The following is a 144,179-nucleotide window of genomic DNA, read 5'->3' as shown; positions in this document are numbered from 1 at the left end:
GAAATAATTCATGGTGGAGGGGAAGTATAGGAAATAATTAATGGTGGAGGGGCAGTATAGGAAATAATTAATTTGAGGGGCAGTATAGGAAATAATTAATGGTGGAGGGGCAGTATAGGAAATAATTAATGGTGGAGGGGCAGTGTAGGAAATAATTAATTTGAGGGGCAGCATAGGGAATAATTAATTATGAGGGGCAGTGTAGGAAATAATTAATGGTGAGGGGCAGCATAGGGAATAATTAATTATGAGGGGCAGTATAGGAAATAATTATGAGGGGCAGTATAGGAAATAATTAATGGTGGAGGGGCAGTATAGGAAATAATTAATGGTGGAGGGGCAGTATAGGGAATAATTAATTTGAGGGGCAGCATAGGGAATAATTAATTATGAGGGGCAGTATAGGAAATAATTATGAGGGGCAGTATAGGAAATAATTATGAGGGGCAGTATAGGAAATAATGAATGGTGAGGGGAAGCATAGGAAATAATTAATGGTAAGGGGCAGCATAGGAAATAATTAATGGCGAGGGGCAGCATAGGAAATAATTAATGGGTGGAGGGGAAGTATAGGAAATAATTAATTGTGGAGGGCAGTATAGGAAATAATTAATTTGAGGGGCAGTATAGGAAATAATTACTTTGAGGGGAAGTATAGGAAATAATTATGAGGGGCAGTATAGGAAATAATTAATTATGAGGGGCAGTATAAGAGATAATTAATTTGAGGGGCAACATAGGGAATAATTATGAGGGGCAATATAGGAAATAATTAATGGTGAGGGGCAGCATAAGGAATAATTAATTATGAGGGGCAGTATAGGAAATAATTAATTTGAGGGGCAGTATAGGAAATAATTAATGGTGGAGGGGCAGTATAGGAAATAATTATGAGGGGCAGCATAGGAAATAATTAATTATGAGGGGCAGCATAGGAAATAATTAATGATGGGGGGAAGCATAAGACATAATTAATGGTGGAAGGGCAGCATAGGAAATAATTAATGGTGGTGGTGTAAGAAATAATTAATTATGAGGGGCTGTCTAGTAATTAATTGGGGGAAGGCATATTCAATAATTAATGGAGAGAGGTCCCAGTATATTAATTAATTAATTGGGACAATATATATAAAATAGTTCAGTAGGAGTGCAGTATATTAAATAAATAATTGAGGGGGGCCCAGTGTATTACGGATGCGGTCACATGTACCGCTATTTCTTTTTAAACTTAAGTCCGGCCCTCCAACGGTCTGAGGGGGACAGTGAACGGCCCCCTACATAAAAAGTTTGGGGACTCCTGTATTAGGGGTTTGATTGAATTAGGCACAGTCTGACGATTTTTTTTTTTTTTTCCAAAACTTAAAGTGACTTAAAATCCAGTTGTGTGCTGTCAGTGTAGGTTAGAAACTAGGCATACAAGAACCCAACCGGCTTTCTTAGGCCTACAAGAAGATAGAAGACGCGGTGGTGAGTACAGGGTTTTTATTTTTTAATTAAAAAGGGCAGTAAAAAGGTTGTGGTGGGCGGGGGCCAATAGTTAGTTATGAGGGGCAGTATAGGAAATAATTATGAGGGGCAGTATAGGAAATAATTATGAGGGGCAGTATAGGAAATAATTAATGGTGAGGGGCAGCATAAGAAATAATTAATGGTGGAGGGGAAGTATAGGAAATAATTAATGGTAGAGGGGCAGTATAGGAAATAATTAATTTGAGGGGCAGTATAGGAAATAATTAATGGTGGAGGGGCAGTATAGGAAATAATTAATTTGAGGAGCAGTATAGGAAATAAATAATGGTGAGGGGCAGCATAGGGAATAATTAATTATGAGGGGCAGTATAGGAAATAATTATGAGGGGCAGTATAGGAAATAATTATGAGGGGCAGTATAGGAAATAATTATGAGGGGCAGTATGGGAAATAATTAATGGTGAGGGGCAGCATAAGAAATAATTAATGGTGGAGGGGAAGTATAGGAAATAATTAATGGTGGAGGGGCAGTATAGGAAATAATTAATTTGAGGGGCAGCATAGGAAATAATTAATGGTGTAGGGGCAGTATAGGAAATAAATAATGGTGAGAGGTAGCATAGGGAATAATTAATGGTGGGGGCAGTATAGGAAATAATTAATGGTGAGGAGCAGCATAGGAAATAATTAATGGTGGAGGGACAGTAAAGGAAATAATTAATTGTGGAGGGGCAGTATAGGAAATAATTAATTTGAGGGGCAGTATAAGGAATAATTAATTTGAGGGGCAGTATAGGAAATAATTAATGGTGAGGGGCAGCATAGGAAATAATTAATGGTGGGGGCAGTATAGGAAATAATTAATGGTGGGGGGCAGTATAGGAAATAATTAATTATGAGGGCAGTATAGGAAATAATTAATGGTGAGGGGCAGCATAAGAAATAATTCATGGTGGAGGGGAAGTATAGGAAATAATTAATGGTGGAGGGGCAGTATAGGAAATAATTAATTTGAGGGGCAGTATAGGAAATAATTCATGGTGGAGGGGCAGTATAGGAAATAATTAATTTGAGGGGCAGTATAGGAAATAATTAATTTGAGGGGCAGTATAGGAAATAATTAATGGTGGAGGGGCAGTGTAGGAAATAATTAATGGTGAGGGGCAGCATAGGGAATAATTAATTATGAGGGGCAGTATAGGAAATAATTATGAGGGGCAGTATAGGAAATAATTAATGGTGAGGGGAAGCATAGGAAATAATTAATGGTAAGGGGCAACATAGGAAATAATTAATGGCGAGGGGCAGCATAGGAAATAATTAATGGGTGGAGGGGAAGTATAGGAAATAATTAATTGTGGAGGGCAGTATAGGAAATAATTAATCTGAGGGGCAGTATAGGAAATAATTAATTTGAGGGGAAGTATAGGAAATAATTATGAGGGGCAGTATAGGAAATAATTAATTATGAGGGGCAGTATAAGAGATAATTAATTTGAGGGGCAGTATAGGAAATAATTAATTTGAGGGGCAGTATAGGAAATAATTAATGGTGGAGGGGCAGTATAGGAAATAATTAATTTGAGGAGCAGTATAGGAAATAAATAATGGTGAGGGGCAGCATAGGGAATAATTAATTATGAGGGGCATTATAGGAAATAATTATGAGGGGCAGTATAGGAAATAATTATGAGGGGCAGTTTAGGAAATAATTATGAGGGGCAGTATAGGAAATAATTAATGGTGAGGAACAGCATAGGAAATAATTAATGGTGGAGGGGCAGTAAAGGAAATAATTAATAGTGGAGGGGCAGTATAGGAAATAATTAATTTGAGGGGCAGTATAAGGAATAATTAATTTGAGGGGCAGTATAGGAAATAATTAATGGTGAGGGGCAGTATAGGAAATAATTAATGGTGGGGGGCAGTATAGGAAATAATTAATTATGAGGGCAGTATAGGAAATAATTAGTGGTGAGGGGCAGCATAGGGAATAATTAATTATGAGGGGCAGTATAGGAAATAATTATGAGGGGCAGTATAGGAAATAATTATGAGGGGCAGTATAGGAAATAATTAATGGTGAGGGGCAGCATAAGAAATAATTCATGGTGGAGGGGAAGCATAGGAAATAATTAATGGTGGAGGGGCAGTAAAGGAAATAATTAATAGTGGAGGGGCAGTATAGGAAATAATTAATTTGAGGGGCAGTATAAGGAATAATTAATTTGAGGGGCAGTATAGGAAATAATTAATGGTGAGGGGCAGCATAGGAAATAATTAATGGTGGGGGGCAGTATAGGAAATAATTAATGGTGGGGGGCAGTATAGGAAATAATTAATTATGAGGGCAGTATAGGAAATAATTAATGGTGAGGGGCAGCATAGGGAATAATTAATTATGAGGGGCAGTATAGGAAATAATTATGAGGGGCAGTATAGGAAATAATTAATGGTGAGGGGCAGCATAAGAAATAATTCATGGTGGAGGGGAAGTATAGGAAATAATTAATGGTGGAGGGGCAGTATAGGAAATAATTAATTTGAGGGGCAGTATAGGAAATAATTAATGGTGAGGGGCAGCATAAGGAATAATTAATTATGAGGGGCAGTATAGGAAATAATTAATTTGAGGGGCAGTATAGGAAATAATTAATGGTGGAGGGGCAGTATAGGAAATAATTATGAGGGGCAGCATAGGAAATAATTAATTATGAGGGGCAGCATAGGAAATAATTAATGATGGGGGGAAGCATAAGACATAATTAATGGTGGAAGGGCAGCATAGGAAATAATTAATGGTGGTGGTGTAAGAAATAATTAATTATGAGGGGCTGTCTAGTAATTAATTGGGGGAAGGCATATTCAATAATTAATGGAGAGAGGTCCCAGTATATTAATTAAGTAATTGGGACAATATATATAAAATAGTTCAGTAGGAGTGCAGTATATTAAATAAATAATTGAGAGGGGCCCAGTGTATTACGGATGCGGTCACATCTACCACTATTTCTTTTTAAACTTAAGTCCGGCCCTCCAACGGTCTGAGGGGGACAGTGAACGGCCCCCTACATAAAAAGTTTGGGGACTCCTGTATTAGGGATTTGATTGAATTAGGCACAGTCTAATTTTTATTTTTTTTTTCCAAAACTTAAAGTGACTTAAAATCCAGTTGTGTGCTGTCAGTGTAGGTTAGAAACTAGGCATACAAGAACCCAACCGGCTTTCTTAGGCCTACAAGAAGATAGAAGACGCGGTGGTAAGTACAGGGTTTTTATTTTTTTAATTAAAAAGGGCAGTAAAAAGGTTGTGGTGGGCGGGGGCCAATAGTTAGTTATGAGGGGCAGTATAGGAAATAATTATGAGGGGCAGTATAGGAAATAATTAATGGTGAGGGGCAGCATAAGAAATAATTAATGGTGGAGGGGAAGTATAGGAAATAATTAATGGTGGAGGGGCAGTATAGGAAATAATTAATGGTGGAGGGGCAGTATAGGAAATAATTAATTTGAGGAGCAGTATAGGAAATAAATAATGGTGAGGGGCAGCATAGGAAATAAATAATGGTGAGGGGCAGCATAGGGAATAATTAATTATGAGGGGCAGTATAGGAAATAATTATGAGGGGCAGTATAGGAAATAATTATGAGGGGCAGTATAGGAAATAATTATGAGGGGCAGTATAGGAAATAATTAATGGTGAGGGGCAGCATAAGAAATAATTAATGGTGGAGGGAAAGTATAGGAAATAATTAATGGTGGAGGGGCAGTATAGGAAATAATTAATTTGAGGGGCAGTATAGGAAATAATTAATGGTGGAGGGGCAGTATAGGAAATAATTAATTTGAGGGGCAGTATAGGAAATAAATAATGGTGAGGGGTAGCATAGGGAATAATTAATGGTGGGGGCAGTATAGGAAATAATTAATGGTGAGGAGCAGCATAGGAAATAATTAATGGTGGAGGGGCAGTAAAGGAAATAATTAATAGTGGAGGGGCAGTATAGGAAATAATTAATTTGACGGGAAGTATAAGGAATAATTAATTTGGAGGGGCAGTATAGGAAATAATTAATGGTGAGGGGCAGCATAGGAAATAATTAATGGTGGGGGGGCAGTATAGGAAATAATTAATTATGAGGGCAGTATAGGAAATAATTAATGGTGAGGGGCAGCATAGGGAATAATTAATTATGAGGGGCAGTATAGGAAATAATTATGAGGGGCAGTATAGGGAATAATTATGAGGGGCAGTATAGGAAATAATTATGAGGGGCAGTATAGGAAATAATTAATGGTGAGGGGCAGCATAAGAAATAATTCATGGTGGAGGGGAAGTATAGGAAATAATTAATTTGAGGGGCAGTATAGGAAATAATTAATTTGAGGGGAAGTATAGGAAATAATTATGAGGGGCAGTATAGGAAATAATTAATTATGAGGGGCAGTATAAGAGATAATTAATTTGAGGGGCAACATAGGGAATAATTATGAGGGGCAATATAGGAAATAATTAATGGTGAGGGGCAGCATAAGGAATAATTAATTATGAGGGGCAGTATAGGAAATAATTAATTTGAGGGGCAGTATAGGAAATAATTAATGGTGGAGGGGCAGTATAGGAAATAATTATGAGGGGCAGCATAGGAAATAATTAATTATGAGGGGCAGCATAGGAAATAATTAATGATGGGGGGAAGCATAAGACATAATTAATGGTGGAAGGGCAGCATAGGAAATAATTAATGGTGGTGGTGTAAGAAATAATTAATTATGAGGGGCTGTCTAGTAATTAATTGGGGGAAGGCATATTCAATAATTAATGGAGAGAGGTCCCAGTATATTAATTAATTAATTGGGACAATATATATAAAATAGTTCAGTAGGAGTGCAGTATATTAAATAAATCATTGAGGGGGGCCCAGTGTATTACGGATGCGGTCACATGTACCGCTATTTCTTTTTAAACTTAAGTCCGGCCCTCCAACGGTCTGAGGGGGACAGTGAACGGCCCCCTACATAAAAAGTTTGGGGACTCCTGTATTAGGGGTTTCATTGAATTAGGCACAGTCTAATTTTTTTTTTTTTTTCCAAAACTTAAAGTGACTTAAAATCCAGTTGTGTGCTGTCAGTGTAGGTTAGAAACTAGGCATACAAGAACCCAACCGGCTTTCTTAGGCCTACAAGAAGATAGAAGACGCGGTGGTGAGTACAGGGTTTTTATTTTTTAATTAAAAAGGGCAGTAAAAAGGTTGTGGTGGGCGGGGGCCAATAGTTAGTTATGAGGGGCAGTATAGGAAATAATTATGAGGGTCAGTATAGGAAATAATTATGAGGGGCAGTATAGGAAAAAATTAATGGTGAGGGGCAGCATAAGAAATAATTAATGGTGGAGGGGAAGTATAGGAAATAATTAATGGTGGAGGGGCAGTATAGGAAATAATTAATTTGAGGGGCAGTATAGGAAATAATTAATGGTGGAGGGGCAGTATAGGAAATAATTAATGGTGGAGGGGCAGTATAGGAAATAATTAATTTGAGGGGCAGTATAGGAAATAATTAATGGTGGAGGGACAGTATAGGAAATAATTAATGGTGGAGGGGCAGTATAGGAAATAATTAATTTGAGGGTCAATATAGGAAATAATTAATTTGAGGGGAAGTATAGGAAATAATTAATGGTGGAGGGACAGTATAGGAAATAATTAATGGTGGAGGGGCAGTATAGGAAATAATTAATTTGAGGGGCAATATAGGAAATAATTAATTTGAGGGGAAGTATAGGAAATAATTATGAGGGGCAGTATAGGAAATAATTAATTATGAGGGGCAGTATAAGAGATAATTAATTTGAGGGGCAACATAGGGAATAATTATGAGGGGCAGTATAAGAGATAATTAATTTGAGGGGCAACATAGGGAATAATTATGAGGGGCAATATAGGAAATAAATAATGGTGAGGGGTAGCATAGGGAATAATTAATGGTGGGGGCAGTATAGGAAATAATTAATGGTGAGGAGCAGCATAGGAAATAATTAATGGTGGAGGGGCAGTATATGAAATAATTAATGGTGGAGGGGCAGTAAAGGAAATAATTAATAGTGGAGGGGCAGTATAGGAAATAATTAATTTGAGGGGCAGTATAAGGAATAATTAATTTGAGGGGCAGTATAGGAAATAATTAATGGTGAGGGGCAGCATAGGAAATAATTAATGGTGGGGGGCAGTATAGGAAATAATTAATGGTGGGGGGCAGTATAGGAAATAATTAATTATGAGGGCAGTATAGGAAATAATTAATGGTGAGGGGCAGCATAGGGAATGAATAATTATGAGGGGCAGTATAGGACATAATTATGAGGGGCAGTATAGGAAATAATTATAAGGGGCAGTATAGGAAATAATTATGAGGGGCAGTATAGGAAATAATTAATGGTGAGGGGCAGCATAAGAAATAATTCATAGTGGAGGGGCAGTATAGGAAATAATTAATTTGAGGGGCAGTATAGGAAATAAATAATGGTGAGGGGCAGCATAGGGAATAATTAATGGTGGGGGCAGTATAGGAAATAATTAATGGTGAGGAGCAGCATAGGAAATAATTAATTATGAGGGGCAGTATAGGAAATAATTAAGAGGGGCAGTATAGGAAATAATTAATGGTGGAGGGGCAGTATAGGAAATAATTAATGGTGAGGGGCAGCATAGGGAATAATTAATTATGAGGGGCAGTATAGGAAATAATTATGAGGGGCAGTATAGGAAATAATTATGAGGGGCAGTATAGGAAATAATTAATGGTGAGGGGAAGCATAGGAAATAATTAATGGTAAGGGGCAGCATAGGAAATAATTAATGGCGAGGGGCAGCATAGGAAATAATTAATGGGTGGAGGGGAAGTATAGGAAATAATTAATTGTGGAGGGCAGTATAGGAAATAATTAATTTGAGGGGCAGTATAGGAAATAATTACTTTGAGGGGAAGTATAGGAAATAATTATGAGGGGCAGTATAGGAAATAATTAATTATGAGGGGCAGTATAAGATATAATTAATTTGAGGGGCAACATAGGGAATAATTATGAGGGGCAATATAGGAAATAATTAATGGTGAGGGGCAGCATAAGGAATAATTAATTATGAGGGGCAGTATAGGAAATAATTAATTTGAGGGGCAGTATAGGAAATAATTAATGGTGGAGGGGCAGTATAGGAAATAATTATGAGGGGCAGCATAGGAAATAATTATTTATGAGGGGCAGCATAGGAAATATTTAATGATGGGGGGAAGCATAAGACATAATTAATGGTGGAAGGGCAGCATAGGAAATAATTAATGGTGGTGGTGTAAGAAATAATTAATTATGAGGGGCTGTCTAGTAATTAATTGGGGGAAGGCATATTCAATAATTAATGGAGAGAGGTCCCAGTATATTAATTAATTAATTGGGACAATATATATAAAATAGTTCAGTAGGAGTGCAGTATATTAAATAAATAATTGAGGGGGGCCCAGTGTATTACGGATGCGGTCACATGTACCGCTATTTCTTTTTAAACTTAAGTCCGGCCCTCCAACGGTCTGAGGGGGACAGTGAACGGCCCCCTACATAAAAAGTTTGGGGACTCCTGTATTAGGGGTTTGATTGAATTAGGCACAGTCTAATTTTTTATTTTTTTTTCCAAAACTTAAAGTGACTTAAAATCCAGTTGTGTGCTGTCAGTGTAGGTTAGAAACTAGGCATACAAGAACCCAACCGGCTTTCTTAGGCCTACAAGAAGATAGAAGACGCGGTGGTGAGTACAGGGTTTTTATTTTTTAATCAAAAAGGGCAGTAAAAAGGTTGTGGTGGGCGGGGGCCAATAGTTAGTTATGAGGGGCAGTATAGGAAATAATTATGAGGGGCAGTATAGGAAATAATTAATGGTGGAGGGGCAGTATAGGAAATAATTAATTTGAGGGGCAATATAGGAAATAATTAATTTGAGGGGAAGTATAGGAAATAATTATGAGGGGCAGTATAGGAAATAATTAATTATGAGGGGCAGTATAAGAGATAATTAATTTGAGGGGCAACATAGGGAATAATTATGAGGGGCAGTATAAGAGATAATTAATTTGAGGGGCAACATAGGGAATAATTATGAGGGGCAATATAGGAAATAATTAATGGTGAGGGGCAGCATAAGGAATAATTAATTATGAGGGGCAGTATAGGAAATAATTAATTTGAGGGGCAGCATAGGAAATAATTAATGGTGGAGGGGCAGTATAGGAAATAATTAATTTGAGGGGCAGTATAGGAAATAAATAATGGTGAGGGATAGCATAGGGAATAATTAATGGTGGGGGCAGTATAGGAAATAATTAATGGTGGAGGGGCAGTATATGAAATAATAATGGTGGAGGGGCAGTATATGAAATAATTAATGGTTTGGGGCAGCATAGGGAATAATTAATTATGAGGGGCAGTATAGGAAATAATTAAGAGGGGCAGTATAGGAAATAATTAATGGTGGAGGGGCAGTATAGGAAATAATTAATGGTGAGGAGCAGCATAGGAAATAATTAATGGTGGAGGGGCAGTATATGAAATAATAATGGTGGAGGGGCAGTATATGAAATAATTAATGGTTTGGGGCAGCATAGGGAATAATTAATTATGAGGGGCAGTATAGGAAATAATTAAGAGGGGCAGTATAGGAAATAATTAATGGTGAAGGGGCAGTATAGGAAATAATTAATGGTGAGGGGCAGCATAGGGAATAATTAATTATGAGGGGCAGTATAGGAAATAATTATGAGGGGCAGTATAGGAAATAATTATGAGGGGCAGTATAGGAAATAATTAATGGTGGAGGGGCAGTATAGGAAATAATTATGAGGGGCAGCATAGGAAATAATTAATTATGAGGGGCAGCATAGGAAATAATTAATGGTGGTGGTGTAAGAAATAATTAATTATGAGGGGCTGTCTAGTAATTAATTGGGGGAAGGCATATTCAATAATTAATGGAGAGAGGTCCCAGTATATTAATTAATTAATTGGGACAATATATATAAAATAGTTCAGTAGGAGTGCAGTATATTAAATAAATAATTGAGGGGGGCCCAGTGTATTACGGATGCGGTCACATGTACCGCTATTTCTTTTTAAACTTAAGTCCGGCCCTCCAACGGTCTGAGGGGGACAGTGAACGGCCCCCTACATAAAAAGTTTGGGGACTCCTGTATTAGGGGTTTGATTGAATTAGGCACAGTCTAATTTTTTATTTTTTTTTCCAAAACTTAAAGTGACTTAAAATCCAGTTGTGTGCTGTCAGTGTAGGTTAGAAACTAGGCATACAAGAACCCAACCGGCTTTCTTAGGCCTACAAGAAGATAGAAGACGCGGTGGTGAGTACAGGGTTTTTATTTTTTTAATTAAAAAGGGCAGTAAAAAGGTTGTGGTGGGCGGGGGCCAATAGTTAGTTATGAGGGGCAGTATAGGAAATAATTATGAGGGGCAGTATAGGAAATAATTATGAGGGGCAGTATAGGAAATAATTAATGGTGGAGGGGCAGTATAGGAAATAATTAATTTGAGGGGCAGTATAGGAAATAATTAATTTGAGGGGAAGTATAGGAAATAATTATGAGGGGCAGTATAGGAAATAATTAATTATGTGGGGCAGTATAAGAGATAATTAATTTGAGGGGCAACATAGGGAATAATTATGAGGGGCAATATAGGAAATAATTAATGGTGAGGGGCAGCATAAGGAATAATTAATTATGAGGGGCAGTATAGGAAATAATTAATTTGAGGGGCAGTATAGGAAATAATTAATGGTGGAGGGGCAGTATAGGAAATAATTATGAGGGGCAGCATAGGAAATAATTAATTATGAGGGGCAGCATAGGAAATAATTAATGATGGGGGGAAGCATAAGACATAATTAATGGTGGAAGGGCAGCATAGGAAATAATTAATGGTGGTGGTGTAAGAAATAATTAATTATGAGGGGCTGTCTAGTAATTAATTGGGGGAAGGCATATTCAATAATTAATGGAGAGAGGTCCCAGTATATTAATTAATTAATTGGGACAATATATATAAAATAGTTCAGTAGGAGTGCAGTATATTAAATAAATAATTGAGGGGGGCCCAGTGTATTACGGATGCGGTCACATGTACCGCTATTTCTTTTTAAACTTAAGTCCGGCCCTCCAACGGTCTGAGGGGGACAGTGAACGGCCCCCTACATAAAAAGTTTGGGGACTCCTGTATTAGGGGTTTGATTGAATTAGGCACAGTCTGACGATTTTTTTTTTTTTTTCCAAAACTTAAAGTGACTTAAAATCCAGTTGTGTGCTGTCAGTGTAGGTTAGAAACTAGGCATACAAGAACCCAACCGGCTTTCTTAGGCCTACAAGAAGATAGAAGACGCGGTGGTGAGTACAGGGTTTTTATTTTTTAATTAAAAAGGGCAGTAAAAAGGTTGTGGTGGGCGGGGGCCAATAGTTAGTTATGAGGGGCAGTATAGGAAATAATTATGAGGGGCAGTATAGGAAATAATTATGAGGGGCAGTATAGGAAATAATTAATGGTGAGGGGCAGCATAAGAAATAATTAATGGTGGAGGGGAAGTATAGGAAATAATTAATGGTGGAGGGGCAGTATAGGAAATAATTAATTTGAGGGGCAGTATAGGAAATAATTAATGGTGGAGGGGCAGTATAGGAAATAATTAATTTGAGGAGCAGTATAGGAAATAAATAATGGTGAGGGGCAGCATAGGGAATAATTAATTATGAGGGGCAGTATAGGAAATAATTATGAGGGGCAGTATAGGAAATAATTATGAGGGGCAGTATGGGAAATAATTAATGGTGAGGGGCAGCATAAGAAATAATTAATGGTGGAGGGAAAGTATAGGAAATAATTAATTTGAGGGGCAATATAGGAAATAATTAATTTGAGGGGAAGTATAGGAAATAATTATGAGGGGCAGTATAGGAAATAATTAATTATGAGGGGCAGTATAAGAGATAATTAATTTGAGGGGCAACATAGGGAATAATTATGAGGGGCAGTATAAGAGATAATTAATTTGAGGGGCAACATAGGGAATAATTATGAGGGGCAATATAGGAAATAATTAATGGTGAGGGGCAGCATAAGGAATAATTAATTATGAGGGGCAGTATAGGAAATAATTAATTTGAGGGGCAGCATAGGAAATAATTAATGGTGGAGGGGCAGTATAGGAAATAATTAATTTGAGGGGCAGTATAGGAAATAAATAATGGTGAGGGGTAGCATAGGGAATAATTAATGGTGGGGGCAGTATAGGAAATAATTAATGGTGGAGGGGCAGTATATGAAATAATAATGGTGGAGGGGCAGTATATGAAATAATTAATGGTTTGGGGCAGCATAGGGAATAATTAATTATGAGGGGCAGTATAGGAAATAATTAAGAGGGGCAGTATAGGAAATAATTAATGGTGGAGGGGCAGTATATGAAATAATAATGGTGGAGGGGCAGTATATGAAATAATTAATGGTTTGGGGCAGCATAGGGAATAATTAATTATGAGGGGCAGTATAGGAAATAATTATGAGGGGCAGTATAGGAAATAATTAATGGTGAGGAGCAGCATAGGAAATAATTAATGGTGGAGGGGCAGTATATGAAATAATAATGGTGGAGGGGCAGTATATGAAATAATTAATGGTTTGGGGCAGCATAGGGAATAATTAATTATGAGGGGCAGTATAGGAAATAATTATGAGGGGCAGTATAGGAAATAATTAATGGTGGAGGGGCAGTATAGGAAATAATTAATGGTGAGGGGCAGTATAGGAAATAATTATGAGGGGCAGCATAGGAAATAATTAATTATGAGGGGCAGCATAGGAAATAATTAATGGTGGTGGTGTAAGAAATAATTAATTATGAGGGGCTGTCTAGTAATTAATTGGGGGAAGGCATATTCAATAATTAATGGAGAGAGGTCCCAGTATATTAATTAATTAATTGGGACAATATATATAAAATAGTTCAGTAGGAGTGCAGTATATTAAATAAATAATTGAGGGGGGCCCAGTGTATTACGGATGCGGTCACATGTACCGCTATTTCTTTTTAAACTTAAGTCCGGCCCTCCAACGGTCTGAGGGGGACAGTGAACGGCCCCCTACATAAAAAGTTTGGGGACTCCTGTATTAGGGGTTTGATTGAATTAGGCACAGTCTAATTTTTTTTTTTTTTTTCCAAAACTTAAAGTGACTTAAAATCCAGTTGTGTGCTGTCAGTGTAGGTTAGAAACTAGGCATACAAGAACCCAACCGGCTTTCTTAGGCCTACAAGAAGATAGAAGACGCGGTGGTGAGTACAGGGTTTTTATTTTTTTAATTAAAAAGGGCAGTAAAAAGGTTGTGGTGGGCGGGGGCCAATAGTTAGTTATGAGGGGCAGTATAGGAAATAATTATGAGGGGCAGTATAGGAAATAATTATGAGGGGCAGTATAGGAAATAATTAATGGTGGAGGGGCAGTATAGGAAATAATAAATTTGAGGGGCAGTATAGGAAATAATTAATTTGAGGGGAAGTATAGGAAATAATTATGAGGGGCAGTATAGGAAATAATTAATTATGTGGGGCAGTATAAGAGATAATTAATTTGAGGGGCAACATAGGGAATAATTATGAGGGGCAGTATAAGAGATAATTAATTTGAGGGGCAACATAGGGAATAATTATGAGGGGCAATATAGGAAATAATTAATGGTGAGGGGCAGCATAAGGAATAATTAATTATGAGGGGCAGTATAGGAAATAATTAATTTGAGGGGCAGTATAGGAAATAATTAATGGTGGAGGGGCAGTATAGGAAATAATTATGAGGGGCAGCATAGGAAATAATTAATTATGAGGGGCAGCATAGGAAATAATTAATGATGGGGGGAAGCATAAGACATAATTAATGGTGGAAGGGCAGCATAGGAAATAATTAATGGTGGTGGTGTAAGAAATAATTAATTATGAGGGGCTGTCTAGTAATTAATTGGGGGAAGGCATATTCAATAATTAATGGAGAGAGGTCCCAGTATATTAATTAATTAATTGGGACAATATATATAAAATAGTTCAGTAGGAGTGCAGTATATTAAAATAAATAATTGAGGGGGGCCCAGTGTATTACGGATGCGGTCACATGTACCGCTATTTCTTTTTAAACTTAAGTCCGGCCCTCCAACGGTCTGAGGGGGACAGTGAACGGCCCCCTACATAAAAAGTTTGGGGACTCCTGTATTAGGGGTTTGATTGAATTAGGCACAGTCTGACGATTTTTTTTTTTTTTCCAAAACTTAAAGTGACTTAAAATCCAGTTGTGTGCTGTCAGTGTAGGTTAGAAACTAGGCATACAAGAACCCAACCGGCTTTCTTAGGCCTACAAGAAGATAGAAGACGCGGTGGTGAGTACAGGGTTTTTATTTTTTTTATTAAAAAGGGCAGTAAAAAGGTTGTGGTGGGCGGGGGCCAATAGTTAGTTATGAGGGGCAGTATAGGAAATAATTATGAGGGGCAGTATAGGAAATAATTATGAGGGGCAGTATAGGAAATAATTAATGGTGAGGGGCAGCATAAGAAATAATTAATGGTGGAGGGGCAGTATAGGAAATAATTAATGGTGGAGGGGCAGTATAGGAAATAATTAATTTGAGGGGCAGTATAGGAAATAATTAATGGTGGAGGGACAGTATAGGAAATAATTAATGGTGGAGGGGCAGTATAGGAAATAATTAATTTGAGGGTCAATATAGGAAATAATTAATTTGAGGGGAAGTATAGGAAATAATTATGAGGGGCAGTATAGGAAATAATTAATTATGAGGGGCAGTATAAGAGATAATTAATTTGAGGGGCAACATAGGGAATAATTATGAGGGGCAGTATAAGAGATAATTAATTTGAGGGGCAACATAGGGAATAATTATGAGGGGCAATATAGGAAATAATTAATGGTGAGGGGCAGCATAAGGAATAATTAATTATGAGGGGCAGTATAGGAAATAATTAATTTGAGGGGCAGTATAGGAAATAATTAATGGTGGAGGGGCAGTATAGGAAATAATTAATTTGAGGGGCAGTATAGGAAATAAATAATGGTGAGGGGTAGCATAGGGAATAATTAATGGTGGGGGCAGTATAGGAAATAATTAATGGTGAGGAGCAGCATAGGAAATAATTAATGGTGGAGGGGCAGTATATGAAATAATTAATGGTGGAGGGGCAGTAAAGGAAATAATTAATAGTGGAGGGGCAGTATAGGAAATAATTAATTTGAGGGGCAGTATAAGGAATAATTAATTTGAGGGGCAGTATAGGAAATAATTAATGGTGAGGGGCAGCATAGGAAATAATTAATGGTGGGGGGCAGTATAGGAAATAATTAATGGTGGGGGGCAGTATAGGAAATAATTAATTATGAGGGCAGTATAGGAAATAATTAATGGTGAGGGGCAGCATAGGGAATAAATAATTATGAGGGGCAGTATAGGACATAATTATGAGGGGCAGTATAGGAAATAATAAAAAGGGGCAGTATAGGAAATAATTATGAGGGGCAGTATAGGAAATAATTAATGGTGAGGGGCAGCATAAGAAATAATTCATAGTGGAGGGGCAGTATAGGAAATAATTAATTTGAGGGGCAGTATAGGAAATAATTAATGGTGGAGGGGCAGTATAGGAAATAATTAATTTGAGGGGCAGTATAGGAAATAAATAATGGTGAGGGGCAGCATAGGGAATAATTAATGGTGGGGGCAGTATAGGAAATAATTAATGGTGAGGAGCAGCATAGGAAATAATTAATTATGAGGGGCAGTATAGGAAATAATTATGAGGGGCAGTATAGGAAATAATTAATGGTGGAGGGGCAGTATAGGAAATAATTAATGGTGAGGGGCAGCATAGGGAATAATTAATTATGAGGGGCAGTATAGGAAATAATTATGAGGGGCAGTATAGGAAATAATTATGAGGGGCAGTATAGGAAATAATTAATGGTGAGGGGAAGCATAGGAAATAATTAATGGTAAGGGGCAGCATAGGAAATAATTAATGGCGAGGGGCAGCATAGGAAATAATTAATGGGTGGAGGGGAAGTATAGGAAATAATTAATTGTGGAGGGCAGTATAGGAAATAATTAATTTGAGGGGCAGTATAGGAAATAATTACTTTGAGGGGAAGTATAGGAAATAATTATGAGGGGCAGTATAGGAAATAATTAATTATGAGGGGCAGTATAAGATATAATTAATTTGAGGGGCAACATAGGGAATAATTATGAGGGGCAATATAGGAAATAATTAATGGTGAGGGGCAGCATAAGGAATAATTAATTATGAGGGGCAGTATAGGAAATAATTAATTTGAGGGGCAGTATAGGAAATAATTAATGGTGGAGGGGCAGTATAGGAAATAATTATGAGGGGCAGCATAGGAAATAATTATTTATGAGGGGCAGCATAGGAAATATTTAATGATGGGGGGAAGCATAAGACATAATTAATGGTGGAAGGGCAGCATAGGAAATAATTAATGGTGGTGGTGTAAGAAATAATTAATTATGAGGGGCTGTCTAGTAATTAATTGGGGGAAGGCATATTCAATAATTAATGGAGAGAGGTCCCAGTATATTAATTAATTAATTGGGACAATATATATAAAATAGTTCAGTAGGAGTGCAGTATATTAAATAAATAATTGAGGGGGGCCCAGTGTATTACGGATGCGGTCACATGTACCGCTATTTCTTTTTAAACTTAAGTCCGGCCCTCCAACGGTCTGAGGGGGACAGTGAACGGCCCCCTACATAAAAAGTTTGGGGACTCCTGTATTAGGGGTTTGATTGAATTAGGCACAGTCTAATTTTTTATTTTTTTTTCCAAAACTTAAAGTGACTTAAAATCCAGTTGTGTGCTGTCAGTGTAGGTTAGAAACTAGGCATACAAGAACCCAACCGGCTTTCTTAGGCCTACAAGAAGATAGAAGACGCGGTGGTGAGTACAGGGTTTTTATTTTTTAATCAAAAAGGGCAGTAAAAAGGTTGTGGTGGGCGGGGGCCAATAGTTAGTTATGAGGGGCAGTATAGGAAATAATTATGAGGGGCAGTATAGGAAATAATTAATGGTGGAGGGGCAGTATAGGAAATAATTAATTTGAGGGGCAATATAGGAAATAATTAATTTGAGGGGAAGTATAGGAAATAATTATGAGGGGCAGTATAGGAAATAATTAATTATGAGGGGCAGTATAAGAGATAATTAATTTGAGGGGCAACATAGGGAATAATTATGAGGGGCAGTATAAGAGATAATTAATTTGAGGGGCAACATAGGGAATAATTATGAGGGGCAATATAGGAAATAATTAATGGTGAGGGGCAGCATAAGGAATAATTAATTATGAGGGGCAGTATAGGAAATAATTAATTTGAGGGGCAGCATAGGAAATAATTAATGGTGGAGGGGCAGTATAGGAAATAATTAATTTGAGGGGCAGTATAGGAAATAAATAATGGTGAGGGGTAGCATAGGGAATAATTAATGGTGGGGGCAGTATAGGAAATAATTAATGGTGGAGGGGCAGTATATGAAATAATAATGGTGGAGGGGCAGTATATGAAATAATTAATGGTTTGGGGCAGCATAGGGAATAATTAATTATGAGGGGCAGTATAGGAAATAATTAAGAGGGGCAGTATAGGAAATAATTAATGGTGGAGGGGCAGTATAGGAAATAATTAATGGTGAGGAGCAGCATAGGAAATAATTAATGGTGGAGGGGCAGTATATGAAATAATAATGGTGGAGGGGCAGTATATGAAATAATTAATGGTTTGGGGCAGCATAGGGAATAATTAATTATGAGGGGCAGTATAGGAAATAATTAAGAGGGGCAGTATAGGAAATAATTAATGGTGAAGGGGCAGTATAGGAAATAATTAATGGTGAGGGGCAGCATAGGGAATAATTAATTATGAGGGGCAGTATAGGAAATAATTATGAGGGGCAGTATAGGAAATAATTATGAGGGGCAGTATAGGAAATAATTAATGGTGGAGGGGCAGTATAGGAAATAATTATGAGGGGCAGCATAGGAAATAATTAATTATGAGGGGCAGCATAGGAAATAATTAATGGTGGTGGTGTAAGAAATAATTAATTATGAGGGGCTGTCTAGTAATTAATTGGGGGAAGGCATATTCAATAATTAATGGAGAGAGGTCCCAGTATATTAATTAATTAATTGGGACAATATATATAAAATAGTTCAGTAGGAGTGCAGTATATTAAATAAATAATTGAGGGGGGCCCAGTGTATTACGGATGCGGTCACATGTACCGCTATTTCTTTTTAAACTTAAGTCCGGCCCTCCAACGGTCTGAGGGGGACAGTGAACGGCCCCCTACATAAAAAGTTTGGGGACTCCTGTATTAGGGGTTTGATTGAATTAGGCACAGTCTAATTTTTTATTTTTTTTTCCAAAACTTAAAGTGACTTAAAATCCAGTTGTGTGCTGTCAGTGTAGGTTAGAAACTAGGCATACAAGAACCCAACCGGCTTTCTTAGGCCTACAAGAAGATAGAAGACGCGGTGGTGAGTACAGGGTTTTTATTTTTTTAATTAAAAAGGGCAGTAAAAAGGTTGTGGTGGGCGGGGGCCAATAGTTAGTTATGAGGGGCAGTATAGGAAATAATTATGAGGGGCAGTATAGGAAATAATTATGAGGGGCAGTATAGGAAATAATTAATGGTGGAGGGGCAGTATAGGAAATAATTAATTTGAGGGGCAGTATAGGAAATAATTAATTTGAGGGGAAGTATAGGAAATAATTATGAGGGGCAGTATAGGAAATAATTAATTATGTGGGGCAGTATAAGAGATAATTAATTTGAGGGGCAACATAGGGAATAATTATGAGGGGCAATATAGGAAATAATTAATGGTGAGGGGCAGCATAAGGAATAATTAATTATGAGGGGCAGTATAGGAAATAATTAATTTGAGGGGCAGTATAGGAAATAATTAATGGTGGAGGGGCAGTATAGGAAATAATTATGAGGGGCAGCATAGGAAATAATTAATTATGAGGGGCAGCATAGGAAATAATTAATGATGGGGGGAAGCATAAGACATAATTAATGGTGGAAGGGCAGCATAGGAAATAATTAATGGTGGTGGTGTAAGAAATAATTAATTATGAGGGGCTGTCTAGTAATTAATTGGGGGAAGGCATATTCAATAATTAATGGAGAGAGGTCCCAGTATATTAATTAATTAATTGGGACAATATATATAAAATAGTTCAGTAGGAGTGCAGTATATTAAATAAATAATTGAGGGGGGCCCAGTGTATTACGGATGCGGTCACATGTACCGCTATTTCTTTTTAAACTTAAGTCCGGCCCTCCAACGGTCTGAGGGGGACAGTGAACGGCCCCCTACATAAAAAGTTTGGGGACTCCTGTATTAGGGGTTTGATTGAATTAGGCACAGTCTGACGATTTTTTTTTTTTTTTCCAAAACTTAAAGTGACTTAAAATCCAGTTGTGTGCTGTCAGTGTAGGTTAGAAACTAGGCATACAAGAACCCAACCGGCTTTCTTAGGCCTACAAGAAGATAGAAGACGCGGTGGTGAGTACAGGGTTTTTATTTTTTAATTAAAAAGGGCAGTAAAAAGGTTGTGGTGGGCGGGGGCCAATAGTTAGTTATGAGGGGCAGTATAGGAAATAATTATGAGGGGCAGTATAGGAAATAATTATGAGGGGCAGTATAGGAAATAATTAATGGTGAGGGGCAGCATAAGAAATAATTAATGGTGGAGGGGAAGTATAGGAAATAATTAATGGTGGAGGGGCAGTATAGGAAATAATTAATTTGAGGGGCAGTATAGGAAATAATTAATGGTGGAGGGGCAGTATAGGAAATAATTAATTTGAGGAGCAGTATAGGAAATAAATAATGGTGAGGGGCAGCATAGGGAATAATTAATTATGAGGGGCAGTATAGGAAATAATTATGAGGGGCAGTATAGGAAATAATTATGAGGGGCAGTATGGGAAATAATTAATGGTGAGGGGCAGCATAAGAAATAATTAATGGTGGAGGGAAAGTATAGGAAATAATTAATTTGAGGGGCAATATAGGAAATAATTAATTTGAGGGGAAGTATAGGAAATAATTATGAGGGGCAGTATAGGAAATAATTAATTATGAGGGGCAGTATAAGAGATAATTAATTTGAGGGGCAACATAGGGAATAATTATGAGGGGCAGTATAAGAGATAATTAATTTGAGGGGCAACATAGGGAATAATTATGAGGGGCAATATAGGAAATAATTAATGGTGAGGGGCAGCATAAGGAATAATTAATTATGAGGGGCAGTATAGGAAATAATTAATTTGAGGGGCAGCATAGGAAATAATTAATGGTGGAGGGGCAGTATAGGAAATAATTAATTTGAGGGGCAGTATAGGAAATAAATAATGGTGAGGGGTAGCATAGGGAATAATTAATGGTGGGGGCAGTATAGGAAATAATTAATGGTGGAGGGGCAGTATATGAAATAATAATGGTGGAGGGGCAGTATATGAAATAATTAATGGTTTGGGGCAGCATAGGGAATAATTAATTATGAGGGGCAGTATAGGAAATAATTAAGAGGGGCAGTATAGGAAATAATTAATGGTGGAGGGGCAGTATATGAAATAATAATGGTGGAGGGGCAGTATATGAAATAATTAATGGTTTGGGGCAGCATAGGGAATAATTAATTATGAGGGGCAGTATAGGAAATAATTATGAGGGGCAGTATAGGAAATAATTAATGGTGAGGAGCAGCATAGGAAATAATTAATGGTGGAGGGGCAGTATATGAAATAATAATGGTGGAGGGGCAGTATATGAAATAATTAATGGTTTGGGGCAGCATAGGGAATAATTAATTATGAGGGGCAGTATAGGAAATAATTATGAGGGGCAGTATAGGAAATAATTAATGGTGGAGGGGCAGTATAGGAAATAATTAATGGTGAGGGGCAGTATAGGAAATAATTATGAGGGGCAGCATAGGAAATAATTAATTATGAGGGGCAGCATAGGAAATAATTAATGGTGGTGGTGTAAGAAATAATTAATTATGAGGGGCTGTCTAGTAATTAATTGGGGGAAGGCATATTCAATAATTAATGGAGAGAGGTCCCAGTATATTAATTAATTAATTGGGACAATATATATAAAATAGTTCAGTAGGAGTGCAGTATATTAAATAAATAATTGAGGGGGGCCCAGTGTATTACGGATGCGGTCACATGTACCGCTATTTCTTTTTAAACTTAAGTCCGGCCCTCCAACGGTCTGAGGGGGACAGTGAACGGCCCCCTACATAAAAAGTTTGGGGACTCCTGTATTAGGGGTTTGATTGAATTAGGCACAGTCTAATTTTTTTTTTTTTTTTCCAAAACTTAAAGTGACTTAAAATCCAGTTGTGTGCTGTCAGTGTAGGTTAGAAACTAGGCATACAAGAACCCAACCGGCTTTCTTAGGCCTACAAGAAGATAGAAGACGCGGTGGTGAGTACAGGGTTTTTATTTTTTTAATTAAAAAGGGCAGTAAAAAGGTTGTGGTGGGCGGGGGCCAATAGTTAGTTATGAGGGGCAGTATAGGAAATAATTATGAGGGGCAGTATAGGAAATAATTATGAGGGGCAGTATAGGAAATAATTAATGGTGGAGGGGCAGTATAGGAAATAATAAATTTGAGGGGCAGTATAGGAAATAATTAATTTGAGGGGAAGTATAGGAAATAATTATGAGGGGCAGTATAGGAAATAATTAATTATGTGGGGCAGTATAAGAGATAATTAATTTGAGGGGCAACATAGGGAATAATTATGAGGGGCAGTATAAGAGATAATTAATTTGAGGGGCAACATAGGGAATAATTATGAGGGGCAATATAGGAAATAATTAATGGTGAGGGGCAGCATAAGGAATAATTAATTATGAGGGGCAGTATAGGAAATAATTAATTTGAGGGGCAGTATAGGAAATAATTAATGGTGGAGGGGCAGTATAGGAAATAATTATGAGGGGCAGCATAGGAAATAATTAATTATGAGGGGCAGCATAGGAAATAATTAATGATGGGGGGAAGCATAAGACATAATTAATGGTGGAAGGGCAGCATAGGAAATAATTAATGGTGGTGGTGTAAGAAATAATTAATTATGAGGGGCTGTCTAGTAATTAATTGGGGGAAGGCATATTCAATAATTAATGGAGAGAGGTCCCAGTATATTAATTAATTAATTGGGACAATATATATAAAATAGTTCAGTAGGAGTGCAGTATATTAAATAAATAATTGAGGGGGGCCCAGTGTATTACGGATGCGGTCACATGTACCGCTATTTCTTTTTAAACTTAAGTCCGGCCCTCCAACGGTCTGAGGGGGACAGTGAACGGCCCCCTACATAAAAAGTTTGGGGACTCCTGTATTAGGGGTTTGATTGAATTAGGCACAGTCTGACGATTTTTTTTTTTTTTTCCAAAACTTAAAGTGACTTAAAATCCAGTATAGGAAATAATTAATGGTGAGGGGCAGCATAAGAAATAATTAATGGTGGAGGGGAAGTATAGGAAATAATTAATTTGAGGGGCAGTATAGGAAATAATTAATGGTGGAGGGGCAGTATAGGAAATAATTAATTTGAGGAGCAGTATAGGAAATAAATAATGGTGAGGGGCAGCATAGGGAATAATTAATTATGAGGGGCAGTATAGGAAATAATTATGAGGGGCAGTATAGGAAATAATTATGAGGGGCAGTATGGGAAATAATTAATGGTGAGGGGCAGCATAAGAAATAATGAATGGTGGAGGGGAAGTATAGGAAATAATTAATGGTGGAGGGGCAGTATAGGGAATAATTAATTATGAGGGGCAGTATAGGAAATAATTATGAGGGGCAGTATAGGAAATAATTAATGGTGAGGGGAAGCATAGGAAATAATTAATGGTAAGGGGCAACATAGGAAATAATTAATGGCGAGGGGCAGCATAGGAAATAATTAATGGGTGGAGGGGAAGTATAGGAAATAATTAATTGTGGAGGGCAGTATAGGAAATAATTAATTTGAGGGGCAGTATAAGGAATAATTAATTTGAGGGGCAGTATAGGAAATAATTAATGGTGAGGGGCAGCATAGGAAATAATTAATGGTGGGGGGCAGTATAGGAAATAATTAATGGTGGGGGGCAGTATAGGAAATAATTAATTATGAGGGCAGTATAGGAAATAATTAATGGTGAGGGGCAGCATAAGAAATAATTCATGGTGGAGGGGAAGTATAGGAAATAATTAATGGTGGAGGGGCAGTATAGGAAATAATTAATTTGAGGGGCAGTATAGGAAATAATTAATGGTGGAGGGGCAGTATAGGAAATAATTAATGGTGGAGGGGCAGTGTAGGAAATAATTAATTTGAGGGGCAGCATAGGGAATAATTAATTATGAGGGGCAGTGTAGGAAATAATTAATGGTGAGGGGCAGCATAGGGAATAATTAATTATGAGGGGCAGTATAGGAAATAATTATGAGGGGCAGTATAGGAAATAATTAATGGTGGAGGGGCAGTATAGGAAATAATTAATGGTGGAGGGGCAGTATAGGGAATAATTAATTTGAGGGGCAGCATAGGGAATAATTAATTATGAGGGGCAGTATAGGAAATAATTATGAGGGGCAGTATAGGAAATAATTATGAGGGGCAGTATAGGAAATAATGAATGGTGAGGGGAAGCATAGGAAATAATTAATGGTAAGGGGCAGCATAGGAAATAATTAATGGCGAGGGGCAGCATAGGAAATAATTAATGGGTGGAGGGGAAGTATAGGAAATAATTAATTGTGGAGGGCAGTATAGGAAATAATTAATTTGAGGGGCAGTATAAGGAATAATTAATTTGAGGGGCAGTATAGGAAATAATTAATGGTGAGGGGCAGCATAGGAAATAATTAATGGTGGGGGGCAGTATAGGAAATAATTAATGGTGGGGGGCAGTATAGGAAATAATTAATTATGAGGGCAGTATAGGAAATAATTAATGGTGAGGGGCAGCATAATAAATAATTCATGGTGGAGGGGAAGTATAGGAAATAATTAATGGTGGAGGGGCAGTATAGGAAATAATTAATTTGAGGGGCAGTATAGGAAATAATTAATGGTGGAGGGGCAGTATAGGAAATAATTAATGGTGGAGGGGCAGTGTAGGAAATAATTAATTTGAGGGGCAGCATAGGGAATAATTAATGGCGAGGGGCAGCATAGGAAATAATTAATGGGTGGAGGGGAAGTATAGGAAATAATTAATTGTGGAGGGCAGTATAGGAAATAATTAATTTGAGGGGCAGTATAGGAAATAATTACTTTGAGGGGAAGTATAGGAAATAATTATGAGGGGCAGTATAGGAAATAATTAATTATGAGGGGCAGTATAAGAGATAATTAATTTGAGGGGCAACATAGGGAATAATTATGAGGGGCAGTATAGGAAATAATTAATTTGAGGGGCAGTATAGGAAATAATTAATGGTGGAGGGGCAGTATAGGAAATAATTATGAGGGGCAGCATAGGAAATAATTAATTATGAGGGGCAGCATAGGAAATAATTAATGATGGGGGGAAGCATAAGACATAATTAATGGTGGAAGGGCAGCATAGGAAATAATTAATGGTGGTGGTGTAAGAAATAATTAATTATGAGGGGCTGTCTAGTAATTAATTGGGGGAAGGCATATTCAATAATTAATGGAGAGAGGTCCCAGTATATTAATTAATTAATTGGGACAATATATATAAAATAGTTCAGTAGGAGTGCAGTATATTAAATAAATAATTGAGGGGGGCCCAGTGTATTACGGATGCGGTCACATGTACCGCTATTTCTTTTTAAACTTAAGTCCGGCCCTCCAACGGTCTGAGGGGGACAGTGAACGGCCCCCTACATAAAAAGTTTGGGGACTCCTGTATTAGGGGTTTGATTGAATTAGGCACAGTCTGACGATTTTTTTTTTTTTTCCAAAACTTAAAGTGACTTAAAATCCAGTTGTGTGCTGTCAGTGTAGGTTAGAAACTAGGCATACAAGAACCCAACCGGCTTTCTTAGGCCTACAAGAAGATAGAAGACGCGGTGGTGAGTACAGGGTTTTTATTTTTTTTATTAAAAAGGGCAGTAAAAAGGTTGTGGTGGGCGGGGGCCAATAGTTAGTTATGAGGGGCAGTATAGGAAATAATTATGAGGGGCAGTATAGGAAATAATTATGAGGGGCAGTATAGGAAATAATTAATGGTGAGGGGCAGCATAAGAAATAATTAATGGTGGAGGGGCAGTATAGGAAATAATTAATGGTGGAGGGGCAGTATAGGAAATAATTAATTTGAGGGGCAGTATAGGAAATAATTAATGGTGGAGGGACAGTATAGGAAATAATTAATGGTGGAGGGGCAGTATAGGAAATAATTAATTTGAGGGTCAATATAGGAAATAATTAATTTGAGGGGAAGTATAGGAAATAATTATTAAGGGGCAGTATAGGAAATAATTAATTATGAGGGGCAGTATAAGAGATAATTAATTTGAGGGGCAACATAGGGAATAATTATGAGGGGCAGTATAAGAGATAATTAATTTGAGGGGCAACATAGGGAATAATTATGAGGGGCAATATAGGAAATAATTAATGGTGAGGGGCAGCATAAGGAATAATTAATTATGAGGGGCAGTATAGGAAATAATTAATTTGAGGGGCAGTATAGGAAATAATTAATGGTGGAGGGGCAGTATAGGAAATAATTAATTTGAGGGGCAGTATAGGAAATAAATAATGGTGAGGGGTAGCATAGGGAATAATTAATGGTGGGGGCAGTATAGGAAATAATTAATGGTGAGGAGCAGCATAGGAAATAATTAATGGTGGAGGGGCAGTATATGAAATAATTAATGGTGGAGGGGCAGTAAAGGAAATAATTAATAGTGGAGGGGCAGTATAGGAAATAATTAATTTGAGGGGCAGTATAAGGAATAATTAATTTGAGGGGCAGTATAGGAAATAATTAATGGTGAGGGGCAGCATAGGAAATAATTAATGGTGGGGGGCAGTATAGGAAATAATTAATGGTGGGGGGCAGTATAGGAAATAATTAATTATGAGGGCAGTATAGGAAATAATTAATGGTGAGGGGCAGCATAGGGAATAAATAATTATGAGGGGCAGTATAGGACATAATTATGAGGGGCAGTATAGGAAATAATTATAAGGGGCAGTATAGGAAATAATTATGAGGGGCAGTATAGGAAATAATTAATGGTGAGGGGCAGCATAAGAAATAATTCATAGTGGAGGGGCAGTATAGGAAATAATTAATTTGAGGGGCAGTATAGGAAATAATTAATGGTGGAGGGGCAGTATAGGAAATAATTAATTTGAGGGGCAGTATAGGAAATAAATAATGGTGAGGGGCAGCATAGGGAATAATTAATGGTGGGGGCAGTATAGGAAATAATTAATGGTGAGGAGCAGCATAGGAAATAATTAATTATGAGGGGCAGTATAGGAAATAATTATGAGGGGCAGTATAGGAAATAATTAATGGTGGAGGGGCAGTATAGGAAATAATTAATGGTGAGGGGCAGCATAGGGAATAATTAATTATGAGGGGCAGTATAGGAAATAATTATGAGGGGCAGTATAGGAAATAATTATGAGGGGCAGTATAGGAAATAATTAATGGTGAGGGGAAGCATAGGAAATAATTAATGGTAAGGGGCAGCATAGGAAATAATTAATGGCGAGGGGCAGCATAGGAAATAATTAATGGGTGGAGGGGAAGTATAGGAAATAATTAATTGTGGAGGGCAGTATAGGAAATAATTAATTTGAGGGGCAGTATAGGAAATAATTACTTTGAGGGGAAGTATAGGAAATAATTATGAGGGGCAGTATAGGAAATAATTAATTATGAGGGGCAGTATAAGATATAATTAATTTGAGGGGCAACATAGGGAATAATTATGAGGGGCAATATAGGAAATAATTAATGGTGAGGGGCAGCATAAGGAATAATTAATTATGAGGGGCAGTATAGGAAATAATTAATTTGAGGGGCAGTATAGGAAATAATTAATGGTGGAGGGGCAGTATAGGAAATAATTATGAGGGGCAGCATAGGAAATAATTATTTATGAGGGGCAGCATAGGAAATATTTAATGATGGGGGGAAGCATAAGACATAATTAATGGTGGAAGGGCAGCATAGGAAATAATTAATGGTGGTGGTGTAAGAAATAATTAATTATGAGGGGCTGTCTAGTAATTAATTGGGGGAAGGCATATTCAATAATTAATGGAGAGAGGTCCCAGTATATTAATTAATTAATTGGGACAATATATATAAAATAGTTCAGTAGGAGTGCAGTATATTAAATAAATAATTGAGGGGGGCCCAGTGTATTACGGATGCGGTCACATGTACCGCTATTTCTTTTTAAACTTAAGTCCGGCCCTCCAACGGTCTGAGGGGGACAGTGAACGGCCCCCTACATAAAAAGTTTGGGGACTCCTGTATTAGGGGTTTGATTGAATTAGGCACAGTCTAATTTTTTATTTTTTTTTCCAAAACTTAAAGTGACTTAAAATCCAGTTGTGTGCTGTCAGTGTAGGTTAGAAACTAGGCATACAAGAACCCAACCGGCTTTCTTAGGCCTACAAGAAGATAGAAGACGCGGTGGTGAGTACAGGGTTTTTATTTTTTAATCAAAAAGGGCAGTAAAAAGGTTGTGGTGGGCGGGGGCCAATAGTTAGTTATGAGGGGCAGTATAGGAAATAAATATGAGGGTCAGTATAGGAAATAATTATGAGGGGCAGTATAGGAAATAATTAATGGTGAGGGGCAGCATAAGAAATAATTAATGGTGGAGGGGAAGTATAGGAAATAATTAATGGTGGAGGGGCAGTATAGGAAATAATTAATTTGAGGGGCAGTATAGGAAATAATTAATGGTGGAGGGGCAGTATAGGAAATAATTAATGGTGGAGGGGCAGTATAGGAAATAATTAATGGTGGAGGGGCAGTATAGGAAATAATTAATGGTGGAGGGACAGTATAGGAAATAATTAATGGTGGAGGGGCAGTATAGGAAATAATTAATTTGAGGGGCAATATAGGAAATAATTAATTTGAGGGGAAGTATAGGAAATAATTATGAGGGGCAGTATAGGAAATAATTAATTATGAGGGGCAGTATAAGAGATAATTAATTTGAGGGGCAACATAGGGAATAATTATGAGGGGCAGTATAAGAGATAATTAATTTGAGGGGCAACATAGGGAATAATTATGAGGGGCAATATAGGAAATAATTAATGGTGAGGGGCAGCATAAGGAATAATTAATTATGAGGGGCAGTATAGGAAATAATTAATTTGAGGGGCAGTATAGGAAATAATTAATGGTGGAGGGGCAGTATAGGAAATAATTAATTTGAGGGGCAGTATAGGAAATAATTAATTTGAGGGGAAATATAGGAAATAATTATGAGGGGCAGTATAGGAAATAATTAATTTTGAGGGGCAGTATAAGAGATAATTAATTTGAGGGGCAACATAGGGAATAATTATGAGGGGCAATATAGGAAATAATTAATGGTGAGGGGCAGCATAAGGAATAATTAATTATGAGGGGCAGTATAGGAAATAATTAATTTGAGGGGCAGCATAGGAAATAATTAATGGTGGAGGGGCAGTATAGGAAATAATTAATTTGAGGGGCAGTATAGGAAATAAATAATGGTGAGGGGTAGCATAGGGAATAATTAATGGTGGGGGCAGTATAGGAAATAATTAATGGTGGAGGGGAAGTATATGAAATAATAATGGTGGAGGGGCAGTATATGAAATAATTAATGGTTTGGGGCAGCATAGGGAATAATTAATTATGAGGGGCAGTATAGGAAATAATTAAGAGGGGCAGTATAGGAAATAATTAATGGTGGAGGGGCAGTATAGGAAATAATTAATGGTGAGGAGCAGCATAGGAAATAATTAATGGTGGAGGGGCAGTATATGAAATAATAATGGTGGAGGGGCAGTATATGAAATAATTAATGGTTTGGGGCAGCATAGGGAATAATTAATTATGAGGGGCAGTATAGGAAATAATTAAGAGGGGCAGTATAGGAAATAATTAATGGTGGAGGGGCAGTATAGGAAATAATTAATGGTGAGGGGCAGCATAGGGAATAATTAATTATGAGGGGCAGTATAGGAAATAATTATGAGGGGCAGTATAGGAAATAATTATGAGGGGCAGTATAGGAAATAATTAATGGTGGAGGGGCAGTATAGGAAATAATTATGAGGGGCAGCATAGGAAATAATTAATTATGAGGGGCAGCATAGGAAATAATTAATGGTGGTGGTGTAAGAAATAATTAATTATGAGGGGCTGTCTAGTAATTAATTGGGGGAAGGCATATTCAATAATTAATGGAGAGAGGTCCCAGTATATTAATTAATTAATTGGGACAATATATATAAAATAGTTCAGTAGGAGTGCAGTATATTAAATAAATAATTGAGGGGGGCCCAGTGTATTACGGATGCGGTCACATGTACCGCTATTTCTTTTTAAACTTAAGTCCGGCCCTCCAACGGTCTGAGGGGGACAGTGAACGGCCCCCTACATAAAAAGTTTGGGGACTCCTGTATTAGGGGTTTGATTGAATTAGGCACAGTCTAATTTTTATTTTTTTTTTCCAAAACTTAAAGTGACTTAAAATCCAGTTGTGTGCTGTCAGTGTAGGTTAGAAACTAGGCATACAAGAACCCAACCGGCTTTCTTAGGCCTACAAGAAGATAGAAGACGCGGTGGTGAGTACAGGGTTTTTATTTTTTTAATTAAAAAGGGCAGTAAAAAGGTTGTGGTGGGCGGGGGCCAATAGTTAGTTATGAGGGGCAGTATAGGAAATAATTATGAGGGGCAGTATAGGAAATAATTATGAGGGGCAGTATAGGAAATAATTAATGGTGGAGGGGCAGTATAGGAAATAATTAATTTGAGGGGCAGTATAGGAAATAATTAATTTGAGGGGAAGTATAGGAAATAATTATGAGGGGCAGTATAGGAAATAATTAATTATGTGGGGCAGTATAAGAGATAATTAATTTGAGGGGCAACATAGGGAATAATTATGAGGGGCAGTATAAGAGATAATTAATTTGAGGGGCAACATAGGGAATAATTATGAGGGGCAATATAGGAAATAATTAATGGTGAGGGGCAGCATAAGGAATAATTAATTATGAGGGGCAGTATAGGAAATAATTAATTTGAGGGGCAGTATAGGAAATAATTAATGGTGGAGGGGCAGTATAGGAAATAATTATGAGGGGCAGCATAGGAAATAATTAATTATGAGGGGCAGCATAGGAAATAATTAATGATGGGGGGAAGCATAAGACATAATTAATGGTGGAAGGGCAGCATAGGAAATAATTAATGGTGGTGGTGTAAGAAATAATTAATTATGAGGGGCTGTCTAGTAATTAATTGGGGGAAGGCATATTCAATAATTAATGGAGAGAGGTCCCAGTATATTAATTAATTAATTGGGACAATATATATAAAATAGTTCAGTAGGAGTGCAGTATATTAAATAAATCATTGAGGGGGGCCCAGTGTATTACGGATGCGGTCACATGTACCGCTATTTCTTTTTAAACTTAAGTCCGGCCCTCCAACGGTCTGAGGGGGACAGTGAACGGCCCCCTACATAAAAAGTTTGGGGACTCCTGTATTAGGGGTTTGATTGAATTAGGCACAGTCTGACGATTTTTTTTTTTTTTTCCAAAACTTAAAGTGACTTAAAATCCAGTTGTGTGCTGTCAGTGTAGGTTAGAAACTAGGCATACAAGAACCCAACCGGCTTTCTTAGGCCTACAAGAAGATAGAAGACGCGGTGGTGAGTACAGGGTTTTTATTTTTTAATTAAAAAGGGCAGTAAAAAGGTTGTGGTGGGCGGGGGCCAATAGTTAGTTATGAGGGGCAGTATAGGAAATAATTATGAGGGGCAGTATAGGAAATAATTATGAGGGGCAGTATGGGAAATAATTAATGGTGAGGGGCAGCATAAGAAATAATTAATGGTGGAGGGGAAGTATAGGAAATAATTAATGGTGGAGGGGCAGTATAGGAAATAATTAATTTGAGGGGCAGTATAGGAAATAATTAATGGTGGAGGGGCAGTATAGGAAATAAATAATGGTGAGGGGTAGCATAGGGAATAATTAATGGTGGGGGCAGTATAGGAAATAATTAATGGTGAGGAGCAGCATAGGAAATAATTAATGGTGGAGGGACAGTAAAGGAAATAATTAATTGTGGAGGGGCAGTATAGGAAATAATTAATTTGAGGGGCAGTATAAGGAATAATTAATTTGAGGGGCAGTATAGGAAATAATTAATGGTGAGGGGCAGCATAGGAAATAATTAATGGTGGGGGGCAGTATAGGAAATAATTAATGGTGGGGGGCAGTATAGGAAATAATTAATTATGAGGGCAGTATAGGAAATAATTAATGGTGAGGGGCAGCATAGGGAATAATTAATTATGAGGGGCAGTATAGGAAATAATTATGAGGGGCAGTATAGGAAATAATTAATGGTGAGGGGCAGCATAAGAAATAATTCATGGTGGAGGGGAAGTATAGGAAATAATTAATGTTGGAGGGGCAGTATAGGAAATAATTAATTTGAGGGGCAGTATAGGAAATAATTAATGGGGAGGGGCAGCATAAGGAATAATTAATTATGAGGGGCAGTATAGGAAATAATTAATTTGAGGGGCAGTATAGGAAATAATTAATGGTGGAGGGGCAGTATAGGAAATAATTATGAGGGGCAGCATAGGAAATAATTAATTATGAGGGGCAGCATAGGAAATAATTAATGATGGGGGGAAGCATAAGACATAATTAATGGTGGAAGGGCAGCATAGGAAATAATTAATGGTGGTGGTGTAAGAAATAATTAATTATGAGGGGCTGTCTAGTAATTAATTGGGGGAAGGCATATTCAATAATTAATGGAGAGAGGTCCCAGTATATTAATTAATTAATTGGGACAATATATATAAAATAGTTCAGTAGGAGTGCAGTATATTAAATAAATAATTGAGGGGGGCCCAGTGTATTACGGATGCGGTCACATGTACCGCTATTTCTTTTTAAACTTAAGTCCGGCCCTCCAACGGTCTGAGGGGGACAGTGAACGGCCCCCTACATAAAAAGTTTGGGGACTCCTGTATTAGGGGTTTGATTGAATTAGGCACAGTCTGACGATTTTTTTTTTTTTTTCCAAAACTTAAAGTGACTTAAAATCCAGTTGTGTGCTGTCAGTGTAGGTTAGAAACTAGGCATACAAGAACCCAACCGGCTTTCTTAGGCCTACAAGAAGATAGAAGACGCGGTGGTGAGTACAGGGTTTTTATTTTTTAATTAAAAAGGGCAGTAAAAAGGTTGTGGTGGGCGGGGGCCAATAGTTAGTTATGAGGGGCAGTATAGGAAATAATTATGAGGGGCAGTATAGGAAATAATTATGAGGGGCAGTATAGGAAATAATTAATGGTGAGGGGCAGCATAAGAAATAATTAATGGTGGAGGGGAAGTATAGGAAATAATTAATGGTGGAGGGGCAGTATAGGAAATAATTAATTTGAGGGGCAGTATAGGAAATAATTAATGGTGGAGGGGCAGTATAGGAAATAATTAATTTGAGGAGCAGTATAGGAAATAAATAATGGTGAGGGGCAGCATAGGGAATAATTAATTATGAGGGGCAGTATAGGAAATAATTATGAGGGGCAGTATAGGAAATAATTATGAGGGGCAGTATGGGAAATAATTAATGGTGAGGGGCAGCATAAGAAATAATTAATGGTGGAGGGAAAGTATAGGAAATAATTAATTTGAGGGGCAATATAGGAAATAATTAATTTGAGGGGAAGTATAGGAAATAATTATGAGGGGCAGTATAGGAAATAATTAATTATGAGGGGCAGTATAAGAGATAATTAATTTGAGGGGCAACATAGGGAATAATTATGAGGGGCAGTATAAGAGATAATTAATTTGAGGGGCAACATAGGGAATAATTATGAGGGGCAATATAGGAAATAATTAATGGTGAGGGGCAGCATAAGGAATAATTAATTATGAGGGGCAGTATAGGAAATAATTAATTTGAGGGGCAGCATAGGAAATAATTAATGCTGGAGGGGCAGTATAGGAAATAATTAATTTGAGGGGCAGTATAGGAAATAAATAATGGTGAGGGGTAGCATAGGGAATAATTAATGGTGGGGGCAGTATAGGAAATAATTAATGGTGGAGGGGCAGTATATGAAATAATAATGGTGGAGGGGCAGTATATGAAATAATTAATGGTTTGGGGCAGCATAGGGAATAATTAATTATGAGGGGCAGTATAGGAAATAATTAAGAGGGGCAGTATAGGAAATAATTAATGGTGGAGGGGCAGTATAGGAAATAATTAATGGTGAGGAGCAGCATAGGAAATAATTAATGGTGGAGGGGCAGTATATGAAATAATAATGGTGGAGGGGCAGTATATGAAATAATTAATGGTTTGGGGCAGCATAGGGAATAATTAATTATGAGGGGCAGTATAGGAAATAATTATGAGGGGCAGTATAGGAAATAATTAATGGTGGAGGGGCAGTATAGGAAATAATTAATGGTGAGGGGCAGTATAGGAAATAATTATGAGGGGCAGCATAGGAAATAATTAATTATGAGGGGCAGCATAGGAAATAATTAATGGTGGTGGTGTAAGAAATAATTAATTATGAGGGGCTGTCTAGTAATTAATTGGGGGAAGGCATATTCAATAATTAATGGAGAGAGGTCCCAGTATATTAATTAATTAATTGGGACAATATATATAAAATAGTTCAGTAGGAGTGCAGTATATTAAATAAATAATTGAGGGGGGCCCAGTGTATTACGGATGCGGTCACATGTACCGCTATTTCTTTTTAAACTTAAGTCCGGCCCTCCAACGGTCTGAGGGGGACAGTGAACGGCCCCCTACATAAAAAGTTTGGGGACTCCTGTATTAGGGGTTTGATTGAATTAGGCACAGTCTAATTTTTTTTTTTTTTTTCCAAAACTTAAAGTGACTTAAAATCCAGTTGTGTGCTGTCAGTGTAGGTTAGAAACTAGGCATACAAGAACCCAACCGGCTTTCTTAGGCCTACAAGAAGATAGAAGACGCGGTGGTGAGTACAGGGTTTTTATTTTTTTAATTAAAAAGGGCAGTAAAAAGGTTGTGGTGGGCGGGGGCCAATAGTTAGTTATGAGGGGCAGTATAGGAAATAATTATGAGGGGCAGTATAGGAAATAATTATGAGGGGCAGTATAGGAAATAATTAATGGTGGAGGGGCAGTATAGGAAATAATTAATTTGAGGGGCAGTATAGGAAATAATTAATTTGAGGGGAAGTATAGGAAATAATTATGAGGGGCAGTATAGGAAATAATTAATTATGTGGGGCAGTATAAGAGATAATTAATTTGAGGGGCAACATAGGGAATAATTATGAGGGGCAGTATAAGAGATAATTAATTTGAGGGGCAACATAGGGAATAATTATGAGGGGCAATATAGGAAATAATTAATGGTGAGGGGCAGCATAAGGAATAATTAATTATGAGGGGCAGTATAGGAAATAATTAATTTGAGGGGCAGTATAGGAAATAATTAATGGTGGAGGGGCAGTATAGGAAATAATTATGAGGGGCAGCATAGGAAATAATTAATTATGAGGGGCAGCATAGGAAATAATTAATGATGGGGGGAAGCATAAGACATAATTAATGGTGGAAGGGCAGCATAGGAAATAATTAATGGTGGTGGTGTAAGAAATAATTAATTATGAGGGGCTGTCTAGTAATTAATTGGGGGAAGGCATATTCAATAATTAATGGAGAGAGGTCCCAGTATATTAATTAATTAATTGGGACAATATATATAAAATAGTTCAGTAGGAGTGCAGTATATTAAATAAATCATTGAGGGGGGCCCAGTGTATTACGGATGCGGTCACATGTACCGCTATTTCTTTTTAAACTTAAGTCCGGCCCTCCAACGGTCTGAGGGGGACAGTGAACGGCCCCCTACATAAAAAGTTTGGGGACTCCTGTATTAGGGGTTTGATTGAATTAGGCACAGTCTGACGATTTTTTTTTTTTTTTCCAAAACTTAAAGTGACTTAAAATCCAGTTGTGTGCTGTCAGTGTAGGTTAGAAACTAGGCATACAAGAACCCAACCGGCTTTCTTAGGCCTACAAGAAGATAGAAGACGCGGTGGTGAGTACAGGGTTTTTATTTTTTAATTAAAAAGGGCAGTAAAAAGGTTGTGGTGGGCGGGGGCCAATAGTTAGTTATGAGGGGCAGTATAGGAAATAATTATGAGGGGCAGTATAGGAAATAATTATGAGGGGCAGTATAGGAAATAATTAATGGTGAGGGGCAGCATAAGAAATAATTAATGGTGGAGGGGAAGTATAGGAAATAATTAATGGTGGAGGGGCAGTATAGGAAATAATTAATTTGAGGGGCAGTATAGGAAATAATTAATGGTGGAGGGGCAGTATAGGAAATAATTAATTTGAGGAGCAGTATAGGAAATAAATAATGGTGAGGGGCAGCATAGGGAATAATTAATTATGAGGGGCAGTATAGGAAATAATTATGAGGGGCAGTATAGGAAATATTTATGAGGGGCAGTATGGGAAATAATTAATGGTGAGGGGCAGCATAAGAAATAATTAATGGTGGAGGGAAAGTATAGGAAATAATTAATTTGAGGGGCAATATAGGAAATAATTAATTTGAGGGGAAGTATAGGAAATAATTATGAGGGGCAGTATAGGAAATAATTAATTATGAGGGGCAGTATAAGAGATAATTAATTTGAGGGGCAACATAGGGAATAATTATGAGGGGCAGTATAAGAGATAATTAATTTGAGGGGCAACATAGGGAATAATTATGAGGGGCAATATAGGAAATAATTAATGGTGAGGGGCAGCATAAGCAATAATTAATTATGAGGGGCAGTATAGGAAATAATTAATTTGAGGGGCAGCATAGGAAATAATTAATGGTGGAGGGGCAGTATAGGAAATAATTAATTTGAGGGGCAGTATAGGAAATAAATAATGGTGAGGGGTAGCATAGGGAATAATTAATGGTGGGGGCAGTATAGGAAATAATTAATGGTGGAGGGGCAGTATATGAAATAATAATGGTGGAGGGGCAGTATATGAAATAATTAATGGTTTGGGGCAGCATAGGGAATAATTAATTATGAGGGGCAGTATAGGAAATAATTAAGAGGGGCAGTATAGGAAATAATTAATGGTGGAGGGGCAGTATAGGAAATAATTAATGGTGAGGAGCAGCATAGGAAATAATTAATGGTGGAGGGGCAGTATATGAAATAATAATGGTGGAGGGGCAGTATATGAAATAATTAATGGTTTGGGGCAGCATAGGGAATAATTAATTATGAGGGGCAGTATAGGAAATAATTAATTTGAGGGGCAGTATAGGAAATAATTAATGGTGGAGGGGCAGTATAGGAAATAATTAATGGTGAGGGGCAGTATAGGAAATAATTATGAGGGGCAGCATAGGAAATAATTAATTATGAGGGGCAGCATAGGAAATAATTAATGGTGGTGGTGTAAGAAATAATTAATTATGAGGGGCTGTCTAGTAATTAATTGGGGGAAGGCATATTCAATAATTAATGGAGAGAGGTCCCAGTATATTAATTAATTAATTGGGACAATATATATAAAATAGTTCAGTAGGAGTGCAGTATATTAAATAAATAATTGAGGGGGGCCCAGTGTATTACGGATGCGGTCACATGTACCGCTATTTCTTTTTAAACTTAAGTCCGGCCCTCCAACGGTCTGAGGGGGACAGTGAACGGCCCCCTACATAAAAAGTTTGGGGACTCCTGTATTAGGGGTTTGATTGAATTAGGCACAGTCTAATTTTTTTTTTTTTTTTCCAAAACTTAAAGTGACTTAAAATCCAGTTGTGTGCTGTCAGTGTAGGTTAGAAACTAGGCATACAAGAACCCAACCGGCTTTCTTAGGCCTACAAGAAGATAGAAGACGCGGTGGTGAGTACAGGGTTTTTATTTTTTTAATTAAAAAGGGCAGTAAAAAGGTTGTGGTGGGCGGGGGCCAATAGTTAGTTATGAGGGGCAGTATAGGAAATAATTATGAGGGGCAGTATAGGAAATAATTATGAGGGGCAGTATAGGAAATAATTAATGGTGGAGGGGCAGTATAGGAAATAATTAATTTGAGGGGCAGTATAGGAAATAATTAATTTGAGGGGAAGTATAGGAAATAATTATGAGGGGCAGTATAGGAAATAATTAATTATGTGGGGCAGTATAAGAGATAATTAATTTGAGGGGCAACATAGGGAATAATTATGAGGGGCAGTATAAGAGATAATTAATTTGAGGGGCAACATAGGGAATAATTATGAGGGGCAATATAGGAAATAATTAATGGTGAGGGGCAGCATAAGGAATAATTAATTATGAGGGGCAGTATAGGAAATAATTAATTTGAGGGGCAGTATAGGAAATAATTAATGGTGGAGGGGCAGTATAGGAAATAATTATGAGGGGCAGCATAGGAAATAATTAATTATGAGGGGCAGCATAGGAAATAATTAATGATGGGGGGAAGCATAAGACATAATTAATGGTGGAAGGGCAGCATAGGAAATAATTAATGGTGGTGGTGTAAGAAATAATTAATTATGAGGGGCTGTCTAGTAATTAATTGGGGGAAGGCATATTCAATAATTAATGGAGAGAGGTCCCAGTATATTAATTAATTAATTGGGACAATATATATAAAATAGTTCAGTAGGAGTGCAGTATATTAAATAAATCATTGAGGGGGGCCCAGTGTATTACGGATGCGGTCACATGTACCGCTATTTCTTTTTAAACTTAAGTCCGGCCCTCCAACGGTCTGAGGGGGACAGTGAACGGCCCCCTACATAAAAAGTTTGGGGACTCCTGTATTAGGGGTTTGATTGAATTAGGCACAGTCTGACGATTTTTTTTTTTTTTTTCAAAACTTAAAGTGACTTAAAATCCAGTTGTGTGCTGTCAGTGTAGGTTAGAAACTAGGCATACAAGAACCCAACCGGCTTTCTTAGGCCTACAAGAAGATAGAAGACGCGGTGGTGAGTACAGGGTTTTTATTTTTTAATTAAAAAGGGCAGTAAAAAGGTTGTGGTGGGCGGGGGCCAATAGTTAGTTATGAGGGGCAGTATAGGAAATAATTATGAGGGGCAGTATAGGAAATAATTATGAGGGGCAGTATAGGAAATAATTAATGGTGAGGGGCAGCATAAGAAATAATTAATGGTGGAGGGGAAGTATAGGAAATAATTAATGGTGGAGGGGCAGTATAGGAAATAATTAATTTGAGGGGCAGTATAGGAAATAATTAATGGTGGAGGGGCAGTATAGGAAATAATTAATTTGAGGAGCAGTATAGGAAATAAATAATGGTGAGGGGCAGCATAGGGAATAATTAATTATGAGGGGCAGTATAGGAAATAATTATGAGGGGCAGTATAGGAAATAATTATGAGGGGCAGTATAGGAAATAATTATGAGGGGCAGTATGGGAAATAATTAATGGTGAGGGGCAGCATAAGAAATAATTAATGGTGGAGGGGAAGTATAGGAAATAATTAATGGTGGAGGGGCAGTATAGGAAATAATTAATTTGAGGGGCAGTATAGGAAATAATTAATGGTGGAGGGGCAGTATAGGAAATAAATAATGGTGAGGGGTAGCATAGGGAATAATTAATGGTGGGGGCAGTATAGGAAATAATTAATGGTGAGGAGCAGCATAGGAAATAATTAATGGTGGAGGGACAGTAAAGGAAATAATTAATGGTGGAGGGGCAGTATAGGAAATAATTAATTTGAGGGGCAGTATAGGAAATAATTAATGGTGGAGGGGCAGTATAGGAAATAATTAATTTGAGGAGCAGTATAGGAAATAAATAATGGTGAGGGGCAGCATAGGGAATAATTAATTATGAGGGGCAGTATAGGAAATAATTATGAGGGGCAGTATAGGAAATAATTATGAGGGGCAGTATGGGAAATAATTAATGGTGAGGGGCAGCATAAGAAATAATGAATGGTGGAGGGGAAGTATAGGAAATAATTAATGGTGGAGGGGCAGTATAGGGAATAATTAATTATGAGGGGCAGTATAGGAAATAATTATGAGGGGCAGTATAGGAAATAATTAATGGTGAGGGGAAGCATAGGAAATAATTAATGGTAAGGGGCAACATAGGAAATAATTAATGGCGAGGGGCAGCATAGGAAATAATTAATGGGTGGAGGGGAAGTATAGGAAATAATTAATTGTGGAGGGCAGTATAGGAAATAATTAATTTGAGGGGCAGTATAAGGAATAATTAATTTGAGGGGCAGTATAGGAAATAATTAATGGTGAGGGGCAGCATAGGAAATAATTAATGGTGGGGGGCAGTATAGGAAATAATTAATGGTGGGGGGCAGTATAGGAAATAATTAATTATGAGGGCAGTATAGGAAATAATTAATGGTGAGGGGCAGCATAAGAAATAATTCATGGTGGAGGGGAAGTATAGGAAATAATTAATGGTGGAGGGGCAGTATAGGAAATAATTAATTTGAGGGGCAGTATAGGAAATAATTAATGGTGGAGGGGCAGTATAGGAAATAATTATTGGTGGAGGGGCAGTGTAGGAAATAATTAATTTGAGGGGCAGCATAGGGAATAATTAATTATGAGGGGCAGTGTAGGAAATAATTAATGGTGAGGGGCAGCATAGGGAATAATTAATTATGAGGGGCAGTATAGGAAATAATTATGAGGGGCAGTATAGGAAATAATTAATGGTGAGGGGAAGCATAGGAAATAATTAATGGTAAGGGGCAACATAGGAAATAATTAATGGCGAGGGGCAGCATAGGAAATAATTAATGGGTGGAGGGGAAGTATAGGAAATAATTAATTGTGGAGGGCAGTATAGGAAATAATTAATCTGAGGGGCAGTATAGGAAATAATTAATTTGAGGGGAAGTATAGGAAATAATTATGAGGGGCAGTATAGGAAATAATTAATTATGAGGGGCAGTATAAGAGATAATTAATTTGAGGGGCAGTATAGGAAATAATTAATTTGAGGAGCAGTATAGGAAATAATTAATGGTGAGGGGCAGTATAGGAAATAATTAATGGTGGGGGGCAGTATAGGAAATAATTAATTATGAGGGCAGTATAGGAAATAATTAGTGGTGAGGGGCAGCATAGGGAATAATTAATTATGAGGGGCAGTATAGGAAATAATTATGAGGGGCAGTATAGGAAATAATTATGAGGGGCAGTATAGGAAATAATTAATGGTGAGGGGCAGCATAAGAAATAATTCATGGTGAAGGGGAAGCATAGGAAATAATTAATGGTGGAGGGGCAGTAAAGGAAATAATTAATAGTGGAGGGGCAGTATAGGAAATAATTAATTTGAGGGGCAGTATAAGGAATAATTAATTTGAGGGGCAGTATAGGAAATAATTAATGGTGAGGGGCAGCATAGGAAATAATTAATGGTGGGGGGCAGTATAGGAAATAATTAATGGTGGGGGGCAGTATAGGAAATAATTAATTATGAGGGCAGTATAGGAAATAATTAATGGTGAGGGGCAGCATAGGGAATAATTAATTATGAGGGGCAGTATAGGAAATAATTATGAGGGGCAGTATAGGAAATAATTAATGGTGAGGGGCAGCATAAGAAATAATTCATGGTGGAGGGGAAGTATAGGAAATAATTAATGGTGGAGGGGCAGTATAGGAAATAATTAATTTGAGGGGCAGTATAGGAAATAATTAATGGTGAGGGGCAGCATAAGGAATAATTAATTATGAGGGGCAGTATAGGAAATAATTAATTTGAGGGGCAGTATAGGAAATAATTAATGGTGGAGGGGCAGTATAGGAAATAATTATAAGGGGCAGCATAGGAAATAATTAATTATGAGGGGCAGCATAGGAAATAATTAATGATGGGGGGAAGCATAAGACATAATTAATGGTGGAAGGGCAGCATAGGAAATAATTAATGGTGGTGGTGTAAGAAATAATTAATTATGAGGGGCTGTCTAGTAATTAATTGGGGGAAGGCATATTCAATAATTAATGGAGAGAGGTCCCAGTATATTAATTAATTAATTGGGACAATATATATAAAATAGTTCAGTAGGAGTGCAGTATATTAAATAAATAATTGAGGGGGGCCCAGTGTATTACGGATGCGGTCACATGTACCACTATTTCTTTTTAAACTTAAGTCCGGCCCTCCAACGGTCTGAGGGGGACAGTGAACGGCCCCCTACATAAAAAGTTTGGGGACTCCTGTATTAGGGGTTTGATTGAATTAGGCACAGTCTAATTTTTTATTTTTTTTTCCAAAACTTAAAGTGACTTAAAATCCAGTTGTGTGCTGTCAGTGTAGGTTAGAAACTAGGCATACAAGAACCCAACCGGCTTTCTTAGGCCTACAAGAAGATAGAAGACGCGGTGGTGAGTACAGGGTTTTTATTTTTTAATAAAAAGGGCAGTAAAAAGGTTGTGGTGGGCGGGGGCCAATTGTTAGTTATGAGGGGCAGTATAGGAAATAATTATGAGGGGCAGTATAGGAAATAATTAATGGTAGAGGGGCAGTATAGGAAATAATTAATTTGAGGGGCAGTATAGGAAATAATTAATGGTGGAGGGACAGTATAGGAAATAATTAATGGTGGAGGGGCAGTATAGGAAATAATTAATTTGAGGGGCAATATAGGAAATAATTAATTTGAGGGGAAGTATAGGAAATAATTATGAGGGGCAGTATAGGAAATAATTAATTATGAGGGGCAGTATAAGAGATAATTAATTTGAGGGGCAACATAGGGAATAATTATGAGGGGCAGTATAAGAGATAATTAATTTGAGGGGCAACATAGGGAATAATTATGAGGGGCAATATAGGAAATAATTAATGGTGAGGGGCAGCATAAGGAATAATTAATTATGAGGGGCAGTATAGGAAATAATTAATTTGAGGGGCAGCATAGGAAATAATTAATGGTGGAGGGGCAGTATAGGAAATAATTAATTTGAGGGGCAGTATAGGAAATAAATAATGGTGAGGGGTAGCATAGGGAATAATTAATGGTGGGGGCAGTATAGGAAATAATTAAGAGGGGCAGTATAGGAAATAATTAATGGTGGAGGGGCAGTATAGGAAATAATTAATGGTGAGGGGCAGCATAGGGAATAATTAATTATGAGGGGCAGTATAGGAAATAATTATGAGGGGCAGTATAGGAAATAATTATGAGGGGCAGTATAGGAAATAATTAATGGTGGAGGGGCAGTATAGGAAATAATTATGAGGGGCAGCATAGGAAATAATTAATTATGAGGGGCAGCATAGGAAATAATTAATGGTGGTGGTGTAAGAAATAATTAATTATGAGGGGCTGTCTAGTAATTAATTGGGGGAAGGCATATTCAATAATTAATGGAGAGAGGTCCCAGTATATTAATTAATTAATTGGGACAATATATATAAAATAGTTCAGTAGGAGTGCAGTATATTAAATAAATAATTGAGGGGGGCCCAGTGTATTACGGATGCGGTCACATGTACCACTATTTCTTTTTAAACTTAAGTCCGGCCCTCCAACGGTCTGAGGGGGACAGTGAACGGCCCCCTACATAAAAAGTTTGGGGACTCCTGTATTAGGGGTTATATTGAATTAGGCACAGTCTAATTTTTATTTTTTTTTTCCAAAACTTAAAGTGACTTAAAATCCAGTTGTGTGCTGTCAGTGTAGGTTAGAAACTAGGCATACAAGAACCCAACCGGCTTTCTTAGGCCTACAAGAAGATAGAAGACGCGGTGGTAAGTACAGGGTTTTTATTTTTTTAATTAAAAAGGGAAGTAAAAAGGTTGTGGTGGGCGGGGGCCAATAGTTAGTTATGAGGGGCAGTATAGGAAAAAATTATGAGGGGCAGTATAGGAAATAATTAATGGTGAGGGGCAGCATAAGAAATAATTAATGGTGGAGGGGAAGTATAGGAAATAATTAATGGTGGAGGGGCAGTATAGGAAATAATTAATGGTGGAGGGGCAGTATAGGAAATAATTAATTTGAGGGGCAGTATAGGAAATAAATAATGGTGAGGGGTAGCATAGGGAATAATTAATGGTGGGGGCAGTATAGGAAATAATTAATGGTGAGGAGCAGCATAGGAAATAATTAATGGTGGAGGGGCAGTAAAGGAAATAATTAATAGTGGAGGGGCAGTATAGGAAATAATTAATTTGAGGGGCAGTATAAGGAATAATTAATTTGAGGGGCAGTATAGGAAATAATTAATGGTGAGGGGCAGCATAGGAAATAATTAATGGTGGGGGGCAGTATAGGAAATAATTAATGGTGGGGGGCAGTATAGGAAATAATTAATTATGAGGGCAGTATAGGAAATAATTAATGGTGAGGGGCAGCATAGGGAATAATTAATTATGAGGGGCAGTATAGGAAATAATTATGAGGGGCAGTATAGGAAATAATTATGAGGGGCAGTATAGGAAATAATTATGAGGGGCAGTATAGGAAATAATTAATGGTGAGGGGAAGCATAAGAAATAATTCATGGTGGAGGGGAAGTATAGGAAATAATTAATGGTGGAGGGGCAGTATAGGAAATAATTAATGGTGGAGGGGCAGTATAGGAAATAATTAATGGTGGAGGGGCAGTATAGGGAATAATTAATTTGAGGGGCAGCATAGGGAATAATTAATTATGAGGGGCAGTATAGGAAATAATTATGAGGGGCAGTATAGGAAATAATTATGAGGGGCAGTATAGGAAATAATGAATGGTGAGGGGAAGCATAGGAAATAATTAATGGTAAGGGGCAGCATAGGAAATAATTAATGGCGAGGGGCAGCATAGGAAATAATTAATGGGTGGAGGGGAAGTATAGGAAATAATTAATTGTGGAGGGCAGTATAGGAAATAATTAATTTGAGGGGCAGTATAGGAAATAATTACTTTGAGGGGAAGTATAGGAAATAATTATGAGGGGCAGTATAGGAAATAATTAATTATGAGGGGCAGTATAAGAGATAATTAATTTGAGGGGCAACATAGGGAATAATTATGAGGGGCAGTATAGGAAATAATTAATTTGAGGGGCAGTATAGGAAATAATTAATGGTGGAGGGGCAGTATAGGAAATAATTATGAGGGGCAGCATAGGAAATAATTAATTATGAGGGGCAGCATAGGAAATAATTAATGATGGGGGGAAGCATAAGACATAATTAATGGTGGAAGGGCAGCATAGGAAATAATTAATGGTGGTGGTGTAAGAAATAATTAATTATGAGGGGCTGTCTAGTAATTAATTGGGGGAAGGCATATTCAATAATTAATGGAGAGAGGTCCCAGTATATTAATTAATTAATTGGGACAATATATATAAAATAGTTCAGTAGGAGTGCAGTATATTAAATAAATAATTGAGGGGGGCCCAGTGTATTACGGATGCGGTCACATGTACCGCTATTTCTTTTTAAACTTAAGTCCGGCCCTCCAACGGTCTGAGGGGGACAGTGAACGGCCCCCTACATAAAAAGTTTGGGGACTCCTGTATTAGGGGTTTGATTGAATTAGGCACAGTCTGACGATTTTTTTTTTTTTTCCAAAACTTAAAGTGACTTAAAATCCAGTTGTGTGCTGTCAGTGTAGGTTAGAAACTAGGCATACAAGAACCCAACCGGCTTTCTTAGGCCTACAAGAAGATAGAAGACGCGGTGGTGAGTACAGGGTTTTTATTTTTTTTATTAAAAAGGGCAGTAAAAAGGTTGTGGTGGGCGGGGGCCAATAGTTAGTTATGAGGGGCAGTATAGGAAATAATTATGAGGGGCAGTATAGGAAATAATTATGAGGGGCAGTATAGGAAATAATTAATGGTGAGGGGCAGCATAAGAAATAATTAATGGTGGAGGGGCAGTATAGGAAATAATTAATGGTGGAGGGGCAGTATAGGAAATAATTAATTTGAGGGGCAGTATAGGAAATAATTAATGGTGGAGGGACAGTATAGGAAATAATTAATGGTGGAGGGGCAGTATAGGAAATAATTAATTTGAGGGTCAATATAGGAAATAATTAATTTGAGGGGAAGTATAGGAAATAATTATGAGGGGCAGTATAGGAAATAATTAATTATGAGGGGCAGTATAAGAGATAATTAATTTGAGGGGCAACATAGGGAATAATTATGAGGGGCAGTATAAGAGATAATTAATTTGAGGGGCAACATAGGGAATAATTATGAGGGGCAATATAGGAAATAATTAATGGTGAGGGGCAGCATAAGGAATAATTAATTATGAGGGGCAGTATAGGAAATAATTAATTTGAGGGGCAGTATAGGAAATAATTAATGGTGGAGGGGCAGTATAGGAAATAATTAATTTGAGGGGCAGTATAGGAAATAAATAATGGTGAGGGGTAGCATAGGGAATAATTAATGGTGGGGGCAGTATAGGAAATAATTAATGGTGAGGAGCAGCATAGGAAATAATTAATGGTGGAGGGGCAGTATATGAAATAATTAATGGTGGAGGGGCAGTAAAGGAAATAATTAATAGTGGAGGGGCAGTATAGGAAATAATTAATTTGAGGGGCAGTATAAGGAATAATTAATTTGAGGGGCAGTATAGGAAATAATTAATGGTGAGGGGCAGCATAGGAAATAATTAATGGTGGGGGGCAGTATAGGAAATAATTAATGGTGGGGGGCAGTATAGGAAATAATTAATTATGAGGGCAGTATAGGAAATAATTAATGGTGAGGGGCAGCATAGGGAATAAATAATTATGAGGGGCAGTATAGGACATAATTATGAGGGGCAGTATAGGAAATAATTATAAGGGGCAGTATAGGAAATAATTATGAGGGGCAGTATAGGAAATAATTAATGGTGAGGGGCAGCATAAGAAATAATTCATAGTGGAGGGGCAGTATAGGAAATAATTAATTTGAGGGGCAGTATAGGAAATAATTAATGGTGGAGGGGCAGTATAGGAAATAATTAATTTGAGGGGCAGTATAGGAAATAAATAATGGTGAGGGGCAGCATAGGGAATAATTAATGGTGGGGGCAGTATAGGAAATAATTAATGGTGAGGAGCAGCATAGGAAATAATTAATTATGAGGGGCAGTATAGGAAATAATTATGAGGGGCAGTATAGGAAATAATTAATGGTGGAGGGGCAGTATAGGAAATAATTAATGGTGAGGGGCAGCATAGGGAATAATTAATTATGAGGGGCAGTATAGGAAATAATTATGAGGGGCAGTATAGGAAATAATTATGAGGGGCAGTATAGGAAATAATTAATGGTGAGGGGAAGCATAGGAAATAATTAATGGTAAGGGGCAGCATAGGAAATAATTAATGGCGAGGGGCAGCATAGGAAATAATTAATGGGTGGAGGGGAAGTATAGGAAATAATTAATTGTGGAGGGCAGTATAGGAAATAATTAATTTGAGGGGCAGTATAGGAAATAATTACTTTGAGGGGAAGTATAGGAAATAATTATGAGGGGCAGTATAGGAAATAATTAATTATGAGGGGCAGTATAAGATATAATTAATTTGAGGGGCAACATAGGGAATAATTATGAGGGGCAATATAGGAAATAATTAATGGTGAGGGGCAGCATAAGGAATAATTAATTATGAGGGGCAGTATAGGAAATAATTAATTTGAGGGGCAGTATAGGAAATAATTAATGGTGGAGGGGCAGTATAGGAAATAATTATGAGGGGCAGCATAGGAAATAATTATTTATGAGGGGCAGCATAGGAAATATTTAATGATGGGGGGAAGCATAAGACATAATTAATGGTGGAAGGGCAGCATAGGAAATAATTAATGGTGGTGGTGTAAGAAATAATTAATTATGAGGGGCTGTCTAGTAATTAATTGGGGGAAGGCATATTCAATAATTAATGGAGAGAGGTCCCAGTATATTAATTAATTAATTGGGACAATATATATAAAATAGTTCAGTAGGAGTGCAGTATATTAAATAAATAATTGAGGGGGGCCCAGTGTATTACGGATGCGGTCACATGTACCGCTATTTCTTTTTAAACTTAAGTCCGGCCCTCCAACGGTCTGAGGGGGACAGTGAACGGCCCCCTACATAAAAAGTTTGGGGACTCCTGTATTAGGGGTTTGATTGAATTAGGCACAGTCTAATTTTTTATTTTTTTTTCCAAAACTTAAAGTGACTTAAAATCCAGTTGTGTGCTGTCAGTGTAGGTTAGAAACTAGGCATACAAGAACCCAACCGGCTTTCTTAGGCCTACAAGAAGATAGAAGACGCGGTGGTGAGTACAGGGTTTTTATTTTTTAATCAAAAAGGGCAGTAAAAAGGTTGTGGTGGGCGGGGGCCAATAGTTAGTTATGAGGGGCAGTATAGGAAATAATTATGAGGGTCAGTATAGGAAATAATTATGAGGGGCAGTATAGGAAATAATTAATGGTGAGGGGCAGCATAAGAAATAATTAATGGTGGAGGGGAAGTATAGGAAATAATTAATGGTGGAGGGGCAGTATAGGAAATAATTAATTTGAGGGGCAGTATAGGAAATAATTAATGGTGGAGGGGCAGTATAGGAAATAATTAATGGTGGAGGGGCAGTATAGGAAATAATTAATGGTGGAGGGGCAGTATAGGAAATAATTAATGGTGGAGGGACAGTATAGGAAATAATTAATGGTGGAGGGGCAGTATAGGAAATAATTAATTTGAGGGGCAATATAGGAAATAATTAATTTGAGGGGAAGTATAGGAAATAATTATGAGGGGCAGTATAGGAAATAATTAATTATGAGGGGCAGTATAAGAGATAATTAATTTGAGGGGCAACATAGGGAATAATTATGAGGGGCAGTATAAGAGATAATTAATTTGAGGGGCAACATAGGGAATAATTATGAGGGGCAATATAGGAAATAATTAATGGTGAGGGGCAGCATAAGGAATAATTAATTATGAGGGGCAGTATAGGAAATAATTAATTTGAGGGGCAGTATAGGAAATAATTAATGGTGGAGGGGCAGTATAGGAAATAATTAATTTGAGGGGCAGTATAGGAAATAATTAATTTGAGGGGAAATATAGGAAATAATTATGAGGGGCAGTATAGGAAATAATTAATTTTGAGGGGCAGTATAAGAGATAATTAATTTGAGGGGCAACATAGGGAATAATTATGAGGGGCAATATAGGAAATAATTAATGGTGAGGGGCAGCATAAGGAATAATTAATTATGAGGGGCAGTATAGGAAATAATTAATTTGAGGGGCAGCATAGGAAATAATTAATGGTGGAGGGGCAGTATAGGAAATAATTAATTTGAGGGGCAGTATAGGAAATAAATAATGGTGAGGGGTAGCATAGGGAATAATTAATGGTGGGGGCAGTATAGGAAATAATTAATGGTGGAGGGGAAGTATATGAAATAATAATGGTGGAGGGGCAGTATATGAAATAATTAATGGTTTGGGGCAGCATAGGGAATAATTAATTATGAGGGGCAGTATAGGAAATAATTAAGAGGGGCAGTATAGGAAATAATTAATGGTGGAGGGGCAGTATAGGAAATAATTAATGGTGAGGAGCAGCATAGGAAATAATTAATGGTGGAGGGGCAGTATATGAAATAATAATGGTGGAGGGGCAGTATATGAAATAATTAATGGTTTGGGGCAGCATAGGGAATAATTAATTATGAGGGGCAGTATAGGAAATATTTAAGAGGGGCAGTATAGGAAATAATTAATGGTGGAGGGGCAGTATAGGAAATAATTAATGGTGAGGGGCAGCATAGGGAATAATTAATTATGAGGGGCAGTATAGGAAATAATTATGAGGGGCAGTATAGGAAATAATTATGAGGGGCAGTATAGGAAATAATTAATGGTGGAGGGGCAGTATAGGAAATAATTATGAGGGGCAGCATAGGAAATAATTAATTATGAGGGGCAGCATAGGAAATAATTAATGGTGGTGGTGTAAGAAATAATTAATTATGAGGGGCTGTCTAGTAATTAATTGGGGGAAGGCATATTCAATAATTAATGGAGAGAGGTCCCAGTATATTAATTAATTAATTGGGACAATATATATAAAATAGTTCAGTAGGAGTGCAGTATATTAAATAAATAATTGAGGGGGGCCCAGTGTATTACGGATGCGGTCACATGTACCGCTATTTCTTTTTAAACTTAAGTCCGGCCCTCCAACGGTCTGAGGGGGACAGTGAACGGCCCCCTACATAAAAAGTTTGGGGACTCCTGTATTAGGGGTTTGATTGAATTAGGCACAGTCTAATTTTTTTTTTTTTTTTCCAAAACTTAAAGTGACTTAAAATCCAGTTGTGTGCTGTCAGTGTAGGTTAGAAACTAGGCATACAAGAACCCAACCGGCTTTCTTAGGCCTACAAGAAGATAGAAGACGCGGTGGTGAGTACAGGGTTTTTATTTTTTTAATTAAAAAGGGCAGTAAAAAGGTTGTGGTGGGCGGGGGCCAATAGTTAGTTATGAGGGGCAGTATAGGAAATAATTATGAGGGGCAGTATAGGAAATAATTAATGGTGGAGGGGCAGTATAGGAAATAATTAATTTGAGGGGCAGTATAGGAAATAATTAATTTGAGGGGAAGTATAGGAAATAATTATGAGGGGCAGTATAGGAAATAATTAATTATGTGGGGCAGTATAAGAGATAATTAATTTGAGGGGCAACATAGGGAATAATTATGAGGGGCAGTATAAGAGATAATTAATTTGAGGGGCAACATAGGGAATAATTATGAGGGGCAATATAGGAAATAATTAATGGTGAGGGGCAGCATAAGGAATAATTAATTATGAGGGGCAGTATAGGAAATAATTAATTTGAGGGGCAGTATAGGAAATAATTAATGGTGGAGGGGCAGTATAGGAAATAATTATGAGGGGCAGCATAGGAAATAATTAATTATGAGGGGCAGCATAGGAAATAATTAATGATGGGGGGAAGCATAAGACATAATTAATGGTGGAAGGGCAGCATAGGAAATAATTAATGGTGGTGGTGTAAGAAATAATTAATTATGAGGGGCTGTCTAGTAATTAATTGGGGGAAGGCATATTCAATAATTAATGGAGAGAGGTCCCAGTATATTAATTAATTAATTGGGACAATATATATAAAATAGTTCAGTAGGAGTGCAGTATATTAAATAAATCATTGAGGGGGGCCCAGTGTATTACGGATGCGGTCACATGTACCGCTATTTCTTTTTAAACTTAAGTCCGGCCCTCCAACGGTCTGAGGGGGACAGTGAACGGCCCCCTACATAAAAAGTTTGGGGACTCCTGTATTAGGGGTTTGATTGAATTAGGCACAGTCTGACGATTTTTTTTTTTTTTTCCAAAACTTAAAGTGACTTAAAATCCAGTTGTGTGCTGTCAGTGTAGGTTAGAAACTAGGCATACAAGAACCCAACCGGCTTTCTTAGGCCTACAAGAAGATAGAAGACGCGGTGGTGAGTACAGGGTTTTTATTTTTTAATTAAAAAGGGCAGTAAAAAGGTTGTGGTGGGCGGGGGCCAATAGTTAGTTATGAGGGGCAGTATAGGAAATAATTATGAGGGGCAGTATAGGAAATAATTATGAGGGGCAGTATAGGAAATAATTAATGGTGAGGGGCAGCATAAGAAATAATTAATGGTGGAGGGGAAGTATAGGAAATAATTAATGGTGGAGGGGCAGTATAGGAAATAATTAATTTGAGGGGCAGTATAGGAAATAATTAATGGTGGAGGGGCAGTATAGGAAATAATTAATTTGAGGAGCAGTATAGGAAATAAATAATGGTGAGGGGCAGCATAGGGAATAATTAATTATGAGGGGCAGTATAGGAAATAATTATGAGGGGCAGTATAGGAAATAATTATGAGGGGCAGTATAGGAAATAATTATGAGGGGCAGTATGGGAAATAATTAATGGTGAGGGGCAGCATAAGAAATAATTAATGGTGGAGGGGAAGTATAGGAAATAATTAATGGTGGAGGGGCAGTATAGGAAATAATTAATTTGAGGGGCAGTATAGGAAATAATTAATGGTGGAGGGGCAGTATAGGAAATAAATAATGGTGAGGGGTAGCATAGGGAATAATTAATGGTGGGGGCAGTATAGGAAATAATTAATGGTGAGGAGCAGCATAGGAAATAATTAATGGTGGAGGGACAGTAAAGGAAATAATTAATTGTGGAGGGGCAGTATAGGAAATAATTAATTTGAGGGGCAGTATAAGGAATAATTAATTTGAGGGGCAGTATAGGAAATAATTAATGGTGAGGGGCAGCATAGGAAATAATTAATGGTGGGGGGCAGTATAGGAAATAATTAATGGTGGGGGGCAGTATAGGAAATAATTAATTATGAGGGCAGTATAGGAAATAATTAGTGGTGAGGGGCAGCATAGGGAATAATTAATTATGAGGGGCAGTATAGGAAATAATTATGAGGGGCAGTATAGGAAATAATTATGAGGGGCAGTATAGGAAATAATTAATGGTGAGGGGCAGCATAAGAAATAATTCATGGTGGAGGGGAAGCATAGGAAATAATTAATGGTGGAGGGGCAGTAAAGGAAATAATTAATAGTGGAGGGGCAGTATAGGAAATAATTAATTTGAGGGGCAGTATAAGGAATAATTAATTTGAGGGGCAGTATAGGAAATAATTAATGGTGAGGGGCAGCATAGGAAATAATTAATGGTGGGGGGCAGTATAGGAAATAATTAATGGTGGGGGGCAGTATAGGAAATAATTAATTATGAGGGCAGTATAGGAAATAATTAATGGTGAGGGGCAGCATAGGGAATAATTAATTATGAGGGGCAGTATAGGAAATAATTATGAGGGGCAGTATAGGAAATAATTAATGGTGAGGGGCAGCATAAGAAATAATTCATGGTGGAGGGGAAGTATAGGAAATAATTAATGGTGGAGGGGCAGTATAGGAAATAATTAATTTGAGGGGCAGTATAGGAAATAATTAATGGGGAGGGGCAGCATAAGGAATAATTAATTATGAGGGGCAGTATAGGAAATAATTAATTTGAGGGGCAGTATAGGAAATAATTAATGGTGGAGGGGCAGTATAGGAAATAATTATGAGGGGCAGCATAGGAAATAATTAATTATGAGGGGCAGCATAGGAAATAATTAATGATGGGGGGAAGCATAAGACATAATTAATGGTGGAAGGGCAGCATAGGAAATAATTAATGGTGGTGGTGTAAGAAATAATTAATTATGAGGGGCTGTCTAGTAATTAATTGGGGGAAGGCATATTCAATAATTAATGGAGAGAGGTCCCAGTATATTAATTAATTAATTGGGACAATATATATAAAATAGTTCAGTAGGAGTGCAGTATATTAAATAAATAATTGAGGGGGGCCCAGTGTATTACGGATGCGGTCACATGTACCACTATTTCTTTTTAAACTTAAGTCCGGCCCTCCAACGGTCTGAGGGGGACAGTGAACGGCCCCCTACATAAAAAGTTTGGGGACTCCTGTATTAGGGGTTATATTGAATTAGGCACAGTCTAATTTTTATTTTTTTTTTCCAAAACTTAAAGTGACTTAAAATCCAGTTGTGTGCTGTCAGTGTAGGTTAGAAACTAGGCATACAAGAACCCAACCGGCTTTCTTAGGCCTACAAGAAGATAGAAGACGCGGTGGTAAGTACAGGGTTTTTATTTTTTTAATTAAAAAGGGCAGTAAAAAGGTTGTGGTGGGCGGGGGCCAATAGTTAGTTATGAGGGGCAGTATAGGAAATAATTATGAGGGGCAGTATAGGAAATAATTAATGGTGAGGGGCAGCATAAGAAATAATTAATGGTGGAGGGGAAGTATAGGAAATAATTAATGGTGGAGGGGCAGTATAGGAAATAATTAATGGTGGAGGGGCAGTATAGGAAATAATTAATTTGAGGAGCAGTATAGGAAATAAATAATGGTGAGGGGCAGCATAGGAAATAAATAATGGTGAGGGGCAGCATAGGGAATAATTAATTATGAGGGGCAGTATAGGAAATAATTATGAGGGGCAGTATAGGAAATAATTATGAGGGGCAGTATAGGAAATAATTATGAGGGGCAGTATAGGAAATAATTAATGGTGAGGGGCAGCATAAGAAATAATTAATGGTGGAGGGAAAGTATAGGAAATAATTAATGGTGGAGGGGCAGTATAGGAAATAATTAATTTGAGGGGCAGTATAGGAAATAATTAATGGTGGAGGGGCAGTATAGGAAATAATTAATTTGAGGGGCAGTATAGGAAATAAATAATGGTGAGGGGTAGCATAGGGAATAATTAATGGTGGGGGCAGTATAGGAAATAATTAATGGTGAGGAGCAGCATAGGAAATAATTAATGGTGGAGGGGCAGTAAAGGAAATAATTAATAGTGGAGGGGCAGTATAGGAAATAATTAATTTGACGGGAAGTATAAGGAATAATTAATTTGGAGGGGCAGTATAGGAAATAATTAATGGTGAGGGGCAGCATAGGAAATAATTAATGGTGGGGGGGCAGTATAGGAAATAATTAATTATGAGGGCAGTATAGGAAATAATTAATGGTGAGGGGCAGCATAGGGAATAATTAATTATGAGGGGCAGTATAGGAAATAATTATGAGGGGCAGTATAGGGAATAATTATGAGGGGCAGTATAGGAAATAATTATGAGGGGCAGTATAGGAAATAATTAATGGTGAGGGGCAGCATAAGAAATAATTCATGGTGGAGGGGAAGTATAGGAAATAATTAATTTGAGGGGCAGTATAGGAAATAATTAATTTGAGGGGAAGTATAGGAAATAATTATGAGGGGCAGTATAGGAAATAATTAATTATGAGGGGCAGTATAAGAGATAATTAATTTGAGGGGCAACATAGGGAATAATTATGAGGGGCAATATAGGAAATAATTAATGGTGAGGGGCAGCATAAGGAATAATTAATTATGAGGGGCAGTATAGGAAATAATTAATTTGAGGGGCAGTATAGGAAATAATTAATGGTGGAGGGGCAGTATAGGAAATAATTATGAGGGGCAGCATAGGAAATAATTAATTATGAGGGGCAGCATAGGAAATAATTAATGATGGGGGGAAGCATAAGACATAATTAATGGTGGAAGGGCAGCATAGGAAATAATTAATGGTGGTGGTGTAAGAAATAATTAATTATGAGGGGCTGTCTAGTAATTAATTGGGGGAAGGCATATTCAATAATTAATGGAGAGAGGTCCCAGTATATTAATTAATTAATTGGGACAATATATATAAAATAGTTCAGTAGGAGTGCAGTATATTAAATAAATCATTGAGGGGGGCCCAGTGTATTACGGATGCGGTCACATGTACCGCTATTTCTTTTTAAACTTAAGTCCGGCCCTCCAACGGTCTGAGGGGGACAGTGAACGGCCCCCTACATAAAAAGTTTGGGGACTCCTGTATTAGGGGTTTCATTGAATTAGGCACAGTCTAATTTTTTTTTTTTTTTCCAAAACTTAAAGTGACTTAAAATCCAGTTGTGTGCTGTCAGTGTAGGTTAGAAACTAGGCATACAAGAACCCAACCGGCTTTCTTAGGCCTACAAGAAGATAGAAGACGCGGTGGTGAGTACAGGGTTTTTATTTTTTAATTAAAAAGGGCAGTAAAAAGGTTGTGGTGGGCGGGGGCCAATAGTTAGTTATGAGGGGCAGTATAGGAAATAATTATGAGGGTCAGTATAGGAAATAATTATGAGGGGCAGTATAGGAAAAAATTAATGGTGAGGGGCAGCATAAGAAATAATTAATGGTGGAGGGGAAGTATAGGAAATAATTAATGGTGGAGGGGCAGTATAGGAAATAATTAATTTGAGGGGCAGTATAGGAAATAATTAATGGTGGAGGGGCAGTATAGGAAATAATTAATGGTGGAGGGGCAGTATAGGAAATAATTAATTTGAGGGGCAGTATAGGAAATAATTAATGGTGGAGGGACAGTATAGGAAATAATTAATGGTGGAGGGGCAGTATAGGAAATAATTAATTTGAGGGTCAATATAGGAAATAATTAATTTGAGGGGAAGTATAGGAAATAATTAATGGTGGAGGGACAGTATAGGAAATAATTAATGGTGGAGGGGCAGTATAGGAAATAATTAATTTGAGGGGCAATATAGGAAATAATTAATTTGAGGGGAAGTATAGGAAATAATTATGAGGGGCAGTATAGGAAATAATTAATTATGAGGGGCAGTATAAGAGATAATTAATTTGAGGGGCAACATAGGGAATAATTATGAGGGGCAGTATAAGAGATAATTAATTTGAGGGGCAACATAGGGAATAATTATGAGGGGCAATATAGGAAATAAATAATGGTGAGGGGTAGCATAGGGAATAATTAATGGTGGGGGCAGTATAGGAAATAATTAATGGTGAGGAGCAGCATAGGAAATAATTAATGGTGGAGGGGCAGTATATGAAATAATTAATGGTGGAGGGGCAGTAAAGGAAATAATTAATAGTGGAGGGGCAGTATAGGAAATAATTAATTTGAGGGGCAGTATAAGGAATAATTAATTTGAGGGGCAGTATAGGAAATAATTAATGGTGAGGGGCAGCATAGGAAATAATTAATGGTGGGGGGCAGTATAGGAAATAATTAATGGTGGGGGGCAGTATAGGAAATAATTAATTATGAGGGCAGTATAGGAAATAATTAATGGTGAGGGGCAGCATAGGGAATAAATAATTATGAGGGGCAGTATAGGACATAATTATGAGGGACAGTATAGGAAATAATTATAAGGGGCAGTATAGGAAATAATTATGAGGGGCAGTATAGGAAATAATTAATGGTGAGGGGCAGCATAAGAAATAATTCATAGTGGAGGGGCAGTATAGGAAATAATTAATTTGAGGGGCAGTATAGGAAATAATTAATGGTGGAGGGGCAGTATAGGAAATAATTAATTTGAGGGGCAGTATAGGAAATAAATAATGGTGAGGGGCAGCATAGGGAATAATTAATGGTGGGGGCAGTATAGGAAATAATTAATGGTGAGGAGCAGCATAGGAAATAATTAATTATGAGGGGCAGTATAGGAAATAATTATGAGGGGCAGTATAGGAAATAATTAATGGTGGAGGGGCAGTATAGGAAATAATTAATGGTGAGGGGCAGCATAGGGAATAATTAATTATGAGGGGCAGTATAGGAAATAATTATGAGGGGCAGTATAGGAAATAATTATGAGGGGCAGTATAGGAAATAATTAATGGTGAGGGGAAGCATAGGAAATAATTAATGGTAAGGGGCAGCATAGGAAATAATTAATGGCGAGGGGCAGCATAGGAAATAATTAATGGGTGGAGGGGAAGTATAGGAAATAATTAATTGTGGAGGGCAGTATAGGAAATAATTAATTTGAGGGGCAGTATAGGAAATAATTACTTTGAGGGGAAGTATAGGAAATAATTATGAGGGGCAGTATAGGAAATAATTAATTATGAGGGGCAGTATAAGATATAATTAATTTGAGGGGCAACATAGGGAATAATTATGAGGGGCAATATAGGAAATAATTAATGGTGAGGGGCAGCATAAGGAATAATTAATTATGAGGGGCAGTATAGGAAATAATTAATTTGAGGGGCAGTATAGGAAATAATTAATGGTGGAGGGGCAGTATAGGAAATAATTATGAGGGGCAGCATAGGAAATAATTATTTATGAGGGGCAGCATAGGAAATATTTAATGATGGGGGGAAGCATAAGACATAATTAATGGTGGAAGGGCAGCATAGGAAATAATTAATGGTGGTGGTGTAAGAAATAATTAATTATGAGGTGCTGTCTAGTAATTAATTGGGGGAAGGCATATTCAATAATTAATGGAGAGAGGTCCCAGTATATTAATTAATTAATTGGGACAATATATATAAAATAGTTCAGTAGGAGTGCAGTATATTAAATAAATAATTGAGGGGGGCCCAGTGTATTACGGATGCGGTCATATGTACCGCTATTTCTTTTTAAACTTAAGTCCGGCCCTCCAACGGTCTGAGGGGGACAGTGAACGGCCCCCTACATAAAAAGTTTGGGGACTCCTGTATTAGGGGTTAGATTGAATTAGGCACAGTCTAATTTTTTATTTTTTTTTCCAAAACTTAAAGTGACTTAAAATCCAGTTGTGTGCTGTCAGTGTAGGTTAGAAACTAGGCATACAAGAACCCAACCGGCTTTCTTAGGCCTACAAGAAGATAGAAGACGCGGTGGTGAGTACAGGGTTTTTATTTTTTAATCAAAAAGGGCAGTAAAAAGGTTGTGGTGGGCGGGGGCCAATAGTTAGTTATGAGGGGCAGTATAGGAAATAATTATGAGGGGCAGTATAGGAAATAATTAATGGTGGAGGGGCAGTATAGGAAATAATTAATTTGAGGGGCAATATAGGAAATAATTAATTTGAGGGGAAGTATAGGAAATAATTATGAGGGGCAGTATAGGAAATAATTAATTATGAGGGGCAGTATAAGAGATAATTAATTTGAGGGGCAACATAGGGAATAATTATGAGGGGCAGTATAAGAGATAATTAATTTGAGGGGCAACATAGGGAATAATTATGAGGGGCAATATAGGAAATAATTAATGGTGAGGGGCAGCATAAGGAATAATTAATTATGAGGGGCAGTATAGGAAATAATTAATTTGAGGGGCAGCATAGGAAATAATTAATGGTGGAGGGGCAGTATAGGAAATAATTAATTTGAGGGGCAGTATAGGAAATAAATAATGGTGAGGGGTAGCATAGGGAATAATTAGTGGTGGGGGCAGTATAGGAAATAATTAATGGTGGAGGGGCAGTATATGAAATAATAATGGTGGAGGGGCAGTATATGAAATAATTAATGGTTTGGGGCAGCATAGGGAATAATTAATTATGAGGGGCAGTATAGGAAATAATTAAGAGGGGCAGTATAGGAAATAATTAATGGTGGAGGGGCAGTATAGGAAATAATTAATGGTGAGGAGCAGCATAGGAAATAATTAATGGTGGAGGGGCAGTATATGAAATAATAATGGTGGAGGGGCAGTATATGAAATAATTAATGGTTTGGGGCAGCATAGGGAATAATTAATTATGAGGGGCAGTATAGGAAATAATTAAGAGGGGCAGTATAGGAAATAATTAATGGTGGAGGGGCAGTATAGGAAATAATTAATGGTGAGGGGCAGCATAGGGAATAATTAATTATGAGGGGCAGTATAGGAAATAATTATGAGGGGCAGTATAGGAAATAATTATGAGGGGCAGTATAGGAAATAATTAATGGTGGAGGGGCAGTATAGGAAATAATTATGAGGGGCAGCATAGGAAATAATTAATTATGAGGGGCAGCATAGGAAATAATTAATGGTGGTGGTGTAAGAAATAATTAATTATGAGGGGCTGTCTAGTAATTAATTGGGGGAAGGCATATTCAATAATTAATGGAGAGAGGTCCCAGTATATTAATTAATTAATTGGGACAATATATATAAAATAGTTCAGTAGGAGTGCAGTATATTAAATAAATAATTGAGGGGGGCCCAGTGTATTACGGATGCGGTCACATGTACCGCTATTTCTTTTTAAACTTAAGTCCGGCCCTCCAACGGTCTGAGGGGGACAGTGAACGGCCCCCTACATAAAAAGTTTGGGGACTCCTGTATTAGGGGTTTGATTGAATTAGGCACAGTCTAATTTTTTATTTTTTTTTCCAAAACTTAAAGTGACTTAAAATCCAGTTGTGTGCTGTCAGTGTAGGTTAGAAACTAGGCATACAAGAACCCAACCGGCTTTCTTAGGCCTACAAGAAGATAGAAGACGCGGTGGTGAGTACAGGGTTTTTATTTTTTTAATTAAAAAGGGCAGTAAAAAGGTTGTGGTGGGCGGGGGCCAATAGTTAGTTATGAGGGGCAGTATAGGAAATAATTATGAGGGGCAGTATAGGAAATAATTATGAGGGGCAGTATAGGAAATAATTAATGGTGGAGGGGCAGTATAGGAAATAATTAATTTGAGGGGCAGTATAGGAAATAATTAATTTGAGGGGAAGTATAGGAAATAATTATGAGGGGCAGTATAGGAAATAATTAATTATGTGGGGCAGTATAAGAGATAATTAATTTGAGGGGCAACATAGGGAATAATTATGAGGGGCAATATAGGAAATAATTAATGGTGAGGGGCAGCATAAGGAATAATTAATTATGAGGGGCAGTATAGGAAATAATTAATTTGAGGGGCAGTATAGGAAATAATTAATGGTGGAGGGGCAGTATAGGAAATAATTATGAGGGGCAGCATAGGAAATAATTAATTATGAGGGGCAGCATAGGAAATAATTAATGATGGGGGGAAGCATAAGACATAATTAATGGTGGAAGGGCAGCATAGGAAATAATTAATGGTGGTGGTGTAAGAAATAATTAATTATGAGGGGCTGTCTAGTAATTAATTGGGGGAAGGCATATTCAATAATTAATGGAGAGAGGTCCCAGTATATTAATTAATTAATTGGGACAATATATATAAAATAGTTCAGTAGGAGTGCAGTATATTAAATAAATAATTGAGGGGGGCCCAGTGTATTACGGATGCGGTCACATGTACCGCTATTTCTTTTTAAACTTAAGTCCGGCCCTCCAACGGTCTGAGGGGGACAGTGAACGGCCCCCTACATAAAAAGTTTGGGGACTCCTGTATTAGGGGTTTGATTGAATTAGGCACAGTCTGACGATTTTTTTTTTTTTTTTCCAAAACTTAAAGTGACTTAAAATCCAGTTGTGTGCTGTCAGTGTAGGTTAGAAACTAGGCATACAAGAACCCAACCGGCTTTCTTAGGCCTACAAGAAGATAGAAGACGCGGTGGTGAGTACAGGGTTTTTATTTTTTAATTAAAAAGGGCAGTAAAAAGGTTGTGGTGGGCGGGGGCCAATAGTTAGTTATGAGGGGCAGTATAGGAAATAATTATGAGGGTCAGTATAGGAAATAATTATGAGGGGCAGTATAGGAAATAATTAATGGTGAGGGGCAGCATAAGAAATAATTAATGGTGGAGGGGAAGTATAGGAAATAATTAATGGTGGAGGGGCAGTATAGGAAATAATTAATTTGAGGGGCAGTATAGGAAATAATTAATGGTGGAGGGGCAGTATAGGAAATAATTAATGGTGGAGGGGCAGTATAGGAAATAATTAATGGTGGAGGGGCAGTATAGGAAATAATTAATGGTGGAGGGACAGTATAGGAAATAATTAATGGTGGAGGGGCAGTATAGGAAATAATTAATTTGAGGGGCAATATAGGAAATAATTAATTTGAGGGGAAGTATAGGAAATAATTATGAGGGGCAGTATAGGAAATAATTAATTATGAGGGGCAGTATAAGAGATAATTAATTTGAGGGGCAACATAGGGAATAATTATGAGGGGCAGTATAAGAGATATTTAATTTGAGGGGCAACATAGGGAATAATTATGAGGGGCAATATAGGAAATAATTAATGGTGAGGGGCAGCATAAGGAATAATTAATTATGAGGGGCAGTATAGGAAATAATTAATTTGAGGGGCAGTATAGGAAATAATTAATGGTGGAGGGGCAGTATAGGAAATAATTAATTTGAGGGGCAGTATAGGAAATAATTAATTTGAGGGGAAATATAGGAAATAATTATGAGGGGCAGTATAGGAAATAATTAATTTTGAGGGGCAGTATAAGAGATAATTAATTTGAGGGGCAACATAGGGAATAATTATGAGGGGCAATATAGGAAATAATTAATGGTGAGGGGCAGCATAAGGAATAATTAATTATGAGGGGCAGTATAGGAAATAATTAATTTGAGGGGCAGCATAGGAAATAATTAATGGTGGAGGGGCAGTATAGGAAATAATTAATTTGAGGGGCAGTATAGGAAATAAATAATGGTGAGGGGTAGCATAGGGAATAATTAATGGTGGGGGCAGTATAGGAAATAATTAATGGTGGAGGGGAAGTATATGAAATAATAATGGTGGAGGGGCAGTATATGAAATAATTAATGGTTTGGGGCAGCATAGGGAATAATTAATTATGAGGGGCAGTATAGGAAATAATTAAGAGGGGCAGTATAGGAAATAATTAATGGTGGAGGGGCAGTATAGGAAATAATTAATGGTGAGGAGCAGCATAGGAAATAATTAATGGTGGAGGGGCAGTATATGAAATAATAATGGTGGAGGGGCAGTATATGAAATAATTAATGGTTTGGGGCAGCATAGGGAATAATTAATTATGAGGGGCAGTATAGGAAATAATTAAGAGGGGCAGTATAGGAAATAATTAATGGTGGAGGGGCAGTATAGGAAATAATTAATGGTGAGGGGCAGCATAGGGAATAATTAATTATGAGGGGCAGTATAGGAAATAATTATGAGGGGCAGTATAGGAAATAATTATGAGGGGCAGTATAGGAAATAATTAATGGTGGAGGGGCAGTATAGGAAATAATTATGAGGGGCAGCATAGGAAATAATTAATTATGAGGGGCAGCATAGGAAATAATTAATGGTGGTGGTGTAAGAAATAATTAATTATGAGGGGCTGTCTAGTAATTAATTGGGGGAAGGCATATTCAATAATTAATGGAGAGAGGTCCCAGTATATTAATTAATTAATTGGGACAATATATATAAAATAGTTCAGTAGGAGTGCAGTATATTAAATAAATAATTGAGGGGGGCCCAGTGTATTACGGATGCGGTCACATGTACCGCTATTTCTTTTTAAACTTAAGTCCGGCCCTCCAACGGTCTGAGGGGGACAGTGAACGGCCCCCTACATAAAAAGTTTGGGGACTCCTGTATTAGGGGTTTGATTGAATTAGGCACAGTCTAATTTTTTTTTTTTTTTTCCAAAACTTAAAGTGACTTAAAATCCAGTTGTGTGCTGTCAGTGTAGGTTAGAAACTAGGCATACAAGAACCCAACCGGCTTTCTTAGGCCTACAAGAAGATAGAAGACGCGGTGGTGAGTACAGGGTTTTTATTTTTTTAATTAAAAAGGGCAGTAAAAAGGTTGTGGTGGGCGGGGGCCAATAGTTAGTTATGAGGGGCAGTATAGGAAATAATTATGAGGGGCAGTATAGGAAATAATTAATGGTGGAGGGGCAGTATAGGAAATAATTAATTTGAGGGGCAGTATAGGAAATAATTAATTTGAGGGGAAGTATAGGAAATAATTATGAGGGGCAGTATAGGAAATATTTAATTATGTGGGGCAGTATAAGAGATAATTAATTTGAGGGGCAACATAGGGAATAATTATGAGGGGCAGTATAAGAGATAATTAATTTGAGGGGCAACATAGGGAATAATTATGAGGGGCAATATAGGAAATAATTAATGGTGAGGGGCAGCATAAGGAATAATTAATTATGAGGGGCAGTATAGGAAATAATTTATTTGAGGGGCAGTATAGGAAATAATTAATGGTGGAGGGGCAGTATAGGAAATAATTATGAGGGGCAGCATAGGAAATAATTAATTATGAGGGGCAGCATAGGAAATAATTAATGATGGGGGGAAGCATAAGACATAATTAATGGTGGAAGGGCAGCATAGGAAATAATTAATGGTGGTGGTGTAAGAAATAATTAATTATGAGGGGCTGTCTAGTAATTAATTGGGGGAAGGCATATTCAATAATTAATGGAGAGAGGTCCCAGTATATTAATTAATTAATTGGGACAATATATATAAAATAGTTCAGTAGGAGTGCAGTATATTAAATAAATCATTGAGGGGGGCCCAGTGTATTACGGATGCGGTCACATGTACCGCTATTTCTTTTTAAACTTAAGTCCGGCCCTCCAACGGTCTGAGGGGGACAGTGAACGGCCCCCTACATAAAAAGTTTGGGGACTCCTGTATTAGGGGTTTGATTGAATTAGGCACAGTCTGACGATTTTTTTTTTTTTTTCCAAAACTTAAAGTGACTTAAAATCCAGTTGTGTGCTGTCAGTGTAGGTTAGAAACTAGGCATACAAGAACCCAACCGGCTTTCTTAGGCCTACAAGAAGATAGAAGACGCGGTGGTGAGTACAGGGTTTTTATTTTTTAATTAAAAAGGGCAGTAAAAAGGTTGTGGTGGGCGGGGGCCAATAGTTAGTTATGAGGGGCAGTATAGGAAATAATTATGAGGGGCAGTATAGGAAATAATTATGAGGGGCAGTATAGGAAATAATTAATGGTGAGGGGCAGCATAAGAAATAATTAATGGTGGAGGGGAAGTATAGGAAATAATTAATGGTGGAGGGGCAGTATAGGAAATAATTAATTTGAGGGGCAGTATAGGAAATAATTAATGGTGGAGGGGCAGTATAGGAAATAATTAATTTGAGGAGCAGTATAGGAAATAAATAATGGTGAGGGGCAGCATAGGGAATAATTAATTATGAGGGGCAGTATAGGAAATAATTATGAGGGGCAGTATAGGAAATAATTATGAGGGGCAGTATAGGAAATAATTATGAGGGGCAGTATGGGAAATAATTAATGGTGAGGGGCAGCATAAGAAATAATTAATGGTGGAGGGGAAGTATAGGAAATAATTAATGGTGGAGGGGCAGTATAGGAAATAATTAATTTGAGGGGCAGTATAGGAAATAATTAATGGTGGAGGGGCAGTATAGGAAATAAATAATGGTGAGGGGTAGCATAGGGAATAATTAATGGTGGGGGCAGTATAGGAAATAATTAATGGTGAGGAGCAGCATAGGAAATAATTAATGGTGGAGGGACAGTAAAGGAAATAATTAATTGTGGAGGGGCAGTATAGGAAATAATTAATTTGAGGGGCAGTATAAGGAATAATTAATTTGAGGGGCAGTATAGGAAATAATTAATGGTGAGGGGCAGCATAGGAAATAATTAATGGTGGGGGGCAGTATAGGAAATAATTAATGGTGGGGGGCAGTATAGGAAATAATTAATTATGAGGGCAGTATAGGAAATAATTAGTGGTGAGGGGCAGCATAGGGAATAATTAATTATGAGGGGCAGTATAGGAAATAATTATGAGGGGCAGTATAGGAAATAATTATGAGGGGCAGTATAGGAAATAATTAATGGTGAGGGGCAGCATAAGAAATAATTCATGGTGGAGGGGAAGCATAGGAAATAATTAATGGTGGAGGGGCAGTAAAGGAAATAATTAATAGTGGAGGGGCAGTATAGGAAATAATTAATTTGAGGGGCAGTATAAGGAATAATTAATTTGAGGGGCAGTATAGGAAATAATTAATGGTGAGGGGCAGCATAGGAAATAATTAATGGTGGGGGGCAGTATAGGAAATAATTAATGGTGGGGGGCAGTATAGGAAATAATTAATTATGAGGGCAGTATAGGAAATAATTAATGGTGAGGGGCAGCATAGGGAATAATTAATTATGAGGGGCAGTATAGGAAATAATTATGAGGGGCAGTATAGGAAATAATTAATGGTGAGGGGCAGCATAAGAAATAATTCATGGTGGAGGGGAAGTATAGGAAATAATTAATGGTGGAGGGGCAGTATAGGAAATAATTAATTTGAGGGGCAGTATAGGAAATAATTAATGGGGAGGGGCAGCATAAGGAATAATTAATTATGAGGGGCAGTATAGGAAATAATTAATTTGAGGGGCAGTATAGGAAATAATTAATGGTGGAGGGGCAGTATAGGAAATAATTATGAGGGGCAGCATAGGAAATAATTAATTATGAGGGGCAGCATAGGAAATAATTAATGATGGGGGGAAGCATAAGACATAATTAATGGTGGAAGGGCAGCATAGGAAATAATTAATGGTGGTGGTGTAAGAAATAATTAATTATGAGGGGCTGTCTAGTAATTAATTGGGGGAAGGCATATTCAATAATTAATGGAGAGAGGTCCCAGTATATTAATTAATTAATTGGGACAATATATATAAAATAGTTCAGTAGGAGTGCAGTATATTAAATAAATAATTGAGGGGGGCCCAGTGTATTACGGATGCGGTCACATGTACCACTATTTCTTTTTAAACTTAAGTCCGGCCCTCCAACGGTCTGAGGGGGACAGTGAACGGCCCCCTACATAAAAAGTTTGGGGACTCCTGTATTAGGGGTTATATTGAATTAGGCACAGTCTAATTTTTATTTTTTTTTTCCAAAACTTAAAGTGACTTAAAATCCAGTTGTGTGCTGTCAGTGTAGGTTAGAAACTAGGCATACAAGAACCCAACCGGCTTTCTTAGGCCTACAAGAAGATAGAAGACGCGGTGGTAAGTACAGGGTTTTTATTTTTTTAATTAAAAAGGGCAGTAAAAAGGTTGTGGTGGGCGGGGGCCAATAGTTAGTTATGAGGGGCAGTATAGGAAATAATTATGAGGGGCAGTATAGGAAATAATTAATGGTGAGGGGCAGCATAAGAAATAATTAATGGTGGAGGGGAAGTATAGGAAATAATTAATGGTGGAGGGGCGGTATAGGAAATAATTAATGGTGGAGGGGCAGTATAGGAAATAATTAATTTGAGGAGCAGTATAGGAAATAAATAATGGTGAGGGGCAGCATAGGAAATAAATAATGGTGAGGGGCAGCATAGGGAATAATTAATTATGAGGGGCAGTATAGGAAATAATTATGAGGGGCAGTATAGGAAATAATTATGAGGGGCAGTATAGGAAATAATTATGAGGGGCAGTATAGGAAATAATTAATGGTGAGGGGCAGCATAAGAAATAATTAATGGTGGAGGGAAAGTATAGGAAATAATTAATGGTGGAGGGGCAGTATAGGAAATAATTAATTTGAGGGGCAGTATAGGAAATAATTAATGGTGGAGGGGCAGTATAGGAAATAATTAATTTGAGGGGCAGTATAGGAAATAAATAATGGTGAGGGGTAGCATAGGGAATAATTAATGGTGGGGGCAGTATAGGAAATAATTAATGGTGAGGAGCAGCATAGGAAATAATTAATGGTGGAGGGGCAGTAAAGGAAATAATTAATAGTGGAGGGGCAGTATAGGAAATAATTAATTTGACGGGAAGTATAAGGAATAATTAATTTGGAGGGGCAGTATAGGAAATAATTAATGGTGAGGGGCAGCATAGGAAATAATTAATGGTGGGGGGGCAGTATAGGAAATAATTAATTATGAGGGCAGTATAGGAAATAATTAATGGTGAGGGGCAGCATAGGGAATAATTAATTATGAGGGGCAGTATAGGAAATAATTATGAGGGGCAGTATAGGGAATAATTATGAGGGGCAGTATAGGAAATAATTATGAGGGGCAGTATAGGAAATAATTAATGGTGAGGGGCAGCATAAGAAATAATTCATGGTGGAGGGGAAGTATAGGAAATAATTAATTTGAGGGGCAGTATAGGAAATAATTAATTTGAGGGGAAGTATAGGAAATAATTATGAGGGGCAGTATAGGAAATAATTAATTATGAGGGGCAGTATAAGAGATAATTAATTTGAGGGGCAACATAGGGAATAATTATGAGGGGCAATATAGGAAATAATTAATGGTGAGGGGCAGCATAAGGAATAATTAATTATGAGGGGCAGTATAGGAAATAATTAATTTGAGGGGCAGTATAGGAAATAATTAATGGTGGAGGGGCAGTATAGGAAATAATTATGAGGGGCAGCATAGGAAATAATTAATTATGAGGGGCAGCATAGGAAATAATTAATGATGGGGGGAAGCATAAGACATAATTAATGGTGGAAGGGCAGCATAGGAAATAATTAATGGTGGTGGTGTAAGAAATAATTAATTATGAGGGGCTGTCTAGTAATTAATTGGGGGAAGGCATATTCAATAATTAATGGAGAGAGGTCCCAGTATATTAATTAATTAATTGGGACAATATATATAAAATAGTTCAGTAGGAGTGCAGTATATTAAATAAATCATTGAGGGGGGCCCAGTGTATTACGGATGCGGTCACATGTACCGCTATTTCTTTTTAAACTTAAGTCCGGCCCTCCAACGGTCTGAGGGGGACAGTGAACGGCCCCCTACATAAAAAGTTTGGGGACTCCTGTATTAGGGGTTTCATTGAATTAGGCACAGTCTAATTTTTTTTTTTTTTCCAAAACTTAAAGTGACTTAAAATCCAGTTGTGTGCTGTCAGTGTAGGTTAGAAACTAGGCATACAAGAACCCAACCGGCTTTCTTAGGCCTACAAGAAGATAGAAGACGCGGTGGTGAGTACAGGGTTTTTATTTTTTAATTAAAAAGGGCAGTAAAAAGGTTGTGGTGGGCGGGGGCCAATAGTTAGTTATGAGGGGCAGTATAGGAAATAATTATGAGGGTCAGTATAGGAAATAATTATGAGGGGCAGTATAGGAAAAAATTAATGGTGAGGGGCAGCATAAGAAATAATTAATGGTGGAGGGGAAGTATAGGAAATAATTAATGGTGGAGGGGCAGTATAGGAAATAATTAATTTGAGGGGCAGTATAGGAAATAATTAATGGTGGAGGGGCAGTATAGGAAATAATTAATGGTGGAGGGGCAGTATAGGAAATAATTAATTTGAGGGGCAGTATAGGAAATAATTAATGGTGGAGGGACAGTATAGGAAATAATTAATGGTGGAGGGGCAGTATAGGAAATAATTAATTTGAGGGTCAATATAGGAAATAATTAATTTGAGGGGAAGTATAGGAAATAATTAATGGTGGAGGGACAGTATAGGAAATAATTAATGGTGGAGGGGCAGTATAGGAAATAATTAATTTGAGGGGCAATATAGGAAATAATTAATTTGAGGGGAAGTATAGGAAATAATTATGAGGGGCAGTATAGGAAATAATTAATTATGAGGGGCAGTATAAGAGATAATTAATTTGAGGGGCAACATAGGGAATAATTATGAGGGGCAGTATAAGAGATAATTAATTTGAGGGGCAACATAGGGAATAATTATGAGGGGCAATATAGGAAATAAATAATGGTGAGGGGTAGCATAGGGAATAATTAATGGTGGGGGCAGTATAGGAAATAATTAATGGTGAGGAGCAGCATAGGAAATAATTAATGGTGGAGGGGCAGTATATGAAATAATTAATGGTGGAGGGGCAGTAAAGGAAATAATTAATAGTGGAGGGGCAGTATAGGAAATAATTAATTTGAGGGGCAGTATAAGGAATAATTAATTTGAGGGGCAGTATAGGAAATAATTAATGGTGAGGGGCAGCATAGGAAATAATTAATGGTGGGGGGCAGTATAGGAAATAAATAATGGTGGGGGGCAGTATAGGAAATAATTAATTATGAGGGCAGTATAGGAAATAATTAATGGTGAGGGGCAGCATAGGGAATAAATAATTATGAGGGGCAGTATAGGACATAATTATGAGGGACAGTATAGGAAATAATTATAAGGGGCAGTATAGGAAATAATTATGAGGGGCAGTATAGGAAATAATTAATGGTGAGGGGCAGCATAAGAAATAATTCATAGTGGAGGGGCAGTATAGGAAATAATTAATTTGAGGGGCAGTATAGGAAATAATTAATGGTGGAGGGGCAGTATAGGAAATAATTAATTTGAGGGGCAGTATAGGAAATAAATAATGGTGAGGGGCAGCATAGGGAATAATTAATGGTGGGGGCAGTATAGGAAATAATTAATGGTGAGGAGCAGCATAGGAAATAATTAATTATGAGGGGCAGTATAGGAAATAATTATGAGGGGCAGTATAGGAAATAATTAATGGTGGAGGGGCAGTATAGGAAATAATTAATGGTGAGGGGCAGCATAGGGAATAATTAATTATGAGGGGCAGTATAGGAAATAATTATGAGGGGCAGTATAGGAAATAATTATGAGGGGCAGTATAGGAAATAATTAATGGTGAGGGGAAGCATAGGAAATAATTAATGGTAAGGGGCAGCATAGGAAATAATTAATGGCGAGGGGCAGCATAGGAAATAATTAATGGGTGGAGGGGAAGTATAGGAAATAATTAATTGTGGAGGGCAGTATAGGAAATAATTAATTTGAGGGGCAGTATAGGAAATAATTACTTTGAGGGGAAGTATAGGAAATAATTATGAGGGGCAGTATAGGAAATAATTAATTATGAGGGGCAGTATAAGATATAATTAATTTGAGGGGCAACATAGGGAATAATTATGAGGGGCAATATAGGAAATAATTAATGGTGAGGGGCAGCATAAGGAATAATTAATTATGAGGGGCAGTATAGGAAATAATTAATTTGAGGGGCAGTATAGGAAATAATTAATGGTGGAGGGGCAGTATAGGAAATAATTATGAGGGGCAGCATAGGAAATAATTATTTATGAGGGGCAGCATAGGAAATATTTAATGATGGGGGGAAGCATAAGACATAATTAATGGTGGAAGGGCAGCATAGGAAATAATTAATGGTGGTGGTGTAAGAAATAATTAATTATGAGGTGCTGTCTAGTAATTAATTGGGGGAAGGCATATTCAATAATTAATGGAGAGAGGTCCCAGTATATTAATTAATTAATTGGGACAATATATATAAAATAGTTCAGTAGGAGTGCAGTATATTAAATAAATAATTGAGGGGGGCCCAGTGTATTACGGATGCGGTCACATGTACCGCTATTTCTTTTTAAACTTAAGTCCGGCCCTCCAACGGTCTGAGGGGGACAGTGAACGGCCCCCTACATAAAAAGTTTGGGGACTCCTGTATTAGGGGTTAGATTGAATTAGGCACAGTCTAATTTTTTATTTTTTTTTCCAAAACTTAAAGTGACTTAAAATCCAGTTGTGTGCTGTCAGTGTAGGTTAGAAACTAGGCATACAAGAACCCAACCGGCTTTCTTAGGCCTACAAGAAGATAGAAGACGCGGTGGTGAGTACAGGGTTTTTATTTTTTAATCAAAAAGGGCAGTAAAAAGGTTGTGGTGGGCGGGGGCCAATAGTTAGTTATGAGGGGCAGTATAGGAAATAATTATGAGGGGCAGTATAGGAAATAATTAATGGTGGAGGGGCAGTATAGGAAATAATTAATTTGAGGGGCAATATAGGAAATAATTAATTTGAGGGGAAGTATAGGAAATAATTATGAGGGGCAGTATAGGAAATAATTAATTATGAGGGGCAGTATAAGAGATAATTAATTTGAGGGGCAACATAGGGAATAATTATGAGGGGCAGTATAAGAGATAATTAATTTGAGGGGCAACATAGGGAATAATTATGAGGGGCAATATAGGAAATAATTAATGGTGAGGGGCAGCATAAGGAATAATTAATTATGAGGGGCAGTATAGGAAATAATTAATTTGAGGGGCAGCATAGGAAATAATTAATGGTGGGGGGGCAGTATAGGAAATAATTAATGGTGGAGGGGCAGTATATGAAATAATAATGGTGGAGGGGCAGTATATGAAATAATTAATGGTTTGGGGCAGCATAGGGAATAATTAATTATGAGGGGCAGTATAGGAAATAATTAAGAGGGGCAGTATAGGAAATAATTAATGGTGGAGGGGCAGTATAGGAAATAATTAATGGTGAGGAGCAGCATAGGAAATAATTAATGGTGGAGGGGCAGTATATGAAATAATAATGGTGGAGGGGCAGTATATGAAATAATTAATGGTTTGGGGCAGCATAGGGAATAATTAATTATGAGGGGCAATATAGGAAATAATTAAGAGGGGCAGTATAGGAAATAATTAATGGTGGAGGGGCAGTATAGGAAATAATTAATGGTGAGGGGCAGCATAGGGAATAATTAATTATGAGGGGCAGTATAGGAAATAATTATGAGGGGCAGTATAGGAAATAATTATGAGGGGCAGTATAGGAAATAATTAATGGTGGAGGGGCAGTATAGGAAATAATTATGAGGGGCAGCATAGGAAATAATTAATTATGAGGGGCAGCATAGGAAATAATTAATGGTGGTGGTGTAAGAAATAATTAATTATGAGGGGCTGTCTAGTAATTAATTGGGGGAAGGCATATTCAATAATTAATGGAGAGAGGTCCCAGTATATTAATTAATTAATTGGGACAATATATATAAAATAGTTCAGTAGGAGTGCAGTATATTAAATAAATAATTGAGGGGGGCCCAGTGTATTACGGATGCGGTCACATGTACCGCTATTTCTTTTTAAACTTAAGTCCGGCCCTCCAACGGTCTGAGGGGGACAGTGAACGGCCCCCTACATAAAAAGTTTGGGGACTCCTGTATTAGGGGTTTGATTGAATTAGGCACAGTCTAATTTTTTATTTTTTTTTCCAAAACTTAAAGTGACTTAAAATCCAGTTGTGTGCTGTCAGTGTAGGTTAGAAACTAGGCATACAAGAACCCAACCGGCTTTCTTAGGCCTACAAGAAGATAGAAGACGCGGTGGTGAGTACAGGGTTTTTATTTTTTTAATTAAAAAGGGCAGTAAAAAGGTTGTGGTGGGCGGGGGCCAATAGTTAGTTATGAGGGGCAGTATAGGAAATAATTATGAGGGGCAGTATAGGAAATAATTATGAGGGGCAGTATAGGAAATAATTAATGGTGGAGGGGCAGTATAGGAAATAATTAATTTGAGGGGCAGTATAGGAAATAATTAATTTGAGGGGAAGTATAGGAAATAATTATGAGGGGCAGTATAGGAAATAATTAATTATGTGGGGCAGTATAAGAGATAATTAATTTGAGGGGCAACATAGGGAATAATTATGAGGGGCAATATAGGAAATAATTAATGGTGAGGGGCAGCATAAGGAATAATTAATTATGAGGGGCAGTATAGGAAATAATTAATTTGAGGGGCAGTATAGGAAATAATTAATGGTGGAGGGGCAGTATAGGAAATAATTATGAGGGGCAGCATAGGAAATAATTAATGATGGGGGGAAGCATAAGACATAATTAATGGTGGAAGGGCAGCATAGGAAATAATTAATGGTGGTGGTGTAAGAAATAATTAATTATGAGGGGCTGTCTAGTAATTAATTGGGGGAAGGCATATTCAATAATTAATGGAGAGAGGTCCCAGTATATTAATTAATTAATTGGGACAATATATATAAAATAGTTCAGTAGGAGTGCAGTATATTAAATAAATAATTGAGGGGGGCCCAGTGTATTACGGATGCGGTCACATGTACCGCTATTTCTTTTTAAACTTAAGTCCGGCCCTCCAACGGTCTGAGGGGGACAGTGAACGGCCCCCTACATAAAAAGTTTGGGGACTCCTGTATTAGGGGTTTGATTGAATTAGGCACAGTCTGACGATTTTTTTTTTTTTTTTCCAAAACTTAAAGTGACTTAAAATCCAGTTGTGTGCTGTCAGTGTAGGTTAGAAACTAGGCATACAAGAACCCAACCGGCTTTCTTAGGCCTACAAGAAGATAGAAGACGCGGTGGTGAGTACAGGGTTTTTATTTTTTAATTAAAAAGGGCAGTAAAAAGGTTGTGGTGGGCGGGGGCCAATAGTTAGTTATGAGGGGCAGTATAGGAAATAATTATGAGGGGCAGTATAGGAAATAATTATGAGGGGCAGTATAGGAAATAATTAATGGTGAGGGGCAGCATAAGAAATAATTAATGGTGGAGGGGAAGTATAGGAAATAATTAATGGTGGAGGGGCAGTATAGGAAATAATTAATTTGAGGGGCAGTATAGGAAATAATTAATGGTGGAGGGGCAGTATAGGAAATAATTAATTTGAGGAGCAGTATAGGAAATAAATAATGGTGAGGGGCAGCATAGGGAATAATTAATTATGAGGGGCAGTATAGGAAATAATTATGAGGGGCAGTATAGGAAATAATTATGAGGGGCAGTATGGGAAATAATTAATGGTGAGGGGCAGCATAAGAAATAATTAATGGTGGAGGGAAAGTATAGGAAATAATTAATTTGAGGGGCAATATAGGAAATAATTAATTTGAGGGGAAGTATAGGAAATAATTATGAGGGGCAGTATAGGAAATAATTAATTATGAGGGGCAGTATAAGAGATAATTAATTTGAGGGGCAACATAGGGAATAATTATGAGGGGCAGTATAAGAGATAATTAATTTGAGGGGCAACATAGGGAATAATTATGAGGGGCAATATAGGAAATAATTAATGGTGAGGGGCAGCATAAGGAATAATTAATTATGAGGGGCAGTATAGGAAATAATTAATTTGAGGGGCAGCATAGGAAATAATTAATGGTGGAGGGGCAGTATAGGAAATAATTAATTTGAGGGGCAGTATAGGAAATAAATAATGGTGAGGGGTAGCATAGGGAATAATTAATGGTGGGGGCAGTATAGGAAATAATTAATGGTGGAGGGGCAGTATATGAAATAATAATGGTGGAGGGGCAGTATATGAAATAATTAATGGTTTGGGGCAGCATAGGGAATAATTAATTATGAGGGGCAGTATAGGAAATAATTAAGAGGGGCAGTATAGGAAATAATTAATGGTGGAGGGGCAGTATAGGAAATAATTAATGGTGAGGAGCAGCATAGGAAATAATTAATGGTGGAGGGGCAGTATATGAAATAATAATGGTGGAGGGGCAGTATATGAAATAATTAATGGTTTGGGGCAGCATAGGGAATAATTAATTATGAGGGGCAGTATAGGAAATAATTATGAGGGGCAGTATAGGAAATAATTAATGGTGGAGGGGCAGTATAGGAAATAATTAATGGTGAGGGGCAGTATAGGAAATAATTATGAGGGGCAGCATAGGAAATAATTAATTATGAGGGGCAGCATAGGAAATAATTAATGGTGGTGGTGTAAGAAATAATTAATTATGAGGGGCTGTCTAGTAATTAATTGGGGGAAGGCATATTCAATAATTAATGGAGAGAGGTCCCAGTATATTAATTAATTAATTGGGACAATATATATAAAATAGTTCAGTAGGAGTGCAGTATATTAAATAAATAATTGAGGGGGGCCCAGTGTATTACGGATGCGGTCACATGTACCGCTATTTCTTTTTAAACTTAAGTCCGGCCCTCCAACGGTCTGAGGGGGACAGTGAACGGCCCCCTACATAAAAAGTTTGGGGACTCCTGTATTAGGGGTTTGATTGAATTAGGCACAGTCTAATTTTTTTTTTTTTTTCCAAAACTTAAAGTGACTTAAAATCCAGTTGTGTGCTGTCAGTGTAGGTTAGAAACTAGGCATACAAGAACCCAACCGGCTTTCTTAGGCCTACAAGAAGATAGAAGACGCGGTGGTGAGTACAGGGTTTTTATTTTTTTAATTAAAAAGGGCAGTAAAAAGGTTGTGGTGGGCGGGGGCCAATAGTTAGTTATGAGGGGCAGTATAGGAAATAATTATGAGGGGCAGTATAGGAAATAATTATGAGGGGCAGTATAGGAAATAATTAATGGTGGAGGGGCAGTATAGGAAATAATTAATTTGAGGGGCAGTATAGGAAATAATTAATTTGAGGGGAAGTATAGGAAATAATTATGAGGGGCAGTATAGGAAATAATTAATTATGTGGGGCAGTATAAGAGATAATTAATTTGAGGGGCAACATAGGGAATAATTATGAGGGGCAGTATAAGAGATAATTAATTTGAGGGGCAACATAGGGAATAATTATGAGGGGCAATATAGGAAATAATTAATGTTGAGGGGCAGCATAAGGAATAATTAATTATGAGGGGCAGTATAGGAAATAATTAATTTGAGGGGCAGTATAGGAAATAATTAATGGTGGAGGGGCAGTATAGGAAATAATTATGAGGGGCAGCATAGGAAATAATTAATTATGAGGGGCAGCATAGGAAATAATTAATGATGGGGGGAAGCATAAGACATAATTAATGGTGGAAGGGCAGCATAGGAAATAATTAATGGTGGTGGTGTAAGAAATAATTAATTATGAGGGGCTGTCTAGTAATTAATTGGGGGAAGGCATATTCAATAATTAATGGAGAGAGGTCCCAGTATATTAATTAATTAATTGGGACAATATATATAAAATAGTTCAGTAGGAGTGCAGTATATTAAATAAATAATTGAGGGGGGCCCAGTGTATTACGGATGCGGTCACATGTACCGCTATTTCTTTTTAAACTTAAGTCCGGCCCTCCAACGGTCTGAGGGGGACAGTGAACGGCCCCCTACATAAAAAGTTTGGGGACTCCTGTATTAGGGGTTTGATTGAATTAGGCACAGTCTGACGATTTTATTTTTTTTTTCCAAAACTTAAAGTGACTTAAAATCCAGTATAGGAAATAATTAATGGTGAGGGGCAGCATAAGAAATAATTAATGGTGGAGGGGAAGTATAGGAAATAATTAATGGTGGAGGGGCAGTATAGGAAATAATTAATTTGAGGGGCAGTATAGGAAATAATTAATGGTGGAGGGGCAGTATAGGAAATAATTAATTTGAGGAGCAGTATAGGAAATAAATAATGGTGAGGGGCAGCATAGGGAATAATTAATTATGAGGGGCAGTATAGGAAATAATTATGAGGGGCAGTATAGGAAATAATTATGAGGGGCAGTATGGGAAATAATTAATGGTGAGGGGCAGCATAAGAAATAATGAATGGTGGAGGGGAAGTATAGGAAATAATTAATGGTGGAGGGGCAGTATAGGGAATAATTAATTATGAGGGGCAGTATAGGAAATAATTATGAGGGGCAGTATAGGAAATAATTAATGGTGAGGGGAAGCATAGGAAATAATTAATGGTAAGGGGCAACATAGGAAATAATTAATGGCGAGGGGCAGCATAGGAAATAATTAATGGGTGGAGGGGAAGTATAGGAAATAATTAATTGTGGAGGGCAGTATAGGAAATAATTAATTTGAGGGGCAGTATAAGGAATAATTAATTTGAGGGGCAGTATAGGAAATAATTAATGGTGAGGGGCAGCATAGGAAATAATTAATGGTGGGGGGCAGTATAGGAAATAATTAATGGTGGGGGGCAGTATAGGAAATAATTAATTATGAGGGCAGTATAGGAAATAATTAATGGTGAGGGGCAGCATAAGAAATAATTCATGGTGGAGGGGAAGTATAGGAAATAATTAATGGTGGAGGGGCAGTATAGGAAATAATTAATTTGAGGGGCAGTATAGGAAATAATTAATGGTGGAGGGGCAGTATAGGAAATAATTAATGGTGGAGGGGCAGTGTAGGAAATAATTAATTTGAGGGGCAGCATAGGGAATAATTAATTATGAGGGGCAGTGTAGGAAATAATTAATGGTGAGGGGCAGCATAGGGAATAATTAATTATGAGGGGCAGTATAGGAAATAATTATGAGGGGCAGTATAGGAAATAATTAATGGTGAGGGGAAGCATAGGAAATAATTAATGGTAAGGGGCAACATAGGAAATAATTAATGGCGAGGGGCAGCATAGGAAATAATTAATGGGTGGAGGGGAAGTATAGGAAATAATTAATTGTGGAGGGCAGTATAGGAAATAATTAATCTGAGGGGCAGTATAGGAAATAATTAATTTGAGGGGAAGTATAGGAAATAATTATGAGGGGCAGTATAGGAAATAATTAATTATGAGGGGCAGTATAAGAGATAATTAATTTGAGGGGCAGTATAGGAAATAATTAATTTGAGGGGCAGTATAGGAAATAATTAATGGTGGAGGGGCAGTATAGGAAATAATTAATTTGAGGAGCAGTATAGGAAATAAATAATGGTGAGGGGCAGCATAGGGAATAATTAATTATGAGGGGCAGTATAGGAAATAATTATGAGGGGCAGTATAGGAAATAATTATGAGGGGCAGTTTAGGAAATAATTAATGGTGAGGAACAGCATAGGAAATAATTAATGGTGGAGGGGCAGTAAAGGAAATAATTAATAGTGGAGGGGCAGTATAGGAAATAATTAATTTGAGGGGCAGTATAAGGAATAATTAATTTGAGGGGCAGTATAGGAAATAATTAATGGTGAGGGGCAGTATAGGAAATAATTAATGGTGGGGGGCAGTATAGGAAATAATTAATTATGAGTGCAGTATAGGAAATAATTAGTGGTGAGGGGCAGCATAGGGAATAATTAATTATGAGGGGCAGTATAGGAAATAATTATGAGGGGCAGTATAGGAAATAATTATGAGGGGCAGTATAGGAAATAATTAATGGTGAGGGGCAGCATAAGAAATAATTCATGGTGGAGGGGAAGCATAGGAAATAATTAATGGTGGAGGGGCAGTAAAGGAAATAATTAATAGTGGAGGGGCAGTATAGGAAATAATTAATTTGAGGGGCAGTATAAGGAATAATTAATTTGAGGGGCAGTATAGGAAATAATTAATGGTGAGGGGCAGCATAGGAAATAATTAATGGTGGGGGGCAGTATAGGAAATAATTAATGGTGGGGGGCAGTATAGGAAATAATTAATTATGAGGGCAGTATAGGAAATAATTAATGGTGAGGGGCAGCATAGGGAATAATTAATTATGAGGGGCAGTATAGGAAATAATTATGAGGGGCAGTATAGGAAATAATTAATGGTGAGGGGCAGCATAAGAAATAATTCATGGTGGAGGGGAAGTATAGGAAATAATTAATGGTGGAGGGGCAGTATAGGAAATAATTAATTTGAGGGGCAGTATAGGAAATAATTAATGGTGAGGGGCAGCATAAGGAATAATTAATTATGAGGGGCAGTATAGGAAATAATTAATTTGAGGGGCAGTATAGGAAATAATTAATGGTGGAGGGGCAGTATAGGAAATAATTATGAGGGGCAGCATAGGAAATAATTAATTATGAGGGGCAGCATAGGAAATAATTAATGATGGGGGGAAGCATAAGACATAATTAATGGTGGAAGGGCAGCATAGGAAATAATTAATGGTGGTGGTGTAAGAAATAATTAATTATGAGGGGCTGTCTAGTAATTAATTGGGGGAAGGCATATTCAATAATTAATGGAGAGAGGTCCCAGTATATTAATTAATTAATTGGGACAATATATATAAAATAGTTCAGTAGGAGTGCAGTATATTAAATAAATAATTGAGGGGGGCCCAGTGTATTACGGATGCGGTCACATGTACCACTATTTCTTTTTAAACTTAAGTCCGGCCCTCCAACGGTCTGAGGGGGACAGTGAACGGCCCCCTACATAAAAAGTTTGGGGACTCCTGTATTAGGGGTTTGATTGAATTAGGCACAGTCTAATTTTTTATTTTTTTTTCCAAAACTTAAAGTGACTTAAAATCCAGTTGTGTGCTGTCAGTGTAGGTTAGAAACTAGGCATACAAGAACCCAACCGGCTTTCTTAGGCCTACAAGAAGATAGAAGACGCGGTGGTGAGTACAGGGTTTTTATTTTTTTAATTAAAAAGGGCAGTAAAAAGGTTGTGGTGGGCGGGGGCCAATAGTTAGTTATGAGGGGCAGTATAGGAAATAATTATGAGGGGCAGTATAGGAAATAATTATGAGGGGCAGTATAGGAAATAATTCATGGTGGAGGGGAAGTATAGGAAATAATTAATGGTGGAGGGGCAGAATAGGAAATAAATAATGGTGAAGGGCAGCATAGGGAATAATTAATGGTGGGGGGGCAGTATAGGAAATAATTAATTATGAGGGCAGTATAGGAAATAATTAATGGTGAGGGGCAGCATAGGGAATAATTAATTATGAGGGGCAGTATAGGAAATAATTATGAGGGGCAGTATAGGAAATAATTATGAGGGGCAGTATAGGAAATAATTAATGGTGAGGGGCAGCATAAGAAATAATTCATGGTGGAGGGGAAGTATAGGAAATAATTAATTTGAGGGGAAGTATAGGAAATAATTATGAGGGGCAGTATAGGAAATAATTAATTATGAGGGGCAGTATAAGAGATAATTAATTTGAGGGGCAACATAGGGAATAATTATGAGGGGCAATATAGGAAATAATTAATGGTGAGGGGCAGCATAAGGAATAATTAATTATGAGGGGCAGTATAGGAAATAATTAATTTGAGGGGCAGTATAGGAAATAATTAATGGTGGAGGGGCAGTATAGGAAATAATTATGAGGGGCAGCATAGGAAATAATTAATTATGAGGGGCAGCATAGGAAATAATTAATGATGGGGGGAAGCATAAGACATAATTAATGGTGGAAGGGCAGCATAGGAAATAATTTATGGTGGTGGTGTAAGAAATAATTAATTATGAGGGGCTGTCTAGTAATTAATTGGGGGAAGGCATATTCAATAATTAATGGAGAGAGGTCCCAGTATATTAATTAATTAATTGGGACAATATATATAAAATAGTTCAGTAGGAGTGCAGTATATTAAATAAATCATTGAGGGGGGCCCAGTGTATTACGGATGCGGTCACATGTACCGCTATTTCTTTTTAAACTTAAGTCCGGCCCTCCAACGGTCTGAGGGGGACAGTGAACGGCCCCCTACATAAAAAGTTTGGGGACTCCTGTATTAGGGGTTTCATTGAATTAGGCACAGTCTAATTTTTTTTTTTTTTTCCAAAACTTAAAGTGACTTAAAATCCAGTTGTGTGCTGTCAGTGTAGGTTAGAAACTAGGCATACAAGAACCCAACCGGCTTTCTTAGGCCTACAAGAAGATAGAAGACGCGGTGGTGAGTACAGGGTTTTTATTTTTTAATTAAAAAGGGCAGTAAAAAGGTTGTGGTGGGCGGGGGCCAATAGTTAGTTATGAGGGGCAGTATAGGAAATAATTATGAGGGTCAGTATAGGAAATAATTATGAGGGGCAGTATAGGAAATAATTAATGGTGAGGGGCAGCATAAGAAATAATTAATGGTGGAGGGGAAGTATAGGAAATAATTAATGGTGGAGGGGCAGTATAGGAAATAATTAATTTGAGGGGCAGTATAGGAAATAATTAATGGTGGAGGGGCAGTATAGGAAATAATTAATTTGAGGAGCAGTATAGGAAATAAATAATGGTGAGGGGCAGCATAGGGAATAATTAATGGTGGGGGCAGTATAGGAAATAATTAATGGTGAGGAGCAGCATAGGAAATAATTAATTATGAGGGGCAGTATAGGAAATAATTAATGGTGGAGGGGCAGTATAGGAAATAATTATGAGGGGCAGTATAGGAAATAATTAATGGTGAGGGGAAGCATAGGAAATAATTAATGGTAAGGGGCAGCATAGGAAATAATTAATGGCGAGGGGCAGCATAGGAAATAATTAATGGGTGGAGGGGAAGTATAGGAAATAATTAATTGTGGAGGGCAGTATAGGAAATAATTAATATGAGGGGCAGTATAGGAAATAATTAATGGTGGAGGGGCAGTATAGGAAATAATTAATTTGAGGAGCAGTATAGGAAATAAATAATGGTGAGGGGCAGCATAGGGAATAATTAATTATGAGGGGCAGTATAGGAAATAATTATGAGGGGCAGTATAGGAAATAATTATGAGGGGCAGTATAGGAAATAATTAATGGTGAGGGGCAGCATAAGAAATAATTAATGGTGGAGGGGAAGTATAGGAAATAATTAATGGTGGAGGGGCAGTACAGGAAATAATTAATTTGAGGGGCAGTATAGGAAATAAATAATGGTGAGGGGTAGCATAGGGAATAATTAATGGTGGGGGCAGTATAGGAAATAATTAATGGTGAGGAGCAGCATAGGAAATAATTAATGGTGGAGGGGCAGTAAAGGAAATAATTAATAGTGGAGGGGCAGTATAGGAAATAATTAATTTGAGGGGCAGTATAAGGAATAATTAATTTGAGGGGCAGTATAGGAAATAATTAATGGTGAGGGGCAGCATAGGAAATAATTAATGGTGGGGGGCAGTATAGGAAATAATTAATGGTGGGGGGCAGTATAGGAAATAATTAATTATGAGGGCAGTATAGGAAATAATTAATGGTGAGGGGCAGCATAGGGAATAATAATTATGAGGGGCAGTATAGGAAATAATTATGAGGGGCAGTATAGGAAATAATTATGAGGGGCAGTATAGGAAATAATTATGAGGGGCAGTATAGGAAATAATTAATGGTGAGGGGCAGCATAAGAAATAATTCATGGTGGAGGGGAAGTATAGGAAATAATTAATGGTGGAGGGGCAGTATAGGAAATAATTAATGGTGGAGGGGCAGTATAGGAAATAATTAATGGTGGAGGGGCAGTATAGGGAATAATTAATTTGAGGGGCAGCATAGGGAATAATTAATTATGAGGGGCAGTATAGGAAATAATTATGAGGGGCAGTATAGGAAATAATTATGAGGGGCAGTATAGGAAATAATGAATGGTGAGGGGAAGCATAGGAAATAATTAATGGTAAGGGGCAGCATAGGAAATAATTAATGGCGAGGGGCAGCATAGGAAATAATTAATGGGTGGAGGGGAAGTATAGGAAATAATTAATTGTGGAGGGCAGTATAGGAAATAATTAATTTGAGGGGCAGTATAGGAAATAATTACTTTGAGGGGAAGTATAGGAAATAATTATGAGGGGCAGTATAGGAAATAATTAATTATGAGGGGCAGTATAAGAGATAATTAATTTGAGGGGCAACATAGGGAATAATTATGAGGGGCAATATAGGAAATAATTAATGGTGAGGGGCAGCATAAGGAATAATTAATTATGAGGGGCAGTATAGGAAATAATTAATTTGAGGGGCAGTATAGGAAATAATTAATGGTGGAGGGGCAGTATAGGAAATAATTATGAGGGGCAGCATAGGAAATAATTAATTATGAGGGGCAGCATAGGAAATAATTAATGATGGGGGGAAGCATAAGACATAATTAATGGTGGAAGGGCAGCATAGGAAATAATTAATGGTGGTGGTGTAAGAAATAATTAATTATGAGGGGCTGTCTAGTAATTAATTGGGGGAAGGCATATTCAATAATTAATGGAGAGAGGTCCCAGTATATTAATTAATTAATTGGGACAATATATATAAAATAGTTCAGTAGGAGTGCAGTATATTAAATAAATCATTGAGGGGGGCCCAGTGTATTACGGATGCGGTCACATGTACCGCTATTTCTTTTTAAACTTAAGTCCGGCCCTCCAACGGTCTGAGGGGGACAGTGAACGGCCCCCTACATAAAAAGTTTGGGGACTCCTGTATTAGGGGTTTCATTGAATTAGGCACAGTCTAATTTTTTTTTTTTTTTCCAAAACTTAAAGTGACTTAAAATCCAGTTGTGTGCTGTCAGTGTAGGTTAGAAACTAGGCATACAAGAACCCAACCGGCTTTCTTAGGCCTACAAGAAGATAGAAGACGCGGTGGTGAGTACAGGGTTTTTATTTTTTAATTAAAAAGGGCAGTAAAAAGGTTGTGGTGGGCGGGGGCCAATAGTTAGTTATGAGGGGCAGTATAGGAAATAATTATGAGGGGCAGTATAGGAAATAATTATGAGGGGCAGTATAGGAAATAATTAATGGTGAGGGGCAGCATAAGAAATAATTAATGGTGGAGGGGAAGTATAGGAAATAATTAATGGTGGAGGGGCAGTATAGGAAATAATTAATTTGAGGGGCAGTATAGGAAATAATTAATGGTGGAGGGGCAGTATAGGAAATAATTAATTTGAGGAGCAGTATAGGAAATAAATAATGGTGAGGGGCAGCATAGGGAATAATTAATTATGAGGGGCAGTATAGGAAATAATTATGAGGGGCAGTATAGGAAATAATTATGAGGGGCAGTATAGGAAATAATTATGAGGGGCAGTATGGGAAATAATTAATGGTGAGGGGCAGCATAAGAAATAATTAATGGTGGAGGGGAAGTATAGGAAATAATTAATGGTGGAGGGGCAGTATAGGAAATAATTAATTTGAGGGGCAGTATAGGAAATAATTAATGGTGGAGGGGCAGTATAGGAAATAATTAATTTGAGGGGCAGTATAGGAAATAAATAATGGTGAGGGGTAGCATAGGGAATAATTAATGGTGGGGGCAGTATAGGAAATAATTAATGGTGAGGAGCAGCATAGGAAATAATTAATGGTGGAGGGACAGTAAAGGAAATAATTAATTTGAGGGGCAGTATAGGAAATAAATAATGGTGAGGGGCAGCATAGGGAATAATTAATGGTGGGGGCAGTATAGGAAATAATTAATGGTGAGGAGCAGCATAGGAAATAATTAATTATGAGGGGCAGTATAGGAAATAATTAATGGTGGAGGGGCAGTATAGGAAATAATTATGAGGGGCAGTATAGGAAATAATTAATGGTGAGGGGAAGCATAGGAAATAATTAATGGTAAGGGGCAGCATAGGAAATAATTAATGGCGAGGGGCAGCATAGGAAATAATTAATGGGTGGAGGGGAAGTATAGGAAATAATTAATTGTGGAGGGCAGTATAGGAAATAATTAATCTGAGGGGCAGTATAGGAAATAATTAATTATGAGGGGCAGTATAAGAGATAATTAATTTGAGGGGCAGTATAGGAAATAATTAATGGTGGAGGGGCAGTATAGGAAATAATTAATGGTGGGGGGCAGTATAGGAAATAATTAATGGTGGAGGGGCAGTATAGGAAATAATTAATTTGAGGAGCAGTATAGGAAATAAATAATGGTGAGGGGCAGCATAGGGAATAATTAATTATGAGGGGCAGTATAGGAAATAATTATGAGGGGCAGTATAGGAAATAATTATGAGGGGCAGTATAGGAAATAATTAATGGTGAGGGGCAGCATAAGAAATAATTAATGGTGGAGGGGAAGTATAGGAAATAATTAATGGTGGAGGGGCAGTATAGGAAATAATTAATTTGAGGGGCAGTATAGGAAATAATTAATGGTGGAGGGGCAGTATAGGAAATAATTAATTTGAGGGGCAGTATAGGAAATAAATAATGGTGAGGGGTAGCATAGGGAATAATTAATGGTGGGGGCAGTATAGGAAATAATTAATGGTGAGGAGCAGCATAGGAAATAATTAATGGTGGAGGGGCAGTAAAGGAAATAATTAATAGTGGAGGGGCAGTATAGGAAATAATTAATTTGAGGGGCAGTATAAGGAATAATTAATTTGAGGGGCAGTATAGGAAATAATTAATGGTGAGGGGCAGCATAGGAAATAATTAATGGTGGGGGGCAGTATAGGAAATAATTAATTATGAGGGCAGTATAGGAAATAATTAATGGTGAGGGGCAGCATAGGGAATAATTAATTATGAGGGGCAGTATAGGAAATAATTATGAGGGGCAGTATAGGAAATAATTATGAGGGGCAGTATAGGAAATAATTATGAGGGGCAGTATAGGAAATAATTAATGGTGAGGGGCAGCATAAGAAATAATTCATGGTGGAGGGGAAGTATAGGAAATAATTAATGGTGGAGGGGCAGTATAGGAAATAATTAATTTGAGGGGCAGTATAGGAAATAATTAATGGTGGAGGGGCAGTATAGGAAATAATTAATTTGAGGGGCAGCATAGGGAATAATTAATTATGAGGGGCAGTATAGGAAATAATTATGAGGGGCAGTATAGGAAATAATTATGAGGGGCAGTATAGGAAATAATGAATGGTGAGGGGAAGCATAGGAAATAATTAATGGTAAGGGGCAGCATAGGAAATAATTAATGGCGAGGGGCAGCATAGGAAATAATTAATGGGTGGAGGGGAAGTATAGGAAATAATTAATTGTGGAGGGCAGTATAGGAAATAATTAATTTGAGGGGCAGTATAGGAAATAATTACTTTGAGGGGAAGTATAGGAAATAATTATGAGGGGCAGTATAGGAAATAATTAATTATGAGGGGCAGTATAAGAGATAATTAATTTGAGGGGCAACATAGGGAATAATTATGAGGGGCAATATAGGAAATAATTAATGGTGAGGGGCAGCATAAGGAATAATTAATTATGAGGGGCAGTATAGGAAATAATTAATTTGAGGGGCAGTATAGGAAATAATTAATGGTGGAGGGGCAGTATAGGAAATAATTATGAGGGGCAGCATAGGAAATAATTAATTATGAGGGGCAGCATAGGAAATAATTAATGATGGGGGGAAGCATAAGACATAATTAATGGTGGAAGGGCAGCATAGGAAATAATTAATGGTGGTGGTGTAAGAAATAATTAATTATGAGGGGCTGTCTAGTAATTAATTGGGGGAAGGCATATTCAATAATTAATGGAGAGAGGTCCCAGTATATTAATTAATTAATTGGGACAATATATATAAAATAGTTCAGTAGGAGTGCAGTATATTAAATAAATAATTGAGGGGGGCCCAGTGTATTACGGATGCGGTCACATGTACCGCTATTTCTTTTTAAACTTAAGTCCGGCCCTCCAACGGTCTGAGGGGGACAGTGAACGGCCCCCTACATAAAAAGTTTGGGGACTCCTGTATTAGGGGTTTGATTGAATTAGGCACAGTCTGACGATTTTTTTTTTTTTTTCCAAAACTTAAAGTGACTTAAAATCCAGTATAGGAAATAATTAATGGTGAGGGGCAGCATAAGAAATAATTAATGGTGGAGGGGAAGTATAGGAAATAATTAATGGTGGAGGGGCAGTATAGGAAATAATTAATTTGAGGGGCAGTATAGGAAATAATTAATGGTGGAGGGGCAGTATAGGAAATAATTAATTTGAGGAGCAGTATAGGAAATAAATAATGGTGAGGGGCAGCATAGGGAATAATTAATTATGAGGGGCAGTATAGGAAATAATTATGAGGGGCAGTATAGGAAATAATTATGAGGGGCAGTATGGGAAATAATTAATGGTGAGGGGCAGCATAAGAAATAATGAATGGTGGAGGGGAAGTATAGGAAATAATTAATGGTGGAGGGGCAGTATAGGGAATAATTAATTATGAGGGGCAGTATAGGAAATAATTATGAGGGGCAGTATAGGAAATAATTAATGGTGAGGGGAAGCATAGGAAATAATTAATGGTAAGGGGCAACATAGGAAATAATTAATGGCGAGGGGCAGCATAGGAAATAATTAATGGGTGGAGGGGCAGCATAGGAAATAATTAATGGTGGGGGGCAGTATAGGAAATAATTAATGGTGGGGGGCAGTATAGGAAATAATTAATTATGAGGGCAGTATAGGAAATAATTAATGGTGAGGGGCAGCATAAGAAATAATTCATGGTGGAGGGGAAGTATAGGAAATAATTAATGGTGGAGGGGCAGTATAGGAAATAATTAATTTGAGGGGCAGTATAGGAAATAATTAATGGTGGAGGGGCAGTATAGGAAATAATTAATGGTGGAGGGGCAGTGTAGGAAATAATTAATTTGAGGGGCAGCATAGGGAATAATTAATTATGAGGGGCAGTGTAGGAAATAATTAATGGTGAGGGGCAGCATAGGGAATAATTAATTATGAGGGGCAGTATAGGAAATAATTATGAGGGGCAGTATAGGAAATAATTAATGGTGAGGGGAAGCATAGGAAATAATTAATGGTAAGGGGCAACATAGGAAATAATTAATGGCGAGGGGCAGCATAGGAAATAATTAATGGGTGGAGGGGAAGTATAGGAAATAATTAATTGTGGAGGGCAGTATAGGAAATAATTAATCTGAGGGGCAGTATAGGAAATAATTAATTTGAGGGGAAGTATAGGAAATAATTATGAGGGGCAGTATAGGAAATAATTAATTATGAGGGCAGTATAGGAAATAATTAGTGGTGAGGGGCAGTATAGGAAATAATTAATTTGAGGGGCAGTATAGGAAATAATTAATGGTGGAGGGGCAGTATAGGAAATAATTAATTTGAGGAGCAGTATAGGAAATAATTAATGGTGAGGGGCAGCATAGGGAATAATTAATTATGAGGGGCAGTATAGGAAATAATTATGAGGGGCAGTATAGGAAATAATTAATGGTGAGGGGCAGCATAAGAAATAATTCATGGTGGAGGGGAAGTATAGGAAATAATTAATGGTGGAGGGGCAGTATAGGAAATAATTAATTTGAGGGGCAGTATAGGAAATAATTAATGGTGAGGGGCAGCATAAGGAATAATTAATTATGAGGGGCAGTATAGGAAATAATTAATTTGAGGGGCAGTATAGGAAATAATTAATGGTGGAGGGGCAGTATAGGAAATAATTATGAGGGGCAGCATAGGAAATAATTAATTATGAGGGGCAGCATAGGAAATAATTAATGATGGGGGGAAGCATAAGACATAATTAATGGTGGAAGGGCAGCATAGGAAATAATTAATGGTGGTGGTGTAAGAAATAATTAATTATGAGGGGCTGTCTAGTAATTAATTGGGGGAAGGCATATTCAATAATTAATGGAGAGAGGTCCCAGTATATTAATTAATTAATTGGGACAATATATATAAAATAGTTCAGTAGGAGTGCAGTATATTAAATAAATAATTGAGGGGGGCCCAGTGTATTACGGATGCGGTCACATGTACCACTATTTCTTTTTAAACTTAAGTCCGGCCCTCCAACGGTCTGAGGGGGACAGTGAACGGCCCCCTACATAAAAAGTTTGGGGACTCCTGTATTAGGGGTTTGATTGAATTAGGCACAGTCTAATTTTTTATTTTTTTTTCCAAAACTTAAAGTGACTTAAAATCCAGTTGTGTGCTGTCAGTGTAGGTTAGAAACTAGGCATACAAGAACCCAACCGGCTTTCTTAGGCCTACAAGAAGATAGAAGACGCGGTGGTGAGTACAGGGTTTTTATTTTTTTAATTAAAAAGGGCAGTAAAAAGGTTGTGGTGGGCGGGGGCCAATAGTTAGTTATGAGGGGCAGTATAGGAAATAATTATGAGGGGCAGTATAGGAAATAATTATGAGGGGCAGTATAGGAAATAATTCATGGTGGAGGGGAAGTATAGGAAATAATTAATGGTGGAGGGGCAGAATAGGAAATAAATAATGGTGAAGGGCAGCATAGGGAATAATTAATGGTGGGGGGGCAGTATAGGAAATAATTAATTATGAGGGCAGTATAGGAAATAATTAATGGTGAGGGGCAGCATAGGGAATAATTAATTATGAGGGGCAGTATAGGAAATAATTATGAGGGGCAGTATAGGAAATAATTATGAGGGGCAGTATAGGAAATAATTAATGGTGAGGGGCAGCATAAGAAATAATTCATGGTGGAGGGGAAGTATAGGAAATAATTAATTTGAGGGGCAGTATAGGAAATAATTAATTTGAGGGGAAGTATAGGAAATAATTATGAGGGGCAGTATAGGAAATAATTAATTATGAGGGGCAGTATAAGAGATAATTAATTTGAGGGGCAACATAGGGAATAATTATGAGGGGCAATATAGGAAATAATTAATGGTGAGGGGCAGCATAAGGAATAATTAATTATGAGGGGCAGTATAGGAAATAATTAATTTGAGGGGCAGTATAGGAAATAATTAATGGTGGAGGGGCAGTATAGGAAATAATTATGAGGGGCAGCATAGGAAATAATTAATTATGAGGGGCAGCATAGGAAATAATTAATGATGGGGGGAAGCATAAGACATAATTAATGGTGGAAGGGCAGCATAGGAAATAATTTATGGTGGTGGTGTAAGAAATAATTAATTATGAGGGGCTGTCTAGTAATTAATTGGGGGAAGGCATATTCAATAATTAATGGAGAGAGGTCCCAGTATATTAATTAATTAATTGGGACAATATATATAAAATAGTTCAGTAGGAGTGCAGTATATTAAATAAATCATTGAGGGGGGCCCAGTGTATTACGGATGCGGTCACATGTACCGCTATTTCTTTTTAAACTTAAGTCCGGCCCTCCAACGGTCTGAGGGGGACAGTGAACGGCCCCCTACATAAAAAGTTTGGGGACTCCTGTATTAGGGGTTTCATTGAATTAGGCACAGTCTAATTTTTTTTTTTTTTTCCAAAACTTAAAGTGACTTAAAATCCAGTTGTGTGCTGTCAGTGTAGGTTAGAAACTAGGCATACAAGAACCCAACCGGCTTTCTTAGGCCTACAAGAAGATAGAAGACGCGGTGGTGAGTACAGGGTTTTTATTTTTTAATTAAAAAGGGCAGTAAAAAGGTTGTGGTGGGCGGGGGCCAATAGTTAGTTATGAGGGGCAGTATAAGAAATAATTATGAGGGTCAGTATAGGAAATAATTATGAGGGGCAGTATAGGAAATAATTAATGGTGAGGGGCAGCATAAGAAATAATTAATGGTGGAGGGGAAGTATAGGAAATAATTAATGGTGGAGGGGCAGTATAGGAAATAATTAATTTGAGGGGCAGTATAGGAAATAATTAATGGTGGAGGGGCAGTATAGGAAATAATTAATGGTGGAGGGGCAGTATAGGAAATAATTAATTTGAGGGGCAGTATAGGAAATAATTAATGGTGGAGGGACAGTATAGGAAATAATTAATGGTGGAGGGGCAGTATAGGAAATAATTAATTTGAGGGTCAATATAGGAAATAATTAATTTGAGGGGAAGTATAGGAAATAATTAATGGTGGAGGGACAGTATAGGAAATAATTAATGGTGGAGGGGCAGTATAGGAAATAATTAATTTGAGGGGCAATATAGGAAATAATTAATTTGAGGGGAAGTATAGGAAATAATTATGAGGGGCAGTATAGGAAATAATTAATTATGAGGGGCAGTATAAGAGATAATTAATTTGAGGGGCAACATAGGGAATAATTATGAGGGGCAGTATAAGAGATAATTAATTTGAGGGGCAACATAGGGAATAATTATGAGGGGCAATATAGGAAATAATTAATGGTGAGGGGCAGCATAAGGAATAATTAATTATGAGGGGCAGTATAGGAAATAATTAATTTGAGGGGCAGTATAGGAAATAATTAATGGTGGAGGGGCAGTATAGGAAATAATTAATTTGAGGGGCAGTATAGGAAATAAATAATGGTGAGGGGTAGCATAGGGAATAATTAATGGTGGGGGCAGTATAGGAAATAATTAATGGTGAGGAGCAGCATAGGAAATAATTAATGGTGGAGGGGCAGTATATGAAATAATTAATGGTGGAGGGGCAGTAAAGGAAATAATTAATAGTGGAGGGGCAGTATAGGAAATAATTAATTTGAGGGGCAGTATAAGGAATAATTAATTTGAGGGGCAGTATAGGAAATAATTAATGGTGAGGGGCAGCATAGGAAATAATTAATGGTGGGGGGCAGTATAGGAAATAATTAATGGTGGGGGGCAGTATAGGAAATAATTAATTATGAGGGCAGTATAGGAAATAATTAATGGTGAGGGGCAGCATAGGGAATAAATAATTATGAGGGGCAGTATAGGACATAATTATGAGGGGCAGTATAGGAAATAATTATAAGGGGCAGTATAGGAAATAATTATGAGGGGCAGTATAGGAAATAATTAATGGTGAGGGGCAGCATAAGAAATAATTCATAGTGGAGGGGCAGTATAGGAAATAATTAATTTGAGGGGCAGTATAGGAAATAATTAATGGTGGAGGGGCAGTATAGGAAATAATTAATTTGAGGGGCAGTATAGGAAATAAATAATGGTGAGGGGCAGCATAGGGAATAATTAATGGTGGGGGCAGTATAGGAAATAATTAATGGTGAGGAGCAGCATAGGAAATAATTAATTATGAGGGGCAGTATAGGAAATAATTATGAGGGGCAGTATAGGAAATAATTAATGGTGGAGGGGCAGTATAGGAAATAATTAATGGTGAGGGGCAGCATAGGGAATAATTAATTATGAGGGGCAGTATAGGAAATAATTATGAGGGGCAGTATAGGAAATAATTATGAGGGGCAGTATAGGAAATAATTAATGGTGAGGGGAAGCATAGGAAATAATTAATGGTAAGGGGCAGCATAGGAAATAATTAATGGCGAGGGGCAGCATAGGAAATAATTAATGGGTGGAGGGGAAGTATAGGAAATAATTAATTGTGGAGGGCAGTATAGGAAATAATTAATTTGAGGGGCAGTATAGGAAATAATTACTTTGAGGGGAAGTATAGGAAATAATTATGAGGGGCAGTATAGGAAATAATTAATTATGAGGGGCAGTATAAGATATAATTAATTTGAGGGGCAACATAGGGAATAATTATGAGGGGCAATATAGGAAATAATTAATGGTGAGGGGCAGCATAAGGAATAATTAATTATGAGGGGCAGTATAGGAAATAATTAATTTGAGGGGCAGTATAGGAAATAATTAATGGTGGAGGGGCAGTATAGGAAATAATTATGAGGGGCAGCATAGGAAATAATTATTTATGAGGGGCAGCATAGGAAATATTTAATGATGGGGGGAAGCATAAGACATAATTAATGGTGGAAGGGCAGCATAGGAAATAATTAATGGTGGTGGTGTAAGAAATAATTAATTATGAGGGGCTGTCTAGTAATTAATTGGGGGAAGGCATATTCAATAATTAATGGAGAGAGGTCCCAGTATATTAATTAATTAATTGGGACAATATATATAAAATAGTTCAGTAGGAGTGCAGTATATTAAATAAATAATTGAGGGGGGCCCAGTGTATTACGGATGCGGTCACATGTACCGCTATTTCTTTTTAAACTTAAGTCCGGCCCTCCAACGGTCTGAGGGGGACAGTGAACGGCCCCCTACATAAAAAGTTTGGGGACTCCTGTATTAGGGGTTTGATTGAATTAGGCACAGTCTAATTTTTTATTTTTTTTTCCAAAACTTAAAGTGACTTAAAATCCAGTTGTGTGCTGTCAGTGTAGGTTAGAAACTAGGCATACAAGAACCCAACCGGCTTTCATAGGCCTACAAGAAGATAGAAGACGCGGTGGTGAGTACAGGGTTTTTATTTTTTAATCAAAAAGGGCAGTAAAAAGGTTGTGGTGGGCGGGGGCCAATAGTTAGTTATGAGGGGCAGTATAGGAAATAATTATGAGGGGCAGTATAGGAAATAATTAATGGTGGAGGGGCAGTATAGGAAATAATTAATTTGAGGGGCAGTATAGGAAATAATTAATGGTGGAGGGACAGTATAGGAAATAATTAATGGTGGAGGGGCAGTATAGGAAATAATTAATTTGAGGGGCAATATAGGAAATAATTAATTTGAGGGGAAGTATAGGAAATAATTATGAGGGGCAGTATAGGAAATAATTAATTATGAGGGGCAGTATAAGAGATAATTAATTTGAGGGGCAACATAGGGAATAATTATGAGGGGCAGTATAAGAGATAATTAATTTGAGGGGCAACATAGGGAATAATTATGAGGGGCAATATAGGAAATAATTAATGGTGAGGGGCAGCATAAGGAATAATTAATTATGAGGGGCAGTATAGGAAATAATTAATTTGAGGGGCAGCATAGGAAATAATTAATGGTGGAGGGGCAGTATAGGAAATAATTAATTTGAGGGGCAGTATAGGAAATAAATAATGGTGAGGGGTAGCATAGGGAATAATTAATGGTGGGGGCAGTATAGGAAATAATTAATGGTGGAGGGGCAGTATATGAAATAATAATGGTGGAGGGGCAGTATATGAAATAATTAATGGTTTGGGGCAGCATAGGGAATAATTAATTATGAGGGGCAGTATAGGAAATAATTAAGAGGGGCAGTATAGGAAATAATTAATGGTGGAGGGGCAGTATAGGAAATAATTAATGGTGAGGAGCAGCATAGGAAATAATTAATGGTGGAGGGGCAGTATATGAAATAATAATGGTGGAGGGGCAGTATATGAAATAATTAATGGTTTGGGGCAGCATAGGGAATAATTAATTATGAGGGGCAGTATAGGAAATAATTAAGAGGGGCAGTATAGGAAATAATTAATGGTGGAGGGGCAGTATAGGAAATAATTAATGGTGAGGGGCAGCATAGGGAATAATTAATTATGAGGGGCAGTATAGGAAATAATTATGAGGGGCAGTATAGGAAATAATTATGAGGGGCAGTATAGGAAATAATTAATGGTGGAGGGGCAGTATAGGAAATAATTATGAGGGGCAGCATAGGAAATAATTAATTATGAGGGGCAGCATAGGAAATAATTAATGGTGGTGGTGTAAGAAATAATTAATTATGAGGGGCTGTCTAGTAATTAATTGGGGGAAGGCATATTCAATAATTAATGGAGAGAGGTCCCAGTATATTAATTAATTAATTGGGACAATATATATAAAATAGTTCAGTAGGAGTGCAGTATATTAAATAAATAATTGAGGGGGGCCCAGTGTATTACGGATGCGGTCACATGTACCACTATTTCTTTTTAAACTTAAGTCCGGCCCTCCAACGGTCTGAGGGGGACAGTGAACGGCCCCCTACATAAAAAGTTTGGGGACTCCTGTATTAGGGGTTATATTGAATTAGGCACAGTCTAATTTTTATTTTTTTTTTCCAAAACTTAAAGTGACTTAAAATCCAGTTGTGTGCTGTCAGTGTAGGTTAGAAACTAGGCATACAAGAACCCAACCGGCTTTCTTAGGCCTACAAGAAGATAGAAGACGCGGTGGTAAGTACAGGGTTTTTATTTTTTTAATTAAAAAGGGCAGTAAAAAGGTTGTGGTGGGCGGGGGCCAATAGTTAGTTATGAGGGGCAGTATAGGAAATAATTATGAGGGGCAGTATAGGAAATAATTAATGGTGAGGGGCAGCATAAGAAATAATTAATGGTGGAGGGGAAGTATAGGAAATAATTAATGGTGGAGGGGCAGTATAGGAAATAATTAATTTGAGGGGCAGTATAGGAAATAATTAATGGTGGAGGGGCAGTACAGGAAATAATTAATTTGAGGAGCAGTATAGGAAATAAATAATGGTGAGGGGCAGCATAGGGAATAATTAATTATGAGGGGCAGTATAGGAAATAATTATGAGGGGCAGTATAGGAAATAATTATGAGGGGCAGTATAGGAAATAATTATGAGGGGCAGTATAGGAAATAATTAATGGTGAGGGGCAGCATAAGAAATAATTAATGGTGGAGGGAAAGTATAGGAAATAATTAATGGTGGAGGGGCAGTATAGGAAATAATTAATGGTGGAGGGGCAGTATAGGAAATAATTAATTTGAGGGGCAGTATAGGAAATAAATAATGGTGAGGGGTAGCATAGGGAATAATTAATGGTGGGGGCAGTATAGGAAATAATTAATGGTGAGGAGCAGCATAGGAAATAATTAATGGTGAGGAGCAGCATAGGAAATAATTAATGGTGGAGGGGCAGTAAAGGAAATAATTAATAGTGGAGGGGCAGTATAGGAAATAATTAATTTGACGGGCAGTATAAGGAATAATTAATTTGGAGGGGCAGTATAGGAAATAATTAATGGTGAGGGGCAGCATAGAAAATAATTAATGGTGGGGGGGGGCAGTATAGGAAATAATTAATTATGAGGGCAGTATAGGAAATAATTAATGGTGAGGGGCAGCATAGGGAATAATTAATTATGAGGGGCAGTATAGGAAATAATTATGAGGGGCAGTATAGGAAATAATTATGAGGGGCAGTATAGGAAATAATTATGAGGGGCAGTATAGGAAATAATTAATGGTGAGGGGCAGCATAAGAAATAATTCATGGTGGAGGGGAAGTATAGGAAATAATTAATTTGAGGGGCAGTATAGGAAATAATTAATTTGAGGGGAAGTATAGGAAATAATTAATGGTGGAGGGGCAGTGTAGGAAATAATTAATGGTGAGGGGCAGCATAGGGAATAATTAATTATGAGGGGCAGTATAGGAAATAATTATGAGGGGCAGTATAGGAAATAATTAATGGTGAGGGGAAGCATAGGAAATAATTAATGGTAAGGGGCAACATAGGAAATAATTAATGGCGAGGGGCAGCATAGGAAATAATTAATGGGTGGAGGGGAAGTATAGGAAATAATTAATTGTGGAGGGCAGTATAGGAAATAATTAATCTGAGGGGCAGTATAGGAAATAATTAATTTGAGGGGAAGTATAGGAAATAATTATGAGGGGCAGTATAGGAAATAATTAATTATGAGGGGCAGTATAAGAGATAATTAATTTGAGGGGCAGTATAGGAAATAATTAATTTGAGGGGCAGTATAGGAAATAATTAATGGTGGAGGGGCAGTATAGGAAATAATTAATTTGAGGAGCAGTATAGGAAATAAATAATGGTGAGGGGCAGCATAGGGAATAATTAATTATGAGGGGCAGTATAGGAAATAATTATGAGGGGCAGTATAGGAAATAATTATGAGGGGCAGTTTAGGAAATAATTATGAGGGGCAGTATAGGAAATAATTAATGGTGAGGAACAGCATAGGAAATAATTAATGGTGGAGGGGCAGTAAAGGAAATAATTAATAGTGGAGGGGCAGTATAGGAAATAATTAATTTGAGGGGCAGTATAAGGAATAATTAATTTGAGGGGCAGTATAGGAAATAATTAATGGTGAGGGGCAGTATAGGAAATAATTAATGGTGGGGGGCAGTATAGGAAATAATTAATTATGAGGGCAGTATAGGAAATAATTAGTGGTGAGGGGCAGCATAGGGAATAATTAATTATGAGGGGCAGTATAGGAAATAATTATGAGGGTCAGTATAGGAAATAATTATGAGGGGCAGTATAGGAAATAATTAATGGTGAGGGGCAGCATAAGAAATAATTCATGGTGGAGGGGAAGCATAGGAAATAATTAATGGTGGAGGGGCAGTAAAGGAAATAATTAATAGTGGAGGGGCAGTATAGGAAATAATTAATTTGAGGGGCAGTATAAGGAATAATTAATTTGAGGGGCAGTATAGGAAATAATTAATGGTGAGGGGCAGCATAGGAAATAATTAATGGTGGGGGGCAGTATAGGAAATAATTAATGGTGGGGGGCAGTATAGGAAATAATTATGAGGGGCAGTATAGGAAATAATTATGAGGGGCAGTATAGGAAATAATTAATGGTGAGGGGCAGCATAAGAAATAATTCATGGTGGAGGGGAAGTATAGGAAATAATTAATGGTGGAGGGGCAGTATAGGAAATAATTAATTTGAGGGGCAGTATAGGAAATAATTAATGGTGAGGGGCAGCATAAGGAATAATTAATTATGAGGGGCAGTATAGGAAATAATTAATTTGAGGGGCAGTATAGGAAATAATTAATGGTGGAGGGGCAGTATAGGAAATAATTATGAGGGGCAGCATAGGAAATAATTAATTATGAGGGGCAGCATAGGAAATAATTAATGATGGGGGGAAGCATAAGACATAATTAATGGTGGAAGGGCAGCATAGGAAATAATTAATGGTGGTGGTGTAAGAAATAATTAATTATGAGGGGCTGTCTAGTAATTAATTGGGGGAAGGCATATTCAATAATTAATGGAGAGAGGTCCCAGTATATTAATTAATTAATTGGGACAATATATATAAAATAGTTCAGTAGGAGTGCAGTATATTAAATAAATAATTGAGGGGGGCCCAGTGTATTACGGATGCGGTCACATGTACCACTATTTCTTTTTAAACTTAAGTCCGGCCCTCCAACGGTCTGAGGGGGACAGTGAACGGCCCCCTACATAAAAAGTTTGGGGACTCCTGTATTAGGGGTTTGATTGAATTAGGCACAGTCTAATTTTTATTTTTTTTTTCCAAAACTTAAAGTGACTTAAAATCCAGTTGTGTGCTGTCAGTGTAGGTTAGAAACTAAGCATACAAGAACCCAACCGGCTTTCTTAGGCCTACAAGAAGATAGAAGACGCGGTGGTAAGTACAGGGTTTTTATTTTTTTAATTAAAAAGGGCAGTAAAAAGGTTGTGGTGGGCGGGGGCCAATAGTTAGTTATGAGGGGCAGTATAGGAAATAATTATGAGGGGCAGTATAGGAAATAATTAATGGTGAGGGGCAGCATAAGAAATAATTAATGGTGGAGGGGAAGTATAGGAAATAATTAATGGTGGAGGGGCAGTATAGGAAATAATTAATTTGAGGGGCAGTATAGGAAATAATTAATGGTGGAGGGGCAGTATAGAATATAATTAATTTGAGGAGCAGTATAGGAAATAAATAATGGTGAGGGGCAGCATAGGGAATAATTAATTATGAGGGGCAGTATAGGAAATAATTATGAGGGGCAGTATAGGAAATAATTATGAGGGGCAGTATAGGAAATAATTATGAGGGGCAGTATAGGAAATAATTAATGGTGAGGGGCAGCATAAGAAATAATTAATGGTGGAGGGAAAGTATAGGAAATAATTAATGGTGGAGGGGCAGTATAGGAAATAATTAATGGTGGAGGGGCAGTATAGGAAATAATTAATTTGAGGGGCAGTATAGGAAATAAATAATGGTGAGGGGTAGCATAGGGAATAATTAATGGTGGGGGCAGTATAGGAAATAATTAATGGTGAGGAGCAGCATAGGAAATAATTAATGGTGGAGGGGCAGTAAAGGAAATAATTAATAGTGGAGGGGCAGTATAGGAAATAATTAATTTGACGGGCAGTATAAGGAATAATTAATTTGGAGGGGCAGTATAGGAAATAATTAATGGTGAGGGGCAGCATAGGAAATAATTAATGGTGGGGGGGGCAGTATAGGAAATAATTAATTATGAGGGCAGTATAGGAAATAATTAATGGTGAGGGGCAGCATAGGGAATAATTAATTATGAGGGGCAGTATAGGAAATAATTATGAGGGGCAGTATAGGAAATAATTATGAGGGGCAGTATAGGAAATAATTATGAGGGGCAGTATAGGAAATAATTAATGGTGAGGGGCAGCATAAGAAATAATTCATGGTGGAGGGGAAGTATAGGAAATAATTAATTTGAGGGGCAGTATAGGAAATAATTAATTTGAGGGGAAGTATAGGAAATAATTATGAGGGGCAGTATAGGAAATAATTAATTATGAGGGGCAGTATAAGAGATAATTAATTTGAGGGGCAACATAGGGAATAATTATGAGGGGCAATATAGGAAATAATTAATGGTGAGGGGCAGCATAAGGAATAATTAATTATGAGGGGCAGTATAGGAAATAATTAATTTGAGGGGCAGTATAGGAAATAATTAATGGTGGAGGGGCAGTATAGGAAATAATTATGAGGGGCAGCATAGGAAATAATTAATTATGAGGGGCAGCATAGGAAATAATTAATGATGGGGGGAAGCATAAGACATAATTAATGGTGGAAGGGCAGCATAGGAAATAATTAATGGTGGTGGTGTAAGAAATAATTAATTATGAGGGGCTGTCTAGTAATTAATTGGGGGAAGGCATATTCAATAATTAATGGAGAGAGGTCCCAGTATATTAATTAATTAATTGGGACAATATATATAAAATAGTTCAGTAGGAGTGCAGTATATTAAATAAATAATTGAGGGGGGCCCAGTGTATTACGGATGCGGTCACATGTACCGCTATTTCTTTTTAAACTTAAGTCCGGCCCTCCAACGGTCTGAGGGGGACAGTGAACGGCCCCCTACATAAAAAGTTTGGGGACTCCTGTATTAGGGGTTTGATTGAATTAGGCACAGTCTGACGATTTTTTTTTTTTTTTCCAAAACTTAAAGTGACTTAAAATCCAGTATAGGAAATAATTAATGGTGAGGGGCAGCATAAGAAATAATTAATGGTGGAGGGGAAGTATAGGAAATAATTAATGGTGGAGGGGCAGTATAGGAAATAATTAATTTGAGGGGCAGTATAGGAAATAATTAATGGTGGAGGGGCAGTATAGGAAATAATTAATTTGAGGAGCAGTATAGGAAATAAATAATGGTGAGGGGCAGCATAGGGAATAATTAATTATGAGGGGCAGTATAGGAAATAATTATGAGGGGCAGTATAGGAAATAATTATGAGGGGCAGTATGGGAAATAATTAATGGTGAGGGGCAGCATAAGAAATAATGAATGGTGGAGGGGAAGTATAGGAAATAATTAATGGTGGAGGGGCAGTATAGGGAATAATTAATTATGAGGGGCAGTATAGGAAATAATTATGAGGGGCAGTATAGGAAATAATTAATGGTGAGGGGAAGCATAGGAAATAATTAATGGTAAGGGGCAACATAGGAAATAATTAATGGCGAGGGGCAGCATAGGAAATAATTAATGGGTGGAGGGGCAGCATAGGAAATAATTAATGGTGGGGGGCAGTATAGGAAATAATTAATGGTGGGGGGCAGTATAGGAAATAATTAATTATGAGGGCAGTATAGGAAATAATTAATGGTGAGGGGCAGCATAAGAAATAATTCATGGTGGAGGGGAAGTATAGGAAATAATTAATGGTGGAGGGGCAGTATAGGAAATAATTAATTTGAGGGGCAGTATAGGAAATAATTAATGGTGGAGGGGCAGTATAGGAAATAATTAATGGTGGAGGGGCAGTGTAGGAAATAATTAATTTGAGGGGCAGCATAGGGAATAATTAATTATGAGGGGCAGTGTAGGAAATAATTAATGGTGAGGGGCAGCATAGGGAATAATTAATTATGAGGGGCAGTATAGGAAATAATTATGAGGGGCAGTATAGGAAATAATTAATGGTGAGGGGAAGCATAGGAAATAATTAATGGTAAGGGGCAACATAGGAAATAATTAATGGCGAGGGGCAGCATAGGAAATAATTAATGGGTGGAGGGGAAGTATAGGAAATAATTAATTGTGGAGGGCAGTATAGGAAATAATTAATCTGAGGGGCAGTATAGGAAATAATTAATTTGAGGGGAAGTATAGGAAATAATTATGAGGGGCAGTATAGGAAATAATTAATTATGAGGGCAGTATAGGAAATAATTAGTGGTGAGGGGCAGCATAGGGAATAATTAATTATGAGGGGCAGTATAGGAAATAATTATGAGGGGCAGTATAGGAAATAATTATGAGGGGCAGTATAGGAAATAATTAATGGTGAGGGGCAGCATAAGAAATAATTCATGGTGGAGGGGAAGCATAGGAAATAATTAATGGTGGAGGGGCAGTAAAGGAAATAATTAATAGTGGAGGGGCAGTATAGGAAATAATTAATTTGAGGGGCAGTATAAGGAATAATTAATTTGAGGGGCAGTATAGGAAATAATTAATGGTGAGGGGCAGCATAGGAAATAATTAATGGTGGGGGGCAGTATAGGAAATAATTAATGGTGGGGGGCAGTATAGGAAATAATTAATTATGAGGGCAGTAAAGGAAATAATTAATGGTGAGGGGCAGCATAGGGAATAATTAATTATGAGGGGCAGTATAGGAAATAATTATGAGGGGCAGTATAGGAAATAATTAATGGTGAGGGGCAGCATAAGAAATAATTCATGGTGGAGGGGAAGTATAGGAAATAATTAATGGTGGAGGGGCAGTATAGGAAATAATTAATTTGAGGGGCAGTATAGGAAATAATTAATGGTGAGGGGCAGCATAAGGAATAATTAATTATGAGGGGCAGTATAGGAAATAATTAATTTGAGGGGCAGTATAGGAAATAATTAATGGTGGAGGGGCAGTATAGGAAATAATTATGAGGGGCAGCATAGGAAATAATTAATTATGAGGGGCAGCATAGGAAATAATTAATGATGGGGGGAAGCATAAGACATAATTAATGGTGGAAGGGCAGCATAGGAAATAATTAATGGTGGTGGTGTAAGAAATAATTAATTATGAGGGGCTGTCTAGTAATTAATTGGGGGAAGGCATATTCAATAATTAATGGAGAGAGGTCCCAGTATATTAATTAATTAATTGGGACAATATATATAAAATAGTTCAGTAGGAGTGCAGTATATTAAATAAATAATTGAGGGGGGCCCAGTGTATTACGGATGCGGTCACATGTACCACTATTTCTTTTTAAACTTAAGTCCGGCCCTCCAACGGTCTGAGGGGGACAGTGAACGGCCCCCTACATAAAAAGTTTGGGGACTCCTGTATTAGGGGTTATATTGAATTAGGCACAGTCTAATTTTTATTTTTTTTTTCCAAAACTTAAAGTGACTTAAAATCCAGTTGTGTGCTGTCAGTGTAGGTTAGAAACTAGGCATACAAGAACCCAACCGGCTTTCTTAGGCCTACAAGAAGATAGAAGACGCGGTGGTAAGTACAGGGTTTTTATTTTTTTAATTAAAAAGGGCAGTAAAAAGGTTGTGGTGGGCGGGGGCCAATAGTTAGTTATGAGGGGCAGTATAGGAAATAATTATGAGGGGCAGTATAGGAAATAATTAATGGTGAGGGGCAGCATAAGAAATAATTAATGGTGGAGGGGAAGTATAGGAAATAATTAATGGTGGAGGGGCAGTATAGGAAATAATTAATTTGAGGGGCAGTATAGGAAATAATTAATGGTGGAGGGGCAGTATAGGAAATAATTAATTTGAGGAGCAGTATAGGAAATAAATAATGGTGAGGGGCAGCATAGGGAATAATTAATTATGAGGGGCAGTATAGGAAATAATTATGAGGGGCAGTATAGGAAATAATTATGAGGGGCAGTATAGGAAATAATTATGAGGGGCAGTATAGGAAATAATTAATGGTGAGGGGCAGCATAAGAAATAATTAATGGTGGAGGGAAAGTATAGGAAATAATTAATGGTGGAGGGGCAGTATAGGAAATAATTAATGGTGGAGGGGCAGTATAGGAAATAATTAATTTGAGGGGCAGTATAGGAAATAAATAATGGTGAGGGGTAGCATAGGGAATAATTAATGGTGGGGGCAGTATAGGAAATAATTAATGGTGAGGAGCAGCATAGGAAATAATTAATGGTGAGGAGCAGCATAGGAAATAATTAATGGTGGAGGGGCAGTAAAGGAAATAATTAATAGTGGAGGGGCAGTATAGGAAATAATTAATTTGACGGGCAGTATAAGGAATAATTAATTTGGAGGGGCAGTATAGGAAATAATTAATGGTGAGGGGCAGCATAGAAAATAATTAATGGTGGGGGGGGCAGTATAGGAAATAATTAATTATGAGGGCAGTATAGGAAATAATTAATGGTGAGGGGCAGCATAGGGAATAATTAATTATGAGGGGCAGTATAGGAAATAATTATGAGGGGCAGTATAGGAAATAATTATGAGGGGCAGTATAGGAAATAATTATGAGGGGCAGTATAGGAAATAATTAATGGTGAGGGGCAGCATAAGAAATAATTCATGGTGGAGGGGAAGTATAGGAAATAATTAATTTGAGGGGCAGTATAGGAAATAATTAATTTGAGGGGAAGTATAGGAAATAATTAATGGTGGAGGGGCAGTGTAGGAAATAATTAATGGTGAGGGGCAGCATAGGGAATAATTAATTATGAGGGGCAGTATAGGAAATAATTATGAGGGGCAGTATAGGAAATAATTAATGGTGAGGGGAAGCATAGGAAATAATTAATGGTAAGGGGCAACATAGGAAATAATTAATGGCGAGGGGCAGCATAGGAAATAATTAATGGGTGGAGGGGAAGTATAGGAAATAATTAATTGTGGAGGGCAGTATAGGAAATAATTAATCTGAGGGGCAGTATAGGAAATAATTAATTTGAGGGGAAGTATAGGAAATAATTATGAGGGGCAGTATAGGAAATAATTAATTATGAGGGGCAGTATAAGAGATAATTAATTTGAGGGGCAGTATAGGAAATAATTAATTTGAGGGGCAGTATAGGAAATAATTAATGGTGGAGGGGCAGTATAGGAAATAATTAATTTGAGGAGCAGTATAGGAAATAAATAATGGTGAGGGGCAGCATAGGGAATAATTAATTATGAGGGGCAGTATAGGAAATAATTATGAGGGGCAGTATAGGAAATAATTATGAGGGGCAGTTTAGGAAATAATTATGAGGGGCAGTATAGGAAATAATTAATGGTGAGGAACAGCATAGGAAATAATTAATGGTGGAGGGGCAGTAAAGGAAATAATTAATAGTGGAGGGGCAGTATAGGAAATAATTAATTTGAGGGGCAGTATAAGGAATAATTAATTTGAGGGGCAGTATAGGAAATAATTAATGGTGAGGGGCAGTATAGGAAATAATTAATGGTGGGGGGCAGTATAGGAAATAATTAATTATGAGGGCAGTATAGGAAATAATTAGTGGTGAGGGGCAGCATAGGGAATAATTAATTATGAGGGGCAGTATAGGAAATAATTATGAGGGTCAGTATAGGAAATAATTATGAGGGGCAGTATAGGAAATAATTAATGGTGAGGGGCAGCATAAGAAATAATTCATGGTGGAGGGGAAGTATAGGAAATAATTAATGGTGGAGGGGCAGTATAGGAAATAATTAATTTGAGGGGCAGTATAGGAAATAATTAATGGTGAGGGGCAGCATAAGGAATAATTAATTATGAGGGGCAGTATAGGAAATAATTAATTTGAGGGGCAGTATAGGAAATAATTAATGGTGGAGGGGCAGTATAGGAAATAATTATGAGGGGCAGCATAGGAAATAATTAATTATGAGGGGCAGCATAGGAAATAATTAATGATGGGGGGAAGCATAAGACATAATTAATGGTGGAAGGGCAGCATAGGAAATAATTAATGGTGGTGGTGTAAGAAATAATTAATTATGAGGGGCTGTCTAGTAATTAATTGGGGGAAGGCATATTCAATAATTAATGGAGAGAGGTCCCAGTATATTAATTAATTAATTGGGACAATATATATAAAATAGTTCAGTAGGAGTGCAGTATATTAAATAAATAATTGAGGGGGGCCCAGTGTATTACGGATGCGGTCACATGTACCGCTATTTCTTTTTAAACTTAAGTCCGGCCCTCCAACGGTCTGAGGGGGACAGTGAACGGCCCCCTACATAAAAAGTTTGGGGACTCCTGTATTAGGGGTTTGATTGAATTAGGCACAGTCTGACGATTTTTTTTTTTTTTTCCAAAACTTAAAGTGACTTAAAATCCAGTATAGGAAATAATTAATGGTGAGGGGCAGCATAAGAAATAATTAATGGTGGAGGGGAAGTATAGGAAATAATTAATGGTGGAGGGGCAGTATAGGAAATAATTAATTTGAGGGGCAGTATAGGAAATAATTAATGGTGGAGGGGCAGTATAGGAAATAATTAATTTGAGGAGCAGTATAGGAAATAAATAATGGTGAGGGGCAGCATAGGGAATAATTAATTATGAGGGGCAGTATAGGAAATAATTATGAGGGGCAGTATAGGAAATAATTATGAGGGGCAGTATGGGAAATAATTAATGGTGAGGGGCAGCATAAGAAATAATGAATGGTGGAGGGGAAGTATAGGAAATAATTAATGGTGGAGGGGCAGTATAGGGAATAATTAATTATGAGGGGCAGTATAGGAAATAATTATGAGGGGCAGTATAGGAAATAATTAATGGTGAGGGGAAGCATAGGAAATAATTAATGGTAAGGGGCAACATAGGAAATAATTAATGGCGAGGGGCAGCATAGGAAATAATTAATGGGTGGAGGGGCAGCATAGGAAATAATTAATGGTGGGGGGCAGTATAGGAAATAATTAATGGTGGGGGGCAGTATAGGAAATAATTAATTATGAGGGCAGTATAGGAAATAATTAATGGTGAGGGGCAGCATAAGAAATAATTCATGGTGGAGGGGAAGTATAGGAAATAATTAATGGTGGAGGGGCAGTATAGGAAATAATTAATTTGAGGGGCAGTATAGGAAATAATTAATGGTGGAGGGGCAGTATAGGAAATAATTAATGGTGGAGGGGCAGTGTAGGAAATAATTAATTTGAGGGGCAGCATAGGGAATAATTAATTATGAGGGGCAGTGTAGGAAATAATTAATGGTGAGGGGCAGCATAGGGAATAATTAATTATGAGGGGCAGTATAGGAAATAATTATGAGGGGCAGTATAGGAAATAATTAATGGTGAGGGGAAGCATAGGAAATAATTAATGGTAAGGGGCAACATAGGAAATAATTAATGGCGAGGGGCAGCATAGGAAATAATTAATGGGTGGAGGGGAAGTATAGGAAATAATTAATTGTGGAGGGCAGTATAGGAAATAATTAATCTGAGGGGCAGTATAGGAAATAATTAATTTGAGGGGAAGTATAGGAAATAATTATGAGGGGCAGTATAGGAAATAATTAATTATGAGGGCAGTATAGGAAATAATTAGTGGTGAGGGGCAGCATAGGGAATAATTAATTATGAGGGGCAGTATAGGAAATAATTATGAGGGGCAGTATAGGAAATAATTATGAGGGGCAGTATAGGAAATAATTAATGGTGAGGGGCAGCATAAGAAATAATTCATGGTGGAGGGGAAGCATAGGAAATAATTAATGGTGGAGGGGCAGTAAAGGAAATAATTAATAGTGGAGGGGCAGTATAGGAAATAATTAATTTGAGGGGCAGTATAAGGAATAATTAATTTGAGGGGCAGTATAGGAAATAATTAATGGTGAGGGGCAGCATAGGAAATAATTAATGGTGGGGGGCAGTATAGGAAATAATTAATGGTGGGGGGCAGTATAGGAAATAATTAATTATGAGGGCAGTAAAGGAAATAATTAATGGTGAGGGGCAGCATAGGGAATAATTAATTATGAGGGGCAGTATAGGAAATAATTATGAGGGGCAGTATAGGAAATAATTAATGGTGAGGGGCAGCATAAGAAATAATTCATGGTGGAGGGGAAGTATAGGAAATAATTAATGGTGGAGGGGCAGTATAGGAAATAATTAATTTGAGGGGCAGTATAGGAAATAATTAATGGTGAGGGGCAGCATAAGGAATAATTAATTATGAGGGGCAGTATAGGAAATAATTAATTTGAGGGGCAGTATAGGAAATAATTAATGGTGGAGGGGCAGTATAGGAAATAATTATGAGGGGCAGCATAGGAAATAATTAATTATGAGGGGCAGCATAGGAAATAATTAATGATGGGGGGAAGCATAAGACATAATTAATGGTGGAAGGGCAGCATAGGAAATAATTAATGGTGGTGGTGTAAGAAATAATTAATTATGAGGGGCTGTCTAGTAATTAATTGGGGGAAGGCATATTCAATAATTAATGGAGAGAGGTCCCAGTATATTAATTAATTAATTGGGACAATATATATAAAATAGTTCAGTAGGAGTGCAGTATATTAAATAAATAATTGAGGGGGGCCCAGTGTATTACGGATGCGGTCACATGTACCACTATTTCTTTTTAAACTTAAGTCCGGCCCTCCAACGGTCTGAGGGGGACAGTGAACGGCCCCCTACATAAAAAGTTTGGGGACTCCTGTATTAGGGGTTATATTGAATTAGGCACAGTCTAATTTTTATTTTTTTTTTCCAAAACTTAAAGTGACTTAAAATCCAGTTGTGTGCTGTCAGTGTAGGTTAGAAACTAGGCATACAAGAACCCAACCGGCTTTCTTAGGCCTACAAGAAGATAGAAGACGCGGTGGTAAGTACAGGGTTTTTATTTTTTTAATTAAAAAGGGCAGTAAAAAGGTTGTGGTGGGCGGGGGCCAATAGTTAGTTATGAGGGGCAGTATAGGAAATAATTATGAGGGGCAGTATAGGAAATAATTAATGGTGAGGGGCAGCATAAGAAATAATTAATGGTGGAGGGGAAGTATAGGAAATAATTAATGGTGGAGGGGCAGTATAGGAAATAATTAATTTGAGGGGCAGTATAGGAAATAATTAATGGTGGAGGGGCAGTATAGGAAATAATTAATTTGAGGAGCAGTATAGGAAATAAATAATGGTGAGGGGCAGCATAGGGAATAATTAATTATGAGGGGCAGTATAGGAAATAATTATGAGGGGCAGTATAGGAAATAATTATGAGGGGCAGTATAGGAAATAATTATGAGGGGCAGTATAGGAAATAATTAATGGTGAGGGGCAGCATAAGAAATAATTAATGGTGGAGGGAAAGTATAGGAAATAATTAATGGTGGAGGGGCAGTATAGGAAATAATTAATGGTGGAGGGGCAGTATAGGAAATAATTAATTTGAGGGGCAGTATAGGAAATAAATAATGGTGAGGGGTAGCATAGGGAATAATTAATGGTGGGGGCAGTATAGGAAATAATTAATGGTGAGGAGCAGCATAGGAAATAATTAATGGTGAGGAGCAGCATAGGAAATAATTAATGGTGGAGGGGCAGTAAAGGAAATAATTAATAGTGGAGGGGCAGTATAGGAAATAATTAATTTGACGGACAGTATAAGGAATAATTAATTTGGAGGGGCAGTATAGGAAATAATTAATGGTGAGGGGCAGCATAGAAAATAATTAATGGTGGGGGGGGCAGTATAGGAAATAATTAATTATGAGGGCAGTATAGGAAATAATTAATGGTGAGGGGCAGCATAGGGAATAATTAATTATGAGGGGCAGTATAGGAAATAATTATGAGGGGCAGTATAGGAAATAATTATGAGGGGCAGTATAGGAAATAATTATGAGGGGCAGTATAGGAAATAATTAATGGTGAGGGGCAGCATAAGAAATAATTCATGGTGGAGGGGAAGTATAGGAAATAATTAATTTGAGGGGCAGTATAGGAAATAATTAATTTGAGGGGAAGTATAGGAAATAATTAATGGTGGAGGGGCAGTGTAGGAAATAATTAATGGTGAGGGGCAGCATAGGGAATAATTAATTATGAGGGGCAGTATAGGAAATAATTATGAGGGGCAGTATAGGAAATAATTAATGGTGAGGGGAAGCATAGGAAATAATTAATGGTAAGGGGCAACATAGGAAATAATTAATGGCGAGGGGCAGCATAGGAAATAATTAATGGGTGGAGGGGAAGTATAGGAAATAATTAATTGTGGAGGGCAGTATAGGAAATAATTAATCTGAGGGGCAGTATAGGAAATAATTAATTTGAGGGGAAGTATAGGAAATAATTATGAGGGGCAGTATAGGAAATAATTAATTATGAGGGGCAGTATAAGAGATAATTAATTTGAGGGGCAGTATAGGAAATAATTAATTTGAGGGGCAGTATAGGAAATAATTAATGGTGGAGGGGCAGTATAGGAAATAATTAATTTGAGGAGCAGTATAGGAAATAAATAATGGTGAGGGGCAGCATAGGGAATAATTAATTATGAGGGGCAGTATAGGAAATAATTATGAGGGGCAGTATAGGAAATAATTATGAGGGGCAGTTTAGGAAATAATTATGAGGGGCAGTATAGGAAATAATTAATGGTGAGGAACAGCATAGGAAATAATTATTGGTGGAGGGGCAGTAAAGGAAATAATTAATAGTGGAGGGGCAGTATAGGAAATAATTAATTTGAGGGGCAGTATAAGGAATAATTAATTTGAGGGGCAGTATAGGAAATAATTAATGGTGAGGGGCAGTATAGGAAATAATTAATGGTGGGGGGCAGTATAGGAAATAATTAATTATGAGGGCAGTATAGGAAATAATTAGTGGTGAGGGGCAGCATAGGGAATAATTAATTATGAGGGGCAGTATAGGAAATAATTATGAGGGTCAGTATAGGAAATAATTATGAGGGGCAGTATAGGAAATAATTAATGGTGAGGGGCAGCATAAGAAATAATTCATGGTGGAGGGGAAGCATAGGAAATAATTAATGGTGGAGGGGCAGTAAAGGAAATAATTAATAGTGGAGGGGCAGTATAGGAAATAATTAATTTGAGGGGCAGTATAAGGAATAATTAATTTGAGGGGCAGTATAGGAAATAATTAATGGTGAGGGGCAGCATAGGAAATAATTAATGGTGGGGGGCAGTATAGGAAATAATTAATGGTGGGGGGCAGTATAGGAAATAATTATGAGGGGCAGTATAGGAAATAATTATGAGGGGCAGTATAGGAAATAATTAATGGTGAGGGGCAGCATAAGAAATAATTCATGGTGGAGGGGAAGTATAGGAAATAATTAATGGTGGAGGGGCAGTATAGGAAATAATTAATTTGAGGGGCAGTATAGGAAATAATTAATGGTGAGGGGCAGCATAAGGAATAATTAATTATGAGGGGCAGTATAGGAAATAATTAATTTGAGGGGCAGTATAGGAAATAATTAATGGTGGAGGGGCAGTATAGGAAATAATTATGAGGGGCAGCATAGGAAATAATTAATTATGAGGGGCAGCATAGGAAATAATTAATGATGGGGGGAAGCATAAGACATAATTAATGGTGGAAGGGCAGCATAGGAAATAATTAATGGTGGTGGTGTAAGAAATAATTAATTATGAGGGGCTGTCTAGTAATTAATTGGGGGAAGGCATATTCAATAATTAATGGAGAGAGGTCCCAGTATATTAATTAATTAATTGGGACAATATATATAAAATAGTTCAGTAGGAGTGCAGTATATTAAATAAATAATTGAGGGGGGCCCAGTGTATTACGGATGCGGTCACATGTACCACTATTTCTTTTTAAACTTAAGTCCGGCCCTCCAACGGTCTGAGGGGGACAGTGAACGGCCCCCTACATAAAAAGTTTGGGGACTCCTGTATTAGGGGTTTGATTGAATTAGGCACAGTCTAATTTTTATTTTTTTTTTCCAAAACTTAAAGTGACTTAAAATCCAGTTGTGTGCTGTCAGTGTAGGTTAGAAACTAAGCATACAAGAACCCAACCGGCTTTCTTAGGCCTACAAGAAGATAGAAGACGCGGTGGTAAGTACAGGGTTTTTATTTTTTTAATTAAAAAGGGCAGTAAAAAGGTTGTGGTGGGCGGGGGCCAATAGTTAGTTATGAGGGGCAGTATAGGAAATAATTATGAGGGGCAGTATAGGAAATAATTAATGGTGAGGGGCAGCATAAGAAATAATTAATGGTGGAGGGGAAGTATAGGAAATAATTAATGGTGGAGGGGCAGTATAGGAAATAATTAATTTGAGGGGCAGTATAGGAAATAATTAATGGTGGAGGGGCAGTATAGAATATAATTAATTTGAGGAGCAGTATAGGAAATAAATAATGGTGAGGGGCAGCATAGGGAATAATTAATTATGAGGGGCAGTATAGGAAATAATTATGAGGGGCAGTATAGGAAATAATTATGAGGGGCAGTATAGGAAATAATTATGAGGGGCAGTATAGGAAATAATTAATGGTGAGGGGCAGCATAAGAAATAATTAATGGTGGAGGGAAAGTATAGGAAATAATTAATGGTGGAGGGGCAGTATAGGAAATAATTAATGGTGGAGGGGCAGTATAGGAAATAATTAATTTGAGGGGCAGTATAGGAAATAAATAATGGTGAGGGGTAGCATAGGGAATAATTAAAGGTGGGGGCAGTATAGGAAATAATTAATGGTGAGGAGCAGCATAGGAAATAATTAATGGTGGAGGGGCAGTAAAGGAAATAATTAATAGTGGAGGGGCAGTATAGGAAATAATTAATTTGACGGGCAGTATAAGGAATAATTAATTTGGAGGGGCAGTATAGGAAATAATTAATGGTGAGGGGCAGCATAGGAAATAATTAATGGTGGGGGGGGCAGTATAGGAAATAATTAATTATGAGGGCAGTATAGGAAATAATTAATGGTGAGGGGCAGCATAGGGAATAATTAATTATGAGGGGCAGTATAGGAAATAATTATGAGGGGCAGTATAGGAAATAATTATGAGGGGCAGTATAGGAAATAATTATGAGGGGCAGTATAGGAAATAATTAATGGTGAGGGGCAGCATAAGAAATAATTCATGGTGGAGGGGAAGTATAGGAAATAATTAATTTGAGGGGCAGTATAGGAAATAATTAATTTGAGGGGAAGTATAGGAAATAATTATGAGGGGCAGTATAGGAAATAATTAATTATGAGGGGCAGTATAAGAGATAATTAATTTGAGGGGCAACATAGGGAATAATTATGAGGGGCAATATAGGAAATAATTAATGGTGAGGGGCAGCATAAGGAATAATTAATTATGAGGGGCAGTATAGGAAATAATTAATTTGAGGGGCAGTATAGGAAATAATTAATGGTGGAGGGGCAGTATAGGAAATAATTATGAGGGGCAGCATAGGAAATAATTAATTATGAGGGGCAGCATAGGAAATAATTAATGATGGGGGGAAGCATAAGACATAATTAATGGTGGAAGGGCAGCATAGGAAATAATTTATGGTGGTGGTGTAAGAAATAATTAATTATGAGGGGCTGTCTAGTAATTAATTGGGGGAAGGCATATTCAATAATTAATGGAGAGAGGTCCCAGTATATTAATTAATTAATTGGGACAATATATATAAAATAGTTCAGTAGGAGTGCAGTATATTAAATAAATCATTGAGGGGGGCCCAGTGTATTACGGATGCGGTCACATGTACCGCTATTTCTTTTTAAACTTAAGTCCGGCCCTCCAACGGTCTGAGGGGGACAGTGAACGGCCCCCTACATAAAAAGTTTGGGGACTCCTGTATTAGGGGTTTCATTGAATTAGGCACAGTCTAATTTTTTTTTTTTTTTCCAAAACTTAAAGTGACTTAAAATCCAGTTGTGTGCTGTCAGTGTAGGTTAGAAACTAGGCATACAAGAACCCAACCGGCTTTCTTAGGCCTACAAGAAGATAGAAGACGCGGTGGTGAGTACAGGGTTTTTATTTTTTAATTAAAAAGGGCAGTAAAAAGGTTGTGGTGGGCGGGGGCCAATAGTTAGTTATGAGGGGCAGTATAGGAAATAATTATGAGGGGCAGTATAGGAAATAATTATGAGGGGCAGTATAGGAAATAATTAATGGTGAGGGGCAGCATAAGAAATAATTAATGGTGGAGGGGAAGTATAGGAAATAATTAATGGTGGAGGGGCAGTATAGGAAATAATTAATTTGAGGGGCAGTATAGGAAATAATTAATGGTGGAGGGGCAGTATAGGAAATAATTAATTTGAGGAGCAGTATAGGAAATAAATAATGGTGAGGGGCAGCATAGGGAATAATTAATTATGAGGGGCAGTATAGGAAATAATTATGAGGGGCAGTATAGGAAATAATTATGAGGGGCAGTATAGGAAATAATTATGAGGGGCAGTATGGGAAATAATTAATGGTGAGGGGCAGCATAAGAAATAATTAATGGTGGAGGGGAAGTATAGGAAATAATTAATGGTGGAGGGGCAGTATAGGAAATAATTAATTTGAGGGGCAGTATAGGAAATAATTAATGGTGGAGGGGCAGTATAGGAAATAATTAATTTGAGGGGCAGTATAGGAAATAAATAATGGTGAGGGGTAGCATAGGGAATAATTAATGGTGGGGGCAGTATAGGAAATAATTAATGGTGAGGAGCAGCATAGGAAATAATTAATGGTGGAGGGACAGTAAAGGAAATAATTAATTTGAGGGGCAGTATAGGAAATAAATAATGGTGAGGGGCAGCATAGGGATTAATTAATGGTGGGGGCAGTATAGGAAATAATTAATGGTGAGGAGCAGCATAGGAAATAATTAATTATGAGGGGCAGTATAGGAAATAATTAATGGTGGAGGGGCAGTATAGGAAATAATTATGAGGGGCAGTATAGGAAATAATTAATGGTGAGGGGAAGCATAGGAAATAATTAATGGTAAGGGGCAGCATAGGAAATAATTAATGGCGAGGGGCAGCATAGGAAATAATTAATGGGTGGAGGGGAAGTATAGGAAATAATTAATTGTGGAGGGCAGTATAGGAAATAATTAATCTGAGGGGCAGTATAGGAAATAATTAATTATGAGGGGCAGTATAAGAGATAATTAATTTGAGGGGCAGTATAGGAAATAATTAATGGTGGAGGGGCAGTATAGGAAATAATTAATGGTGGGGGGCAGTATAGGAAATAATTAATGGTGGAGGGGCAGTATAGGAAATAATTAATTTGAGGAGCAGTATAGGAAATAAATAATGGTGAGGGGCAGCATAGGGAATAATTAATTATGAGGGGCAGTATAGGAAATAATTATGAGGGGCAGTATAGGAAATAATTATGAGGGGCAGTATAGGAAATAATTAATGGTGAGGGGCAGCATAAGAAATAATTAATGGTGGAGGGGAAGTATAGGAAATAATTAATGGTGGAGGGGCAGTATAGGAAATAATTAATTTGAGGGGCAGTATAGGAAATAATTAATGGTGGAGGGGCAGTATAGGAAATAATTAATTTGAGGGGCAGTATAGGAAATAAATAATGGTGAGGGGTAGCATAGGGAATAATTAATGGTGGGGGCAGTATAGGAAATAATTAATGGTGAGGAGCAGCATAGGAAATAATTAATGGTGGAGGGGCAGTAAAGGAAATAATTAATAGTGGAGGGGCAGTATAGGAAATAATTAATTTGAGGGGCAGTATAAGGAATAATTAATTTGAGGGGCAGTATAGGAAATAATTAATGGTGAGGGGCAGCATAGGAAATAATTAATGGTGGGGGGCAGTATAGGAAATAATTAATTATGAGGGCAGTATAGGAAATAATTAATGGTGAGGGGCAGCATAGGGAATAATTAATTATGAGGGGCAGTATAGGAAATAATTATGAGGGGCAGTATAGGAAATAATTATGAGGGGCAGTATAGGAAATAATTATGAGGGGCAGTATAGGAAATAATTAATGGTGAGGGGCAGCATAAGAAATAATTCATGGTGGAGGGGAAGTATAGGAAATAATTAATGGTGGAGGGGCAGTATAGGAAATAATTAATTTGAGGGGCAGTATAGGAAATAATTAATGGTGGAGGGGCAGTATAGGAAATAATTAATTTGAGGGGCAGCATAGGGAATAATTAATTATGAGGGGCAGTATAGGAAATAATTATGAGGGGCAGTATAGGAAATAATTATGAGGGGCAGTATAGGAAATAATGAATGGTGAGGGGAAGCATAGGAAATAATTAATGGTAAGGGGCAGCATAGGAAATAATTAATGGCGAGGGGCAGCATAGGAAATAATTAATGGGTGGAGGGGAAGTATAGGAAATAATTAATTGTGGAGGGCAGTATAGGAAATAATTAATTTGAGGGGCAGTATAGGAAATAATTACTTTGAGGGGAAGTATAGGAAATAATTATGAGGGGCAGTATAGGAAATAATTAATTATGAGGGGCAGTATAAGAGATAATTAATTTGAGGGGCAACATAGGGAATAATTATGAGGGGCAATATAGGAAATAATTAATGGTGAGGGGCAGCATAAGGAATAATTAATTATGAGGGGCAGTATAGGAAATAATTAATTTGAGGGGCAGTATAGGAAATAATTAATGGTGGAGGGGCAGTATAGGAAATAATTATGAGGGGCAGCATAGGAAATAATTAATTATGAGGGGCAGCATAGGAAATAATTAATGATGGGGGGAAGCATAAGACATAATTAATGGTGGAAGGGCAGCATAGGAAATAATTAATGGTGGTGGTGTAAGAAATAATTAATTATGAGGGGCTGTCTAGTAATTAATTGGGGGAAGGCATATTCAATAATTAATGGAGAGAGGTCCCAGTATATTAATTAATTAATTGGGACAATATATATAAAATAGTTCAGTAGGAGTGCAGTATATTAAATAAATAATTGAGGGGGGCCCAGTGTATTACGGATGCGGTCACATGTACCGCTATTTCTTTTTAAACTTAAGTCCGGCCCTCCAACGGTCTGAGGGGGACAGTGAACGGCCCCCTACATAAAAAGTTTGGGGACTCCTGTATTAGGGGTTTGATTGAATTAGGCACAGTCTGACGATTTTTTTTTTTTTTTCCAAAACTTAAAGTGACTTAAAATCCAGTATAGGAAATAATTAATGGTGAGGGGCAGCATAAGAAATAATTAATGGTGGAGGGGAAGTATAGGAAATAATTAATGGTGGAGGGGCAGTATAGGAAATAATTAATTTTAGGGGCAGTATAGGAAATAATTAATGGTGGAGGGGCAGTATAGGAAATAATTAATTTGAGGAGCAGTATAGGAAATAAATAATGGTGAGGGGCAGCATAGGGAATAATTAATTATGAGGGGCAGTATAGGAAATAATTATGAGGGGCAGTATAGGAAATAATTATGAGGGGCAGTATGGGAAATAATTAATGGTGAGGGGCAGCATAAGAAATAATGAATGGTGGAGGGGAAGTATAGGAAATAATTAATGGTGGAGGGGCAGTATAGGGAATAATTAATTATGAGGGGCAGTATAGGAAATAATTATGAGGGGCAGTATAGGAAATAATTAATGGTGAGGGGAAGCATAGGAAATAATTAATGGTAAGGGGCAACATAGGAAATAATTAATGGCGAGGGGCAGCATAGGAAATAATTAATGGGTGGAGGGGCAGCATAGGAAATAATTAATGGTGGGGGGCAGTATAGGAAATAATTAATGGTGGGGGGCAGTATAGGAAATAATTAATTATGAGGGCAGTATAGGAAATAATTAATGGTGAGGGGCAGCATAAGAAATAATTCATGGTGGAGGGGAAGTATAGGAAATAATTAATGGTGGAGGGGCAGTATAGGAAATAATTAATTTGAGGGGCAGTATAGGAAATAATTAATGGTGGAGGGGCAGTATAGGAAATAATTAATGGTGGAGGGGCAGTGTAGGAAATAATTAATTTGAGGGGCAGCATAGGGAATAATTAATTATGAGGGGCAGTGTAGGAAATAATTAATGGTGAGGGGCAGCATAGGGAATAATTAATTATGAGGGGCAGTATAGGAAATAATTATGAGGGGCAGTATAGGAAATAATTAATGGTGAGGGGAAGCATAGGAAATAATTAATGGTAAGGGGCAACATAGGAAATAATTAATGGCGAGGGGCAGCATAGGAAATAATTAATGGGTGGAGGGGAAGTATAGGAAATAATTAATTGTGGAGGGCAGTATAGGAAATAATTAATCTGAGGGGCAGTATAGGAAATAATTAATTTGAGGGGAAGTATAGGAAATAATTATGAGGGGCAGTATAGGAAATAATTAATTATGAGGGCAGTATAGGAAATAATTATGAGGGGCAGTATAGGAAATAATTATGAGGGGCAGTATAGGAAATAATTAATGGTGAGGGGCAGCATAAGAAATAATTCATGGTGGAGGGGAAGCATAGGAAATAATTAATGGTGGAGGGGCAGTAAAGGAAATAATTAATAGTGGAGGGGCAGTATAGGAAATAATTAATTTGAGGGGCAGTATAAGGAATAATTAATTTGAGGGGCAGTATAGGAAATAATTAATGGTGAGGGGCAGCATAGGAAATAATTAATGGTGGGGGGCAGTATAGGAAATAATTAATGGTGGGGGGCAGTATAGGAAATAATTAATTATGAGGGCAGTATAGGAAATAATTAATGGTGAGGGGCAGCAAAGGGAATAATTAATTATGAGGGGCAGTATAGGAAATAATTATGAGGGGCAGTATAGGAAATAATTAATGGTGAGGGGCAGCATAAGAAATAATTCATGGTGGAGGGGAAGTATAGGAAATAATTAATGGTGGAGGGGCAGTATAGGAAATAATTAATTTGAGGGGCAGTATAGGAAATAATTAATGGTGAGGGGCAGCATAAGGAATAATTAATTATGAGGGGCAGTATAGGAAATAATTATTTTGAGGGGCAGTATAGGAAATAATTAATGGTGGAGGGGCAGTATAGGAAATAATTATGAGGGGCAGCATAGGAAATAATTAATTATGAGGGGCAGCATAGGAAATAATTAATGATGGGGGGAAGCATAAGACATAATTAATGGTGGAAGGGCAGCATAGGAAATAATTAATGGTGGTGGTGTAAGAAATAATTAATTATGAGGGGCTGTCTAGTAATTAATTGGGGGAAGGCATATTCAATAATTAATGGAGAGAGGTCCCAGTATATTAATTAATTAATTGGGACAATATATATAAAATAGTTCAGTAGGAGTGCAGTATATTAAATAAATAATTGAGGGGGGCCCAGTGTATTACGGATGCGGTCACATGTACCACTATTTCTTTTTAAACTTAAGTCCGGCCCTCCAACGGTCTGAGGGGGACAGTGAACGGCCCCCTACATAAAAAGTTTGGGGACTCCTGTATTAGGGGTTTGATTGAATTAGGCACAGTCTAATTTTTTATTTTTTTTTCCAAAACTTAAAGTGACTTAAAATCCAGTTGTGTGCTGTCAGTGTAGGTTAGAAACTAGGCATACAAGAACCCAACCGGCTTTCTTAGGCCTACAAGAAGATAGAAGACGCGGTGGTGAGTACAGGGTTTTTATTTTTTTAATTAAAAAGGGCAGTAAAAAGGTTGTGGTGGGCGGGGGCCAATAGTTAGTTATGAGGGGCAGTATAGGAAATAATTATGAGGGGCAGTATAGGAAATAATTATGAGGGGCAGTATAGGAAATAATTCATGGTGGAGGGGAAGTATAGGAAATAATTAATGGTGGAGGGGCAGAATAGGAAATAAATAATGGTGAAGGGCAGCATAGGGAATAATTAATGGTGGGGGGGCAGTATAGGAAATAATTAATTATGAGGGCAGTATAGGAAATAATTAATGGTGAGGGGCAGCATAGGGAATAATTAATTATGAGGGGCAGTATAGGAAATAATTATGAGGGGCAGTATAGGAAATAATTATGAGGGGCAGTATAGGAAATAATTATGAGGGGCAGTATAGGAAATAATTAATGGTGAGGGGCAGCATAAGAAATAATTCATGGTGGAGGGGAAGTATAGGAAATAATTAATTTGAGGGGCAGTATAGGAAATAATTAATTTGAGGGGAAGTATAGGAAATAATTATGAGGGGCAGTATAGGAAATAATTAATTATGAGGGGCAGTATAAGAGATAATTAATTTGAGGGGCAACATAGGGAATAATTATGAGGGGCAATATAGGAAATAATTAATGGTGAGGGGCAGCATAAGGAATAATTAATTATGAGGGGCAGTATAGGAAATAATTAATTTGAGGGGCAGTATAGGAAATAATTAATGGTGGAGGGGCAGTATAGGAAATAATTATGAGGGGCAGCATAGGAAATAATTAATTATGAGGGGCAGCATAGGAAATAATTAATGATGGGGGGAAGCATAAGACATAATTAATGGTGGAAGGGCAGCATAGGAAATAATTTATGGTGGTGGTGTAAGAAATAATTAATTATGAGGGGCTGTCTAGTAATTAATTGGGGGAAGGCATATTCAATAATTAATGGAGAGAGGTCCCAGTATATTAATTAATTAATTGGGACAATATATATAAAATAGTTCAGTAGGAGTGCAGTATATTAAATAAATCATTGAGGGGGGCCCAGTGTATTACGGATGCGGTCACATGTACCGCTATTTCTTTTTAAACTTAAGTCCGGCCCTCCAACGGTCTGAGGGGGACAGTGAACGGCCCCCTACATAAAAAGTTTGGGGACTCCTGTATTAGGGGTTTCATTGAATTAGGCACAGTCTAATTTTTTTTTTTTTTTCCAAAACTTAAAGTGACTTAAAATCCAGTTGTGTGCTGTCAGTGTAGGTTAGAAACTAGGCATACAAGAACCCAACCGGCTTTCTTAGGCCTACAAGAAGATAGAAGACGCGGTGGTGAGTACAGGGTTTTTATTTTTTAATTAAAAAGGGCAGTAAAAAGGTTGTGGTGGGCGGGGGCCAATAGTTAGTTATGAGGGGCAGTATAAGAAATAATTATGAGGGTCAGTATAGGAAATAATTATGAGGGGCAGTATAGGAAATAATTAATGGTGAGGGGCAGCATAAGAAATAATTAATGGTGGAGGGGAAGTATAGGAAATAATTAATGGTGGAGGGGCAGTATAGGAAATAATTAATTTGAGGGGCAGTATAGGAAATAATTAATGGTGGAGGGGCAGTATAGGAAATAATTAATGGTGGAGGGGCAGTATAGGAAATAATTAATTTGAGGGGCAGTATAGGAAATAATTAATGGTGGAGGGACAGTATAGGAAATAATTAATGGTGGAGGGGCAGTATAGGAAATAATTAATTTGAGGGTCAATATAGGAAATAATTAATTTGAGGGGAAGTATAGGAAATAATTAATGGTGGAGGGACAGTATAGGAAATAATTAATGGTGGAGGGGCAGTATAGGAAATAATTAATTTGAGGGGCAATATAGGAAATAATTAATTTGAGGGGAAGTATAGGAAATAATTATGAGGGGCAGTATAGGAAATAATTAATTATGAGGGGCAGTATAAGAGATAATTAATTTGAGGGGCAACATAGGGAATAATTATGAGGGGCAGTATAAGAGATAATTAATTTGAGGGGCAACATAGGGAATAATTATGAGGGGCAATATAGGAAATAATTAATGGTGAGGGGCAGCATAAGGAATAATTAATTATGAGGGGCAGTATAGGAAATAATTAATTTGAGGGGCAGTATAGGAAATAATTAATGGTGGAGGGGCAGTATAGGAAATAATTAATTTGAGGGGCAGTATAGGAAATAAATAATGGTGAGGGGTAGCATAGGGAATAATTAATGGTGGGGGCAGTATAGGAAATAATTAATGGTGAGGAGCAGCATAGGAAATAATTAATGGTGGAGGGGCAGTATATGAAATAATTAATGGTGGAGGGGCAGTAAAGGAAATAATTAATAGTGGAGGGGCAGTATAGGAAATAATTAATTTGAGGGGCAGTATAAGGAATAATTAATTTGAGGGGCAGTATAGGAAATAATTAATGGTGAGGGGCAGCATAGGAAATAATTAATGGTGGGGGGCAGTATAGGAAATAATTAATGGTGGGGGGCAGTATAGGAAATAATTAATTATGAGGGCAGTATAGGAAATAATTAATGGTGAGGGGCAGCATAGGGAATAAATAATTATGAGGGGCAGTATAGGACATAATTATGAGGGGCAGTATAGGAAATAATTATAAGGGGCAGTATAGGAAATAATTATGAGGGGCAGTATAGGAAATAATTAATGGTGAGGGGCAGCATAAGAAATAATTCATAGTGGAGGGGCAGTATAGGAAATAATTAATTTGAGGGGCAGTATAGGAAATAATTAATGGTGGAGGGGCAGTATAGGAAATAATTAATTTGAGGGGCAGTATAGGAAATAAATAATGGTGAGGGGCAGCATAGGGAATAATTAATGGTGGGGGCAGTATAGGAAATAATTAATGGTGAGGAGCAGCATAGGAAATAATTAATTATGAGGGGCAGTATAGGAAATAATTATGAGGGGCAGTATAGGAAATAATTAATGGTGGAGGGGCAGTATAGGAAATAATTAATGGTGAGGGGCAGCATAGGGAATAATTAATTATGAGGGGCAGTATAGGAAATAATTATGAGGGGCAGTATAGGAAATAATTATGAGGGGCAGTATAGGAAATAATTAATGGTGAGGGGAAGCATAGGAAATAATTAATGGTAAGGGGCAGCATAGGAAATAATTAATGGCGAGGGGCAGCATAGGAAATAATTAATGGGTGGAGGGGAAGTATAGGAAATAATTAATTGTGGAGGGCAGTATAGGAAATAATTAATTTGAGGGGCAGTATAGGAAATAATTACTTTGAGGGGAAGTATAGGAAATAATTATGAGGGGCAGTATAGGAAATAATTAATTATGAGGGGCAGTATAAGATATAATTAATTTGAGGGGCAACATAGGGAATAATTATGAGGGGCAATATAGGAAATAATTAATGGTGAGGGGCAGCATAAGGAATAATTAATTATGAGGGGCAGTATAGGAAATAATTAATTTGAGGGGCAGTATAGGAAATAATTAATGGTGGAGGGGCAGTATAGGAAATAATTATGAGGGGCAGCATAGGAAATAATTATTTATGAGGGGCAGCATAGGAAATATTTAATGATGGGGGGAAGCATAAGACATAATTAATGGTGGAAGGGCAGCATAGGAAATAATTAATGGTGGTGGTGTAAGAAATAATTAATTATGAGGGGCTGTCTAGTAATTAATTGGGGGAAGGCATATTCAATAATTAATGGAGAGAGGTCCCAGTATATTAATTAATTAATTGGGACAATATATATAAAATAGTTCAGTAGGAGTGCAGTATATTAAATAAATAATTGAGGGGGGCCCAGTGTATTACGGATGCGGTCACATGTACCGCTATTTCTTTTTAAACTTAAGTCCGGCCCTCCAACGGTCTGAGGGGGACAGTGAACGGCCCCCTACATAAAAAGTTTGGGGACTCCTGTATTAGGGGTTTGATTGAATTAGGCACAGTCTAATTTTTTATTTTTTTTTCCAAAACTTAAAGTGACTTAAAATCCAGTTGTGTGCTGTCAGTGTAGGTTAGAAACTAGGCATACAAGAACCCAACCGGCTTTCATAGGCCTACAAGAAGATAGAAGACGCGGTGGTGAGTACAGGGTTTTTATTTTTTAATCAAAAAGGGCAGTAAAAAGGTTGTGGTGGGCGGGGGCCAATAGTTAGTTATGAGGGGCAGTATAGGAAATAATTATGAGGGGCAGTATAGGAAATAATTAATGGTGGAGGGGCAGTATAGGAAATAATTAATTTGAGGGGCAGTATAGGAAATAATTAATGGTGGAGGGACAGTATAGGAAATAATTAATGGTGGAGGGGCAGTATAGGAAATAATTAATTTGAGGGGCAATATAGGAAATAATTAATTTGAGGGGAAGTATAGGAAATAATTATGAGGGGCAGTATAGGAAATAATTAATTATGAGGGGCAGTATAAGAGATAATTAATTTGAGGGGCAACATAGGGAATAATTATGAGGGGCAGTATAAGAGATAATTAATTTGAGGGGCAACATAGGGAATAATTATGAGGGGCAATATAGGAAATAATTAATGGTGAGGGGCAGCATAAGGAATAATTAATTATGAGGGGCAGTATAGGAAATAATTAATTTGAGGGGCAGCATAGGAAATAATTAATGGTGGAGGGGCAGTATAGGAAATAATTAATTTGAGGGGCAGTATAGGAAATAAATAATGGTGAGGGGTAGCATAGGGAATAATTAATGGTGGGGGCAGTATAGGAAATAATTAATGGTGGAGGGGCAGTATATGAAATAATAATGGTGGAGGGGCAGTATATGAAATAATTAATGGTTTGGGGCAGCATAGGGAATAATTAATTATGAGGGGCAGTATAGGAAATAATTAAGAGGGGCAGTATAGGAAATAATTAATGGTGGAGGGGCAGTATAGGAAATAATTAATGGTGAGGAGCAGCATAGGAAATAATTAATGGTGGAGGGGCAGTATATGAAATAATAATGGTGGAGGGGCAGTATATGAAATAATTAATGGTTTGGGGCAGCATAGGGAATAATTAATTATGAGGGGCAGTATAGGAAATAATTAAGAGGGGCAGTATAGGAAATAATTAATGGTGGAGGGGCAGTATAGGAAATAATTAATGGTGAGGGGCAGCATAGGGAATAATTAATTATGAGGGGCAGTATAGGAAATAATTATGAGGGGCAGTATAGGAAATAATTATGAGGGGCAGTATAGGAAATAATTAATGGTGGAGGGGCAGTATAGGAAATAATTATGAGGGGCAGCATAGGAAATAATTAATTATGAGGGGCAGCATAGGAAATAATTAATGGTGGTGGTGTAAGAAATAATTAATTATGAGGGGCTGTCTAGTAATTAATTGGGGGAAGGCATATTCAATAATTAATGGAGAGAGGTCCCAGTATATTAATTAATTAATTGGGACAATATATATAAAATAGTTCAGTAGGAGTGCAGTATATTAAATAAATAATTGAGGGGGGCCCAGTGTATTACGGATGCGGTCACATGTACCACTATTTCTTTTTAAACTTAAGTCCGGCCCTCCAACGGTCTGAGGGGGACAGTGAACGGCCCCCTACATAAAAAGTTTGGGGACTCCTGTATTAGGGGTTATATTGAATTAGGCACAGTCTAATTTTTATTTTTTTTTTCCAAAACTTAAAGTGACTTAAAATCCAGTTGTGTGCTGTCAGTGTAGGTTAGAAACTAGGCATACAAGAACCCAACCGGCTTTCTTAGGCCTACAAGAAGATAGAAGACGCGGTGGTAAGTACAGGGTTTTTATTTTTTTAATTAAAAAGGGCAGTAAAAAGGTTGTGGTGGGCGGGGGCCAATAGTTAGTTATGAGGGGCAGTATAGGAAATAATTATGAGGGGCAGTATAGGAAATAATTAATGGTGAGGGGCAGCATAAGAAATAATTAATGGTGGAGGGGAAGTATAGGAAATAATTAATGGTGGAGGGGCAGTATAGGAAATAATTAATTTGAGGGGCAGTATAGGAAATAATTAATGGTGGAGGGGCAGTATAGGAAATAATTAATTTGAGGAGCAGTATAGGAAATAAATAATGGTGAGGGGCAGCATAGGGAATAATTAATTATGAGGGGCAGTATAGGAAATAATTATGAGGGGCAGTATAGGAAATAATTATGAGGGGCAGTATAGGAAATAATTATGAGGGGCAGTATAGGAAATAATTAATGGTGAGGGGCAGCATAAGAAATAATTAATGGTGGAGGGAAAGTATAGGAAATAATTAATGGTGGAGGGGCAGTATAGGAAATAATTAATGGTGGAGGGGCAGTATAGGAAATAATTAATTTGAGGGGCAGTATAGGAAATAAATAATGGTGAGGGGTAGCATAGGGAATAATTAATGGTGGGGGCAGTATAGGAAATAATTAATGGTGAGGAGCAGCATAGGAAATAATTAATGGTGAGGAGCAGCATAGGAAATAATTAATGGTGGAGGGGCAGTAAAGGAAATAATTAATAGTGGAGGGGCAGTATAGGAAATAATTAATTTGACGGGCAGTATAAGGAATAATTAATTTGGAGGGGCAGTATAGGAAATAATTAATGGTGAGGGGCAGCATAGAAAATAATTAATGGTGGGGGGGGCAGTATAGGAAATAATTAATTATGAGGGCAGTATAGGAAATAATTAATGGTGAGGGGCAGCATAGGGAATAATTAATTATGAGGGGCAGTATAGGAAATAATTATGAGGGGCAGTATAGGAAATAATTATGAGGGGCAGTATAGGAAATAATTATGAGGGGCAGTATAGGAAATAATTAATGGTGAGGGGCAGCATAAGAAATAATTCATGGTGGAGGGGAAGTATAGGAAATAATTAATTTGAGGGGCAGTATAGGAAATAATTAATTTGAGGGGAAGTATAGGAAATAATTAATGGTGGAGGGGCAGTGTAGGAAATAATTAATGGTGAGGGGCAGCATAGGGAATAATTAATTATGAGGGGCAGTATAGGAAATAATTATGAGGGGCAGTATAGGAAATAATTAATGGTGAGGGGAAGCATAGGAAATAATTAATGGTAAGGGGCAACATAGGAAATAATTAATGGCGAGGGGCAGCATAGGAAATAATTAATGGGTGGAGGGGAAGTATAGGAAATAATTAATTGTGGAGGGCAGTATAGGAAATAATTAATCTGAGGGGCAGTATAGGAAATAATTAATTTGAGGGGAAGTATAGGAAATAATTATGAGGGGCAGTATAGGAAATAATTAATTATGAGGGGCAGTATAAGAGATAATTAATTTGAGGGGCAGTATAGGAAATAATTAATTTGAGGGGCAGTATAGGAAATAATTAATGGTGGAGGGGCAGTATAGGAAATAATTAATTTGAGGAGCAGTATAGGAAATAAATAATGGTGAGGGGCAGCATAGGGAATAATTAATTATGAGGGGCAGTATAGGAAATAATTATGAGGGGCAGTATAGGAAATAATTATGAGGGGCAGTTTAGGAAATAATTATGAGGGGCAGTATAGGAAATAATTAATGGTGAGGAACAGCATAGGAAATAATTAATGGTGGAGGGGCAGTAAAGGAAATAATTAATAGTGGAGGGGCAGTATAGGAAATAATTAATTTGAGGGGCAGTATAAGGAATAATTAATTTGAGGGGCAGTATAGGAAATAATTAATGGTGAGGGGCAGTATAGGAAATAATTAATGGTGGGGGGCAGTATAGGAAATAATTAATTATGAGGGCAGTATAGGAAATAATTAGTGGTGAGGGGCAGCATAGGGAATAATTAATTATGAGGGGCAGTATAGGAAATAATTATGAGGGTCAGTATAGGAAATAATTATGAGGGGCAGTATAGGAAATAATTAATGGTGAGGGGCAGCATAAGAAATAATTCATGGTGGAGGGGAAGCATAGGAAATAATTAATGGTGGAGGGGCAGTAAAGGAAATAATTAATAGTGGAGGGGCAGTATAGGAAATAATTAATTTGAGGGGCAGTATAAGGAATAATTAATTTGAGGGGCAGTATAGGAAATAATTAATGGTGAGGGGCAGCATAGGAAATAATTAATGGTGGGGGGCAGTATAGGAAATAATTAATGGTGGGGGGCAGTATAGGAAATAATTATGAGGGGCAGTATAGGAAATAATTATGAGGGGCAGTATAGGAAATAATTAATGGTGAGGGGCAGCATAAGAAATAATTCATGGTGGAGGGGAAGTATAGGAAATAATTAATGGTGGAGGGGCAGTATAGGAAATAATTAATTTGAGGGGCAGTATAGGAAATAATTAATGGTGAGGGGCAGCATAAGGAATAATTAATTATGAGGGGCAGTATAGGAAATAATTAATTTGAGGGGCAGTATAGGAAATAATTAATGGTGGAGGGGCAGTATAGGAAATAATTATGAGGGGCAGCATAGGAAATAATTAATTATGAGGGGCAGCATAGGAAATAATTAATGATGGGGGGAAGCATAAGACATAATTAATGGTGGAAGGGCAGCATAGGAAATAATTAATGGTGGTGGTGTAAGAAATAATTAATTATGAGGGGCTGTCTAGTAATTAATTGGGGGAAGGCATATTCAATAATTAATGGAGAGAGGTCCCAGTATATTAATTAATTAATTGGGACAATATATATAAAATAGTTCAGTAGGAGTGCAGTATATTAAATAAATAATTGAGGGGGGCCCAGTGTATTACGGATGCGGTCACATGTACCACTATTTCTTTTTAAACTTAAGTCCGGCCCTCCAACGGTCTGAGGGGGACAGTGAACGGCCCCCTACATAAAAAGTTTGGGGACTCCTGTATTAGGGGTTTGATTGAATTAGGCACAGTCTAATTTTTATTTTTTTTTTCCAAAACTTAAAGTGACTTAAAATCCAGTTGTGTGCTGTCAGTGTAGGTTAGAAACTAAGCATACAAGAACCCAACCGGCTTTCTTAGGCCTACAAGAAGATAGAAGACGCGGTGGTAAGTACAGGGTTTTTATTTTTTTAATTAAAAAGGGCAGTAAAAAGGTTGTGGTGGGCGGGGGCCAATAGTTAGTTATGAGGGGCAGTATAGGAAATAATTATGAGGGGCAGTATAGGAAATAATTAATGGTGAGGGGCAGCATAAGAAATAATTAATGGTGGAGGGGAAGTATAGGAAATAATTAATGGTGGAGGGGCAGTATAGGAAATAATTAATTTGAGGGGCAGTATAGGAAATAATTAATGGTGGAGGGGCAGTATAGAATATAATTAATTTGAGGAGCAGTATAGGAAATAAATAATGGTGAGGGGCAGCATAGGGAATAATTAATTATGAGGGGCAGTATAGGAAATAATTATGAGGGGCAGTATAGGAAATAATTATGAGGGGCAGTATAGGAAATAATTAATGGTGAGGGGCAGCATAAGAAATAATTAATGGTGGAGGGAAAGTATAGGAAATAATTAATGGTGGAGGGGCAGTATAGGAAATAATTAATGGTGGAGGGGCAGTATAGGAAATAATTAATTTGAGGGGCAGTATAGGAAATAAATAATGGTGAGGGGTAGCATAGGGAATAATTAATGGTGGGGGCAGTATAGGAAATAATTAATGGTGAGGAGCAGCATAGGAAATAATTAATGGTGGAGGGGCAGTAAAGGAAATAATTAATAGTGGAGGGGCAGTATAGGAAATAATTAATTTGACGGGCAGTATAAGGAATAATTAATTTGGAGGGGCAGCATAGGAAATAATTAATGGTGGGGGGGGCAGTATAGGAAATAATTAATTATGAGGGCAGTATAGGAAATAATTAATGGTGAGGGGCAGCATAGGGAATAATTAATTATGAGGGGCAGTATAGGAAATAATTATGAGGGGCAGTATAGGAAATAATTATGAGGGGCAGTATAGGAAATAATTATGAGGGGCAGTATAGGAAATAATTAATGGTGAGGGGCAGCATAAGAAATAATTCATGGTGGAGGGGAAGTATAGGAAATAATTAATTTGAGGGGCAGTATAGGAAATAATTAATTTGAGGGGAAGTATAGGAAATAATTATGAGGGGCAGTATAGGAAATAATTAATTATGAGGGGCAGTATAAGAGATAATTAATTTGAGGGGCAACATAGGGAATAATTATGAGGGGCAATATAGGAAATAATTAATGGTGAGGGGCAGCATAAGGAATAATTAATTATGAGGGGCAGTATAGGAAATAATTAATTTGAGGGGCAGTATAGGAAATAATTAATGGTGGAGGGGCAGTATAGGAAATAATTATGAGGGGCAGCATAGGAAATAATTAATTATGAGGGGCAGCATAGGAAATAATTAATGATGGGGGGAAGCATAAGACATAATTAATGGTGGAAGGGCAGCATAGGAAATAATTTATGGTGGTGGTGTAAGAAATAATTAATTATGAGGGGCTGTCTAGTAATTAATTGGGGGAAGGCATATTCAATAATTAATGGAGAGAGGTCCCAGTATATTAATTAATTAATTGGGACAATATATATAAAATAGTTCAGTAGGAGTGCAGTATATTAAATAAATCATTGAGGGGGGCCCAGTGTATTACGGATGCGGTCACATGTACCGCTATTTCTTTTTAAACTTAAGTCCGGCCCTCCAACGGTCTGAGGGGGACAGTGAACGGCCCCCTACATAAAAAGTTTGGGGACTCCTGTATTAGGGGTTTCATTGAATTAGGCACAGTCTAATTTTTTTTTTTTTTTCCAAAACTTAAAGTGACTTAAAATCCAGTTGTGTGCTGTCAGTGTAGGTTAGAAACTAGGCATACAAGAACCCAACCGGCTTTCTTAGGCCTACAAGAAGATAGAAGACGCGGTGGTGAGTACAGGGTTTTTATTTTTTAATTAAAAAGGGCAGTAAAAAGGTTGTGGTGGGCGGGGGCCAATAGTTAGTTATGAGGGGCAGTATAGGAAATAATTATGAGGGGCAGTATAGGAAATAATTATGAGGGGCAGTATAGGAAATAATTAATGGTGAGGGGCAGCATAAGAAATAATTAATGGTGGAGGGGAAGTATAGGAAATAATTAATGGTGGAGGGGCAGTATAGGAAATAATTAATTTGAGGGGCAGTATAGGAAATAATTAATGGTGGAGGGGCAGTATAGGAAATAATTAATTTGAGGAGCAGTATAGGAAATAAATAATGGTGAGGGGCAGCATAGGGAATAATTAATTATGAGGGGCAGTATAGGAAATAATTATGAGGGGCAGTATAGGAAATAATTATGAGGGGCAGTATAGGAAATAATTATGAGGGGCAGTATGGGAAATAATTAATGGTGAGGGGCAGCATAAGAAATAATTAATGGTGGAGGGGAAGTATAGGAAATAATTAATGGTGGAGGGGCAGTATAGGAAATAATTAATTTGAGGGGCAGTATAGGAAATAATTAATGGTGGAGGGGCAGTATAGGAAATAATTAATTTGAGGGGCAGTATAGGAAATAAATAATGGTGAGGGGTAGCATAGGGAATAATTAATGGTGGGGGCAGTATAGGAAATAATTAATGGTGAGGAGCAGCATAGGAAATAATTAATGGTGGAGGGACAGTAAAGGAAATAATTAATTTGAGGGGCAGTATAGGAAATAAATAATGGTGAGGGGCAGCATAGGGAATAATTAATGGTGGGGGCAGTATAGGAAATAATTAATGGTGAGGAGCAGCATAGGAAATAATTAATTATGAGGGGCAGTATAGGAAATAATTAATGGTGGAGGGGCAGTATAGGAAATAATTATGAGGGGCAGTATAGGAAATAATTAATGGTGAGGGGAAGCATAGGAAATAATTAATGGTAAGGGGCAGCATAGGAAATAATTAATGGCGAGGGGCAGCATAGGAAATAATTAATGGGTGGAGGGGAAGTATAGGAAATAATTAATTGTGGAGGGCAGTATAGGAAATAATTAATCTGAGGGGCAGTATAGGAAATAATTAATTATGAGGGGCAGTATAAGAGATAATTAATTTGAGGGGCAGTATAGGAAATAATTAATGGTGGAGGGGCAGTATAGGAAATAATTAATGGTGGGGGGCAGTATAGGAAATAATTAATGGTGGAGGGGCAGTATAGGAAATAATTAATTTGAGGAGCAGTATAGGAAATAAATAATGGTGAGGGGCAGCATAGGGAATAATTAATTATGAGGGGCAGTATAGGAAAAAATTATGAGGGGCAGTATAGGAAATAATTATGAGGGGCAGTATAGGAAATAATTAATGGTGAGGGGCAGCATAAGAAATAATTAATGGTGGAGGGGAAGTATAGGAAATAATTAATGGTGGAGGGGCAGTATAGGAAATAATTAATTTGAGGGGCAGTATAGGAAATAATTAATGGTGGAGGGGCAGTATAGGAAATAATTAATTTGAGGGGCAGTATAGGAAATAAATAATGGTGAGGGGTAGCATAGGGAATAATTAATGGTGGGGGCAGTATAGGAAATAATTAATGGTGAGGAGCAGCATAGGAAATAATTAATGGTGGAGGGGCAGTAAAGGAAATAATTAATAGTGGAGGGGCAGCATAGGAAATAATTAATTTGAGGGGCAGTATAAGGAATAATTAATTTGAGGGGCAGTATAGGAAATAATTAATGGTGAGGGGCAGCATAGGAAATAATTAATGGTGGGGGGCAGTATAGGAAATAATTAATTATGAGGGCAGTATAGGAAATAAGTAATGGTGAGGGGCAGCATAGGGAATAATTAATTATGAGGGGCAGTATAGGAAATAATTATGAGGGGCAGTATAGGAAATAATTATGAGGGGCAGTATAGGAAATAATTATGAGGGGCAGTATAGGAAATAATTAATGGTGAGGGGCAGCATAAGAAATAATTCATGGTGGAGGGGAAGTATAGGAAATAATTAATGGTGGAGGGGCAGTATAGGAAATAATTAATTTGAGGGGCAGTATAGGAAATAATTAATGGTGGAGGGGCAGTATAGGAAATAATTAATTTGAGGGGCAGCATAGGGAATAATTAATTATGAGGGGCAGTATAGGAAATAATTATGAGGGGCAGTATAGGAAATAATTATGAGGGGCAGTATAGGAAATAATGAATGGTGAGGGGAAGCATAGGAAATAATTAATGGTAAGGGGCAGCATAGGAAATAATTAATGGCGAGGGGCAGCATAGGAAATAATTAATGGGTGGAGGGGAAGTATAGGAAATAATTAATTGTGGAGGGCAGTATAGGAAATAATTAATTTGAGGGGCAGTATAGGAAATAATTACTTTGAGGGGAAGTATAGGAAATAATTATGAGGGGCAGTATAGGAAATAATTAATTATGAGGGGCAGTATAAGAGATAATTAATTTGAGGGGCAACATAGGGAATAATTATGAGGGGCAATATAGGAAATAATTAATGGTGAGGGGAAGCATAAGGAATAATTAATTATGAGGGGCAGTATAGGAAATAATTAATTTGAGGGGCAGTATAGGAAATAATTAATGGTGGAGGGGCAGTATAGGAAATAATTATGAGGGGCAGCATAGGAAATAATTAATTATGAGGGGCAGCATAGGAAATAATTAATGATGGGGGGAAGCATAAGACATAATTAATGGTGGAAGGGCAGCATAGGAAATAATTAATGGTGGTGGTGTAAGAAATAATTAATTATGAGGGGCTGTCTAGTAATTAATTGGGGGAAGGCATATTCAATAATTAATGGAGAGAGGTCCCAGTATATTAATTAATTAATTGGGACAATATATATAAAATAGTTCAGTAGGAGTGCAGTATATTAAATAAATAATTGAGGGGGGCCCAGTGTATTACGGATGCGGTCACATGTACCGCTATTTCTTTTTAAACTTAAGTCCGGCCCTCCAACGGTCTGAGGGGGACAGTGAACGGCCCCCTACATAAAAAGTTTGGGGACTCCTGTATTAGGGGTTTGATTGAATTAGGCACAGTCTGACGATTTTTTTTTTTTTTTCCAAAACTTAAAGTGACTTAAAATCCAGTTGTGTGCTGTCAGTGTAGGTTAGAAACTAGGCATACAAGAACCCAACCGGCTTTCTTAGGCCTACAAGAAGATAGAAGACGCGGTGGTGAGTACAGGGTTTTTATTTTTTTTATTAAAAAGGGCAGTAAAAAGGTTGTGGTGGGCGGGGGCCAATAGTTAGTTATGAGGGGCAGTATAGGAAATAATTATGAGGGGCAGTATAGGAAATAATTATGAGGGGCAGTATAGGAAATAATTAATGGTGAGGGGCAGCATAAGAAATAATTAATGGTGGAGGGGCAGTATAGGAAATAATTAATGGTGGAGGGGCAGTATAGGAAATAATTAATTTGAGGGGCAGTATAGGAAATAATTAATGGTGGAGGGACAGTATAGGAAATAATTAATGGTGGAGGGGCAGTATAGGAAATAATTAATTTGAGGGGCAATATAGGAAATAATTAATTTGAGGGGAAGTATAGGAAATAATTATGAGGGGCAGTATAGGAAATAATTAATTATGAGGGGCAGTATAAGAGATAATTAATTTGAGGGGCAACATAGGGAATAATTATGAGGGGCAGTATAAGAGATAATTAATTTGAGGGGCAACATAGGGAATAATTATGAGGGGCAATATAGGAAATAATTAATGGTGAGGGGCAGCATAAGGAATAATTAATTATGAGGGGCAGTATAGGAAATAATTAATTTGAGGGGCAGTATAGGAAATAATTAATGGTGGAGGGGCAGTATAGGAAATAATTAATTTGAGGGGCAGTATAGGAAATAAATAATGGTGAGGGGTAGCATAGGGAATAATTAATGGTGGGGGCAGTATAGGAAATAATTAATGGTGAGGAGCAGCATAGGAAATAATTAATGGTGGAGGGGCAGTATATGAAATAATTAATGGTGGAGGGGCAGTAAAGGAAATAATTAATAGTGGAGGGGCAGTATAGGAAATAATTAATTTGAGGGGCAGTATAGGAAATAATTAATGGTGAGGGGCAGCATAGGAAATAATTAATGGTGGGGGGCAGTATAGGAAATAATTAATGGTGGGGGGCAGTATAGGAAATAATTAATTATGAGGGCAGTATAGGAAATAATTAATGGTGAGGGGCAGCATAGGGAATAAATAATTATGAGGGGCAGTATAGGACATAATTATGAGGGGCAGTATAGGAAATAATTATAAGGGGCAGTATAGGAAATAATTATGAGGGGCAGTATAGGAAATAATTAATGGTGAGGGGCAGCATAAGAAATAATTCATAGTGGAGGGGCAGTATAGGAAATAATTAATTTGAGGGGCAGTATAGGAAATAATTAATAGTGGAGGGGCAGTATAGGAAATAATTAATTTGAGGGGCAGTATAGGAAATAAATAATGGTGAGGGGCAGCATAGGGAATAATTAATGGTGGGGGCAGTATAGGAAATAATTAATGGTGAGGAGCAGCATAGGAAATAATTAATTATAAGGGGCAGTATAGGAAATAATTATGAGGGGCAGTATAGGAAATAATTAATGGTGGAGGGGCAGTATAGGAAATAATTAATGGTGAGGGGCAGTATAGGAAATAATTATGAGGGGCAGTATAGGAAATAATTATGAGGGGTAGTATAGGAAATAATTAATGGTGAGGGGAAGCATAGGAAATAATTAATGGTAAGGGGCAGCATAGGAAATAATTAATGGCGAGGGGCAGCATAGGAAATAATTAATGGGTGGAGGGGAAGTATAGGAAATAATTAATTATGAGGGGCAGTATAAGAGATAATTAATTTGAGGGGCAACATAGGGAATAATTATGAGGGGCAATATAGGAAATAATTAATGGTGAGGGGCAGCATAAGGAATAATTAATTATGAGGGGCAGTATAGGAAATAATTAATTTGAGGGGCAGTATAAGAAATAATTAATGGTGGAGGGGCAGTATAGGAAATAATTATGAGGGGCAGCATAGGAAATAATTAATTATGAGGGGCAGCATAGGAAATAATTAATGATGGGGGGAAGCATAAGACATAATTAATGGTGGATGGGCAGCATAGGAAATAATTAATGGTGGTGGTGTAAGAAATAATTAATTATGAGGGGCTGTCTAGTAATTAATTGGGGGAAGGCATATTCAATAATTAATGGAGAGAGGTCCCAGTATATTAATTAATTAATTGGGACAATATATATAAAATAGTTCAGTAGGAGTGCAGTATATTAAATAAATCATTGAGGGGGGCCCAGTGTATTACGGATGCGGTCACATGTACCGCTATTTCTTTTTAAACTTAAGTCCGGCCCTCCAACGGTCTGAGGGGGACAGTGAACGGCCCCCTACATAAAAAGTTTGGGGACTCCTGTATTAGGGGTTTGATTGAATTAGGCACAGTCTAATTTTTTTTTTTTTTCCAAAACTTAAAGTGACTTAAAATCCAGTTGTGTGCTGTCAGTGTAGGTTAGAAACTAGGCATACAAGAACCCAACCGGCTTTCTTAGGCCTACAAGAAGATAGAAGACGCGGTGGTGAGTACAGGGTTTTTATTTTTTAATTAAAAAGGGCAGTAAAAAGGTTGTGGTGGGCGGGGGCCAATAGTTAGTTATAAAGGGGCAGTATAGGAAATAATTATGAGGGGCAGTATAGGAAATAATTATGAGGGGCAGTATAGGAAATAATTAATGGTGAGGGGCAGCATAAGAAATAATTAATGGTGGAGGGGAAGTATAGGAAATAATTAATGGTGGAGGGGCAGTATAGGAAATAATTAATTTGAGGGGCAGTATAGGAAATAATTAATGGTGGAGGGGCAGTATAGGAAATAATTAATTTGAGGAGCAGTATAGGAAATAAATAATGGTGAGGGGCAGCATAGGGAATAATTAATTATGAGGGGCAGTATAGGAAATAATTATGAGGGGCAGTATAGGAAATAATTAATGGTGAGGGGAAGCATAGGAAATAATTAATGGTGGAGGGAAAGTATAGGAAATAATTAATTTGAGGGGCAATATAGGAAATAATTAATTTGAGGGGAAGTATAGGAAATAATTATGAGGGGCAGTATAGGAAATAATTAATTATGAGGGGCAGTATAAGAGATAATTAATTTGAGGGGCAACATAGGGAATAATTATGAGGGGCAGTATAAGAGATAATTAATTTGAGGGGCAACATAGGGAATAATTATGAGGGGCAATATAGGAAATAATTAATGGTGAGGGGCAGCATAAGGAATAATTAATTATGAGGGGCAGTATAGGAAATAATTAATTTGAGGGGCAGCATAGGAAATAATTAATGGTGGAGGGGCAGTATAGGAAATAATTAATTTGAGGGGCAGTATAGGAAATAAATAATGGTGAGGGGTAGCATAGGGAATAATTAATGGTGGGGGCAGTATAGGAAATAATTAATGGTGGAGGGGCAGTATATGAAATAATAATGGTGGAGGGGCAGTATATGAAATAATTAATGGTTTGGGGCAGCATAGGGAATAATTAATTATGAGGGGCAGTATAGGAAATAATTAAGAGGGGCAGTATAGGAAATAATTAATGGTGGAGGGGCAATATAGGAAATAATTAATGGTGAGGAGCAGCATAGGAAATAATTAATGGTGGAGGGGCAGTATATGAAATAATAATGGTGGAGGGGCAGTATATGAAATAATTAATGGTTTGGGGCAGCATAGGGAATAATTAATTATGAGGGGCAGTATAGGAAATAATTATGAGGGGCAGTATAGGAAATAATTAATGGTGGAGGGGCAGTATAGGAAATAATTAATGGTGAGGGGCAGTATAGGAAATAATTATGAGGGGCAGCATAGGAAATAATTAATTATGAGGGGCAGCATAGGAAATAATTAATGGTGGAGGGAAAGTATAGGAAATAATTAATTTGAGGGGCAATATAGGAAATAATTAATTTGAGGGGAAGTATAGGAAATAATTATGAGGGGCAGTATAGGAAATAATTAATTATGAGGGGCAGTATAAGAGATAATTAATTTGAGGGGCAACATAGGGAATAATTATGAGGGGCAGTATAAGAGATAATTAATTTGAGGGGCAACATAGGGAATAATTATGAGGGGCAATATAGGAAATAATTAATGGTGAGGGGCAGCATAAGGAATAATTAATTATGAGGGGCAGTATAGGAAATAATTATGAGGGGCAGTATAGGAAATAATTATGAGGGGCAGTATAGGAAATAATTAATGGTGAGGGGCAGCATAAGAAATAATTCATGGTGGAGGGGAAGCATAGGAAATAATTAATGGTGGAGGGGCAGTAAAGGAAATAATTAATAGTGGAGGGGCAGTATAGGAAATAATTAATTTGAGGGGCAGTATAAGGAATAATTAATTTGAGGGGCAGTATAGGAAATAATTAATGGTGAGGGGCAGCATAGGAAATAATTAATGGTGGGCGGCAGTATAGGAAATAATTAATGGTGGGGGGCAGTATAGGAAATAATTAATTATGAGGGCAGTATAGGAAATAATTAATGGTGAGGGGCAGCATAGGGAATAATTAATTATGAGGGGCAGTATAGGAAATAATTATGAGGGGCAGTATAGGAAATAATTAATGGTGAGGGGCAGCATAAGAAATAATTCATGGTGGAGGGGAAGTATAGGAAATAATTAATGGTGGAGGGGCAGTATAGGAAATAATTAATTTGAGGGGCAGTATAGGAAATAATTAATGGTGAGGGGCAGCATAAGGAATAATTAATTATGAGGGGCAGTATAGGAAATAATTAATTTGAGGGGCAGTATAGGAAATAATTAATGGTGGAGGGGCAGTATAGGAAATAATTATGAGGGGCAGCATAGGAAATAATTAATTATGAGGGGCAGCATAGGAAATAATTAATGATGGGGGGAAGCATAAGACATAATTAATGGTGGAAGGGCAGCATAGGAAATAATTAATGGTGGTGGTGTAAGAAATAATTAATTATGAGGGGCTGTCTAGTAATTAATTGGGGGAAGGCATATTCAATAATTAATGGAGAGAGGTCCCAGTATATTAATTAATTAATTGGGACAATATATATAAAATAGTTCAGTAGGAGTGCAGTATATTAAATAAATAATTGAGGGGGGCCCAGTGTATTACGGATGCGGTCACATGTACCGCTATTTCTTTTTAAACTTAAGTCCGGCCCTCCAACGGTCTGAGGGGGACAGTGAACGGCCCCCTACATAAAAAGTTTGGGGACTCCTGTATTAGGGGTTTGATTGAATTAGGCACAGTCTAATTTTTTTTTTTTTTTTCCAAAACTTAAAGTGACTTAAAATCCAGTTGTGTGCTGTCAGTGTAGGTTAGAAACTAGGCATACAAGAACCCAACCGGCTTTCTTAGGCCTACAAGAAGATAGAAGACGCGGTGGTGAGTACAGGGTTTTTATTTTTTTAATTAAAAAGGGCAGTAAAAAGGTTGTGGTGGGCGGGGGCCAATAGTTAGTTATGAGGGGCAGTATAGGAAATAATTATGAGGGGCAGTATAGGAAATAATTAATGGTGGAGGGGCAGTATAGGAAATAATTAATTTGAGGGGCAGTATAGGAAATAATTAATTTGAGGGGAAGTATAGGAAATAATTATGAGGGGCAGTATAGGAAATAATTAATTATGTGGGGCAGTATAAGAGATAATTAATTTGAGGGGCAACATAGGGAATAATTATGAGGGGCAGTATAAGAGATAATTAATTTGAGGGGCAACATAGGGAATAATTATGAGGGGCAATATAGGAAATAATTAATGGTGAGGGGCAGCATAAGGAATAATTAATTATGAGGGGCAGTATAGGAAATAATTAATTATGAGGGGCAGCATAGGAAATAATTAATGACGGGGGGAAGCATAAGACATAATTAATGGTGGAAGGGCAGCATAGGAAATAATTAAATGTGGTGGTGTAAGAAATAATTAATTATGAGGGGCTGTCTAGTAATTAATTGGGGGAAGGCATATTCAATAATTAATGGAGAGAGGTCCCAGTATATTAATTAATTAATTGGGACAATATATATAAAATAGTTCAGTAGGAGTGCAGTATATTAAATAAATAATTGAGGGGGGCCCAGTGTATTACGGATGCGGTCACATGTACCGCTATTTCTTTTTAAACTTAAGTCCGGCCCTCCAACGGTCTGAGGGGGACAGTGAACGGCCCCCTACATAAAAAGTTTGGGGACTCCTGTATTAGGGGTTTGATTGAATTAGGCACAGTCTGACGATTTTTTTTTTTTTTTCCAAAACTTAAAGTGACTTAAAATCCAGTATAGGAAATAATTAATGGTGAGGGGCAGCATAAGAAATAATTAATGGTGGAGGGGAAGTATAGGAAATAATTAATGGTGGAGGGGCAGTATAGGAAATAATTAATTTACGGGGCAGTATAGGAAATAATTAATGGTGGAGGGGCAGTATAGGAAATAATTAATTTGAGGAGCAGTATAGGAAATAAATAATGGTGAGGGGCAGCATAGGGAATAATTAATTATGAGGGGCAGTATAGGAAATAATTATGAGGGGCAGTATAGGAAATAATTATGAGGGGCAGTATGGGAAATAATTAATGGTGAGGGGCAGCATAAGAAATAATGAATGGTGGAGGGGAAGTATAGGAAATAATTAATGGTGGAGGGGCAGTATAGGGAATAATTAATTATGAGGGGCAGTATAGGAAATAATTATGAGGGGCAGTATAGGAAATAATTAATGGTGAGGGGAAGCATAGGAAATAATTAATGGTAAGGGGCAACATAGGAAATAATTAATGGCGAGGGGCAGCATAGGAAATAATTAATGGGTGGAGGGGAAGTATAGGAAATAATTAATTGTGGAGGGCAGTATAGGAAATAATTAATTTGAGGGGCAGTATAAGGAATAATTAATTTGAGGGGCAGTATAGGAAATAATTAATGGTGATGGGCAGCATAGGAAATAATTAATGGTGGGGGGCAGTATAGGAAATAATTAATGGTGGGGGGCAGTATTGGAAATAATTAATTATGAGGGCAGTATAGGAAATAATTAATGGTGAGGGGCAGCATAAGAAATAATTCATGGTGGAGGGGAAGTATAGGAAATAATTAATGGTGGAGGGGCAGTATAGGAAATAATTAATTTGAGGGGCAGTATAGGAAATAATTAATGGTGGAGGGGCAGTATAGGAAATAATTAATGGTGGAGGAGCAGTGTAGGAAATAATTAATTTGAGGGGCAGCATAGGGAATAATTAATTATGAGGGGCAGTGTAGGAAATAATTAATGGTGAGGGGCAGCATAGGGAATAATTAATTATGAGGGGCAGTATAGGAAATAATTATGAGGGGCAGTATAGGAAATAATTAATGGTGAGGGGAAGCATAGGAAATAATTAATGGTAAGGGGCAACATAGGAAATAATTAATGGCGAGGGGCAGCATAGGAAATAATTAATGGGTGGAGGGGAAGTATAGGAAATAATTAATTGTGGAGGGCAGTATAGGAAATAATTAATCTGAGGGGCAGTATAGGAAATAATTAATTTGAGGGGAAGTATAGGAAATAATTATGAGGGGCAGTATAGGAAATAATTAATTATGAGGGGCAGTATAAGAGATAATTAATTTGAGGGGAAGTATAGGAAATAATTAATTTGAGGAGCAGTATAGGAAATAAATAATGGTGAGGGGCAGCATAGGGAATAATTAATTATGAGGGGCAGTATAGGAAATAATTATGAGGGGCAGTATAGGAAATAATTATGAGGGGCAGTTTAGGAAATAATTAATGGTGAGGAACAGCATAGGAAATAATTAATTATGAGGGCAGTATAGGAAATAATTAGTGGTGAGGGGCAGCATAGGGAATAATTAATTATGAGGGGCAGTATAGGAAATAATTATGAGGGGCAGTATAGGAAATAATTATGAGGGGCAGTATAGGAAATAATTAATGGTGAGGGGCAGCATAAGAAATAATTCATGGTGGAGGGGAAGCATAGGAAATAATTAATGGTGGAGGGGCAGTAAAGGAAATAATTAATAGTGGAGGGGCAGTATAGGAAATAATTAATTTGAGGGGCAGTATAAGAAATAATTAATGGTGGGGGGCAGTATAGGAAATAATTAATTATGAGGGCAGTATAGGAAATAATTAATGGTGAGGGGCAGCATAGGGAATAATTAATTATGAGGGGCAGTATAGGAAATAATTATGAGGGGCAGTATAGGAAATAATTAATGGTGAGGGGCAGCATAAGAAATAATTCATGGTGGAGGGAAAGTATAGGAAATAATTAATGGTGGAGGGGCAGTATAGGAAATAATTAATTTGAGGGGCAGTATAGGAAATAATTAATGGTGAGGGGCAGCATAAGGAATAATTAATTATGAGGGGCAGTATAGGAAATAATTAATTTGAGGGGCAGTATAGGAAATAATTAATGGTGGAGGGGCAGTATAGGAAATAATTATGAGGGGCAGCATAGGAAATAATTAATTATGAGGGGCAGCATAGGAAATAACTAATGATGGGGGGAAGCATAAGACATAATTAATGGTGGAAGGGCAGCATAGGAAATAATTAATGGTGGTGGTGTAAGAAATAATTAATTATGAGGGGCTGTCTAGTAATTAATTGGGGGAAGGCATATTCAATAATTAATGGAGAGAGGTCCCAGTATATTAATTAATTAATTGGGACAATATATATAAAATAGTTCAGTAGGAGTGCAGTATATTAAATAAATAATTGAGGGGGGCCCAGTGTATTACGGATGCGGTCACATGTACCACTATTTCTTTTTAAACTTAAGTCCGGCCCTCCAACGGTCTGAGGGGGACAGTGAACGGCCCCCTACATAAAAAGTTTGGGGACTCCTGTATTAGGGGTTTGATTGAATTAGGCACAGTCTAATTTTTTATTTTTTTTTCCAAAACTTAAAGTGACTTAAAATCCAGTTGTGTGCTGTCAGTGTAGGTTAGAAACTAGGCATACAAGAACCCAACCGGCTTTCTTAGGCCTACAAGAAGATAGAAGACGCGGTGGTGAGTACAGGGTTTTTATTTTTTTAATTAAAAAGGGCAGTAAAAAGGTTGTGGTGGGCGGGGGCCAATAGTTAGTTATGAGGGGCAGTATAGGAAATAATTATGAGGGGCAGTATAGGAAATAATTATGAGGGGCAGTATAGGAAATAATTCATGGTGGAGGGGAAGTATAGGAAATAATTAATGGTGGAGGGGCAGAATAGGAAATAAATAATGGTGAAGGGCAGCATAGGGAATAATTAATGGTGGGGGGGCAGTATAGGAAATAATTAATTATGAGGGCAGTATAGGAAATAATTAATGGTGAGGGGCAGCATAGGGAATAATTAATTATGAGGGGCAGTATAGGAAATAATTATGAGGGGCAGTATAGGAAATAATTATGAGGGGCAGTATAGGAAATAATTAATGGTGAGGGGCAGCATAAGAAATAATTCATGGTGGAGGGGAAGTATAGGAAATAATTAATTTGAGGGGCAGTATAGGAAATAATTAATTTGAGGGGAAGTATAGGAAATAATTATGAGGGGCAGTATAGGAAATAATTAATTATGAGGGGCAGTATAAGAGATAATTAATTTGAGGGGCAACATAGGGAATAATTATGAGGGGCAATATAGGAAATAATTAATGGTGAGGGGCAGCATAAGGAATAATTAATTATGAGGGGCAGTATAGGAAATAATTAATTTGAGGGGCAGTATAGGAAATAATTAATGGTGGAGGGGCAGTATAGGAAATAATTATGAGATGCAGCATAGGAAATAATTAATTATGAGGGGCAGCATAGGAAATAATTAATGATGGGGGGAAGCATAAGACATAATTAATGGTGGAAGGGCAGCATAGGAAATAATTTATGGTGGTGGTGTAAGAAATAATTAATTATGAGGGGCTGTCTAGTAATTAATTGGGGGAAGGCATATTCAATAATTAATGGAGAGAGGTCCCAGTATATTAATTAATTAATTGGGACAATATATATAAAATAGTTCAGTAGGAGTGCAGTATATTAAATAAATCATTGAGGGGGGCCCAGTGTATTACGGATGCGGTCACATGTACCGCTATTTCTTTTTAAACTTAAGTCCGGCCCTCCAACGGTCTGAGGGGGACAGTGAACGGCCCCCTACATAAAAAGTTTGGGGACTCCTGTATTAGGGGTTTCATTGAATTAGGCACAGTCTAATTTTTTTTTTTTTTTCCAAAACTTAAAGTGACTTAAAATCCAGTTGTGTGCTGTCAGTGTAGGTTAGAAACTAGGCATACAAGAACCCAACCGGCTTTCTTAGGCCTACAAGAAGATAGAAGACGCGGTGGTGAGTACAGGGTTTTTATTTTTTAATTAAAAAGGGCAGTAAAAAGGTTGTGGTGGGCGGGGGCCAATAGTTAGTTATGAGGGGCAGTATAGGAAATAATTATGAGGGTCAGTATAGGAAATAATTATGAGGGGCAGTATAGGAAATAATTAATGGTGAGGGGCAGCATAAGAAATAATTAATGGTGGAGGGGAAGTATAGGAAATAATTAATGGTGGAGGGGCAGTATAGGAAATAATTAATTTGAGGGGCAGTATAGGAAATAATTAATGGTGGAGGGGCAGTATAGGAAATAATTAATTTGAGGGGCAGTATAGGAAATAAATAATGGTGAGGGGTAGCATAGGGAATAATTAATGGTGGGGGCAGTATAGGAAATAATTAATGGTGAGGAGCAGCATTGGAAATAATTAATGGTGGAGGGACAGTAAAGGAAATAATTAATTTGAGGGGCAGTATAGGAAATAAATAATGGTGAGGGGCAGCATAGGGAATAATTAATGGTGGGGGCAGTATAGGAAATAATTAATGGTGAGGAGCAGCATAGGAAATAATTAATTATGAGGGGCAGTATAGGAAATAATTAATGGTGGAGGGGCAGTATAGGAAATAATTAATGGGTGGAGGGGAAGTATAGGAAATAATTAATTGTGGAGGGCAGTATAGGAAATAATTAATCTGAGGGGCAGTATAGGAAATAATTAATGGTGGAGGGGCAGTATAGGAAATAATTAATTTGAGGAGCAGTATAGGAAATAAATAATGGTGAGGGGCAGCATAGGGAATAATTAATTATGAGGGGCAGTATAGGAAATAATTATGAGGGGCAGTATAGGAAATAATTATGAGGGGCAGTATAGGAAATAATTAATGGTGAGGGGCAGCATAAGAAATAATTAATGGTGGAGGGGAAGTATAGGAAATAATTAATGGTGGAGGGGCAGTATAGGAAATAATTAATTTGAGGGGCAGTATAGGAAATAAATAATGGTGAGGGGTAGCATAGGGAATAATTAATGGTGGGGGCAGTATAGGAAATAATTAATGGTGAGGAGCAGCATAGGAAATAATTAATGGTGGAGGGGCAGTAAAGGAAATAATTAATAGTGGAGGGGCAGTATAGGAAATAATTAATTTGAGGGGCAGTATAAGGAATAATTAATTTGAGGGGCAGTATAGGAAATAATTAATGGTGAGGGGCAGCATAGGAAATAATTAATGGTGGGGGGCAGTATAGGAAATAATTAATGGTGGGGGGCAGTATAGGAAATAATTAATTATGAGGGCAGTATAGGAAATAATTAATGGTGAGGGGCAGCATAGGGAATAATTAATTATGAGGGGCAGTATAGGAAATAATTATGAGGGGCAGTATAGGAAATAATTATGAGGGGCAGTATAGGAAATAATTATGAGGGGCAGTATAGGAAATAATTAATGGTGAGGGGAAGCATAGGAAATAATTAATGGTAAGGGGCAGCATAGGAAATAATTAATGGCGAGGGGCAGCATAGGAAATAATTAATGGGTGGAGGGGAAGTATAGGAAATAATTAATTGTGGAGGGCAGTATAGGAAATAATTAATTTGAGGGGCAGTATAGGAAATAAT

Source organism: Engystomops pustulosus, unplaced genomic scaffold (assembly GCF_040894005.1).
Source record: "Engystomops pustulosus unplaced genomic scaffold, aEngPut4.maternal MAT_SCAFFOLD_20, whole genome shotgun sequence".
Lineage (NCBI taxonomy): Eukaryota > Metazoa > Chordata > Amphibia > Anura > Leptodactylidae > Engystomops > Engystomops pustulosus.
Note: the sequence above shows the minus strand (reverse complement) of the source record.